Raw genomic sequence first — 144179 nt, forward strand, 5'->3', positions numbered from 1 at the left:
TTGTGTCATATCAAGGGTACATATAATCACCATGATATACTACAATGTATACTGGCTGAATTCAGGGAGCATTCCTCAGGCTTATCCACTGTGAAATTACTCTTTCCCTTTTTCCACACTGTTCTCATTAAAAGGATTGGGGTCATAGCAATCTGCCCTCAGAAAAGTGTTTTTAGTTGGATCAGGATGTTTCAAAATGAGGGAGAAAGAAGCCCCTACCATGAACATTGTGAGGTCTGTGCCCAGCAAACTTTCTTATTGCTGAGGAGAGAGCCTGTTCATGGGAAGGGAACCTAGCCCCAGATTTTTATTATAATAACTTGACAGTCTACTTTATAGGTCACGATTGTTTTAATTGTGTCAACATGAGTGTGTCTCCAAGAGTTTGGTGGTTCTTGAATACTGTAAGAATTTAGTTTTCAGAGTTGAATTTCTGAGGATAGCACTGTGGAATTACAGATATCCTCATGAGGGGTGGATGTTCTTGGGATGAATTTTCAGCACCACTAGAACAAGTCTGTGAAAATATGGCAATAGAGGAGCTCACCTTCATTTTTCTCACAGAACACAGCACCCAGAGTCCTTGGGGGCCAAATGTCTGTCAGAAGGAAAGTGCTAGGTGAGGTCATCTAAGGTCCCAGGGGCTGCAGCAGATGGTGACCTGGATAGAAAGAAGACCGTGGCAGTTCTGAGAGACACAGGTGTGCTTAGTAAATACTTGCTTACTGGAAACTTGTCACAGGTGCCATGGGATGCTTAGCTGAAAGCTGCCTATCTTGTTCAAGAGCACATGTGACCCCCAGGGTCCTCACGGGAGGGCTGGGATCAGGGTGAGTCAATAGGGCACCCACTCTCAGCTGCTGATTCATCATTGGCACCAGACTGAGAGTGGGATCTCCTTGCCGCCTCTGTTCACAGTAACTGCATTCTGTATCACAAGGGAAGGGCAAGAGCAAATGTTGCCTGGTTATATCACAAGTACCAATGCCCTGCTGAACTGCTGTGGGAGCCCAGTGGCAAGAGGACCTAATTTCACCTGGGGCAGGATGGGGAGACTCCCAGGACACCATCCAAGCTGCATCTGGAATGATTAGGAGACATTTGACAGTAAGTGGGAGGAAAGGGTCTTACTCCATGGAATGGGCAGGTATGCAGGCAGAAAGCTGATAGAGTTCTTACTTAGGCCCGTAAAGGATGAGGTTTGACCCCTGAAATGGGGAGGTTTTTCCCAGTCATCTGCATCTGCTGGGACTCTCCTTCCCTCTGTGGGTTTCAAAATCCTGTGGGCATGTTCTCAGGGGCTCTGAGTAGGGATCTGAGGAGCCCACCTCTTCCCTGTGGGGTAGATTAATGTGGTCTGAATGCCTGTTGTGGGAAGATGATTGTGCTGGGTATCATGGTCTGTCCTCTCCTCCTGAACAGAAGAGAGATGCCGGCAACCAGTCCAGCCAAGAATCACTAGGGAATCTTAGAGGTAAAGGAAGCCCAGCAGAAAGAAGCTGAATGTTGTGGCTGGGGTGAGAGTCATGGACAAACAGGTTGGATGGCAGCCCTCCCAGGAGCTGGGTGCAAGCACAGGGCGAGAGCAACCTCTCCACCGGGTGGATGGGCAGGGGCTTCTTCAGGTTTAAAAGGTAATGTACTTGGTGTAACTGATAGAAAGGATGTTGAGACTGTCTCTCTGTATCTCACTGTTCACTGAACCCAGGGTAGGCAAGGCACGAGCGGAGAAGCTGGAAGAAAGCTCAAAGAGTCATAGGAACTGTAGACACATTTATTCTATCCTGACTGGCATAGCAGCCATAGCAGCAGACACGCTATAGTCTTTCCTCTCGTGGTTGACCCAGTGGACATAGCATAAGCTTACAGGACAGAAGTGGCCTGTGGCCAAGCGGTACATCGTGGTGTGCATGCACAGTGCTATAAGTGATCTCAACTGTTACATACATGTATTTACAAAATGTGGGGCAAGAGGCTGTGTGGCAAGGGAGCCCGGTCACTGCCATCTTGGCTAGTTTGCTCTTTCCCTACAGAGATGAAAAGACTTTGTGAAATCTGGACCATGAGGCACCCTAGGAAGACAGCGTTCACTGCCCAGGGAAGTAGGGCAGGATCCACTAGCCTGCAGGTCACAGACAATGAGGGCCAGACCTGGGAGACCGCCCAACTGCGGTTTCTCAGACCGGCCTTTGCAGGTTTGGGTTGGGCTGTTTGTGACACACTGGGTGCAAGCGGAGGTAACAGTGATTGGGCAAGGGCTGCCTTGATCCCAGAGGCTGCTGAGATGCAGCCATACATCTTAGTTTTCCTGTCCAGAATGATGCAAGGAAGATGAGGGTCTGCCCTGGACCAGGCTAGGTCTCCCTCCCCCATCATGTGACTTCTCAAGGGCTGAAACCATCTTGTGTATGAGATTCATTGCACTGAGAGGGACTTGGGTCTCTAAAGGCCAGTGGACTGAAAGTGCAGCGACCTGGTCGCAGGCCATGCTGTACTACGTGTTGACTTTCCAAGCTTGGGTTTATTCACTAAATTCGTTGGATCCTGTTTCCACATGTGTCAAACAGGAGGATAATTGAAATGATATCTGTCTTTCATAAATCTATAAATTTGAAAAGTGTAATAAGACCTAGACAAGTCGGGGGTGTTGATAAAGATTTAGCTTTCTAGCTACATAGGATAGCTGGCTGACATGTTGAACTGACCTTAGATATCTGGATTTTGAAAAAGTCCCTGGTGTTCTGCCAGCATGGAATGTTGGAATATTTGTTGTCTGACTCTTTCCTAGTGACCCTGGCCTGTAGCTGCATTGCTGTTTCTCTAGGCTCCTCCTCCCTCCCCACCCCTGGAGCAGACCCACACAGCCTTCACAGTACTTCCAAGAGTAGAGAAAAAATATGAGGCTTGCTCTCCTCATCACCCCGAAAGTGACCAGAGGGCGAGTTGCCTGGATTTTGACTCCTTACAGAGGTTTCTGACCAAAGGATTCATTCCTCCCTAACTAGATGGGGTTGGAGGGAATAAAGCAGTATTGGATATTTTCTTGTCTGAGATGCAGCAGAGAAGTTTCTGGAAGCACAGAGTGGACTCAGGTAACTTGCTTGAAGCCTCATAGTGGAATGGGACAGTGGCTGATATGTTGGGAAATTTTTTTCCAGAGTTTATCCAGGCTGATGTGACCACAGGGTTGGGGTATCTGCAATAGAGTGGAGTTGTTTATACATGTACTCTGCAATTGTTTGCTGAGTAGGTGCTGGTGAAATTAATAGGAAACCTCTGAGTGGTTCAGTACAGGCTGGTGGGCTATCCATTTAGAACATGTTCAGTTCAGTTCAGTTCAGTCCCTCAGTCGTGTCTGACTCTTTGCGATCCCAGGAATTAAAACGTTAGCCCCGCCCTCCGGGTGGGGAAAAGGAGTGCCCTTTGAGTGACACTCCCTCCTCTCTTTCTGCTCCTCCTAGATGCTTCCTCTCCAGCCTCACAGGCTGGCAGGCAGCCTGTGATGGGGCCCTGCTCAGAAGACCCCCACCTCTGCGGGGCCTCCAGGCTCCTGGGATTCACCAGTCTCCTCCTCAGTGAGTGATCCGGGCTCCTGGGAGGGATGGCCTCTGGAGCAGGCAGGGAGGGTGCCCTTTCCATGTCCTATGTCCTTGATGAACAAAAAGACAAAACAGCTCTGCAGTTATTTAGCAAATGCAGAGCCTTTGGTTTAGAGACCTGGGGTGAAAAGAACAAAATGATCTTCTTGTGGTCAGTCTGAGACACCTGGGCTCAGGCAGCCTTGACTACATTAAGGAAAACATTTCTAGGAAGGTAAGTCTGTCTCTGCAGCGGAAATGTGAAGCTGGGTGAGCCGGGAGCTGTGCAAAGAGGGGGAGAGACTAAGAAGCTGGCTCCTTGACTTGGACGGGCTGGGGAACAACTCAGAGGGGATGTGACAGTCTGTGCAGCTGTCCTGTGGAGAAGTTTGACTAGAACCCTGTGTCTGAGATGGAGGAAGCAATTGTAGTCTTGATTTCTTGGGCAAGATGCAAAATGTTAAATACAATGAAATTAAATTCTGCTTTTGTAAAAAGAACAGCAGCCTCTCAAATTTAAGGGTTTCTGTATACCACCTGTTGTAAGAATATGGCGAAACTAAGAACAGAAGTGTAGACTGGTAATGTGGGCTCTTAAGTGGGTGAACTAGAGGAGGAAAGAAGGGAAAGAGACATAGAAAACTATGCAGAGTTAAGTGAAAAGTGAGCTAAAGACTGGAAAAAACCCAAATTATGTACGTGACTTCCTGGAGACTATCTGATTATGTATGAGAAAATTAAAAACTAGTGAGTAAACACTAATGCCCATGGAGTTATGAATTCTGGAGAAAGTTAGAATGCTTTCATTGTTTAAGCTTTTATTTTTAATTAAAGTTTAAAAATTTTAACTATTTTTTCAGTATTCCAGCCACTAAATGAACTTTCAAGAACTATGTGAAATTTAACGAATTATAGACTGTTTATAAACAGATGTCTTGAATTAAGAATGAGCTTTATAAAACCTTACCTCTTTTTCAGTAATGTAACTCTATAAGGTAACAGTAAAATATAGAGCTTCTCTCCTCTTCAATTTTATGTAACTTGAAAATAAGTTATGTTATTTACAGTTTTCTCCATAGGCTCTGGGGTTGGAAGATTACATAAAAGAAAAAGAGGGAAAATGGACAAAACTGTAAATTGATTTGCAACTATTAAATTTTATATTATTTAAATAAACTCTATCTTGTTTGTAACCACACTGTCCCTGGCTTTATTTTCTTCTTCAGGATTAGATCTTTTGCAGATCACATCTCTCACTCCCTTCCTTCTCTTTCCAAGTCTTCTTCTACCTTCCTCATACTCAGCTCACTATGCCCCCTGGGTGCGTTCTCCCTGCCTCTCAGGGCTGAGCTTCTTCACTCTCTGGTTCCTGTTTTTCCAGTAAGTATGGAGTCTGGACAGGCTGCTGGTTAGCGCTCAGCTGGCCAGAAGTCCCTGCCCTGCTAAACCCCTCTAAGTGCTTACTTCCCCTTTCTCAAGAGAGGAATGTTGGAGGATGAGCCCCCAGGAGCTGCTCAGATCCTGGTGATGAGACAGCAATGCTGGGAGGGGAGCCCCTGGGGAGGTCAGGGACAGGGTGGGGAGCTGGTGGGAGCTCCTGCAGGGGAGAAGCCCTGGGCTGGGAGTGGGGAGCCCTGGTGCCAGGTATGGTTCTGCCCTGTGTGACCCAGGACAGGTTCACCTCCTGGGGAACCTCCTCCTCTGTGACAGGGGGAGCCTGGATAGATGCCTCCTAAGGCCTGACCTGGAGAAGATGACTGAGTAAATGAATACAAAGAAATATCTGAAATCCTTAGTCATATGAACATTGGCATGAGTTATTCTCTGCTTCCAGTGAGAGCCAGGAATGAGAAAAAGTATAGCCGGAGGGAGACAGGTCTGAAATGGTGAGAACTGATTGAATTGGAAAGAGGATTGGGACTGTGGAAGGCTGACAAGAAACAGAGGGAGCCTCTGGCCAACATCTAGAGTGGAACTGGGACCAGTAGGTGCATCCTGTCCTGCTGGAAGAAGCAGATTGATCGTCTTTTCAGGATAAGGGACTTTCCCTCATCCTGTTCTGTCCTACTTCATCCCCAGAAAGGGTAGAGGGTATCGAGCCCTGAGGGCACATGGGCTCAGGAGGTGGTGGCCCTGCAGCAAATGTACCCACTGGTCACAGCTCTCCAGGAAAGTGTCTGAGGAAGGCCCACTGTGGCCTGGCAGGGACTGACTGGGAAGTGTTGTCTTGGTGGCAGGGACGGTAAAGCTCATTAAATGATCACTTGTTCTCCCCCTCATATTCTAGTCCTTGACAATTAGCCAGGGCCTTGTCACGAGTGCTGGTTGAAAAACGTGAGCAGAGAGCACACTACTTGTGGACAGTTGAGTGAAGCCCCTGTGTGATTCTCCTCTCTCCCCTCCTGCTGTGGGGCTGGAGCCTATGAGGATGCTGTGAGTTCCATGGATACAGCTACAAGGAGTGGCATTTCCTCCATGTATGACAGGGCCCCTCCCTCACTCTCTCAGGGGACCTGTGGTGGGGACTATGGACTCCCTTTATTTTAACACCCTGAGGTATTGTAACTATTTGTTACACAGCACAGCCTATAGTTTCCTGACTACCGCACTGCCTAGAAAGAGCAGGAAGGGTAGCAGCCTTCATATTTGTGTTGGGTATCTATTGCTATGTAATGAATCACCACAAAATGTAGTACCTTAAACACCGCTGGGTATAATCTCAGTCTCACAGTTTCTATGGGTCAGGGCTAGGTCCTCTGACTCAAGGTCTCCCAGACTGAAGTTAGCGTCTTAGCTGGGGCTGGGGCTGCATCAGGCCATGGTCCACTGGGCAAGCTATGATTCCAAGATCTCTCGAGAGATTGCTTCTGGGAGGCAGTTCCTGTGGCTGTCGGGCTGAGGGTCCCTGTTCCTCTCTAGATGTTGGCCAGAGGCTCCCTCAGTGTCTTGTCATGTGGGCCCCTCCTTAGGCAGCTGACAACATGGCAGCTGGATTCCTCAGAGTGAGCAAGAGAGAGAGTGTGAAAGAGAGGATGTGTGTGTAAGCAAGAGGGAAGTCACAGTCTTGTATAACCTAGTATCACTGAGTGACATCCATCAAGTCTGCTCTAGTCTATTCCTTGGAAGCCAGTCACTAGATGTAGCCCATTCACCAGAGGAGGGCGTTACAAAAGGATGTGAACACAAGGAGACAACAGTTAAGAAGCTAATCCTACAGTTATGCATTTGGTATTGACAGAAAGTCTGCTAGGTGCTTTTGATACATGAAAGTGAAAGTGAAAGTCACTCAGTTGTGGCTGATTCTTTGTGACCCCATGGGCTATACTGTCTATGGAATTCTCCAGACCAGAATACTGAAATAGGGAGCTTTTCCCTTCCCAAGGATCTTCCCAACCCAGGGATCAAACCCAGGTCTCCTGCATTGCAAGCAAATTCTTTACCAACTGAGCTATCAGGGAAGCCCCATGATCCCATTCAATTTATGAGGTAGGTGGCGAAACTCCAGATTAGAAAATTTAAGTTACCTCCTCAAGGTAACAATTCCCTAGAACCAAGATTTAATTCTAAAATTGCTTAAATTCACTTTACTAGGCTGCCTCCTAAGAATCAATAGAGTATATTGAATGAATTTCATTTAAAATATAGGTTATGTGTTTTCTCCTTTATTGTTACTGAAAAAAAATTATGGTTCCTGTGTCCTACCTCTGCCCTAGGTGTCTGCTGCACTGGGGTCAAGAGTTCTGTAGCACCTGATCCTGGAGTTCAGGATTCTGGAGTCCATATTCCCCTGCAGGGGATCCGAGGAGGTTCTGTGCTGTTTCACGTGCCCAAGAAGCAAGAAGCTGAACCAGAGGAGGTCTCGTGGGGCTTTGGCCCTGAGTCAAACTACAGAGTCTTCATGCGAGTCCACCGTGGGAAAGACACCCCAACCTGGGTCAGCCTCCAGGACAAGTACCAGCAGAGGGTCCATGTGCCCAATGTGACGTCCCTGAGGATTGAGAACCTGATCCCAGAGGACAGTGGGCAGTATCGGGCTCGAGCCAGCTTCATCGGAGGAATAGAATTTACCCAGGTTTTCCGCCTCACTGTCTATGGTAAGCGACACCTCCTCACCATGGCTTCCCTCCTTCTTTTGAGCTAGGAGTGTCAGGTAGGCCCCAGTTTTCAAGATCCCTTCCAGACACCAGCGTTCAGACTATTTTCTCCCTGAATTAGGGTAAGTGGATTTACTGCAAATGGTGAGAGGAGTTGAAATTCACTCCAGGGATAAAACCACTTTAGAATTTTGAGACAGGAGAATGCAAATTTGGGGAAATGATTTTGCCATAGCAATTGTTGTTCTTTATATGTCTAGGTTTATTTAATGTGTGTGTTGCTTATCTGTTGCTGCTATAATGCTGCTTTAATTTGGAGGCTGACCACAGCACAGTTTTTTTATCTTAGTAGGCTCTAGATCAGACGTCAGACATAGGTCTCACTGAGACAAAGTTGAGTTGTTGGCAGGACTGTGTTCCTCCATAGAGGTCCCAGAAGGAAACTTATTTACTTGTATTTCACACTTCTAGTGGTTGCTTATGTCACTTGGCTATGAACACCTTCCTCTACCTTCAAAGCTGGCAACAGTGGGACCAATTCTTCTCACATTCAAACCCCTCTGACCCCCTTCCTCTTCTTTCTTCCATTTCTAAGGACCCTTGTGACTGCATTGGTCCCAACTAGGTAATCAGAGCAATCTCTTTATTTTGAAGCCAGCTGACTAGCGCCTTAATTCTTTTACCTTAATTCCACCTTGGCCTGTAACCTATCATAGTCATAGGTTCTGAGGATTGGACATGGAAGTATTTGGGGCCCATTATTCACATACCAGCAGAGACATTACTTTGCCAAAAAAGGTCCATCTAGTCAAGGCTATGGTTTTTCCAGTGGTCATGTATGGATGTGAGAGTTGGACTGTGAAGAAAGCCGAGCACTGAAAAATTGATGCTTTTGAACTGTAGTGTTGGGGAAGACTCCTGAGAGTCCCTTGGACTGCAAGGAGATCCAACCAGTCCATTCTAAAGGAGATCAGCCCTGGGTGTTCCTTGGAAGGAATGATGCTAGAGCTGAAACTCCAGTACTTTGGCCACCTCATGTGAAGAGTTGACTCATTTAAAAGACTCTGCTGCTGGGAGGGATTGGGGTAGGAGGAGAAGGGGACAACAGAGGGTGAGATGGCTGGATGGTATCACCGACTCAATGGACATGAGTTTGAGTGAACTCTGGGAGTTGGTGATGGACAGGGAGGCCTGGCGTGCTGCGATTCATGGGGTCGCAAAGAGTTGGACGTGACTGAGCGGCTGAACTGAATTGATTCACCTACCATAATCCAGAAATTCATGTGTAGTCAGTGCCTCTTCCCCTTTAATTCAGTGCCAGTCCAAGGCCAGCCTCACTCACAAAGACCCCAGCAATCCAACTCTAGAAGCCTGGGGTAGATGTAGGAGAATGGTTACACAGTAGCACTTCCAGAGAGCCTCACTTAGCCAACATTTTCTTTCTCGAAAGTCCCTGCCTACATAGGAAAATATCCGCTGTGAGAGTGACCGTTGCTGCTTTAGGTTTCCATGTGACACTTATCAATGTCACACTTATCTGTGCGTCACTTCTCAAGTTCAGCGGCATGTTATAACCAGACTTAGACTTATCATTCCTAGTTGCTGCTGCTAAGTCGCTTCAGTCATGTCCAACTCTGTGTTACCCCAGAGATGGCAGCCCATCAGGCTCCCCCGTCCCTGGGATTCCCCTAGTTGCTATTATTGACTTAAAAAAATGCACAACATTTGATTTATGAATTAAGTTTTTATTTGGAGCAAAACGAGGATGGCAGCCTAGGAGACAGCACCCCAGATAGCTCTGAGAAACTGCTCCAGTGAGAGGGAAATGGCAGTGTATATGTGACTTTGGTGAAGGAGGAATATGAGCAATATGAACATTTTTTTCCAGAAGTTTTCTACTAGTCTCCAGAAGCTTTTTCTAGTCACCAGGAATAGTCATCACCAGGAAGGATTTTAGTACTTTTCTAGATATGATGAGATACCAGAATTTGGCTCATAAAATAGGCTCCTGAAAATATCGAGCTATCTGAAGACCTGTCTTGCCAGTCGCCACTCTCCTGCACCAGCACAGAGTGCCTCATCTCTTCTCTCCACCTTGAACTCTTTCAGGGGGGTATGAAGGCCAAGCAGCTACAGCAGCACATGATTTGACCCTTGTAGAGGGAGACAGCAAGTGCCAATTTGTAGCTGAAACTGCCACTGCATCTCCTGCTGTGGAGACAGCCACTGCGTGTCTCCACTATTGGGAGCACAGAACCTTTCTCTGGGGTCCCAACTCTGACCAGGCGTCTTCTTCTCTACAGGCTATAAAATCCCAGGCATTATCTGAGCAGAAGAAGACGCCAAGTTCCTGATCTGTGATTAGCTCTTCTGTCTGAGACTTCTTCCACGTCTAGAAGGAGCCCCATTTTCTTAGAAATAATTGGTCTTGGGAAGGTGGGATCAGGATTTATTTTCTTGTTGGAGATATTTAACGCTTCCTCAACATGCATACAATCTAGTGAAATCACATATGGCTTAATTCAGTGGCTCCCCTCTTTATTGTCATTTGCTATGTATTAAGTACTGGGCAAATTCTGTTTATCTATATAATGCATTCACTGTCATTAAAGGGAGAATGCCAGGGTTTCAGTGAGGTAATGGATGAGAATGTACAGACTGGAATGTTCTCCAATCATGTGAACTCTATTCCTTGGGATTTGTCTCTTCTCTCCAAGATCCTGCACCCCTTCCTCATATCCTTGTCAAGTCAGCATCCTTCACAGCAGGCTGGTGCAATGCCACTCTGAAGTGCACAGCCCCAGGGGATACAGAGGACCTGAAGGTGACCTGGGAGATCAAGGGCCTTCCCAAGGAGCTGGAGCAGAGAGTGACATCAAAACTACCCTCCAACTCCTGGAACCTGACTCTGAACCTGCCCCTGAGCCAGCCCAATGGCAGCTTGACCTGTGTGGTCAGCAACCAGGTGGGCCAGAAAACTGCCACCTTAGACCTTGGAGAAGTCTGTGTCTCTGGTGAGTGCACCTGCCAGAGGGGAGGGGCACTCTGAGAACTAGGGGCTCTGGGCTTTTCTCCCCACCATGTTATTAGCACCACCTTCCTACCAGGTCACCCCTTTCAGGAGCCTGGGAGGTATACTCAGCTCATGTCTGCATTGACTGTCTCTGAAGTCCATGTCTGCCTCTCCACCCCTTTTTCTCCCCAAGAAAAAAAGGAATTTGTTTTTGATGCAAATCAAGTTGGTTCACCTCCAGATGAGCAACTCTCAGTCCCAGCTGGCCCTGGAGACAGAGCAGGTGTGGTGTTGGGGAGGCCAAGAGAGTTGGGGCTGCAGCAGCAAAAGCAATCCCTAGAGATGTATTTCCCTGAAGGCTCACCCCTCCCCTGACCCATACTCCCTGCTGCCTGTACATGCCTGCCTGTTGCCCGCTGGGGAGCTTCTTCCCTCCAAAATGCTGCAGGGCAGTGTCAGATCTAGTCCAGGGCAATAGTTTTCCAGCACTTCTCCTACCTCATCCATTATCCATAGTGTGTCATCCACTGTAGTCTTTTGAAAAGCAATCGGATTTTGTGATTGGTCTGTATCATCTGTAGGAGTCTGACCCAGGGACTCCCTTCAGGATTCAGGGCTGCAAATCTCCTCTGCCCATGTTCCTTACCTCACACACTTCACACTGAATTGTTTGCTTGGCTTCCCTGAATGTGTCCTGAAGTTGCAAGCTTCTGAGCCTCTGGAAATGCTGTATCCTCTACCATCAAACCTCCCAAATCAAGAGTTCCTTGCTTATTGCTATTGAAGGGTTTCCCTCAGGTCACGGGCAGATAACCAATGTCCTGCACTTGGTTATAGTTCTGTTATGAATCAAATTTGAACAAAAGATGCCTCAATCTCATGTTGCAGAGGCACTGCAGCTGCTGTAACCGTCCTGCCTCAGGCATCATCTGCTTTGAGGCGCAGTCCATGGCCACCCCACGCTGAGTAGCAATGCTATTGATGGGTTTGTCTTCTCCATAGCCTGGAACAACTTGAGGGCAAAGGACATGTCTTGTTCTCCTTTGAATTCTTATACCAAACAAAGCTTCTGACACTAATCACACTCAGTATTTCACAGAGTGAATAAATGACCTGGTATCCTGTGTGCAGTCTAGCCCCTCTAACCCATCCCCCATGAGCTGCTGGTGGGAGCCGACATGTCAGCATCACTTAAAATCTCATGATACCTTTCCCTTGGTCCCATTCTGGAATCTCAGATAAAGTTCAACACTCAGCATGACCCACAAGACCCTCTGGAAAGAGACTCTCTTCTCTCTGATCATCCTCACCCTGCTTGTCCCTGCCCTGTCCCTCTCCTGCCTGCTGATGAGGAATGATTGCAACCCTCAGGACTACAGATTTGACATAGCTGTGTCTCCTCCTTTCTGGAAAGCTGTGCCCAGCCTGAATCTCGGGTAAACTCCTACTCCTCCCTCAGAGGTGAAGTTTATGCATCACCTCCTCTGGGAGGCCCTCCATGAAGACCAGTGTACAAGTTGTTAACTTATACTGCACTGCTGTCTCTCTAGCTGGAAGACTTTGACATTTTCTCCACCTCCCCCCGGGTGACCTGTATTGTTTATCTCAGTGTCTCTGGCATCAAGCAGAAGCTCAGGACCATGAGTGAATGATATTGCCTTGCCCCTTCCTCTTTAGCTTCAGACCTCTCCACTTGCTCATCTGTATCTTTCCTCGGCAAGGGATGTCTCAAGACCTTTTTGCCTTAACTTTCTTTATTCTTTCTGTGTGAGGAAAACAGGTTCACCTGGAAACAACAGTGCTAAGACCCTGCCAGGCATCATAGGGGCTGTTGTGGTTATGCTGTTGATCATCGTAACTGGACTGTTCCTTTGGAAGACCTATGCAAAGAAGAGGAAGATGAAGACTGAAAGAGGCAGGTTGCATTTCTGCTTCTTGCCCCAGGTCCCACCCCTCCCCACTGAACCCTTGGTTGCCTTCCTCCTGCATTTTGCTGCTCAAGGAATATCAGTGCAGAAGGGGAAGGTGGGTGGGGGCTTGGCCTTGGGTTCATTGCCATGGGGGAAGGTATATGCTTTCAAGGCCGAGGTTCAAGCTCCACTCTGTGTATGACGCAGGTGTAGAATTTCAGGACGATCAGAGGGACAATGATGGTGGCGTCCAGTATGCGGAGCTGAACCAGCAGGGGTCTGGAGAGGTCACAAACAAGGTGAGAATGGGAGCTGAGCCCAGTCTGGGATCTCATGGGTCTATCTCCTGGGTCTGTCAACCCAGTCATCTGCTGTTCCTGGCCCAGCTGTCTCTTTGACTCTCTCCAGGTTGTCAGTGGTATTTACTAAGAAAATTTAAAACTTGGGGTCAGTGTAGTGCTGGTCACTTTGGGGGAATTCACGTGCATTTCTTGTCAGCAGCACTGCTTCCTTCTGGGTCACTCTAGGGCCTCTCTCAGCTTTTTTTAGAAACTCTCTGACTTCAATTCCTAGGGTGCTGGTAAACAACATTTGGAAGAAAAGGAGCCTGGTACTCTCTACAGTGAGGTCTACAAGCCAGAAAGGGGGGCCATGAAGATAATTTAATCAGAGAAAGCAGAAGAATCAAAACTACCAGGATACCTCCTCCACTCGGAGCTTGATTCCTGCAGATACCTGCATCTCCCAGCTCTGCTCCAGGTTCAGCTGCCCCGTGACCCTCCAGCCCTCAAGTCCCTGTGTTCATGTGGCCTTCTCACAACCTGTGTCGACTTCCCCAGCTGTCTTCCCACTCAAGATCCTCACCCTGTGGGACGAGAGCTCTTTTTCCATCATTGACCCAGCATCAGCCCCTCTTCTCCTGAAACTTCCCAAAGAGGACCTTCCTGCACATGATAACCCCCACAGCCTCTGCTGTGTGACTGGTGTATCTTTCTGAGCACTCAAGCCCAGGCATGGAGACAGTGTAAAGGTGTTGACCAGACTACAGAGGACAAGGTTAGGCTTTGGTGCTGGGTGCTGAGTTGGGCGTCTGTGGAGACAGCATGGGTAGTGGGAGCTTCTAAAGGACTGGCCTGAGGTTTCCTTTGCCCCATATGTAAGGCAAAAGTTGTATGTCGGGCAGTGTGTTTGTGTGTGTATGTCTATTTGTCGGTATGTGTGCTGGGGGGGCTAGCCAGTGCACATTATACAGTGGTCCAGCCCTTGTTCCTGATCACTAGTACTAACTAACCTCAGCTTCAGCTCGTGGACCTCAAATTCACCTCCTGTGGAGTGGGTAGGGGAATTTGTACTGTTTCTGGCCCTTCAAAACCTTCTGTGTCTCAGAAGGACCAGGTTGGGATTTGTATTCATAGACAAGCAGCTTCAGGGCATTCCTGCCTGGTGTGGGGGGGTCATTAGAATGGAAGTGGAATGTGCTACCTGCCTCCCCCCGACACACACACTGTAATGAAGCTGCTGTGAGAAGTGAAGCTTGTGGGAAGGTGTGAACCAGTCCTCTCCTGCCTCTTCTACTGACCCTCATTCCCCACAACCTGCTGGCCTCACATGCTAGTCAGCCTCCTGTTTGCTCACTCACATACTTCTGCCTGAAATGATGGCTCCCTCCCTGCCCCTTACTCCTGTCCCTGCCTGTTGGAATCCTAGCATTCCACCCAATCCTAGACCCCCTTCCAGGTCACATGGTGTACGTGTACCCAAAGATTTGGAAATGGTCTCTCCCACATCTAACATTTTCGAACACAATTGACTTAACCAATTTGGCTGCCATAGTTTGACTTGGGTTGGTCATCAGTCTTCCCTGCCTGCTTCACCTGGAGCTCCCTCAGGAGGGTGTCATGGCTTTAGGAGGCCAGTGCCAAAGAGACAACACCTCTCTTTATGAATTGTCTGAGCTATTCTTCCTCTCAACTCCCACAGGAACTCAGCAGATTGATCTCAGAGCACAGCATCTACCAAAGGTGTTTCTGGTAGTAAGTCCACAAGGAAGCAAAGATGGACGTGATGAACCCCAACAATCCTGCCTAATCAGGATTGCTTGAGGACTTGATGTCACCCACACTGTACTGTGGGGGATCTTCTCCTCTTCCTCGGGGTCTTCCTCTCCTCAAAGCCTCTGTCTCCTGCCTTCAGTTCCAGCTCTTGAGTTGGAGATGGACTCACTCTGGTACTATGATCTGTGTCCTTTTGTCTGCTGGCCTGCATTCTTGAATCTCTTGGTTTCCCACCCAGCTCAGCAATCTTAGCTTCTTCATTTCTGACCTCAGAAAGAAAAGTTCTGAACTGAAATCTTGAGCAATAAGAAGCAATGCTAGGATTCTGCTGGATAAGGGAGAAGCAGAGTTTCCTTAATAAGGCCATTTCTAGCCTGTTTATTGTCAGGCTGAACAGAAGGCTAAAGGGAAGAAGATGACTTCTCTCACTGGAATCCTAGGTGACCAGTCATGGCTGGTATCAGTGCCATCAGTCCAGAAGCATTGACCGCCTCCCACCCACCTTGATTCCCAAAGCATAAGACAAAAAAGAAAAAAGAAGGGAACTCAACATTCCAAGCCTATATTGAACCAGCTTTTGTCCCATGAATTTTATAAATATTATTTCTTCTTATAAGAACTCTTTTTTTTTTAAATTAATTTACTTTTCTGGAGGCTAATTACTTTATAATATTGTATTGGTTTTGCCATACATTGACATGACTCTTTTAGAGTAGGTATTACTATTCCTGGACTTCCCTGGTGGCTCAGATGGTAAAGTGTCTGCCTACAATGCAGGAGATTGGGTTCAATCCCTGGGTCAGGAAGATACCCTGGAGAAGGAAATGGCAACCCACTTCAGTATTCTTGCCTGGAAAATCCCATGGATGGAGGAGCCTGGTAGGCTACAGTCCATGGGGTTGCAATTACTTTTCCTATTTTGTAGGACAAGGAACTAACATCCCAAAATAGTTGGTGGCAGAGCAAATTGTTAAATTCAAGGCTAGGTAACTCCAGCATTTATATCTTTTCCTTTGCCACGTGGTCAGTGAAGTTCTTGGAATCCTGGAGTATTCAGAAAAGAGTATTTTCCATTTGTTCCTCTTCCAAGGTTCCTGGTTCTGACTCAAGTGCCTCAACTTGAATGAGTTCATCCTGATGATGAATGGAGCAGTTGGTAGGTGAAAGGGGAATTGTTCCTTAAGAGGACAATGGAGTGGGAGATGTGGGTGGGAGACATGCAATGACAGGTCCTGTGCTCTGGTTCAGAGGAGACATTTAGAGCAGAGTTCTTCTTGGGTCTTATGGGAATTCCTTCCTCTTATACAAGGTGTGTTGTGGATTTCAGCATCTCTGTTCTCAAGTCAGCTTCCCTTTCATTATTATTCATAATTTCATTTCAGAACTATGTGATGCTGAAATCCCCAATGTACAAATAAAAAATTAAAACCCAGAGATATTAAGTATTCTACAGAAGTTCTCACGAGTGTAAGCTACATAGGCATGATCACAGGGGATAATAATCTCACTCATTTTGATTCCTTTCTCTGTCATTCTGGACACCCAATCAGTTACCAACTTCCACTATGCTATCCTTCATAAATCTTCCTGTACTCCATTCTCCTCCACTTCTTTCCTTCCCATCTTCCACCACCATTTTTGCAGTTCCACCAGTAGTGTGTGGGAATTTCTCTGCATTACCACCAACTCTTGTTATTTTTAGGTTGTATCCATCCCAGTCGTGATGAAGTGGTATCTCATTGTGGTTCTGAATTGCATTTCTCAAATGATTTATGCTGAACATGTTTTCATGAGCATATTGACTTTACTTGAAGAAATTTCTTTCTCTCTTGAATTCTTTCTTGTTATGCAATGTCCCTGCATCTCCACTGAGTCTGCTTTTTTTCCAGTCACCAGGGAATTCCACATTGCTAAATTTAGTGGTCAATTCTCAATCCTCAATTCCCATAAGTTCTCAGCCACAGTGGATATATATTTCCTGGAAATATTGTTTTCATTTTGCTATTTTCTACCTACTGGGTGGTTGCTCTGTAGTTTTCTTTATCAGTATCTTTCCAACCTCTAAACTTTGGAATAACCAAGGTTCATACTCAGACCACCTCACTTCATTGTCTACACTCATTCCTGTTTGATGCTCTGGCCATGCAGTAATCTTGTGACTATATGACCTTATCTGGTAAAAAGGACCTAGAGATGTGATCTGTCCCCTGAACTCCACAGTGTGAATATCCAACTGTTTACTTGACATTTCCGCTTGCATGTATAACAGGCATCTCCATCTTGACATGTTTAAACTCAGATTCCCCAAACATGCTTCCTATACAGTTTCTTATCCCTCCAAATGTCACCTCAGTCCTTCCCTTTGTTCTGGCCATAAAACTTGGGTGTCATCTTTAACTTCCTTTTTTCTTCATTTTCATTTCTTTTTCACTCTCTATTAAAAAAATACTGATAGCTCAACATTCTAGATATACTTGAATACTTATTTTTTTATATCTATATGAAAAAATATGTTTATAACAAAATGCCTCTTATCACCTCCCTGGTCCAATGTCATCATTATTTCTCACTTGGATTATTACAGTGGCCTCAGAGTCTCCCACTTTTATCCTTAATTCTTTAATGTCTATTTTCATAATATCACCCAGATGAATCTTTTTAAAACCTAAGTTGCATCACACTCCTTGTTGCTCAAAACTACCCCATTACATTACTTGTTAGCTCAAACCTTCCACTTTATCTGGAAGATTCTGTATCAGCTGGCCTCCTCTCCCACACACCCCTCCTGCCTTAATCCACTATAGGACACTGAGCTTCCTGCCGGTCCTTCAATACTCCGTGCATGCTCCTTCCTCGCTAGAATTCTTTCCTTCTAGGTATCCGTGTCTCATTCCCTGACCTCCTCAAGTCTTTTTATAGATGCCAACTTCTCAGTAAGACCTACACTGACCTCCCTATATAAAAGTGCCGACTCTTTCTGGTGGCCTCCTCCCTGCTCCCTGTGCTATTTTTCTCCATAGCTAGTGTGACAGGGTACAGTTAGTTATTCTGGGCTGTAGACAGTACGTATTGAGGTCTCAAAATATAAACTGCCATCCTGTAATGAAAATACCATTATTATTCCCAGGAAATGGCTACACTGGTAAATCAATGAATTTACTCAAGTCACATAACTAATAGATGGCAGAGCTGGCATTGGAATCTTGGAGTTGGATTCTGAAGCTCTTGACCCCTACATACTGGTGAAATAAATTATATTTTCTCTATATGATGGAATACTATTTGTATACTAAAAAGAGTTAATTATATCCTTATATATTTGAATGGAAAGTTTCCCATGAAATATTAAATTAGTTATGGAATGTGCATAGTATTAGCCTATATTATAAATATATATAAATATGTTTATGTGGGCACGAAGTATTCCAACAGTAAGTATGTCAAGAATTTAACAGTAGCTAACTTCTGTGGTCTGTCTCCTTTTCTGTATCATTAGTTCCTTTACAACACTAACTAAAAAAGTTATCTATTAAAATTTTTGAACACTGGAGTGACATGATAAGAAACGCTTCAGATAGATAAAGCCGCATATATGCCAACAAGAACTTTATCATCTAAACAAGCTAACGAACTTGTGCTTATTTCCACTTTCTATTTTATTGTTTTATGGTTTCAGGATCTTTATTGAAATAACAGTCTATATAGTTCAGGCAAAGCAAAAATTTTGGTTTGATTTTTTTATCCAAATGGACACTCCCCATGTATTGCTCACAACCCAGGATGTTCATTAAATCAACTAGAGAACTTTTATGAACAGATGCTTGGACTGTATCCTGAAACTGGGCACCACTTATATTTTATTTTTAACTTTTTTCGCCCATCCTGAACCCCCCTCCCATCTCCCTCCCCGCCTCCCTCCTACCTCCCTCCCCATCCCATCCCTCTGGGTCATCCCAGTGCACTTATGTTTTGAAATACTCATTAGATGTTTGCTCAGGCTTGAGAACTGAAACCTTGGGCCTACACGAAGTCTTCATGGAATTCAAATGGGAATGTACATGGCAAAGAAAGTCTATGAATGTATTTTCCAAGTTGTTTCTCAATGTGTCTTTTGTTTCTAATAGATTGAGCTAAGGAATGAATGAATGACAAAACCCTACAGTTTGTCGTTACAGTTGACTCTTGAGCAAAATAGGGGGCTCCCACTCCCTGAACAGTCAAAAATTCACCATATAACTTTATAGTCACCCCTCTGTATTCACAGTTCCACATCCACTGGTTCAAGCAACCACAGATCATGTGTACTGTTATACACACTTACTGAAGAAAATCACCGCGTACCTATGGACCTAGCAGTTCAAACCCATATGACTCAAAGATTAACTGTACTTCAACATGTTCACCAAGTTTCAGAGTCTGATATGTAGATCCTGAGCCAAACCAGAACCTCCATTTCACCCTTTTGCCTTGTGGGAGCAAAATCTTGATAATAGATGTGAAATGACCCTGGTTAAACAAAACAAGAATGTTTATTTATTAATTTACAGTGGGAAGTATACTTGCTAACTCAGATGGATATTCCTGTTAGCCTGACCAAGTCATCCTCTTCCCAAAGATAGGCTACACTGGAAGCTGAGGTACCACTGGACTACTTGGGGACCACTGAGTTGGGGCAGGTGAGCAGATGCTGCTGGTGTGGATTCCAAAGGCCTTCTCATGTGAGCTCTTCATCTTCATGGTAGGACTTAAGCGCCCAGGGCATGGAGTTCTCCTGCCAGCCCGATGGAGCATTTTGTTCGCCTCTGTCATTCATCTCTCTTCATGCCCCATTTCTTATTAACCGTCGTTCTGATTGACATCCTTTTGGTTATGGGCATATGCGAGAATAAGACTTTCCTTGATACCTGTCCCATGATCCAGATAGATAGTGTTTAATTTAGTCTCTAGAAGTAAAAATTAATCCCTCTAAAATAGCCATCCTATTTCTCTCATTTCCAAATTGTAGTTAAGGATGCGGAGGGTGAAGATACTCCCTCAATACACCATTTGTCACTAGCTGAGCCACCAAATTGCTTTTGCTTTTCACCCAGAAAGACAAGCTACAAACTGGTTTGTGGGATCCTGTGACTCTCAGGGCTGAAAGTGTCACCTAATTTATCACTTACCCTTTCAGCAAGATCTCACATTTAAAACAGCAAAGCAACAATAATAACTAGAGAAACTCTTAAGAGAATGTAGTTCTTAATTAATGTCTATTTAATTTTAAATTTTCATTAAATGGATAATTTCTAGAAAAATATGAATTGATAAAATTAATCTACATGTGGGCACACTCACTTTGCTTGGCATGCTTTTGATCCCAAACAGAGCTCCCCAAGGTCTATGGTGGCAGTTTTCTGGTCCACATGGTCATTGACCACACAGGTGAGACTGGAGTTGGGCTGGCTCAGGGGCAGACTCAGAGCTTGGTCCCAGGGTTCTTCTGCTCCAGCTCCCTGGGGGGCCCTTGATTATCCAAGTCATCTTCAGGTCGTTTGTGACCCTGTGGTCCAGGGTGACCATTGCACCAGCCTGGTGTGATGGATTGTTACTCAGCCAGGATCTGGGAAAGGGGCAAGAGGGAACAAAAGCTTATTATTGTATTTGGAGGGACTGTTACTCACCCAATATCATGCCGTTCTGAGCCGTCAACTGGGAAGACAGGGCATTTCACAGCTAAAGAAACTGAGGCTTAGAGACGTGAAATAGTTTTCAAAATTATATAACGTGAAAGCAGTACCGAATCTCAGTTTAGAGAAGTGCAGACAGCCAGTCTGTCAGCTCTTTTTCATCTGTGGTACCCCTCAACTGTCACCACACACAGCTGAAATCACATCTGTTTGCCCTACACTTGCATTTTCAGAAACTTCTTGGGACTTCCCTGGTGGTCTAGTTGCTTAGACTCCACACTCCCAATGCAATGGGTCCAGGTTTGACCCTGCTCAGGGAACTAGATCCCACATGCTGCAATAAAGAGTTTGCATGTGGCAACCAGGACCTGGCATAGCCAAATAAGTAAATATTAAAAAAAATAATAATAAAATAACATATGGGTAAATTTGTTGTTGTTCAGTCACCAAGTCATGTCTGACTCTTCGCGACCCCATGGACTGACTGCAGCATGCCAGGCCTCCCTGTCCCTCACCATCTCCTGGAGTTCACCCAAGTTCATGTTCATTGAATCAGTGATGCCATCCAACCAATGGGGAAAATACATTTGCATTAACAAATAAAAGAACCTCCACAATCTCTCTAGCACTTGGACAGTATAATGAAACTTCATAGGCATATACTTTTTTCATTTGTAGAATTTTTAAAGAAGGTTCTGAAAACCCATTTGAGATTCTTAACCCTCTCTCACCCAAACTGAAGACATAAGGTTAGGATTTGGAGATAAAGGGGAAGAGAATGGCTTTGGAGAGAGCTGTGCTGCATAAGTCCCCTTTTAATCTGAGGGTTACCTGCCTCTCACCTCAACATGGTGACACAATGCTTCAGTGAGACCATTCTAAGAGCTGGATGTGTGTTCCCTGCAGCTTGGGGATGCACTGGACAGGTGTCTGATTTACACCTGAGAAAATGAAGGGATGAGATGCTGTAGAAACAGCCTGCAGTATTCAGGTGTTGGCTTCTAATTGGAAAGAAACTGCAAATGCATTGATGAGCTAAATGAACATGCTTTTAATCGACTAGAAGTACGGTCTTAAAAGAACTTTGACAAGAAGGTCATCTAGAGAAGCAATAGGTTCCTGACAAAGAGAGCCTATGGAAACAGACCAGCCAACACAAAAACCAAACAGAATGATATAGGTGGCTGTCCTGAGAGTGTCATCTATGACAGGGTAGCTGAGATCCCCAGCATGGGAGAGGAGAGGCATCCAAGGGACTTATGAAAATGCCCTGTGAGAGGAGCAACCAGAAGCCTAAATGCTGTCACACCCAGAGAACCCAAGAGCTTGATCGCCACCACAGGAAGAGTCAACCACCATCCTCCTCACTGTTCCTCATTGCTTCCCTGTGCCTGTGGGGTCAGGGAGAGAACTCAGTTATTTGGCTGTTCTCTCTGATCCTTGTGGGTCTTTGCCAGGGAACTTTGCCCTGGTCTGGCTCTCACTCTACTTCTGCTGCATCTTCTGTGGATGCGGCTATTCCTGCTCGTCTGGGGCAAGTGTGGGTAACACTGGTGATGACCTTGGTCCCTGCCACAGTCTCCTCTGGAGTGAGGTCCCTGTATGCTGACCTTTCTTATTCTGAACTCAGGCACTCTCTGGCCTATGGCCCCTCTCAGCACCTCATCTCCCTTATAGGAACCCTTGAGAACATCCGAACCTCCCCAACATGAAACGCAAGCTAAAGGGACCTTGTAGTGCTTCTAGAGAAGCCCTTTATTGTCCAAATACATGTGGCTCAATTTACTAAACATGACTCCCTAGGAGAAGGAACTATCCTACCAGAGACGTGGGACCCATGCTGCTTCTGATTTGCATTCCTGCTCATCTTATCTGGAATTCCTATCACCTGGCTTGCTTCTCACCCCTGCCACAGAGACCTTTTCTGTTGAGCCCCTAGGGAATGACATACCACATTCCTTTTAATTTTTAATTACAGTCTCATTCTTAAGGCATTTTAAATGCTTACTTACTTTCAGGTATATATATAAAACCATTCTGATGTCTTACCTGGCATCTTTTAAGTTTGTGACTTGCCAAATGAACTCTTTCTTAGTCTACTGTCTGATTTTGGAGCGCACGTCTCTTTTGTTCTATCAATAAAATATGGCTCTTGCCTATTTTGCAAGTCAAAGGATGAACACAGATTTGCATCCTCAGTGCGGTTCTGGCCTCTGCCTGAAGCAATGACTCTCAGTCCTATGTTGGAGGGTGTGGAGAACAATGATTAAACTTTTGAATTTTCCAGAGAATAAGATACATTAACTCAGGAGCTTCTCCTTAAACTCTAACCACACAGCCAAACTTGATTGAAAAGTGAAAATAGCTCAGTTGTGTCCAACACTTTGCGACCCCATGGACTATATAGGCCATGAATTCTCTAGGCCAGAATACTGGAGTGGATAGCCTTTCCCTTCTCCAGGGGATCTTCCCAACCCAGGGGTTGAACCCAGGTCTCCCACATTGCAAATGGATTCTTTACCAGCTGAACCACAGGGGAAGCCCCAGACCTGATTAAATGTAATTAAAATGTTTAAATTATGCTACTTAAATTCAGAAACAAGAGGGAATTCAGTACTGAAGAGCTGAGTGGAATTTGAAATTCTTGTGTCCCAAGCGGTTATCAGAACCAGAAATACACCTTAGAGGCCAAAGTTATATGTCTATAAGTGGGGATGAAATATTAGTGTGGCCTTGAACTTGTAGGGCTGCTGTGAAAAGTTAGATGAGAGGTTTTGAGAATTAGTATAAGAGAGTGTCTGGCTTTTATTCTGGGAGACAAGTATGTGGGCTGAAACTTGCCCTGTTCCATGAGAGTAATGTGAGAATTTGGAATCCAGGCCTGCATTGTGCATGGGGGTAGATGTGAATTCTTACAACCAGAGATAAGAAACTACCTTAAAAATAGGCAAAACTTACAAGACTCAAGCCGAGAAAAATACTAGACTGATTTATGGGGAGACTTCCTCATCAGGATATATGTGTGGACTACCTGTTCAAAGAGATTAAGAAAGGAATCAAGCCTATAGTACAAAACAAACATTTTGAAGAATTAACAGACATAAAGGAGAGAGAGGAAGTGGAAATATTGTGCAAAAAAACAGATAAAAGACATTAGTAAAATTAATGTATTTAACAGATATTTAGAAAGTAAAATTGAGAAGACTCACTGATCAGTTGTCTACGGAGTTGAGGTAGAAAAAGATGTCATGGGTGATAGTAAAAATGCATCATTTGCTAGGGTAGGAGACACTCAAAGAACATCAAGCTTAGTTGTTCAGTTTTGAACTGATTGAGTGTGCGATGACTTTGAGACATGCGAAGGGAGCTGTCAGTACAGTTGGGCTTAAAAATTTAGATCTGAAAGGTCTCTAGACCTAAGGTTCACAAAACACTGGGGAACCATGCCCTAGAGAATCACATTCACACTGATGGGTAGAGATCTAATAAGGAGCTATGTCATTATAAAACTAAAATACCTGAAACTTTTATGTAGGAAAAAATATACAAAGAAGTTCAGAAGAGGGAGAGGTCACTTCTGGCTGGTGCAATCAGCAAAGACTTCATGAGAGAGGGCTCTTGGGGCCTGCTTCTTCAGGTTGAAACCTTTTACTCCCTTCAGGTCCTCTTGATATGACCTGAAGGGGTCACACTCAAGACCTACATCACTGGGGTCAGCGTAGCACCCTTTTCTACCTGGACTATCCACGTCAGCCTCATCCCAAATTTAAGGCTCTTCCTTAATGTCTGTTCTTGTCCACATCCCACATCTTCCTGCTGCTTGTCTAGCCCAGGAGGCAATTTTATCTGTGCTTTCATCATACTCCCCACAGAGCATGCCCTAAGTATGAGGTGAACAGCCTGACATAGGTCCTTGAGGGGCAGACTGAGAAGAGACGGATGAGATTTGGCGCATGGGAAGGGCCCTTCCAAGCTAGTCGTGACACGACTGGACCAAGTGGTCTCAGGACGCAGTGCTCACATATCAGTAAAGGAGGGGACAGAAGTCCACACCAACCCTCTCAGAGCTTCAGCTCCCTCTACTATGTATCCACAGGATTCTGAGTATATTAGAATCTCTAATGTCTTGAGGAAAAGAAATCCAAGTCAGCCTGTCCCAGTTCCATGTGTTGACATTCCAGGTGAGGCATTCTGTCTGCTGAGGAGCTCCTTCCAGTGTGCAGAGGAAGGTACAAGTTCTCTTGCAGCCATGAATGACTCTGAGTCATGAGAAGTGGCTGCCCTTCTCAAGGCACTTGTGTGCCCTCCTACTCATACAAATCGGACCAGGGCCCTCCAAGTGAAAGCTCTTCCTGCCCCCACTGCTCCCCTGCCCTTGGCCCAACATGGCAGATGTGGGAAAGCAGCAGGCTTGAAGCAGAGGAGGTTCTGGCTGTGGTAGGCAGTGTCACAGCAACCCCAGTCAGTGATCACAGAGTCACCTGGGTTAGAAGTCTAGGTCTCACTGTTGAGGACAGAAGTAGGAAGGTGAAGTGGCAAAGATGATCTGAAGGTGCTCGTGATTTTCTCACAGTCTGTGGGGGAGGGGAGGATGGCAAGGTTGTCCCTAAACGCCAAGGATGAGGCATAGGGGTGGAAGCAGAGGCTCCTGGGCAGCTGCTCCAGAGCGCTTCACTATAATGGGGAGAAAAACCAATCCCTTGGACACACTCACTGGCAATTCCCTAAGAAGTCATTGCTATAGCCATTCCCAGATAGCTGAGAAACCACCATCCACACATGGCCACTTCCCAGGCTGTGGCACAGCCAGGAGGCTAAGCAGGCCCACTCGTGCGTCTGCCACCATAGACCCTGGTTTTGTCCCACCTCTCAGCAATTGACTTTTGCCTTTTTCCAAGCAGGGGAAAAGCACCTTTCTGATTAATCTAGGTCCTGAAGGACCCTGTTGACACTGCATTTACATGACTGAGGAAGAGTACATACATGACTTCTAGCTGGAAATTTTCTGTCAGAGCCCACATTGAGGAGCAGCCAGAGCCTTCCTTGAGTTAGGAAAGGACAGGGGGTTTTAAGCTTCCATGTGATAAAGAGTATGATTCCATTTTTGATGTTTGACTTCCCACTCCAGCTTTACTGAGGTATAAATGATATGAGAAACTATATGTAATCAATAAATACAAATAGGTGAGTTTGAACACATGTATACACTTTTGTTATCTTCACCACAGCCCAGGCAATAAACATTTTCATCACTTCCCCACGTTTTCTTGTGTCCTTTTAGGGTATGCATGTATGTATGTGTGTGCATAACAATGTTTAACATGAGATATTTAGCCTCTTAACAAAATTTACTTTATTGTTAATTATAGGCACTCCATTTTACAACAGGTCTCTAGAACATATTCATCTTGTGCAACTCTATGTGAAAGTAAAAGTGTTACTTGCTCAGTTGTGTCTGACTCTTTGCAGACTGTGGCCCACTAGGCTCCTTTGTCCATGGAATTCTTCAGGCAAGAATTTTAGAGTGGGTAGCCATTCACTTCTCCAGGGGATCTTCCCAACCCAGAGGCTGAACCTGAATCTCCTGCATTGCAAGTGGATTCTTTACTATCTGAAGCCACCAGGGAAGCCCAGAACATGCAGTATATGTCATTCTGTGCCTGGCTTATTTCATTGAGCATAATGCCTTACAGGTGCATCCATGTTATTCCAAGTAGTAGGATTTCATCCTTTTTCAAGGCTTAATAATACTCCAGCCTTAAAAATAAGTATTCACATTTCCTTTATTTATTTACCTATTGATGGATATTTGAGTTGTCTCCATGTTTTGGTTATTGTGAATAATGCTGCAACAATTATGGGAGTTCAGGTATCTCTTCGAGATCCTGATTCCAAAGCTTTTAGATATATTCCCAGAAGGGAGAATACTAACTCATTTGACACACTCATTCAGGACCTACAGATCTTCACAAAGAAGCTCACAAAGAGTTGGACCATTGCTCCACACACAGTGTAAGATCCTTCCATTTTGGTTAAGTTTCTCAAAATTATTTAGGAAGTCAAGGGTTGCTCCACTCCTGACACAATCAAGAAACAACAATTGACCCTTTCATTAAAAAAAGCTCGACAACTTAGGCATTTTTGGTTCTGAAAGCTATGTATGTGTTTAGAAATTTTACTGAAGCCCATTTCTGCTACAAAGCATCCCACTCTGTATGTGGCCCCTTACAAGAAACGGCTCTAGAGTCTGTCTAACTCACAATACAACAGGCACTCCTATTAGTGTCCCCAGACTCTCCTTCACTGTAGAGACTTTAGCAAACTTCCTGCAGGTCTCTAAGAGTTTCTGGAGCCCCATGGCCAAAAGTTGCCCATGAATTATTGATGTAAATTGTCTTCTGCTGACCTCATGCTATATGCCATTAGAGCAACATATGGTAATTGCTGCTTGCATCCCAAGCCTTCCTGGAAAAACAGACTCTCACAGGTTCCAGGCCTGTCCTTCACACCTAGCGGTTCATCATTCCTTATGTCATGCAAACACCGCCTGAATGATTGGCATGGCTGCTGAGGCCTCCTTTCTAAAATAAAAGCCTTTATAAGGCTTGGAGCACAGAATCTGGTCCAAACAATACTCCATTAAGCTATTACTATTATTATTACTTGACCAAGGCCATAGGCATAACCAGTATTCCCCAGCCAGTGCCCTTTTCTCCACCAAGCACCCCTAGCAGGGACTCCTCCCCAGAGACCATGGGACAACTTCAGATCCAGGGTTCAAATCCAGAGAGTCATGCATCTGTATATTCCGTTGCACAGGAGGAAGTTGTGGTCTCATCAGAACCTTTATGTTCAACACATTACTGACTTTACTAGGACATTCATCGCATCGTGTTGAGAGCAGCTGGATTCCTCAGTCACTGTCAGGTACCAAGTACCTGAGCACATCTGTGCACCTGGGAGGAGAGTGGCAGAGGGAAGACCGGAAGGACAGTCTATATATATTCTGTAGTTCTGTGTAGAAAAAAGTTGAATATTTAACATAACCTAAAATACAAATAGAAATATAAATCATATATATACATAGCTATCTGTCTCTTAATTGGCTCCCACGATTTCTCACTCTAATTTCCAGAGCTGTGAACATGATCGATTATACTTCTTGATTAGACTATGTAGTTTTAAGGAAGGAAGATAACTGGGAAGGCCTAATATATTCACATGGAGAAGGCAATGGCACCCCACTCCAGTACTCACTCTTGCCTGGAAAATCCCGTGGACGGAGAAGCCTGGTGCGATGAAGTCCATGGGGTCGCTAAAAGTTGGACATGACTGAGTGACTTCACTTTCACTTTTCACTTTCATGCATTGGAGAAGGAAATGGCAACCCACTCCAGTGTTCTTGCCTGGAGAATCCCAGGGATGGGGGAGCCTCATGGGCTGCCGTCTATGGGGTCGCACAGAGTCGGACATGACTGAAGCGACTTAGCAGCAGCAATATATTCACAAGAATTTCTCAAAAACAGTTTTCTCCAGATGGAAAAAGAGGAACAGAGCGATTAAAGCGTGAGAGGTTCTACACTGCTGTGATGGAGGGGGCCCTGGGGGAAGTACCTGAATGTGGCCTCCAGGAGTTGGAGGTCGTCTCCGGTTAACATGTAGCAAGACCTGTAGCCACAAGAAACTGAACTCTTCCAACAATAAGAATGAGCTTAGAGAAGGAACCCAAGCTCCAGATGAGAATGCTATCCGCTGAAACACCGATTTCAGCTTTGTGAGACCCAGATCGGAGAACTCACCCAAATGTGTCAAACTTCTCACCTACAGAACTGAGAGATATTGAATGGGTGCGACTTCAAGTCACAGAGTTTGTGGTATTCTATTATGAATCCACTACATGTTTAAGTAAGCAACATTTTTTATAAAAAACTATTTTCCAAAACAGAAATGTGGGTGCAATAGACATACTTTATGAGATAAATAAGTATTTCTCTAATTGTGTGGCAGCCTGATTGCAGATTCTTTTCTGAGGTGGAAGTTCATTTCTCCCTTAAATTTTAGATCTGAAGCGGGACAAGGACCCCATCATAGGTTTTGGGGGAGTTTTTTCAGAAAGGCTGAATAACAGAGTGGATTCAGAGCTTTGTTTACAGAGCAAAAACTATTCCCCACAGGCAGGAAAAAAAGGAACACTCCCTTCGTTTGCCAGCTTTCCAAGACTGATGCTAGAAAGTGAGTGAGTCTTTTAGAACGCAGGATGAGAATGAGAGTAACTGAGCTGAAGCTCAGTGGATTCAATAGTGAGGATTCCAGTGACTCATACTACCTCAGCTGCCCCCAGTGGCTCAGCTTCCCAGGCCCTGGCAGCTTACAAAGCCCTTGAGATGGTCAGGATCCATCTATATCCTGGCACCACTCTGTTGCCATGCAAGTCCCAGGAAACTGGAACCATAATCCTAACCCTGCAGGAGGCAAATGCAGCCCAGAAGCTGGGAGGCCCAGCAGGGACCCATGTCAGGCTACCCGCTCAGCTGCAGATGACAGAGAAGAACAACGCTATCCAGCCAAGCCTAGAGGTACGGAAACTGTGACTATATTTGCTTACCACTGGCTGAGAAATTAGTTCTCAGAAGATGACCCTGAGAGAAAACCAGGCTGATAGGCTAAAATGAAGCAAAAACTCCTTCCAAAGGAGGTTAGCTTCTAGTAACAGAGAATCCCTCTGCCGTCTTAAACATTCTGAGCTCTTTGCCCTTCTGTGTCACCATGTGCTATTTCCTTCCGAAGCACACATTCTTCAAACCAGTTCTCAATTGGCAAACTTGCAGTGACCTGCCAACTGCCTTCACCTTCTTTACCTCTGGGAACATCATGGAGCATTCAGGCCAGTGGAGGGTATTTCTAGGCTCACAACTGTGTTGTGGGTAAAACAACAGTATAGTGATTTTCTTTTTCTATTATGGTTGTTTGAGTTTCTCCCTGGAGTGTCAGCCCATTGAAGGCTGGGATTGAACTTGATCATCTCTGCACTCCCAATATCTTCTTTGCTGAATCAGAATAAGCACTGAAACCCCAGCAACACAGCAGGCAGTGAACAAATAATGCTAGACTATATGAACAAACAGCATCACTTTAGGACCTGCCTGGAATCGTGCTGGGCAGTCCCCACACGCATCATCCACCCACACTTTGCTGCTTTCCTGGGTCAATAGCTCTACCCCAGCAGCCTTGATCGTCAATGCCAACCTATGGTGAAGCACAGAATTTGTGCTTTTATAGCAAGATTGGGTTAGGGTTTCCTGGATATGGTGGTTGTCTTCGGTTCCTACCCTCTTTAGTGTGAGTCAAATTTCCTTTCTCATTTTCAATAAATGTCAACTGTCAGTTGCCCAGCTACAAAGCTCTGAATGGAAAGTGTCAACGCCCCACATCCCCAATGCAAATATTGGTATTTACCTTGTCCTGGGAACCAGTATTCAAAGCTTTATAACCTGTAGGTTTGATTTCACTCCCACACACACAAGAAAGTCAGGTCACTGCATATAAAACTGTATTACAGATGTGAAACATGAGTCCTAAAGGGGTTACATGACCCATAAAATGTCACGCAGCTAATCAACAGATAGAGATAGGGACTTATGAAATAAATTCAGGAATTACTCCCCAACTTCACAGTCCCTCTCCCATCCCACTGTGTGGCCTCTAGCAAGTCACCTACAGTCTAGCTTCTCCCCTCCCCCAAACTACTCTGAAGCATCCCAGACAAAAGACTATTCAGCATAGGCTTTATTTCCCCTCTACTCTGCATAGTAATGTGAAAATATCTTACAAATGCTATCTGTGCAGCCTGTGGTCAGAAGCTTCTTATTTTGGAGTCAAAATAGAAACAGTTCATCCTCTGGTCACCTGAATAATAATGCAGAGCTAGTCTCATCTGCCACTACACCCTCTTATGTCCTCTATTTCTTTCCTGAAAGGACTCCTTCTTTGATAACTGATTATGAAATTATTTCTGTGGAAGAGGGTGGAGAGACGAGTCTGGAGACAGCAAACAGTCATGTGGCTGGAGGCCAGTGACATTGGAAAGGGTCAGCCAAAACACACTCCAGGCTGATGAAATGCCAAGGACTTTTTAAGGGAGTCTAATCTTAATGTTCCATCCATCCTGTGTCAAGGCATAAACAAGCACACGCATACCAACCACAGAGCATTTTGGTCAGTTAATAGTTTATGCAATGGTCTTGTGCTGGCAATGTCTGTGAAATAAAAGGAAAGTGGGCTTTGATCTGCAGCAGCAGATCATGCATGTGTGTGGGGGATGGGGGGAGTGGGGCAGGTGCCATATGGGAGAGAAATACGGAGTCTAGTGAGATGAGGAATCCAGGAAGAACAAAAGATCTGAGATGCAAGCCTCACAGAAGTTGTAGGGCAGTCTCTGGACTGCTACAGGACTTTTCCTGTCTCCCCCACCCCCAACTCTGGCCACCACCAATCTTTTTTTCTGTTTCTATGAAGGTTTTTTTTTTTTTAAGGTTCCACATATGAGCAAAATCATACAGTGTTCGTCTTTCTTCATCTGACTTATTTCACTTAATACAAGCCCTCAACTTTCATCCATGTTGTTTCAAACGACAGGATTTCTTCCTTTTATATGGCTGCGTATATTTCATTGCAATGTAAATATACATCATATCTTCTTTATCCACTCATCTGTCAATAGACACAGGTTGTTTTCATGTCTTGGCTACTGTAAATCAGTTCAGTTCAGTTCAGTCGCTCAGTCGTGTCCGACTCTTTGTGACCCCATGAATCGCAGCACGCCAGGCCTCCCTGTCCATCACCAACTCCCAGAGTCCACCCAAACCCATGTCCATTGAGTCAGTGATGGCATCCAACCATCTTATCCTCTGTCGTCCCCTTCTCCTCCTGCCCTCAATCTGGGTGTGATACCCAGAAGTGCAATTGATGACTATATGGTAGTTTTCTTTTTAATATTTGGGGAAACATCTGTGCTCTTTTCCATTGTGACTGCACCAATTTACAATTTCATCAACAGTGTACAAATGTTCTCTTTCTCCACCTCCTCAGCAGCACTTTTTATCGCTTGTCTTTTTGGTAATAGTCATTTTAACAGATGTGAGGTTTTCTCACTCTGATTTTGATTTGAATTTCCCTGATCATTAGTAATTGAGCAACTTTTCACATATCAATAGTCATTTGAATATCTTCTTTGGAAAAATGTCTATTAAGTTCCTTTGTAATTTTTAAAAATGTATCATTTGTGTATTTTTTCTACTGGGTTGTATGAGTTCTTTGTTTGTATTTTAGATATTAACCCTTTATCTGATATATGATTTGCAAATATTTTTTCCCATTCCTTATGTTGCCTGTTCATGTTGTTGATCATTTATTTTGCTGTGCAGAAGGTTTTTAATGTCATAGTTAGTATATCTTATATTATAACATAAGAGATGGAAGAAAAAAGATATTTAAGATGTTATATATAACATAAATATATACACTGCACACACAAATGTCCTCATAACAAAATGAGAAAAAAAATGTGACAATTACAGTCCTTGCTTCTGATTTCTGTAACTCGAATATGGTAGCTGGTATTTATAGCTACATAACCCATTTTGTGTTTCCTTTGCTTTCAGCATGATAGTTTGGTGGTCTGTGGTTAAGCGTCAATCTTTACTAAGGCCCAGTAGTAGGCCAGATGCTGTTTCTTAGAGGGAAAATAGTTATCCACAACGACAGGGCTGTGCTTCCAAATCCTGAGGGCCTTCACTGCGATTCACTTATAGGGAGCTGCTAAGTCTCCAATCAGAACCCCTTTCAAGCACCCTTGGATCTGTTGGATCACATGACTTAAGCAAAAAAAAAGCTAGCTCAGCAGCCTGGACCTATCACACAGCCTTCTCTTGTTCTGGGCCCTACTCGAAACTCATAGCTTTTCAGGTCATCTGGTAATGGGCTGGAGTAGCACATACAAATGAGGAGCAAGTTATTTCCAAAATCCAAAGAGACTTCCAGGCATTGTGCCTAGGTTGTTTTTGGTTTTGTTTTGCTTGTAGGAGGGACCAGATGTATAGCAATGTATCCCCTACCTTAGAAAGGATATTTCAACATGCCCTGTACCATCAAACCCCTAGAGGTTTCACTAAAGTAGAAAGTCCCTGAGTTTTGGTTAAGTTTATTTCCCACCCTCTAATATATATATGTTTTAACCAATAAGTCTAGAGTAGTTGCAACTACTCACTCATTAGGTCCAATCAGCACAACATCATCAATGTAATGAACCAATATGATATACTGTGGAAAGAGGAAGTGACCAAGATCCCTGCAAGTTTTGTTGTATTGGAAAAGACCCTGATGCTGAGAAAGACTGAGGTAAGGAGAAGAAGGGGATAACAGAGGATGAGATGGTTGGATGGCATCATTGACTCAATGGGCATGAGCTTGAGCAAACTCTGGGAGCTAGTGATGGACCTAGAAGCATGGCGTGCTGCAGTCCATGGAGTCACAAAGCACTGGACATGACTTAATGACTGAACAGCAACAATAGAGGTGAGAGTTGATATAACCTTCAAATAGAACAATGAAAGTTTAATTATTGCTCTTGCCAGCAGAAAGAAAACTGCTTCCAGTGATTTTTTTGAACAGGGATGGAGAAACAAGGATTAGCCAGACCATTAGCTATATACCAGGTACCAGGGGATGAGTTAATCTGGTCAAGCAATGAAACCACATTTGGTACAGCAGCTGTAGTTCAAGTCACCACCTCAGTCCTCTGTAAGCAAGCCTAACTCTTAGAATTCACTGTCATTCTCCAAGACTCATCTGTCTTCTGCACAGCTAAAATAGGCAAGTTGGTTGGGAATGGGAATCAGTACCCCTGCATCTTTTAATTTCTTGGTACTAATCTGTGAGGTTCCTCTGCAAACACAGAATTACCCATGGTTTACTTTTCTTAGGTAGAGTTGGTTCTAGTGGCTTTCACTTTACCTTTCATACCAGAATAGCTCTCACTTCACAAGTCAGGGAACCAGTGTGAGGATTCTGCCAGTTGCTGAGTATGTCTATTCCAAACATACATGCCAATTATAAGTTTGTATATTTCATTAATGACTTAAAGAAATATGTATATGTCTTTATAGTAAATATATATATATATATATATATATATATATATATATATATATATTTACTTAAGGAATTTGCTCATGTGAGTGTGGAAGTTTGGTACTTCCAAAAGCTCATGGGGTAGGCCAGAAGGCTGAAGCCTCAGAAAAGATTTTCAGCTTAAGTCCAAAAGCAGTCTGCTGGAAGAATTTCTTTGTGCTCAGAGGAGATCAGCCCTTGTTGTATTAAGGCTTTCAACTGATTAGAAGATGCCCACCCACAGTAAAGGGAAGCCCATGAAGGGTAATAAGCTTTACTCAAACTTCATATATTTAAATGTTAATCTCATCCTAAAAACACCTTCATGAAGATATCAGGAATAATTTTTGACCAAATGAGTGGGTGCCATGACCCAGTCAATTTGACATATAAAAAATGGCAACCCACTCTAATAGTCTTGCCTGGGAAATCTCATGGACAGAGGAGGCTGGTGGGCTACAGTCCATGAGGTCACAAGGAGTCGGACATGACTGAGCACGCATATACATATGAGTATGGAAGTAGAAGATGTGAGCAATACTCTCTCTCTCTCTCTTTTTTTTTTTTTCTATTCAGTTTGGCAAAATTTTATTACCTATGATCGATAGATACATTCCTCTCTCCATATTTAAAAAGAATTTCAAAGTAACAAAATAATTTTATATACTATACAACTCAGAGCAGTTGTATACAGGGGACCGATTCATTGCTCACAGGGTGGGCAGAACCCTCTGCCTCCAAACATTTTTTGAGCTAGTTTTACTTTCAGCTCTTGAGTCTTGGTCCCAGGTCTGAAATCACAGTTTAGGTGCTAGAATTACTCAGCCACAGGGATTGAGCTTCTAGTTCAGAGGTGAGGAGAGGGCTTCTTAGAAGTGACCAATGAAGCCTCTGCAGCAGGAACAGAAGGGCAGAGAGTACTGGGGCAGAACCAGAGGGGCCTGGCTTGTGGGGGGAGGGTGAGGAGCCCTCTCACTGTTTCCCCGTGTCCACCTGTGTGTCTCCACTCTGTAGAACAGGGGCTGCATTAGAGCAGCAGCAGCCAGTAGACCTGATGTAAAAATGTTCTCATAGCTTCTCGTAGAATTTAAAGACAGGGCTCAGTAGAACCCTTGATTGGACCCATGAGATCCCAGGATGCCAGGAACTACGAGCCCTTGATTATTGAGGTGGCCCAGCCAATGGTGCTGGAAGGCATGCTCAGGTTGTTTAACAAGGACAGTCCTCTACTAGAGTTGGCAGACCTGTACAATCACACTGGCCTTGGGCATAATGATTCCATAGTCCTCAGGCAGGAATCCCATGTCCCAAATCCAGTGTTCCAGAGACACAAAGCGGACACCCTTCTTGAGGTTGCAGAACAGGTGGTCGGTCTTAAAAGGGATACTGGTTGTACCTTGATGGATTGGCCTAGGAGAGAAATGATGTAGCTTGGCCTGCTTGGCATCTAGAAGTTGGATAATTAGCTCATACAGACAGACCGAGGCTTCTTGGTCTGCCCACCAGGCAGAGACACAAATCTCAATCTTTCCACTATCCAGGAGTTCCGGCCACAGACCTTCCTCCTCCAGGTCCAACACTTGCTTTTTGTAACACCACCTGTAGAAAGGCTGGAAAGAGTCCCAGGGAACTAGCCTGCGGCCGTCCTTCCAGCTTTCTTCCTTTCTCCAGCTTCTACAGTTGACTGTCCTCCAAGGCAGGAAGGCATCTATGCCATGGGGGTTCAGGTAGAGATTGCGTCCTAAGGGTCTACGCTCGCAGAAGTGGCCTAGGAGGCAGGGCCTGGGGTCGTCGTCGTCGTCTCGGGGGAGGCAGGATCGGAAGATGGGCCACAGCTTAGCGTGGCTGTAGGGTAAGATGCTCAGCCATACGGCCAGGGTGTCCACCAGGTAGCGCCAGTACCGGCACACATGGCGGCATTGCCCGAGCAGCACGCTTGTGGGAAGGTAGCTCAGCACTTCCAGGAGCATCTCGATGGGCAGTTGGCTTAAGCCGGGCGCCTCCTCGGATTCGGGGTTGGAAGCGGGAACACAGGCGGGCAGGCCCTGGGAGGCTGAGGCCCCCGTGGTCTCCTCGCCAGGCCCTGCGGCTGCGGCTGCCTTCATCTCAGCCAGTGCTCCTCACCAGTGGGCCTTCACCTTGCTTCAGCAATACTCTCTAAAAAACTCACCCTAACAGAAACACTTAGAAGACTTCATCCAGCAACGATAGAATATATTTGTTCTCAGGTGTGCATGAACCATTCTTCAGAACCTTATATTAGGCCACAGAATAAAGCTCAGTAAATTTAAGTAGAATCAAATCATATAAAGTATTTTCTCTGACCACCCTTGAATGAGCTAGAACTCAGTAACAGAAGGAAGACTAGAAACATCACCAATACATGGAATTTAAATGAAACTCAATAGAATAACCTGTGGATCAAAGGCAAACACACAAGGGAAATTTAAAAAAAAAAGAAAGAAAGAAACAGTGGGAGGCTTTCAGTCTAAGATGGCAGTGTAGGAAGACCCTGCAGTCACCTCCTCTCATACAGATACTGAATCTACACATCTGTATAGAGTGATTCCTCCTAAAGAAGAACTAAAGGCTGATTAAACAGCTTCTGTACAACAAATGATACAGTGACCACCTAGATGTTGGTAGGAAGAATGAAGATGTGATATGATGAGGAAACCCATTTCTGATGTGGAAAAATGCAATAAGAAGTAATATCACTGAGGGGCCCATGCACAGATTAGCCCACCCTGGGGGGCACAGTAATAAAACAGTGGTTTAAAAAATCACCTGGGCTATACATAAAGCAAATCCATTTACTAACTGTTGAACATCTGCCAAATGGGTGGGGCACAGCTGGAATTTTCTCCAGGGTTGGAGGCATGAGATAGTACTTATTTTTGTTCTCCTTCCCTTTGATAGCATGGGTGGCAATATGTCCAAACACTCTAAACTGGCCTGCCAAGGTCACCGCAGCACATCCCAGGCACTTGACCCCAATCAACTACAGCTTCCCTTAAGTTGGCCCAGCACCATACACCTTGGTTTTCCCAACCTGTGCCGGCCCCAGCATCAGCCATCTTTCCAAGGTGGCCCCAATGCGGTGTGCCCCAGGACCACCCTTCCCCTCAGGCTTGCACTTACTCCAGCTCTGGCAGTGCTAGTGGTAAGAACTCAGCTGCCAATGCAGGTGACATAAGAGATGCAGGTTCGAACCCTGGGTCAGGAAGATCCCCTGGAAAAGGGAACGGCAACCCACTCCAGTATTCTTGCCTGGAGAACCCTATGGACAGAGGGGCTTGGTGGGCTACAGTCCATTGGGTCGCAAAGAGTTGGACATGAATGAGGCAACTCAGCATGCATGCATGTAGCAGCTCCACTGGAATGGCCCCAGCTCAGTGCATGCTGGAAACCTTGGCCTGTACTGACTCCTGTTACAGCCCTCCTTCTCTGGTATACTCTGGGACCCCACCCCCAATCCATGTCTGCTTTAACTCCAGCCATTCTGGAGAGCAATACTGGCATAGCACACTACAGGAACCACCTACCCTGTGCTCCCTCCAGCCCTGGCCATCCTGCAAAGACAGCCCCAGTATGGTGCAACCCAGGATATTCCACGCTGGCATCTACTTCAGCTCCAGACAACCTGCCAAAGCCTCTTAGCACAGTCTACAAATGGGACATACCTCCAAGACCAGGAGAGGTAGTGGTTTGGCCTAATTCATAGACATAAACACAGAAAGTCAAACTAAATGAAGAGACAGAGATACATGTTTCAAATAAAAGAACAAGATAAAATTCCAGCAATAAAAAATCTAATAAAATGGAGATAAGTGATTTACCTGATGAAGACTTCAAAATAATGGTCATAAGGAGACTAACTGAACTTGGTAGAAGAATGTAGGAACACAGTAAGAATTTCACAAAGATTTAGGAAAAGTAAGAAAGAACCAGTCAGAGCTAAAGAATGCAACAACTGAAATTAAAAATACACTAGAGGGAATCAATTGTAGATTAAATGATACAGATATGGATGAGTGATCTGGAAAATAATCAAGCAGCAAAAACAAAAAAAAAATTTTTTAATGAATTTTTTAGTTTGGCATCTGGGAAAATATCAAGTGTACCCACATTTGTATTACAGGGTTTCAGAAGGAGAAAAGAGACAGAGAAAAGGGTAAACAAAAATATTTAAAGAAATAATGACTAAAAACTTCCCTAACCTGGGGAAGGAGACACATCCAGGTCTAGGAATGACAGAGAGTTTCAAACAAGATGAACTGAAAGAGGTTCATAACAAGACATGATCCTAATTAAAATGACAAATGTGAAAGATAAAGAGAGAATTTTAAAGGCTTCAAGAGAAAAATGACTAGTCACATACAAGAGGACCCCCACAAGACTATCAGATGATTTTCAGCAAAAATTCGGTAGGCCAGAGGGGAGTGGAATGATGTATTTAAAGTGCTGAATTAAAAAAAAAAAAAAAAGATGGCTTACAACCAGAATACTTTACTTGACAAGGTTATCAACCAGGATTGAAGGAGAGGGCTTCCCTGGTGACTCAGTGGCAAAGAATCCACCTGCCAATGCAAGAGACATGGGTTCGATCCATGGACTGGGGAGTTTCCACATACTACAGAACAACAAAGCCCATGTACCGCAACTACTGAGCCCACTTTCTAGAGCCTGCAAGCCACAGCTACTGAGTCCACATGCTGTGACTACTGAAGCCCACACACCTAGAGCCTGTGCTCCACAACAAGAGATGCCACCACAATGAGAAGCCTGCACACTGCAACAAAGAGTGGCCCCCACTCACCACACCTAGACAAAGCCTGTGCACTGCAATGAAGACCCAGAACAGCCAAACAATAAATAAATAAATAAAAATTATTTTAAAGAGAATTGAAGGAGAGATAAAGAGTTTCTTGGATAAGCAAAACTAAACAAGCTTGACTCAATAAATCGGCTTTAAAGAAATTCTAAAGGGTCTTCTCTAAGCAGGAAAGAAAAGGCCATAACTAGAAATGAGAAAGAAGACTCTCACCAATAAACGCAAATATGTAGCAAAGGCAATGGATCAGCCACTTGAAAGCTAGTATGAAAGTTAAAAGACAAAAGTAGTAAAATCAACTGTAACTTCAATAAATATTTAATAAATATACTCAAAATTAAAAGATGTAAAGTATGCCATCAAAGACATTAAATTTGGAGGAAGAGAAGAAAAAATGTAGTACTTTTAGAGTACATCTGAACTTGAAGTGACTGTCAGCTTAAACAATTATGTACATTATTGTAACAACAAACAATGTGTACTGTAGATATATTTTAAAAAAAAAGATGAATCCAAACATAACACACACACACACAAATCATCAAACTAGAAGGGAAAAGCCAAGAGAAGAAGAAAGGAACACAGAAAACCAAATAAACAACCAGAAGACAACAAAATGGCAATAATTACATATTTATCAATAATCATTTTGAATGTGAATAGACAAAATGTACCAATCAAAAGACATAGAGTGGTTGAAAGCAGTTTTTTAAAAGGATTCATCTATATGCTGCCTACAAGAGACAAATGAAAAGAAAGTTGGGTTAGCAATACTTGTATCAGACAAAATAGACTGTTTAGAAAAGATCATAATAAAAGACAAAGGAGAACATTCCTCTGAGATTAGAAGCAAGACAAGGATACTCAATCTAGTCACTTTTATTCAACATAGTATTTGGAGTACTAGCCACAGCCATTGGATAAAGAAATTAAAAAATCGAAACTGGAAGGAAATAAAATGTCATTACTTGCAGATGACATGATACTATAGATAGGAAACCTTAAAGACTCCACCAAAAAATGTTAGAACTAATAAATCAGTTCAGTAAAGTTCCAGGATAAAAAATTTATATACAAGACATCTATTGCATTTCTACACACTGCTAACAAACTATCAGAGAGAAAATAGAAAGCAATTTTATTTTTAAATGCATCTAAAAAATACCTGAGAATAAATTTAACCAAGGGAGGAAAAGAACTATCCACTGAAAACTATAGGACACTGATGAAATAAATTGATGATGAACAAATAAGTGGAAAGAAAATTTTGTTTTCATGGATTCGAAGAAACAATATTATTAAAATGTCCATACTACTCAAAACAATCTATAGATTTGTTGCAATCTCAACTGAAATTCCAATGGTAATTTTCAAAGAAATAATCTAAAATTTGCATGGAATCACAAAAGAAAAAATATGCAAAGCAGTTTTGAGAAAGAAGAACAAAGCTGGAAACACCATACTCCCTGATTTCAAACTACACTAAAATGCTAAAATAATGAAATCACTATGGTACTGGCAGAAAAACAGACATATAGATCAAAAGAACAGAAAAGAGAGCCCAGAAATAAACTCATAGCCATAAGATCAATTAGTCTACAACATAAGAGGCAAGAAAATGCAATGGGGAAAGACAGTGTCTTCAATAAACGATTCTGAAAATAACTTGACAGCTGCATGCAAAAGAATGAAACTACACCATTTCCTTTTACTATATACAAAAATAAACTCTCTATGGACTAATCTAAGACCTGAAACCATAAAATTCCTAGAAGAAAACATAGGTAGTATGCTCTTTATCATCATTCTTAGCAATATTTTTTTGTATCTGTCTCCTCAGGTGATGGTAACACTAACAACAAAAACAAATGGCATCATTAATATGTTAAACTAAACAGCTTCTGCAAAGTGAAGGAAACTGTCAACAAAATGAAAAGGCAACCTCCTGAATGAGAAAAGATACTTGCAAATGATACATTTGATAAGAGATTAATATCCAAAATTTAGAAAAGAACTCATTTAAGTCAATATCAAAAGAAAAACTTAAGCAATGCAATTTAAAAAGGGCAGGACTTGAAATTTTTCTGAAGAAGACACATAGATGGCCAATAGACACATGACAAATGTTCAGATCACTACTCTTTGTTGTCATTTGGTTGCTAAGTCATGTCAGACTCTTTGAGACCCCGTGGACTACAGCTCTCAAGGCTCCTCTGTCCATGGGATTCTCCAGGCAAGAATACTGAAGTGGGTTGCCATTTGCTTCTCCAGGGGATCTTTCTGACCCAGGGATGGAACCTTTGTCTCCTACATTGGCAGGCATTGGCAGGCAGATTCTTCACCACTGAGCAAGTGGGGAAGTTCCCATTAATCATTAGGGAAGTCCAAATCAAAACCAAAATGAGATATTGCCTCACACCTGTCAGAAAGACAATTATCAGAAGACAAGAAATAGCAAGTGTTGCCAAGTATGAGGGAAAAGGGAACACTTTGGCACTGTGGGTGGAAATGTAAATTGGCACAGCCACTATGCAGAACAGAATGGGATGTCATCAAAAACCTAGTAGTAGAACTACCATAGCATCCAGCAATTCCATTTCTCTGCATTTATAAGAAGAATATGAAAACATTAATTTGAAAAGATACATGCACTATTTTGCAGCATTATTTACAATAGCCAAGATAACAGAGCAACCTAAATGTCCACTGATAGATAAATGGATAAAGAAAATGTAGCTTATGCATGTAATGGAATATTACTTGGCACAGAAAAATAAATAAAGTCTTGACATTTGCAATGAGATGAACGGGCCTAGAAGATATTATTTTAAGCTAAATAAATCAAACAAATAAAGACAAATACGTCCTGATTTCCCTTATATGTAGCATCTAAAAAGCAAAACAAATGAAAAAACCTAACTAAACAGATACAGACTCATTGATACAGAGAACAAACTGGTGGTTGCCAGAGGCAGGACTGGTGAGGCAATGAATGAAATAGGCAAAGGGAATTAAAAGATACAGAGTACTAGTTATAAATAATTAAGTTATAGGGATGTAGTTATACACCACAGGGAAAATAGTGAATAATTATGGTGACAGAAAATAGTGAACATTGTATGGTGACAGACGATAACTAGAGTTACTGCGGTGATCAAATATATAAAGTTTACTATAATGTAATATATTAAATCACTATGCTGTACACCTGCAAGAAATATGATACTGTAAGTCAACTATACTTAAAAAGAGAAAAGAAAACACTCTGAGATGTAGGAAAATGGAAGAAAAACTGCCAAAACATGGGATGCAGCGAGGCAGCAGCCAGAGGGTAATTTATGACAGTAAATGCATATATTTAAAAAGAAGAAAGATCTCAGGTTTACACCTTAAAGATGTAAATGAAGGGACTTTCTTGGTTGTTCAGTGGTTGAGAACCCATCTGCCAATGCAGGGGATACGGGTTTGATCCCTGGCACCTGAGCCCATGAGCTGCAATCACTGAGCCGATGTGCAACAAATAGGGAAGCCTGTATTCCCTAAAGCCTGTGCTCCACAATGGGAGAAGTCACTGTAAGGAGAAGCCTGCGTGCTGCAACTAGAGAGTAGCCCCCATCCACCATGGCTAGAGAAAGCCCAAGAACAGCAACAGAGAGCACATGTGCTGCATCAAAAACCCAGCACAGACAAATACAAATAATAAAAAAACTAAAAAGAGGTGTAACAAAACCCAAAATTAACAGATAGAAGGAAACAATACAGATTAGAGCTGAGATAAATGAAATATTCAATCGATAACAGAAAAACAGTGAAAAGGATCAACATAACCAGAATTGATTTAAACAAACAAACGAAAAAAAAACTCAACAAAATTGGCAAACCATTAGTGAGACTGACAAAGGAAAATTAAATAGAAGACAAAAATCGCTAATCATAGAAATGAAACTAAACGTTCAAACACCAGCAAGCTATATAATGTAGATGAAATGGACAAATTTTTAGAAATACAAATGAGCAAAACTGACTCAAGAAGAAATATAAAATCACAACAAAACTATAGCAAATAAAAGGATTGAGGGAGTAGCCAAAAGAACATTCCAACAAAGAGAAGTCCAGGACTAGGTCATTACACTGATGATTTTTACTCAAACAGTTAAAGAAGAATTAGCACCAATTCTTCTAAAATTAGAATTAAAAGCAGATAAGAGAATACTTCCTAACTTGTTCTATGAGCATAATATTACACTGATACCAGAAGCAGATAAGGAAACCACAAGAAAATTATAGACCCATATATCTTATGAATGCAGACACAAAAATGATCAGCAAAATATCAGCAAACTGAACCTAATAACATATTAGGGGAGAGGCACTAAATCCCAGAACATGACAACTCTGAGGGGTCTTAGAGGGGACATTCCCAGGCCCCCCTGTCACAGAGCAGGAGACTCCCCAGGGGGTGAACCTGTCCTGGGTCACACAGGGCAGAGCCATACCTGGCACCGGAGCTCCCCGCTCCCAGCCCAGGGCTTCTCCCCTGCAGGAGCTCCCACCAGCTCCCCACCCTGCCCCTGACCTCCCCAGGGGCTCCCCTCCCAGCACCGCTGTCTCATCACCAGGATCTGAGCAGCTCCCAGAGGCTCATCCTCCAACTTGCCTCTCCTGGGAAAAGGGAAGAAAAGAACTTAGAGGGTTTTAGCAGAACAGGGGCTTCTGGCCAGCTGAGGGTTAAACAACAGTCCAGCCAGACCCCCCACTTGCTGAAAAGGAGGGAATCAGGGAGAGAGGAGCCTCAGTCCTCAGGCTTCAGGGAGACCCATCCAGGTGCTGACAGTGAGCACCAGCTGCGGTAGAGTTTAAAGAAGACTTAGAGAAGGAAGGAAGGCAAAGCACTCAGATCTACAAAGATGCTAATCTTTAAAGAGGAAAAAAAAAAAAGGTACTAGAGGAAGCTGTGGTAGTAAACAAAGTTGAGTTTAACATGTATTTAAATAATATAAAACTAGAAACATTCATACATGTTAACACAAAATTTTATTGACTGTTCTTACCCTAATGCCACATTGTGCAACCCACAGGAACCGCTGAACTCATGCATCAAATCCAGCCTCCATTTCTTTGTGTGTAGAGCCCATAATGGCAAATGGCTTTCTTACCTCCCTCCTTGCCAACAGACACAGAGACAGTCCAGATTCTAGTGACTTCTTTGCTAATGCAACAAAATAGCTTCAACTACCTGGTAAATGGTACCCTCATTGCAGCCTTGTCACCCCCATAAGGTGGTGACAAGTTTCGCTTTTTCTGTTCATCCCAGAGCTCTAAACAAAATACACATTCAGAAATTACAAGACAGTGCTTTTCTCCTTTTGTACACCAAAGACATCAGAATCCAAGGAGCCCTCCTAGAAGTCAGCCACTCCCTCCCTGGCTCTACACAATTCCCTCCCTTCCCAGGAGCCCAGGCCACTTACTGAGGAGGAGACTGTTATATCCCAGGGTCCAGGAGGCCCAGTAGAGGTGGGGGTCCTCTGAGCAGGGGCTAACTGCAGGCTGCCTGCCACCCGTACTGCTGCTGCTGCTGCTGCTGCTAAGTCGCTTCAGTCGTGTCCGACTCTGTGCGACCCCACAGACAGCAGCCCACCAGGCTCCCCCGTCCCTGGGATTCTCCAGGCAAGAACACTGGAGTGGGTTGCCATTTCCTTCTCCAATGCATATCTAACTCGTAGCGATCCTATGGACTGCAGCCTACCAGGCTCCTCTGTACATGGGATTTTCCAGGCAAGAGTACTGGAGTGGGGTGCCATTGCCTTCTCTGGCCACCTGTGCAGCTACCGAGAAATCATCAAAACAGACAGAGGCAATAAAAAAGTAAAAGCTCGAGCTCTAGGGACCTTTTCCATGATTCTTCCAGGGTAGAGCTAGCAAACCAGTTCTTATTTGACCTCTGGCCAACAAGTTTATTCCGAGGAGACAGCCTCACCACTGAAGAGAAAAGCTTTTCATCTCGTCTCCAATACCTACAGTGTGAACTCAGTAAATAATTATAGAACAAATGTGGAAATAACCATGGTCTATGATTTGCATGATATTATGTTAGATAGGCCTCATCCCCTGCAGTTATGACTGCCTTGGTGTTTCCACACATCCCACCCTCATATTCCCCTACTTACTATGCTTAGCTGTTTCCTTGGGTTAACAGCTCTGCCTCAGGCAGACCTGACCACCAGTGTCAACCTGTTTTCAGGCACCGAAGTCAGGCTTTACAGAAAGGCTGAATTAGGCTTGGGTTCTCTCCCAGCTGCAGTCAATGAGCCAGTTTCCTTTCTGACCTTTCATAAACTTCAACTTGTTGATTGCCTACATAAGACAGAATGAGCAAAGCAATTTCTTATTTAAAGTGTGAACTCTCCACATCCCCAGTGCAAATATTGGCATTTAACTTTTGCTGGGAATCAGTATTATGACCCTATAGCCTCCAGATTTGGCAATATTTACTAATATTATGTGGCTTTAGGTGCATCATTTCAATTAATCCACAATACATTGAATTGAACCCTTAAAATAACTGTATTATCTAAGAATTACACATAGCTTATTAATAAGCATCCTGGGTGTCCAGAGGATTAAATAACTTGTCCACATTACTTGTGCATGCGCTAAGTCACTTCAGTCATGTCCAACTCTTTGCAACCCCATGGACTGTAGCCCGCCAGGCTCCTCTATCCATGGGATTCTCCAGGCAAGAGTACTGGAGGGGTTGCCATGTCCTTCTCCAGGGGGATCTTCCCGACCCAGGGATTGAACTTGCATATCTTTTGTCTCCTGCATTGGCAGGAGGGTTCTTTACCACTAGTGCTACCTGGGAAGCCCTGGGAAGGTGTTCACAAGCTGTCAGCACCAGCTTAAACATGGACATATCCAGGAGGGGAAGGAGAGTGTTGATTCTGAGAAACTCAAGTCAGGACTGTGAGAAGCCTGAGGAGAAAGAGGATGGCTGTTTTCTGATGTGGGGAGGATACTGCAACCCCGAAGGATAAGGGATATATAAGGGGAAGACTTGGAGTACATGCTCTGAGCTACTGTCTTTTTCATGACCACTATGCCCAAGACAACCATACTGGCCTAGGTTATAGGGAGGAACAAGCAGCTCTAGGAGCAGGCTCACAGGAGGCTGATCTCTGAATATCTGTTTCTCTTTCCCTCATCCTCTAGACCTATTTACTGTTAAAAAATATTTTAACCTAGTCTAGGTTTGATACAGGATACAGGATGCTTGGGGCTGGTGCACTGGGGTGACCCAGAGAGATGATATAGGGAGGGTGGTGGGAGGGGGGTTCAGGGTTGGGAACTCATGTGCACCTGTGGTGGATTCATGTCAATGTATGGCAAAACCAACACAGTATTGTAAAGCAAAAAAAAAAAAAATTTAAATTAAAAAAATTTTTAATTAAAAAGAATAAAATTTCATAAAATAATAACAGGATAATGGGTGATTTCAATGGATCATTAAAGGGGGAATATATAAACACTGAACAACTTTAGCTTTAAGAAGACAAAAGAATATAATAAAAAATAAAAGCTCAGACATCAAAAAAAAAAGAATATAATTCAACATGCATGTTAAAGTGTAAAATATAGAAAATGGTGGGGTAAAAGCCTTCAAAAGTCTCTTTTCCATAAAAGCACTGAGAAAACCTGTAATTTTTATTTGTTGGTATTTATTTTTTTTTTTAGTATGTAAGGTAAGGAACCTCTGGGGTTACAATCAGGTAAGAAAAAAACAAAAGCATCTCATGAAAGAGATATAATTATAGCTGATACAAAAATAAGAAGTGTAGTCTCTTACAGCCAAATTATTGTATTAAAAATACAAATTGCAGTTCTAGGGGGTGGAGATAGGGAAGACATTTAATACCTTCCTTTCAGTTTACCATGAGGATGCATTTTGAAAAGACAAAAGTGATTTATGAATCTATGGAAATATCACTAGGGAAGAAAAACTTGCAATAAATTTTGTAAGTTTAATTGGAAAAGCCTAACTTGGAAAAAAATCTTGGTTTCAACTAAGGAAAACCTGTTAACATTAGAGTACTTTTTCAGAACTCTGAAAATTAGCCAATGGCTTGCAGCAACCCAAGGGGAATATATTCAAGAAAAACAGCGTAGTCTCAGTAAGAACAGAAAGCTTTGCGGGTTTTAACTTGCCTCAGTCCCACCCTTTACTCTGTACTGCTGTAGCTTTGAAAAATAACAGCCTGAATTCACGGTGAAACTAGCAGTCTAGCAGCCACTTGAAAGAGCAGAACAGGGCTGGAGCTCTCTTTAAAGGTTCTTGTGCAAAGAACTGTCATTATTGGGCTCTTTGGTGGCTCCCTGGAGGACCCCATTTCCAACAGTGTCCGTATTTCACCTAATTCAGTGCTCTCCTTTTACTTGGAGGTCGGTATCTCTTGAAAGTCATACCAAGCAGGGCCCCATGCAGCTTCTGGGCACAGAGCCCTTTTGCGTCTCCTTGTCTTTGATTACAAGAAACGGCCTTCAATCAGCTTCCGTGACCTTCTCTGAGATTTCAGCAGTTGTTAATTAGGGAAAGAAAAGGATGTGAGACCAGGAGGAAACAAAACAGTAAGAGAAACAATAGTGTAGCCTTGGGACAAGGTCCTAGTTCCCCATCTACAGATACACACACAAATATTGTTTGATATTTTACAAATTTATTTTTAATTGGGGGATAGTTGCTTTACATTGTTGTATTGGTTTTTGCCATACAAGAGTGTGAATCAGTCATAAGTACACATGTCCCCTCCCTCCTGAACCTGTCTACCACTTCCACCCCATCCCACTCCTCTCGGTTGCCACAGAGCACCCAATTGAGCTCCCTGTGTTATACAGCTAATTCCCACTATCTATTTTACATAATATTTTTTAGCTGTTTTGCAGATACTGAAACCCCCTCCGGATGGGAGAATTTAATGCTTAATGACATTATGCTGCCCACAAGCACGAAGACCCCAGTTGGAACCTGAAGGTTGTTAATGGAGACCCCTACTTACCTCACCACCAATTCATCTGAAGAGAGTCCAAGAGCTGATCACATACTCTTTGCACCATTACTATAAAACTTCTCACTGTCCTCTCCAAGTTGGGACACATAGTTTTTAGAGGCAGGAGTATGCTATATACCCCTTTTCCTGGCAAAGAAATGAAGCTATCCTCTTCCATTAAAAGAAGGCCCTTGCATGTATAGGCCTAAGCTCTTGTTTCTTCCTGATGTTGAGAATCTGCACAAACACGCTTTCTTGGTTGACATGCTGTGTGTATTGTTACACATTGATGCTGGAAACAGTAATGCTATCTTGACTCCATGGTGAGATGCTACATTTTTCTGAACTTTGCCCTCTGTTCTGGACTTTGCCCTCTGTTTTTTTCCTTAATTTTAACCTGTATTTTTCCTTGTAATAAACTGTAATCTTGGGGCTTCCTTGGTGGCTCAGATGGTAAAGAATCTGCCTGCAACACAGGAGACCTGGGTTTGATCCCTGGGTTGAGAAGATCCCCTGGAGAAGGGAATGGCTACTCACTCCAGTATTCTTGCCTGGAAAATTCCATGGACAGAGGAGGCTGGTGTGCTATAATCTATGGGGTTGCAAAGAGCCAGACACAACTGAGCAACTAACCCAACACTTGAATATAATAGACTTCAGTGAGTCTGTGAGTCCTCAGTCCTGCTGATGAAAAAAATCAGTCTAAGAAAGAAATAGAATTTTTTTTTATTTCATAGAAGTATAGTTGATTCACAATGTTATGCCAATTTCTGCTGTATAGAAATGTATACATTCTTTTTCATATTCTTTCCCATTATGGTTTATCACAGGATATTGAATATAGTTCCCTGTGTAGAAAATTTTATTCAAGCCAAATTGAGTTATAACCTGGGAACAGCTTCTCATAAGGCTCCAAGAACTGTACTGCCCATTAGACATCAAAACACAGTTACATGGGCTTCTGAGACAGAGGGCTGTGCATTAAATTATATCAATTTATATCATTGCATATATCAATCTGCAAAATCCAGATCTTTAAGTACAAAGTGATGGGTCATTGTGACCATTTATAAGATCAAGAAGCAATGTTTCTTTTAAGGAGTTTTTTTGTTGGCACTAAGAGAATGTTGTTCTTTAAGATTGAAAAGGTATTTCTGCTCAAGGGAAGGTTTGGCCAACGCACAATGTAGATACACAATGCACAGAAGAGGAGAGAAGTCCAAAGGGTATAGAACATTTTTTATGTTTACATTTTTTCTCTTGCCATAAAATATGAAATTTTCACAGTCCTTGTAACAAAGGAGATCTGTGACCACCACAACTAAAAATAAAAATGTTTTTTAGAAAGGGAAAAAATAAGTTCATGAGTCGTTCTAACAAAGCTATTAAAACTTGAGGGTGGCTGGACTTGCAGTTAGTGTCGTGTGAGTGTTCTTATGTGGACAGTGCCTCCTAACTTAACAATGAGCCTGGCTTTCACAGTTCGTGCCAGAAGAGGGACTCCATGCAACAGTCTTTGCTCACTGAAACATTTGGTTTGAGAAAACTAAGAATGAGAAGCCAAGGATGAGAAATCTTTGATTCCTATATGTCCTCAATGTCACCAGTAGTATGGAATTACAGCTGTGCTGCAATCCAGTTATTAGAGGTTGAAGTTGTCAATTAAATTTAGAAATGATGGATCCAACTCCTGAAGAGCTGGTTTATTGAATGCATGAGAGAATCCAATTGTTATCTGTAACAGCTAAAATAAAAATTATAGAGAATGCTAGGGTGTATCCTGGTGCTGGGCCAACGTTGAATTCCAAACACTTCAAGCCACAACTGCTAGCCTCAGGATTGCGATCCAAAAGAGAAATTATGCTGAAACAACAGATAATGAACAGAATTAGAGTAATTTACAAGAGAATGAGAAAGTGAATGAGAAGAGTCAAGGGAACATCCTAGGAGGGTAGAAATCTTTAAATGGTTTTTAAGAAGTGAGATGAATAAAGCAGATTTTAATAGTGTAAAAAATGTCAATGTAGCTCTCTTGGAAGTTAGATGGACCAATGGGAACCCCTGCTGGTCCCACAACAGTTAGGACCTCCAAAAATCTGCTTTATTTGCTCTAGTTTGGAGAAATTTAAAAATCTAGAAAGCAAAGCTGAGAATGAGAAATTTGACCTCAAAGCACCTGGGGCAATGATTCCACTGTCTATTCAAGAGAAGAATTGACCAAAGGAGACCCATGGGCATATGCATATGTGCTGGTAACATGGCCAGGGAGTAGAGAAATGCTATTTCTGAAACTCTTAGCTGTCGTTCCAAGACCGATTCACAAAATCCTAATAGGGGCTACAGTTCAATTGGGGGATATAGTAATGTAACAGGTGATGAGACTATGGTGACAGTTTGGATGAAAATTAGAGCGTTTGAATAAATACAATGAAAAAATGTTTTGACTCCTTTGCTTGGGTATATCATGGGGATGAGTATCATGTCTGAGTTGGAAATGATTCCCCTATGAATACTGTAAAATAGAAGAGATATGTACATATACTGTTCAGTCAAAATTGAGAGAACATGCTAAGTGAGAAACAATAAGATTGCCTGGGTCCACAAATCATTCATTTGTAATGTCATAGACTATCTGGTGGGCTAAAAGAGATTAGTATTTTAATACTCAATTGGTATCTAGCTGGTGACACCTTAAAAAATGTACAAAGTGAAAGTTGTGAGTTAGGTTTTATCTGGGGCCAAATGAGGACTATAGCCAGGGAGATAGTATCTCACATAGGTCTGAGAAACTCCTCCAAAGATGGGGGTAGGGGAACGGGTGGGGAAGGGAGAAATCAGTATGTATGTGATTTTGGTGAAGGGAGAGTACATGCAATCAAGCATATATTTTTTGTAAAAGATTTCTGCTATCATTAGGAGCAATCATCACCATGAAGGAATTTAGTGCTTTACTAGATATGAGGAAATCCAAGAATTAGGCTCATAAAATCAGCTCCTAAAAATATCTAACTATCTGAAGATTTGTTCTGCCAGTTTTTCCCAGAGCACAGAGTCCCTCATTTCTACTCTCCACTCTGAAATACCTTCAATAGATGTTGAAAGTCATCAGCTACAGCAGCACGATTTAATTCTCGTAGAGGTAGATGGCAAATGCCAATTTGTAGCTGACACTGTAGTGATAACTCAGACAGATTTTCTGTACAGTAGCCCTATGTTGAGGAAAGACTAGGGGCTTAAGGAAATAGTCAGTGAATAATACATAGAAGTGACTGCTGGCTGGTAGGATTTTGGACCAGAAATTTGAGAGGCAACTATTTGGGAGACAACAAGCTTGCTATTGGATGCTAATTAAAATTGCTCTTATCACTAAAAATTGTAAAATTATACTGAAATACTCAAAATGTCTTGAGCAATATCAGAGAAATATTCTAACAGAGAGGACAATGCCAAGAAGAGTTCCAAAATAAAATGGAAATGATTTATAGATGAATATGCTACTAGGGGAGAGAATGGAGAATTCATAAGTAGGTGTAGTCTTTCCCTCACGGCCTAACTTTGGAAACACCTGGGAATTGCTAAATCTTATGGCCACTTGGGCCACTTGACAAGTGGCTTATGAACAACTATTGACCAACAAAAATCTGCTTGCTTTGTGAATGGCAATTCCATGATGAATAGCTGACATCTTGCTTGGAAAGACAACAGCTTGATTGAAGGAAATAAAAATAAAATGGTTCAAGTTTGACTTTTTATTGATTCAAGGGAAGTGGCTAGTAGTCTAGCCATTTAATCAAGTAGAAGTATAATGGAAAACTGTTCTAATATGATATCTGAATGGAATGTGGCCCCACAGAAATGACTATGGGAATACAAGGAACGAATTTTGATGCACATCCAAAGAACCCCTTTCCAGTAAGGGTGACTGAAACTGACATGTATATATCTTGGTTCACTCACTTGAGGTAGCCACCCGAGTCCATGGAATTAGTGAATATGGGGGGATTGAAGCAATGCAGAAATGACCTGAAACTAGGCATATTCTCTCATACCCTCTGAGGTACAAAATGCCAACAAGAACTTTTCCATCTACAAACAACAAAGATATTCCTCAGGGAGCAGGCTCTTATTTTTCAGTTTATACCTACCACTATATAAAGGTATGCTGTAACACTGGTATATTAGTCTGCTAAGGCTACCATAACAAGATACCACAGAATGTCATTTAAACAATAGGAATTTTGTCACAGTATTGGAAGCTGAAAGTCCAAGATCAAAGTTTTGGCAGGTTTGGCTTTTCCTGAGACCTCTATTCTTAGTTTTCAGAAGGTCACCTTCTTTCTGTGTCTTCACATGGTCTTTCTCCTGCACATGCATACATCATTAGTATCCCTGACTTTTCTTATAAGGATGCCAATCATATTGGATTAGGACCCCACATTTATGACCTCATTTAACCTTAAATTACCTCTTTAAAGGCTGTGTCTCCAAATATAATCACACTGGGGTGACTTCAACATGAATTTTGGGAAGACATAGTTCAGTCCATAACAACTGGCATTGTAAGATTATAATATTGATATTGATGGTGAAATATATTGACAATTTGAGTTAAAGCTTTCTCAAGATAATTCAGATGGAAAGTCATGAGGAAGAATTGTATTTATCTAACTATTAGCTAATTTCCATGCTAAAACTTTCTGTACAAATTTATCATAGGACACAGATAGTGGTAGATCAAGGGGGAAATGAGTAAATAAATTGGAATAAAAATATGTTCTCACCTACTTGGCAATCCTAGATTGATCCAACTCACCTACACCTTTGTACCACATTCAAGTTGCCTGGAAGAATCATCAACCTTCCTTGACAAAGTCATTATGAATTAACACTATCGACTGAAGCGACTTAGCAGCAGCAGCAGCAGCAGCTTCAACCAATCTTTAACAACACTCAGCAATCAGCTATGTGCTTAGTAGATATTTAAAGATAATATGAATTAGTAGCAGCTAACATTTATTGAGTGCTTGCCATGTGCCATGTATTGTCCTAATTAGTCTACATGCTTTAAATTCACTGAACCCCCAAAAACACATTGTGAGATAGCTATCATTATCCTCATTTCACAGATTAGTAAAAGGAGACATAGAAAGACTAAATCATATGATCAAGTCCACACACCTGGAAAGTATCAGAACCAAGATTCAAATCCAGGTAATTGAGTTCCATAGCCCATCTTTTTTTTTTTTATCATACTACTAAATTTTTTTCATATCCTTCCAATCCTCCATTCTACCTTGCCACTCTTGGGTAATGAAAGAGCCTCCTATTTATCAGGAAACATAAATAGAAGTCATAACGTGATGCCTTGGACTTCTGAGTTTGTCCAGTGGTTAAGAATCCACCTATCAATGCAGGGGACATGGGTTCAACCCCTGGTCAGGGAAGATCCCATATGCCTTGGGGTAACTAATCCCATGTGCCACAACTACTGAGCCCACACTCTAAAGCCCATGAGCTGCAACTACTAAAGCCCATGTGCCCTAGAGCCCATGCTCTGCAATAAGAGACACTACCACAATGAGAAGCCCCCTTACAGCAACCAGAGAGTAGCCCCTGCTCACCACAACTAGAGAAAGCTCATTTGGAGCAACAAAGACCGTGCAGACAAAAATGAACAAATGCATTTTTAAAAAGTGATGCCTTCTGCAACCATGTGTTTAAAACAACAAAGGATGCAACTTTGTTTTGTTGGCTTAGAATGTGAAAGAGATATGCTTGATCTCCCTGGTGAGTGATAGAAGGACCAGATGAGATGCTACTTCTCAAAACTTCAACTCAGAAGTTTCGGTTACCACGTTTTATACTTTTGTAAATAACTTTCCTACCAATTTTAAACACAATAAAATACTTTCTTTAGGAAAAAGAAAAGGTGATGCCTTCAAATTCCTATCACTTAAATTTTAACTGACCCACATTTATTTACACCTGTTCCAGCTTTCTCTTCTGCCCTGACAAATGACACTGAGCTCCTAGAACCTAAAGTTGATACTTTTACCCGTGCTTGTAGCCCCTCCTTCTTGCCCCTTATCAGGGACTTTACTGTCTAATGTGCTTCCTCTTTCTATGGCATGCTTCACTGATGCCTCTAACTCCTTTCCAGTAGTCCCTAAACATTCTCTGCTACTGCTGCTAAGTCGCTTCAGTTGTGTCCAACTTTGTGCGACCCCAGAGACGGCAGCCCACCAGGCTCCCCCGTCCCTGGGATTCTTCAGGCAAGAACACTGGAGTGGGTTGCCACCTCCTTCTCCAATGCATGAAAGTGAAAAGTGAAAGTGAAGTTGCTCAGTCATGTCTGACTCTTCATGACGCCATTGACTGCAGGCTACCAGGCTCCTCTGTCCATGGGATTTTCCAGGCAAGAGTACTGGAGTGGGTGCCATTGCCTTCTCCGTACTCAGTGCACCTCTAAACACTCCCTTAAATTTGCACCTCCAGCTGTTGTCCTGTTTCTCCCTCTCCCACATCACAGCCACTTCTACAGTTGCTCCAAGGGACTCACTCCTCAGCATCCCTTCACCCTGACTCCTTTGAGCATCACGAGGTAACCAGCAGCTGCTCCAACATTTGACACTGTTGACTCTTCTTTCCCAATAGAAGTCAGAAAGTCTTTCCTAAAGTCTCTTTTCCTTTGGTTTCCTTAATATTATACACCCGAGGCCTCCTCATACCCCTCTGCCATCCCCCTTAGGCTCCTTTGTTGGCTGCTTTTCCTCTATCTCAATGCTTTCTACAATATCGGGGCTCCCAGTGTTTTTGTCACAGATTCCCTTTAATGCATTTTCATTATCTCTCTAGGATAGCTACTGTGTGGGCTCCAAATATCATTCACATGCTGCTACTCTCCAAGTCTATATCTCCACCCCACACCCTCTGCTAAGCATCAGACCCTGCATCCAACTCTCTACTAGGCATCTCCACTAGGGGGTCATGTACAACATGGCCAATGCCCCGTTCATTGTCTTCAATCTCCAAACTATTGTTAGGTTCCTACTCTCAGTCAATGACCTATTCCAGAAACCTGGGCCTTTGCCTTGAATTTTTCCTCTCCTACTCCCTAGGGTAGTTGACCAAGTGCTTATAAGATGCCAATTCCTATGCTAAGCACCTCACATGCAGTAATTTCATTTTATTGTCATAATCTTCAGAGGTAAGAAAACAATAATTAAATATTCACTGTCTCTAATCCTTATTGCTAAGGAAACTGAAGAAGAGTTTTCTAAGCCATCATACTTTTTCTCAGCTTCTTACGCCACCCCCCTTATTTTGAATGTCTGGAACAGTGTCCCCATCCTCATGCCCCTCTCTGGCTTCAGACCAGAGGACATGCTCGTTGTATGTCCTCTAGAGCTCTCTTGCCATTCTATTAATATATTGCAAGATATCAACTTCCTTTTTTACAACATAGAGCTTGATGGGAAAGGGATGAATCATTTTTTCCCATAGGAAGTGAAAGCAGAAGCTATTATTACCTCTGTAATCTGGCAATAAATGTGTTTTGTTTCATGGGAAAGGCTGGAGTAATTTTGTCTAGTTTACCTGGGCCCATGGATAACATTGCAAGTTTATTTATTGTACGATATTTTCTCTCTCCTTTTTTCTGTTACCATCATTATCCCTACATAAACAAAGCAACCTCCTATTTGCCTAAATTACTAATTCAAACAGAACAAAAGCAGATCTCAGATTTCACTCACTTTAAATTTCCCCAGCTTGGCCAGAAAGCTCAACCTGTAGCAGGTAGACTTCCAGAGATTAGAGGAAACTAACTTTACTAAAACCCTAGCCTCTGAAAAGAAACATACACACACACACACGCATGCACATACACACCCCCACAATACACACAAATGTGTACACCCATGCCGTTGTGTGAATTATAACTAACTCCAAAAACATGCAGATTGTAGTTTAAAGGATCTCTTTTCTCTCTAAGGATCTGAGAACATTTTCTTCCAGATGAGTAGGAGAGCAGTGTTGTCCCTCCGAACTGTGCAGTTACTGATCTGAGCTAAGCTCCTTTCCCTACAGCGTAATGTAACATTGGCTGTGTCTTCCCTGCTAATAGCCTTTGAATTTGAACCACAGCAGCAGATCTTCTCTGGTTCTCCAGCCTGGATCATTTACCCTGAAGTTTAGACTTGCCAGCCTTTATAATAAGGTATTGACTATGCCAAAGCCTTTGACTGTGTGGATCACAATAAACTGTGGAAAATTCTGAGAGAGATGGGAATACCAGACCACCTGACCTGCCTCTTGAGAAATCTGTATGCAGGTCAGGAAGCAACAGTTAGAACTGGACATGGAACAACAGACTTGTTCCAAATAGGAAAAAGAGTCTGTCAAGGCTGTATATTGGCACCCTGCTTATTTAACTTATATGCAGAGTACATCATGAGAAACGCTGGACTGGAAGAAACACAAGCTGGAATCAAGATTGCCGGGAGAAATATCAATAACCTCAGATATGCAGATGACACCACCCTTATGGCAGAAAGTGAAGAGGAACTAAAAAGCCTCTTGATGAATGTGAAAGAGGAGAGTGAAAAAGTTGGCTTAAAGCTCAACATTCAGAAAATGAAGATCATGGCATCTGGTCCCATCACTTCATGGGAAATAGATGAGGAAACAGTGGAAACAGTGTCAGACTTTATTTTGAGGGGCTCCAAAATCACTGCAGATGGCGATTGCATCCATGAAATTAAAAGACGCTTACTCCTTGGAAGGAAAGTTATGACCAACCTAGATAGCATATTCAAAAGCAGAGACATTACTTTGCCGTCTAACATCCATCTAGTCAAGGCTATGGTTTTTCCAGTAGTCATGTATGGATGTGAGAGTTGGACTGTGAAGAAGGCTGAGCGCTGAAGAATTGATGCTTTTGAACTGTGGTGTTGGAGAAGACTCTTGAGAGTCCCTTGGACTGCAAGGAGATCCAATCAGTCCATTCTGAAGATCAGCCCTGGGATTTCTTTGGAAGGAATGATGCTAAAGCTGAAACTCCAGTACTTTGGCCACCTCATGCAAAGAGCTGACTTATTGGAAAAGACTCTGATGCTGGGAGGGATTGGGGGCAGGAGGAGAAGGGGACGACAAGGGATGAGATGGCTGGATGGCATTACCGACTCGATGTCCATGAATTTGAGTGAACTCCGGGAGTTGGTGATGGACAGGGAGGCCTGGTGTGCTGCCATTCATGGGGTTGCAAAGAGTCAGACACAACTGAGTGACTGAACTGAACTGAACTGAGCCAATTCCTAAAATCTCTGTATATACAGTCTTTTGATTCTATTTCTCTGGAGAATCCTGACTAATATACATGACATCTTTTTCTGTCTTTCTACTTTTCCCTTATCTATATCAAGCCAGGCAGAGACCTGTGATTACAGAGTGACCAGAGCACTTCAGTCCTGTGTCCAGTTGCCTGTTCCTTTAGCTGAGATGTCCTTTGACCATGCTCTGCCCTCTTTCTGTTCCTCCTCTACCCGGTGTCTATGTTGAAAAGCTTCATGCAATGTTTAATCACCCTATTATCCATACAAGGACTTTGGTTTTCCTGACTGACAATTTTCCTGAGATCCTCTCTTACAACTATCTTTTCTTTCTAGCTTTTCTCTCATTCTCACTCTCTCAGTGAATATTATGTTTTTCTTGTTGTCACAGGGATCCACTTACTTCAGTCATTCTTCTCCAGTGGAACTCTGGCCAGTGTATGAAAATAAAAGTTCCAGAACTGGACCCAACAGGGTGGAGAGATGTGGGGAAGGAACCATGGAGTGATGATTGGACAGAATGCCTTATCCCTCCAGCCCCTACTGAGGTTCTTGGGACAACAATAATGGTGACAAAAATATTAATGCTGCTCATCAGAGCTGATTTTCCTTTTATAATGTTTTTTAAATGCTATTTAAAAAAGTAAAATGAGTAGCGGTAGTGGAGAAAGCAGAAAAAGATCAACAAATATGGACAAGTATCTACCCAAAAGTCGTGGTCCATAAATAGAAAGACTATTCATTTGCCACACAGCCAAAAGCAGACTATGAGGGTGTAGAGGTCAAATATTACTGAAGACCAAGGAGGGCTTTTGACCATTCTAGGATATAAAAGTGAATTTCAGAGCATGTCTAATAAGTTGGCAAATGAGTTATGCAAGCGTGAATTCCAAGAGGCGCCTGAACAGACAAACTTTGTATCTTTGAGTTATTCAGTGACAAGTGACAGGGTGTCATTAATTGGTAGTACATGTGGGGTTTTTAGGGAGAAGGCAATGGCAACAGACTCCAGTACTCTGGCCTGAAAAATCCCATGAACGGAGGAGCCTGGTAGGCTACAGTCCATGGGGTCGGGAAGAGTTGGACACGACTGAGTGACTTCACTTTCACTTTTCACTTTTATGCATTGGAGAAGGAAATGGCAATCTGCTCCAGTGTTCTTGCCTGGAGAATCCGAGGGTTGGGGGAGCCTGGTGGGCTGCTGTCTATGGGGTTGCACAGAGTCGGACACGACTGACGCAACTTAGCTGCCGCTGCTGCCATGGGGTTTTTATGATGGGTAGAAAAAAAAAAAAAAAAAAACAACGTATCTCCCTATTCTGGCTGGATGAGTCCGTAACACCATAAGTCAACCAAGCCTTTGGCAGGAACTGAGCTGATTTCTTCGTCTTCTCAGACATTTCTACTGCTATCAGGAGTAACCCCAGATAGAGACCCTCATTGTGAGCCAAGTATGGGAACTGAATCAACAACTTCCCAGAACATCCTAAACAATCACTTTTCTGTCTCTCTCTTCACCCAGATCTTATGACTCTGATTAACAAGCATCTCCCTTGGCCTTTTCTTCCTCATTAGAATTTCACTCTGTCCAGAACAAAACTCAATTTCCCTTTCAGATGCTATGTCATAGAACTTATCTTTATTGGCTCAATCAACTTTCTACACATCTCTAGCTCTGAATACTCTTTACAAACCTAGTCTTGATTTGGGTAGTTTGGATGAGGGGGTGAAGGGTGACTTAGTTGGAAGAGTATTTTTCCTAGACAAACCCCAATTTGTAAAAGTCAATAAGTTAACTTGTAAAAAGATGCTCAAATTCACCAGTTATCAGGGAAATAAAAAGTGAAAAAGATACCAATATTCATATATCAAATTGACAATCAAGCTAATAATGACCAATATTGGCAAGGCTATGGAAAAATAGGAACTCTCATACACTGTTTGTGGGAATTTCAACATGCACAGCATTTTGGGGAAGCAATTTGACTCAGTGTTGTAAATGCACATTGTATTTTGATTTTGAAATTCTACTTCTAGGGAACTATCTTAACAGGAGCAAAGCCATATAAATGCTCAAAGAATCATGTTTTAGGGTGTTATGGATGAAACTGCTAGTTGCCTACCTACTCTCTATCCTTTCTAACTATATATTTGATGGTAGTGATGTGCTTAACTAAAAATTGACATTTCTCAGACCCTCTTAATAATACAGGGCAAGGCAATGAGATACAAGCAGAAGTCACTGGGTGGGACTTGAGAAAAAGCCTCTTACCCTTCCCTGCTTCTCTTTTTTGCAATGTCCAGAACTTGTACATGATGGTTAGGGCTCCAGCAGCCATCCTGTGACCTCAAGAATGAAAACCACACATCAGTGAACAGAAAAATATAAGGACTCTGGGAACTTGGTGCTTCATAGGATTACCATGGCTTGCTCTGCATTGATTCTTACAGAGTTTATCTGAAAACAAGAGAAAAACAAGATTGCAATTTATTTAGGTCATCATGATTATGTCTCTCTCACTAGCAGCCGAATGTATTTCTGACAGACCAAAGTTTGCTGTAACACTGCTTTAAAATAGAGGGAATAATGTAAGCAGTAGAAATGCCTCTGGCTCCCACTCTCCTGAGATTTTCTAGATTAAATTCCAGTCTTAGTACATGAAATCCTGACATTGAACCCCCTTTTTTTCTTAAAACAACTTGATCTTGGCCCCACTTCAGCACATTACTCTCAAACTGCTAGAGAAGCAAACTTGTAAATATTTTTAAATTTTTGGAAAAAAGAAGACATAACATAAACAAGATTCAATAACCATATAAACTGTATGTGTGCTGTACTTACTAAGTCATTTTAGTCGTGTCTGACTCTTTGAAACCCAGTGGACTGTAGCCTGCCAGCCTCCTCTGTCCATGGGATTCTCCAGGCAAGAATACCGGAGTGGGTTGCCATGCCCTCCTCCAAGGGATCTTCCCAACCCAGGGATCAAACCCACGTCTGTTATGTCTCCTGCATTGGCAGGCGGGTTCTTTACTACTAGTGCCATGTGGGAAACCCATATAAACTGTATATAAAACCTCAAATTATATCAACCAAAACTGAGAATTGGGAGAAAGAGAGGAAACATACTCAGTTCTCATTGAACATGGAAAAGGAAATAGCATTCTATGCATAGCATTGATGATAAGAGGAAAAACATGTTCAAATGCATTTTTATTTATTTATAAAAAACTACTAACAGAATTGAAAATAGGATGGTTATCATCAAAACCATTAAAAGGTAGAGAAGGTAAAGAAATAGAGTCTATATGAGTATTCTACAAACTTTTTATGGCAGGGTTGTGAAAGACAAAAGATTTTAAGCAGGCAATCCCACTATGTATACTTATTAAATATGAATTGCATTTTTAAAGTCATAATATGAGATATCCATATCCATGAAATAAACAGTATTTCAATTGTTGCAGTTCATGATGGTTCATACAACCTTAGCTCATACTTCAAGACTCAATATACATTTATAGTAAGGTTATTATTAACAGTAGTGGAGACGAATCCATATTTCATAGGGTATTCTTGAATTTTTTTGTGAGTTTGAATTTTTTACTTCAAAAAAAGCAAGGACATTTAGACTACTTACATTATTCTTCTATTTTAAAGCAACATTACAACAAACACCTGTGTCTGTTAGAAATATACTTGGCAACTAGTAAGAGAGATCTCATCACGACCTAAACAACTTTGAGTTTTTTCCCCAATATTTTCCCTCCATCTCCAAATGTCAAATTTTACCAATATATACACTATTTCTAATTTGATGCTAAGATGTAAATTTCCTCCTCCAAGATTCCTTCCTAGATTTATACTTAGAAATTTCCAAGCATGTTATTTGTATTTAAGTTTTTGGTGAGTTTCTTGTCCAGTTTAATTCTGTCATCAGTTTTGCCTCATAATGTGCTGACAACTTAATCACGTGTAGGAGAGGGTCAGCTGTCTTCTTCTTGTTCTTTCCCTTACATGTGTTTTCTCTAGTTCACACATGTCAGGAGAGCTTCTTACCTTAACCACTCCATTCTTGTTAATTCAGTGATGTTCATGCTTCCTCAGGTACGATCGTCTGAAACTGACCCAGCAAATGAGAGTGCCACTCTCAGCCTTGGCATTTCTCTTGAGTCATTCACCTGTGACTGACAAACAGACCAAGTTGGAGTGTCAAGGAAATTCTATTACGTGCTATGAGTGGGTTCTTCTTTCTTATTGTAAATAAAAATATAGATAGAAAACTCTTCTGTTTTATTCTTCTATTTCCGCGGATCATCTCAGGTAACACGCTTTGAAGACTGCTACTTTATCTAAAAAGTTAATCTTTTTTTCTCATTATATTTCAAAATTCACAGACAAACATATCCAGGGGGAACTATAGAAGAGTGCCTATGATCAATTAAAAAAATGGACAGAGGAACTGAATAGACATTTTATAAAGAAGACATACAAATGACCAACAGGTCCATGAAAGAAATTCAACATCCCTAATCATCAGGGTAATGCAATCAAAATTACAATAAGAAAGCATTTCGCATCTGTTAGAATGGCTATTGTCAAAAAGACAAGAGACAATAAGTATTGGTGAGGCTCTGGAGAAAAGGAAATCCTTGTCCACTGTTGTTGCTGTTTAGTTGCTAAGTTGTGTCTGACCTTTTGCAACCCCGTACATAGACTGCCAGGCTCCTCTGTCTATGGGATTCCTCAGGCAAGAATCTGGAGTGGGTTGCCGTTTCCTTCTCTAGAGGGTCTTTCTGACCCAAGGATCAAATCTGAGTCTTCCGCATTGCAGGTGGATTTTTTTTTTACCACTGAGCTACCAGGGAAATTCTAGTCACTGTTAGTGGGGATGTAAATTTGTACAACCTTTATGTAAAACAGTATAGAACTTCCTCAAAAAATTTAAAATAGAACTGCTATGTTATCCAGCAATTCCTCTTCGGGGTATATATCTGAAGGAAAAGAAATCAGGATCTCAAAGACATATTTGCCCCATTCCCCAACTCCACGTTCATTTCAGTCAAGACACTGGAACACCTAAATGCCCAGTGGTGGATTAATAGATAACGAAAATATTTTGCCATAAAAAGCAGGAAGTTTTGCCTTTTGTGAGAACTTGGTGGACCTTGAGGGCCGCATGATAGGGGAAATAAATCAGACAGAGAAAGGCAAGTACTGTATGATCTCACTTATATGTAGGATCTAAAAAAGCTGAACTCATAGAAATAGAGAGTAGAATGGTCATTGTCTGGGCTGGCAGATGGGGAGATGTTGGTCAAAAAGTACAAACTTTAGATAATTAAAAGAGCCAGATATGACTTTGCCTATGTGTACTGAACTGTAACTTCCTCCAGTTTTAAAGGAAAACTGGAGAAGGAAATGGCAACCCACTCCAGTGTTCTTGCCTGGAGAATCCCAGGGACGGGGGAGCCTGGTGGGCTGCCGTCTATGGGGTCGCAGAGTCGGACACGACTGAAGTGACTTAGTAGTAGTAGTAGTAGATAATTAAGATGAATAAACTCTGGGGATCTACTGCATGGCAAGGTGACTGTAATTAACAATACTGTGTTATATACTTGAAACTTGTCAAAAGAATAAATCAATCCTAAATGTTATCATCACACACACATAGTCATTATGTGAGGGGGGAGAGATATTAACGATACTCATTGTGGTAATTATTTTGCAATCATACATGTATCTCATGATCATGTTGTGTACTTTTAAACTTACATGTACTGCATGTCAATAATATCATGATAACCTGGAAAAATAGAATGTTTATGATGGTTAGATTTATGAGGTGTGATAACAAGTGATTCTTTATTCTTCTGTACAATTTCCTATATTTTCCAAATTTTAAACAATCAGCATGGATAATTTTTATCAGGAAAAAAAAACCTCTAATTTTTTTACTTTCTGCTTTGACTGATCAGGCAAGGAAGGACTTTACTGCCGAAAGGATCACAGAGGAGAGGGGCGGGGAGCAAGCAGAGGAGGAGCCAGAGGTCTAACACAGTCAGCAGGCAGTCAGTCATGGACTCCTTATGCAGCAGCTGGCTCCCCACCCAGACACTGATTCTCCAAATCAGTCTCATTTTTGGTGAGTAACAGGACAGATGGGGCTGCTCCTGGGACAGGGTGGTGAGAGGCTGAGTCAGGTGTGAGGAAGATTGGTGGGCAGCTGGAGCTTGCCTGGTACCAACTTCCTGTTTCGCAAGCTTCTTTGAGGGTTGAAGGGGAGGAAAGAGGGATCAGGGCCTTTCTGGAATGTCTGCAAGTTCCTCAGGATGGGAAAATCACCATCAAACCCTTACTTCAAAAGGCAATTATTAGCCCTGCTTTGTGGGGCTGCTGCTGCTGAAATGATTAGAGCAGTGTCTCATTTTTCAGATTCTGGTTTGGCAGAACTGTCTCCACAATATCAGGCCCTTCTCTCCATCCCCTACCCCCACCCCCACCCCCACCTCCCAGACTTCCTTCTCCTTACAGCCTGAGGGGGACATGTGGGATGAGTGAGGGACCGGGACAAGCTCCCATTGCCCCATATTCAGGGACATCTGAGCTGTGGGGACATCTGCAGAGGTGGAGGGTAGAGGGATTGGGGGAAGGTTGGGGAAGTGGGATTCTGACCTCTCATATGATGACCTTTATGTGAGGTTACAGTTGATGACCTTTATGTGTGGTTACAGTTGTTTTCAACTCTGCGGAGGCTGGGATAAGGCTGCAGATGCTGTCTTGTGTGTGGATTGTGAGTTGGCCCCCTGACTTTGTACCCCAACCGTTTTATGGTGCAAAGTAAAGCTGAACTCTGTAGTCAGACACATCGGGTCACAAATTCTTGTCCTGCCCCATATTCGCTGTAAAATCTTCAGCCAACGTATATACCCTGGGACAAGTGGGCTTTACCTGTCTGAGCTTCAACTTCCTTACTTGTAAAATGGATAGAATAACACCTAACTTCGTGTGTCATTTGGGAAATCAAATGAAATAGAGCACATTCTGACCAGTGTCTGACGTAGGGACACAGAATACTCATGTACATCGTGTTATATTTTTCTATCTTGATGAAAGATTTGCAAAGAGACCCTTAAAAGAAAAAAGTATTGTTTCACTGTTTCATAATTGATGATTTTATCATAATCCAGCAGGTTAAAAACTGAAAAGATTTTCCTTTTGGAATCAAAGGGATTGTGGTGACACAGAGATTGCACACTTTCCTAAACTCCTCACCCACCTCCGCCTCCAGGACCATGTTTTGTCTCAGACTGAAGAGAGGCTGATGAGGGCTGCAGGGCCCTCACTGTCCTAACCCTCCCCACCCCCCACTCCCCACAGAGAACTCTAACCTTTTAATTCAGGGATAGGGGAACCTCTGCTTTTTATAAGAAACTACTCTCCTCTCCCTATTTCTGACCCTTTCTTCCCTCCCCAACCTCTAGGAAAATGATCTTATTTACATTTTTCAGCAAGGAAACAGCTGCTCCACTAGTGCCCTCCACAATCTGAATTCTTTTTCCTTTTTTTAGTCAGCAAATGCTAAAATTACCTCATTAAGGTCATGGAGTTTGTGCGATCAGTGAGCAGTTTAGGTTGTTCTGATTTTTTTTTTTTTTTGAGATGTAGTTACATCTAGGCTGGCCCCTCTGTGCTTCCAGAGCTCTTCCCCTGTTCTGCCATTACAGCACCTCTCAATGTTCTCAGAGAGGTGTGTAGGTGGGAGGGCAAGGGCAACACAGGAAGCCATCTGCCCATCTGCTCTCTGTCTGTGCATTTTAGTTGCCAAACAACCACTGAGGGGTGGAAGTCCCCCCGAAGAAAGTGCAGCTGTTCCTGCCTTGCCCAAACAGGCATCAGCCGAATTATAAGCAGACTGAGAGCAACAATAACAAGGCTATGTGTATGTAGGTCCCACTTGAGAGGGGAGGGCAGGTAGCTGGGTGGGTCCCAGTGGCTCTAGCCACAGTGTCCTTTACATTACTTAAACAGTGATAAAACAAGAACTCTTTCCTGTAAATGCATCCTGGATTAAAGCTGATTCAGGCAGTACTGGTTTCATACTTTTAAGAATTGATGTTGATTGAACTAGTGAGTGCTTGTCCTTCATTTAAAATTATAATTTTAAGACATTTAAAGGATATGGTGTCATATCCTTTCAAGGAATTTTCAGTTCCTTGAAAATTTGCAAAAGAAAGTTTTATGGGTGTATTTTTTCATGTACCCTTAAGGCAGGGCACACAGGATGTTTTGGTATACAGAAGAGATGGAAATGACCTTATTTACATTTTCTTATCAGCTTTTCAGTTATTGTTAGATTTGGTCCTTTTCTGTATGTTTTAATAGATTCCAGAAGCTGCATTAGAAAAAGAATTGGAAATCAGGAACTGGGATCTAGGGATAGTGGCACCAATTGTCCTCTAGTTATTTTTCTCAGTTTTCTTGTAAATTGTAACTTTATCTCCCTGATCATGTCAATAATATTTTCTGTAGCCTGAGAGAAATAACTTAATAAATTTATTTAAATATGAGAGAGAGAACAAAAAAAGAGCCAAAAACAAAAACAAAAAAGACTCAAGAGTCAGGCAGCTTGCAACCACACAAATAAACAGATCTAAGATTGCTGGGAGAAATATCAATAACCTCAGATATGCAGATGACACCACTCTTATGGCAGAAGGCGAAGGAGAACTCAAAAGCCTCTTGATGAAAGTGAAAGAGGAGAGTGAAAAAGTTGGCTTAAAGCTCAACATTCAGAAAATGAAGATCATGGCATCTGGTCCCATCACTTCATAGCAAATAGATGGGGAAACAGTGGAAACAGTGTCAGACTTTATTTTTTGGGGCTCCAAAATCACTGCAGATGGTGACTGCAGCCATGAAATTAAAAGATGCTTACTCCTTGGAAGGAAAGTTATGACCAACCTAGATAGCATATTCAGAAGCAGAGATATTACTTTGCCAACAAAGGTCCATCTAGTCAAGACTATGGTTTTTCCAGTGGTCATGTATGGATGTGAGAGTTGGACTGTGAAGAAAGCTGAGCACTGAAGAATTGATGCTCTTGAACTGTGGTGTTAGAGAAGACTCTTGAGAGTCCCTTGGACTGCAAGGAGATCCAACCAGTCCATTCTGAAGGAGATCAGCCCTGGGTGTTCATTGGAAGGACTGATGCTAAAGCTGAAACTCCAGTACTCTGGACACCTCATGTGAAGAGCTGACTCATTGGAAAAGACTCTGATGCTGGGAGGGATTGGGGGCAGGAGGAGAAGGGGACGACAGAGGATGAGATGGCTAGACGGCATCACCGACTCGATGGACGTGAGTTTGAGTGAACTCTGGGAGTTGGTGATGGACAAGGAGGCCTGGCATGCTGCGATTCATGGGGTCACAAAGAGTCAGACACAACTGAGTGACTGAATTGACTGACTGAAGCTTTACAGCTGTATGGAGCTCTTGCAAAGTCTCTTCATTAAATTGATGCTGCTGCTGCTGTTGCTGCTGTCAAGTTGCCTCAGTCGTGTCTGACTCTGTGTGACCAAATAGGTGGCAGCCCACCAGGCTCCCCCGTCCCTGGGATTCTCCAGGCAAGAACGCTGGAGTGGGTTGCCATTTCCTTCTCCAATGCATAAAAGTGAAAGTGAAAGTGAAGTCACTCAGTCGTGTCTGACTCTTTGTGACCCCATGGACTGTAGCCTACCAGGCTCCTTGGTCCATGGGATTTTCCAGGCAAGAGTACTGGAGTGGGGTGCCATTGCCTTTTCCACATTAAATTGCTAGTCTGGAAATTCCCTCATTCCTATCTTTTCCTGAACTCTGACTATTTGCTTTTTCTTTAGTGATTTAGTTCCCTCTTCAAAAACACCAAACATTGCCTTGCAGTGTTTTGTCTGAAAGAAAATAAACCGATGAATCACCACCAGCTAGATCTTGTGTCTCCAGTCTTCCAAAATGCTTCCTTGAAAACCTAAATACCCAAAAGAAATTAAAAGCAGGAAACAACCATGTATAAAAATAAAGTTAAAATTCTATTCTGCTTAACTTTAAGCAAATATATTGAAAATTGAGATGCAGTGGCTCTAGAAAAATATAATTTACCAATACTGAGTCCAGAAGAGAACAAAAATCTAAGCAGGCTATGGAAACACACTCCTGTGTTTCTTCTCTATTCTCTGATGCTAGCAAACTACTTCTGATGCTAGATGTAAGAGTTCTTTTCCCCACACCAAGCAATTTTGTCATTTACCGGTTACCACATGGGCTTCCTACAATTTGACTCAGTTATAACACTATCTTCCTGTCAGATCAGCTTGTCAGATCTCACAGATTAAAGGTTCAATCCCTTATTCTCTCCCAACTTCAGACACTTGTAACAAGTCCAGGTTAGCTGTGCTTTTGACAGACTGGCTATAAATTAGAGGTTCCCATGATCTTCTTGTCAGGTTTAATTAATTTGCTAGAGCAGTTTACAGAACAACAGGAGATCAGTTTACTTACTAGATCACTGGTTTATTATTTAAAAACATAACTTCTAAATAGCCAGATGAGCAAGATGGATCAGGCCAAGCATGTGGGAAAATGTGCTGAGCTTGCATGCCCTCTCCTGGAGTGCCACCCTGTAAGCACCTACTTGGGTCCACCAATCCAGAAGCTCTCCTAGGCCCATCCTTTTGGGTTTTTATGAGGACTTCATTACACAGGCAGAATTGATTGAATCACTGATCACTGATGATTAAACTCAGTTGCTAGGCCTTCTCCCCTGTCAGCATAACAGAGCGTGGGAATGAAAGTTTCAACTTGCTATCAGGCTTGGTTCCCTCCCATCCCAAGGAGCTTCCCAAAGTCACCTACCGAACATAAATTTCAGTTGTGGTATGAAAGGGGTTTGTTAGGAATAACAAAAGATAACCATTTCACCTTGTTGCTCTGGATCTAATTAAGTAACTGGGAACAATATTCAGTTCAGTCATGTCTAGCTGTTTGCGACACCATAGACTATAGCATGTCAGGCCTCCCTGTCCATCACCAACTCCTGGAGCTTACTCAAACTCATGTCCATTGAACCAGTGATGTCATCCAACCATCTCATCCTCTGTCATCCCCTTCTCCTCCTGCCTTTAATCGTTCCCAGTATCAGGGTCTTTTCAAATGAATCAGTTCTTCACATCAGGGGGCCAAAGTATTGGAGTTTCAGCTTCAGCATCAGTCCTTCCAGTGAATATTCAGGACTGATTTCCTTTAGGATGAACTGGTTGGATCTCCTTGCAGTCCAAGGGACTCTCAAGAGTCTTCTCCAACACCACAGTTCAAAAGGATCAATTCTTCAGCGCTCAGCTTTCTTTACAGTCCAACTCTCACATCCATACGTGACCACTGGAAAAACCGTAGCTTTGACTAGATGGATCTTTGTTGGCAAAGTAATGCCTCTGCTTTTTAATGTGCTGTCTAGATTGGTCATAACTTACCCCTGGAATGCTTATGTAGGAAGCTGCAAAGATTTTAGGAGCTATGTCCCAGGAGTAATAGACAAAGAGCCAAATACATATGGTTTTCAAATAAATCATAAAAACACATTACCTTATTTTAAAAAATAGGTTAAATTGTCTAATACCTACTCTTTAAAAGGTAACAGGCACAGTAGTTTCATAGGTTAATTATAATCAAAGTTTACAGAACAGATGATTCTACCTTCACCACTATAATTTAATAGTATTATAACATATTAGTTAATACAGTTCAACTCAGTTCAGTTCAGTCACTCAGTCATGTCCGACTCTTTGTGACCCCATGAACTGCAGCACGCCAAGCCTCCCTGTCCATCACCAACTCCCGGAGTTCACTCAGACTTACGTCCATCGAGTGAGTGATGCCATCCAGCCATCTCATCCTCTGTCATCCCCTTCTCCTCCTGCCCCCAATCCCTCCCAGCATCAGAGTCTTTTCCAATGAGTCAACTCTTCTCATGAGGTAGCCAAAGTACTGGAGTTTCAGCTTTAGCATCATTCCTTCCAAAGCAATCCCAGGGCTGATCTTTAGAATGGACTGGTTGGATCTCCTTGCAGTCCAAGGGACTCTCAGGAGTCTTCTCCAACACCACAGTTCAAAAGCATCAATTCTTTGGCGCTCTGCCTTCTTCACAGTCCAACTCTCACATCCATACATGGCCACAGGAAAAACCATAGCCTTGACTAGACGGACCTTAGTCGGCAAAGTAATGTCTCTGCTCTTGAATATGCTATCTAGGTTGGTCATAACTTTTCTTCCAAGGAGTAAGCTTCTTTTAATTTCATGGCTGCAATACAGTTAGATCCGTGTTAAATATGATTGACAAAGGCAACTTAGGTGATCAATTTTATTTAATACTTCATGAAGTGGTCATTCTCCATTTCCAAGGGTCCAAAAAACTGCAAAATAGGATGAGTGGCAGAAAGCTTTTATAGGATAAGGAATAATGAATAAGGAAGAGAAAAATAGAAAATAAATAAGGAACAAGAAAATAAGTGCAGAGCCCACAGTTGGTCTGGTGTTTAGGGATTGGCTGACCGGATATTTCATTTTCTTGTCAAGCAGAACATTTATAACAATATGAAAGTTACTTAAGTTTGGGTTTGCTGACATGGCACCTGAGACAGGAGAGGCTCAATCATGGGCCTAGAAATTTATTTCAACAGACCAGAGAAAGAAATGAGATATAAAATTTCAAAGAAGAGCATTCTATTATCATAATATATAGATGATTTAATTTTTACTTGAAAAATCCAAAAAGAATCCATAGAAAAATTCTTACAAATAATAGAATTCAGGAAAAATGTTGTATACAAAATTAAATAAAGAAATAAATGAACATATTACACAATACTAATGCTGGGAGGGTTTGGGGGCAGGAGGAGAAGGGGACGACAGAGGATGAGGTGGCTGGATGGCATCACTGACTCGATGGACCTGAGTCTGAGTGAACTCCGGGAGTTGGTGATGGACAGGGAGGCCTGGCGTGCTGCGATTCATGGGGTCGCAAAGAGTCAGACACGACTGAGCGACTGAACTTAACTGAATAACCGGAAAGACATGACATCAGGAAAACAAAATGCCTAATATGTAAACATAACAAGAAATGTGTCGAAGATACATGACAAAAATATAAAATACTATAGAAACACACTGAATAATTATTGAACAAATAAGAAAAGGTGAAAGTCAAAGTGTTAGTCACTCAGCCATGTCCCACTTGTCTGTGACCCTGTGGACTGTAGCCCACCAGGCTTCTGTCCATGGAATTCTCCAGGCAAGAATACTGGAGCAGGTAGCCATTCCCTTTTCCAGGGGATCTTCCCGGTCCAGGAATCAAACCCAGGCAGGCAGATTCTTTACCCTCTGAGCCACCAGGGAAGCCTGAACAAATAGAAAAACATATCATATTACATTTAATAGGAAGATTAAATTGTAAATAAATTGGTTATCCTGAAATTAATTTATAGATTAAATGTGATCCTAGTGAAAAATTACCAACAAAGTTTTTGTTTTTAAATCCAGATAGTTTATATGGGAGATTATGAGGCAAGAACACTCAGAAACATTCTGAAATATAAGCATAATTGAGAGAATAGGTTTACCAGATGTTATAACATATCATAAAACTACAGATGTTAAAGCACCAGAATATCAGCACACGAACAGACATGGTAAGTTCAGAAAAGACACAATAAATTACTTTGAGACAATTGGCTAGTCATAAGGGAAAAAAGCATTATATTCATACCACATATCTTGTATCAAAATAAATTCTACAAGGACCAAAGATTTAAATATATCTGGAAATTTCCTCTGGAAATGGATAATAGTGATAGTTACACAATATTGTAAATATACTTAAGACACTGATGTGTACACTTCAAATGTTTAAAATGGTAAATTCTATGTTATGTATATTTTCAAAATTTTTAAATTGAAGAATAATTGCTTTATAGAATTTTGTTTTCTGTCAAATTTCAACATGAATCAGCCATAGGTATCCATATATCCCTTTCCTTTTGAACCTTCCTCCCATCTCCCTCCCCATCCCACTTCTCTAGGTTGATGTAGAGCCCCTCTTTGAGTTTCCAGACCCATACACCAAATTCCCCTTGGCTATCTACTTTACATATGGTGATGTAAGTTTTCATGCTACTCTTTCCATACATCTCACCCTCTCCTCCCCTCTCCCCATGTCCATAAGTCTATTCTCTATGTCTGTTTCTCTCTCCATTGAAGCCCTGTAAGGAAATTCTTCAGTGCCATTTTTCTAAATTCCATATATATGCATTCAGTTCAGTTCAGTTCAGTCGCTCAGTCGTGTCCGACTCTTTGTGACCCCATGAACTGCAGCACGTCAGGTCTCCCTGTCCATCACCAACTCCCGGAGTTCACCCAAACTCATATCCATCAAGTCAGTGATGCCATCCAGCCATCTCATTTAAAATATATTTATCTTTTTCTTTCTGACTTACTTCATTCCATGTAATAGGTTCTAGGTTCATCCACCTCGTTAGAACTGACTTAAGGGTGTTCCTTTTTATGGCTGAGTAATACAGTGATTGCAGCCATGAAATTAAAAGACATTTACTCTTTGGAAGGAAAGTTATGACCAACCTAGATAGCATATTCAAAAGCAGAGACATTACTTTGCTAACAAAGGTCCATTTAGTCAAGCTATGGTTTTTCCAGTGGTCATGTATGAATATGAGAGTTGGACTGTGAAGAAAGCTGAGCACCAAAGAATGGATGCTTTTGAATTGCGGTGTTGGAGAAGACTCTTGAGAGTCCCTTGGACTGCAAGGAGATCCAACCAGTCCATCCTAAAGGAGATCAGTCCCGGGTGTTCATTGGAAGGACTGATGCTGAAGCTGAAACTCCAATACTTTGGCCACCTCATGTGAAGAGTTGACTCCTTGGAAAAGACTCTGATGCTGGGAGGGATTGGGGGCAGGAGGAGAAGGGGACGACAGAGGATGAGATGGCTGGATGGAATCACCAACTCGATGGACATGAGTTTGAGTGACCACTGGGAGTTGGTGATGGACAGGGAGGCCTGGCATGCTGAGATTCCTGGGATTGCAAAGAGTCGGACAAGACTGAGCAACTGAACTTAATATTTTTTGTGTATATGCACCACAACTTCTTTATACGTTCATCTGTCAGTGGACACCTAGGTTACTTCCATGTTCAAGCTATTAATAGTGCTGCAATGAACAATGGGATACATGTGTCTTTTTCAATTTTGGTTTCCTCAGGGTATATGCCTAGGAGTGGGATTACTAGGTCATATGGTGGTTTTATTCCTAATTTTTTAAGAAATCTCCATAACATCTTCCATAGTGGCTGTATCAATTTACATTCCCACCAATAGTGCAAGAGCATTCCCTTTTCTCCACACCCTCTCCAGCATTTATTGTTTGTAGACTTTTGGATGATGGTCATTCTGACCTGTGTGAGGTGATGTCTCATTGTAGTTTTGATTTACATTTCTCTAATAATGAGTGATGTTGAACGTCTTTTCATGTGTTTGTTAGCCATTTGTATGTCTTCTTTGGAGAAATGTCTGTTTAGGTCTTTTCCCCACTTTTTGATTGGGTTGGTTGCTTTTCTGGCATTGAGTTGTAGGAGCTGCTTATGTATTTTGGAAATTAATCTTTTGTCAGCTGTTTCATTTGCTATTATTTTCTCCCATTCTGAAGGCTATCTTTTCACCTTGCTTGTAGTTTCCTTTGCTGTGCAAAAGTTTTAAGTTTAATCAGGTCCCACTTGTTTACTTTTGCTTTTATTTCCATTACTCTAGGAGATGGGTCATAGAGGATCTTGCTTTGATTTATGTCAAGGGTTCTGCCTATGTTTTCCTCTAAGAGTTTTATAGTTTCTGGACTTACATTTAGGTCTTTAATCCATTTTGAGTTTATCTTTGTGTATGGTGTTAGAAAGTGTTCTAATTTCATTCATTTACATGTAGCTGTCCAGTTTTCCCAGCTCCATTTATTGAAGAGGCTATCTTTGCCCCATTGTATATTCTTGCCTCCTTTGTTAAAAATAAGGTACCCATAAGATGCATGGGTTTATTTCTGGGCTTTTTATCTTGTTCCATTGGTCTATATTTCTGTTTTTGTGCCAGTACCATACTGTTTTGAACTATAGCTTTGTAGTATAATCTGAAGTCAGGAAGGTTGATTCCTCCAGCTGCATTCTTCTTTCTCAAGACTGCTTTGGCTATTTGTGGTATTTGTGTTTCTAAATTAATTTTGAAATTTTTGGTTCTAGTTCTAGTTCTGTGAAAAATGCCTTTGGTAATTTGACAGAGATCACATTGAATATGTAGACTGCATTTGATAGTATAGTCATTTTCACAATATTGATTCTTCCTACCCAGGAACATGGAATATCTCTCCATATGTTTATGTCATCTTTGATTTCTTTGGTTAGTTTCTTATAATTTTCTGTGTACAGTTCTTTTGTCTCCTTGGGTTGGTTTATTCCTAGATATTTAATTCTTCTTTTTTTTTTCTTTTTACTTTATTTTACTTTACAATATTGTATTGGTTTTTCCATACATTAACATGAATCTGCCACGGGTGTACACTCGTGGTGGATATTTAATTCTTTTTGTTGCAATGGTGAATGGGATTGATTCCTTACTTTCTGTTTCTGATTTTTCATTGTTAGTATATAGAAATGCAAGTGATTTCTATGTATTGATTTTTGTATCCTGCAACTTGGCTAAGTTCACTGATTAGCTCTAGTAATTTTCTGATACTATCTTTAGGGTTTTTCTATATGCAATATCATGTCATCTGCAAACAGTGACAGCTTTACTTTTTCTTTTCTGATCTGGATGTCTTTTATTTCTTTTTCTTCTCTGATTGCTCTAGCTAGGACTTCCAGATATTATTATTGATTATAAATTAATATAATTAAGTGGAATAATTAAATTATATAATTAAGTGGAATAACATTATTCCACTATTGAATAATAGTGGTGAAAGTGAACACCCTTGTCTTATTCCTGATCCCAGGGGAAATACTTTCAGTTTTTCACCACTGACAATAATGTTTGCTGTAGGATTATCATATATGGTCTTTATTGGGGTAGGTTTCTTCTACGCCCATTTTTTGAAGAGTTTTAATCATAAATGGATGCTAACTTTGGCAAAGGCTTTTTCTGCATCTATTGAGATTTTCATTTTAATCTTTCAATTTGTTAATATGATGTATCACATTGATTGATTTCTGTATTTTGAAGAATTCTTGCACCCCTATGCTGGGAAAACTGGTCAACCACTTGTAAAAGAATGAAACTAGAACACTTTCTAACACCACACACAAAAATAAACTCAAAATGGATTAAAGATCTAAACGTAAGACCAGAAACTATAAAACTCCTAGAGGAGAACATAGGCAAAATACTCTCCGACATAAATCACAGCAGGATCCTCTATGATCCACCTCCCAGAATACTGGAAATAAAAGCAAAAATAAACAAATGGGATCTAATTAAAATTAAAAGCTTCTGCACAACAAAGGAAAATATAAGCAAGGTGAAAAGACAGCCTTCTGAATGGGAGAAAATAATAGCAAATGAAGCAACTGACAAACAACTAATCTCAAAAATATACAAGCAACTTATGCAGCTCAATTTCAGAAAAATAAACGACCCAATCAAAAAATGGGCCAAAGAACTAAATAGACATTTCTCCAAAGAAGACATACAGATGGCTAACAAACACATGAAAAGATGCTCAACATCACTCATTATCAGAGAAATGCAAATCAAAACCACAATGAGGTACCATTTCACCCCAGTCAGAATGACAGCGATCCAAAAGTCTACAAGCAGTAAATGCTGGAGAGGGTGTGGAGAAAAGGGAACCGTCTAACACTGTTGGTGGGAATGCAAACTAGTACAGCCACTATGGAGAACAGGGTGGAGATTCCTTGAAAAATTGGAAATAGAACTGCCTTATGACCCAGCAATCCCCCTGCTGGGCATACACACCAAGGAAACCAGAATTGAAAGAGACACATGTACCCCAATGTTCATCGCAGCACTGTTTATAATAGCCAGGACATGGAAACAACCTAGATGTCCATCAGCAGATGAATGGATAAGAAAGCTGTGGTACATATACACAATGGAGTATTACTCAGCCATTAAAAAGAATACATTTGAATCAGTTCTAATGAGATGGATGAAACTGGAGCCGATTATACAGAGTGAAGTAAGCCAGAAAGAAAAACACCAATACAGTATAATGACACATATATATGGAATTTAGAAAGATGGTAATGATGAACCTCTATGCGACACAGCAAAAGAGACACAGATGTATAGAACGGACTTTTAGACTCTGTGGGAGAGGGAGAGCATGGGATGATTTGGGAGAATGGCATTGAAACATGTACACTATCATGTAAGAAACGAATTGCCAGTCTATGTTCGATACAGGATACAGGATGCTTGGGGCTGGTGCGCGGGGATGTTCCAGAGAGATGATACGGGGTGGGAGGTGGGAGTGGGGGTTCAGGATTGGGAACTCATGTACACTCGTGGCTGATTCATGTCAATGTATGGCGAAACCAATACAGTATTGTAAAGCAAAATAAAGTAAAAAAAAAAAAAAAAAAAAGAATCCTTGCACCCTTGGAATAACCCAACTTGATCATAGTGTATGAGCTTTTTGATGTGTCGCAGCATTTTGTTTGCTAAAATTCTGTTGAGGATTTTTCCATCTATATTCATCAGTGATATTGGCCTGTAGTTTTCTTTTTTTGTGTGTTGTTTTTGTCTGGTTTTGGTATCAGGGTGATGGTGGCCTTGTAGAATAAGCTTGGAAGTGTTCTTACCTCCACAATTTTTTGAAAGAGTTTTAGAAGGATTGGCATTAGCTATTCTCTAAATGTTTGATACAATTCTCCTGTGAAGCCATCTGGTCCTGGGCTTTTGCTTGGGAAATTTTTGATCACAGCTTCAATTTTAGTGCTTGTAATTGAGTTTTTCATAATTTCTATTTTTTCCTTCTTCAGTCTTGGCAGGTAGAACTTTTCTAAGGATCTGTCCATTTCTTCCAGGTTATCCATTTTAATGCCATATGCTGCTAAGTTGCTTCAGTCGTGTCCAACTCTATGCGACCCCATAGACGGCAGCCCACCAGGCTCCCCCGTCCCTGGGATTCTCCAGGCAAGAACAATGGAGTGGGTTGCCATTGTCTTCTCCAATGCATGAAAGTGAAAAGTGAAAGTGAAGTCACTCAGTCGTGTCTGACTCTTAGAGACCCCATGGACTGCAGCCTACCAGGCTCCTCCGTCCATGGGATTTTCCAGGCAAGAGTACTGGAGTGGGGTGCCATTGCCTTCTCCTTAATGCCATGTAGTTGTTCATAATAGTCTTTTATAATCCTTTGCATTTCTGCATTGTCTGTTGTAACCTCTCCTTTTTCATTTCTAATTTTGTTGATTTGATCCTGCTCTCTTTTTCCTTGATGAGTCTGGCTAAAGATTTGTCAATTTTGTTTATCTTCTCAAAGAACCAGCTTTTAGTTTTATTAATCTTTACTACTGTTTCTTTCATTTATTTTTCATTTATTTCTGCTCTGGTCTTCATGATTTCTTTACTTCTACAAATTATGGGGTCTTTTTTTTTTTTTCTAGTTAGGTGTAAAGTTAGGTTGTTTGTTCGATGTTTTTTTTCTCGTTTCTTGAGGTAGGATTGTATTGCTACAAACTTCCATCTTAGAACGACTTTTCCTGCATCACATAGGTTTTGAGTTGCTGTGTTTTCACTGTCATTTTTTTTCTAGAAAGTTTTTGATTTCCCTTTTGTTTTCTTCAGTAACCTCTTGGTTATTTTTAAAATGCACTGTTTAATCTCCATATGTTTATGTTTCTTACAGTTTTTTTCTTCTAATTGATATCTAGTCTCATGGCATTGTGAGAAGATGCTTGACATGGTTTTAATTTTCTTAAATTTACTAAGGTTTGATTTATGTGGTCTATCCTGGAGAATGTTTCATGTGCCCTTGAGAAGAATGTATATTCTTCTGCATTTGGATGGAATTTCCTGAAGATGTCAATGAGAACCATCTTATCTAATGTATCATTTAAGACTTGTGTTTCCTTATTAATTTTCTGTTTTGATGATCTGTTCATTGGTGTGAGTGGTGTGTTAAAGTCTCCTACTATTATTGTGTTACTGTCAGATTCTCCTTTTCTGTCTGTTGGTGTTTGTCTTATGTATTGAGGTTCTCCTATGTTGGGTACATAGATATGTATAATTGTTATGTCTTCCTCTTGGATTGATTCCTTGATCATTATGTAGTGTCCTTCCTTGTCTCTCGTAGTATTCTTTATCTTAAGGTCTCTTTTGTCCGATATGAGGAATGCTACTCCAGCTTTCTCCTCTAACTTTCAGTCTATATGTGTCTTGAAGTCTGAAGTGGGTTTCTTGTAGACAGAATATATATGAGTCTTGTTTTTGTATCCATTCAGCCAGTCTGTGTCTTTTAGTTTGAACATTTAATCCATTTACATTGAAAGTAATTATTAATATATTTATGTTCCTATTGTCATTTTCTTAATTGTTTGGGGTTGATTTTGTAGATCTTTTTTCTTCTGTTGTATTTCTTGACTGTATAAATCCCTTTAACATTTGTTGTAAAGTTGGTTTGGTGGTACTGAATTCTCTTAACTTTTGCTTGTCTGAAAAGCTTTTTATTTCTCCATCAATTTTGAGTGAGATCCTTTCTGGGTACAGTAATCTTAGTTGTAGATTTTTCCCTTTCAGTACTTTAAATATATCCTGCCATTCCCTTTTGGCCTGCAGAGTTTCTGCTGAAAGGTCAGCTATTAAGCATATAGAGTTTTCCTTGTATATTACTTGTTGCTTCTCCCTTGCTGCTTTTAGTAGTCTTTCTTTGTGTTTAGTCTTTGTTAGTTTGATTAGTATATGTCAAGAGGAGAGTGAAAAAGTTGGCTTAAAGCTCAACATTCAGAAAACGAAGATCATAGCATCTGGTCCCATCACTTCATGGCAAATAGATGGGGAAACAGTGGAAACAGTGTCAGACTTTATTTTGGGGGCCTCCAAAATCACTGCAGATGGTGATTGCAGCCATGAGATTAAAAGATGCTTACTCCTTGGAAGGAAAGTTATGACCAACCTAGATAGCATGTTCAAAAGCAGAGACATTACTTTGCCAACAAAGGTCCATTTAGTCAAGGCTATGCATTTTCCTGTGGTCATGTATGGATGTGAGAGTTGGACTGTGAAGAAGGCTGAGCACCAAAGAATTGATGCTTTTGAACTGTGGTGTTGGAGAAGACTCTTGAGAGCCCCTTGGACTGCAAGGAGATCCAACCAGTCCATTCTAAAGGAGATCAGCCCTGGAAGGAATGATGCTAAAGCTGAAACTCCAGTACTTTGGCTACCTCATGTGAAGAGTTGACTCATTGGAAAAGACTCTGATGCTGGGAGGGATTGGGGGCAGGAGGAGAAGGGGACGACAGAGGATGATATGGCTGGATGACATCACTGACTCAACAGACATGAGTTTGAGTGAACTCCGGGAGATGGTGATGGACAGGGATGCCTGGCGTGCTGCAATTCATGGGGTCGCTCAGGGTCGGACACGACTGAGCAACTTCACTTTCACTTTTCACTTTCATGCATTGGAGAAGGAAAGGCAACCCACTCCAGTGTTCTTGCCTGGAGAATCCCAGGGACGGGGGAGCCTCATGGGCTGCCGTCTATGTGGTCGCACAGAGTCGGACACGACTGAAGCGGCTTAGCAGCAGCAGTAGCATTTTTTCTAGGTATTTACGAAATACTTTCTAATGACAGACAATTAACAGAATTCATAATAACCCATTAAAATCAGTTGCTATTATTAGTGGTAATTGGCTGGAAATAGAAAAAGTTTCTTGTGTAAGACTGTTTATTAAAAACACACACACTCTCTCTCTCTAAAGCTAAAATCTCTATTTATGAGACAAGGAAGAAATATGTTTAGTTGTCCCATTACTACCTCAGTCATGTTAATAGAGAGTACTTTAAGAATATTTTTGCTCAAAACTAAATTTTTACCATTTCAAGAAAAATGAAACAATCATGAGATGATTTATTTAATGGCCAAGAGTAAGAAAGGCTTGAGTATGACAAAGACAAGGGCACAGTCAAAAACTCCTGAAAAACAGAAGAGGTTGATAGATTTGACCCCATGCTCAGTTGCTTCAGTCGTGTCTACCTTTTTGTGACCCTATGGACTGTAGCTTTCCAGGCTTCTCTGCCCATGGGATTCTCCAGGCAAGAATAATGAAGTGGGTTGTCATGCCCTCCTCCAGGGAATCTTCCCAACCCAGGGATCGAATCTATGTCTCTTGCTTCTCCTAAATTGCAGGCAGATTCTTTATCCACTGAGCCACCTGGGAAGCCCACATGGTTAGAAAAAATATCACAAATTAGAGAAAATAGTATAACTCATATATTAAAAGTCAAAAAGGGGGGAAATATTTAAATGTTCTCCCTTTGGGAAAAAAAGAGGATCAATAATAATTCAGGAGAATTCTATGTGACTATGTAAAAGATTAACTCAGTTATTTATATGCTGATATAAAATAATTACTAACCTACATCATCAAGGGGGGGGGGGAGCACTGTTCAGAGCAGATTACATAACTTGTTATTCATGTAAAAAATAAGGGGAATTATGTATATGTTTTCTATACATAGAGATAGAATATCTTTGAAAAGTTATAGGGAAAAGGAAAAAGGCATGAGGGTCTTTTCATAGTTTATCATTCTATACCTTTAAAATTTTTAGCTATGTGACTTTATTGGCTATTCAAAAGCGTAATAAAGTTGAAAAAATTAAACTCCCCTGACTCGCTATAGACATAAAGACATAAATAGGACGAAAGGGAAAGAATGGGGGAAAAAATCTATATAAGTCATAGTGAAAAGAGAGCTAGAGTAACTATTCCGATATCAGAAAAATAGATTTTAAGTAAAAAATAAAGTTATGAGACAAAAATGGGACATTTTATACCTATAAAGGGTCAATTCATCAAGAAAATATAACAAGTATGCAATATGCATGCCAAATAACAGTCTGCAAATTATGAACCAAATATTGACAGAACTAAAAAGAAAAATAATTTTACAAAAAAATTGGAAACTTCAATGCCTTATTTACAGATAAAACATCTAGGAAAAGATCAGTAAATCATGGAGAACTTGGGCAATTTTATAAACCAACAAAGTTTATAAAATACATGTATAGAACACTCTACCCAACAACAGAATGCACATTTTTCTAATTGCACATGGACATTCTCTAAGGTAAATCATATTAGGCCATGAAATAAAAATTCATACATTTTAAAAGTTTAAAATTATAGAAACTATCTTCTCAGACCATACTGTGTCCAAGGTAGATATCAATAACCAAAGGTAGAAATTGATAATCAAAAGAAAGCTGGAAAATATGTAATTACATGAAAATTTAACAATATACTCTTATTCAACCAATAGGCCAAAGAAGAAATCAGAAGAGAAATGAAAAAATACTTTGTGATGAATGAAAATGAAGCAAAACATTAAAAATTTTATAAATATATTAAAAGTACTGCTCATTATATTACATTATGGTTGTAAATACCTACATTAAAAAATTTAAAAAGATCTCAAATCAACAACATAAATATATATCTTATGGAACTATCAAAAGAACAAACTAAACCCAAAGCCAGCAGAATAAAAGGAAATAATAAAGATTAGTGCAAAAATAAATGAAATAGAATGTAGAAAAGTAATTGAATCAGTGAAATCAATGAAACCACAAGTTAGTTTTTTGAAAAGATCAACAAAATTGAGAGAGGTAATAGTTGCACAACATTGGGAATACACAAACTGCCACTGAATCATACTCTTCATAGTGTTAATTGTATGAGAATTTCACCTCAAAAAAAGACAAGTACCTAAGAGTGAGTGCATGTGTACTAAGCTGCTTCAGTCATGTCTGACTCTTTGTCACCCTATGGACCGTAGCACACCAGGCATACTGGAGTGGTTGCCATGCTCTCCTCCAGGGGATCTTCCAGACCCAGGGATCGAACCCAGGTCTCCTGCATTTCTTGCATTGGCAGGCAGTTTCTTTACCACCAGCACCACCTGGGAAACCTGTACCTAACAGTATGCTGGTACAATTCTTGAAATATAACAAAAAGAGCAAGAAGTTTCCAAAGGGAAAATATTTTAAAGAACAAAAAATTCAGACTTTTCATCTGCAAACTGGAAGCTTGATGACAGTGAAAAGGCATCTGTGTGCTACTCAGAGGATAGGAGAGCAATCTTTGCCATTCAACCTCATTGCCATCCTGGCTGGCTCAGCAGTAAAGAATCCACCTGCAATGCAGGAGACTCGGGTTCAATCCCTGGGTTGAGACGATTCCCTTGGAGAAGGAAATGGCAACCCACTCCAGTATTCTTGCTTGAGAAATCCCATGGAGAGAGGAGCCTGTTGGGCTACAGTCCATAGTGTCACAAAAGAGTTTTATATGACTTAGTGACTAAACAAAGAAGACATTAGCACTTAAGTAAGGATTCAGAGAGTATATCACTCACAGAGCCTATTTGAGAGAAAGCCTCAAAAAAGTTGTCCATCAAATAAGAAGCTAATCTTAACAGTAGGTGGGCTTCTCAGGTGGTGCTTGCAGTAAAGAACCCACCTGCCAATGCAGGAGACATAAGAGATACGAGTCTAATCCCTGCGTTGGGAAGATTCCTTGGAGGCGGAAGAATAATGGCAACCCACTCCAATATTCTTGTCTGGAGAATCCCATGGACAGAGGAGTCCGGCGGGCTACAGTCCATAGGGTCACAAAGAGTTGGACACAACTGAAGCCACTTAGAACCCACATGGAACAATAGGGAAAGATGAAGAATAAACAGTGGTAAGCAAAAAACCACACAACAATTGTAATTAAACTGCATAGATGATGATATTGTAAGATCAAGAAGACATAGAAAGAATACACAGAAAAAAATGTACAAAAAAGATCTTAATAACCCAAATAACCATAATTGTGTGGTTATGTACCCAGAGCCAGACATTCTGGGGTGTGAAGTCAAGTGGGTCTTGTGAAGCACTGCTGTCAATAAAGCTAGTAGAGGTGATGGAATTCCAGCAGAGCTATTTAAAATCCTAGAAGTTGATCTATCAAAGTACTTCACTCAATATGTCAGCAAATTTGGAAAACTCAGAAGTGGCCACAGGACTGGAAAATGTCAACCCTCATCCCAATTCCCAAGAAGGGCAATACTAAAGAATGTTCAAAGCACTGGACAATTGTACTCATCTTCCACACTAGTAAGGTTATGCTCAAAATCCTCCAAGCTAGGCTTCAGCATTATGCCAACCAAGAAATTTCAGATGTTCAGGTTGGGTTTAGAAAAGGCAGAGGAACCAGAGATCAAATTGCAAACATTCACTTTCTTGCTTTCATAAAGAAAGCAAGAGAATTTCAGAAAAACATCTATCTCTGTTTCACTGAATATGCTAAAGCCTTCAACTGTGTGTATCATAACAAATTGTGGAAACCTCTTAAAGAGATAAGAATACCAGACCATCTTACCTGTCTCCTGTGAAACCTGTATGCATTTCAAGAAGCAACAGTTAGAACCTTGTATGGAACAACTGACTGGTTCAGGATTGAGAAAGGACTATGACAAGGCTGTTTATTGTCACCCTGTTTATTTAACGAATACACATAGCATGCTAAATGCCAGGCTGGATGAGTTAGAAGCTGGAATCAATATTGCTGGGAAAAATATCAACAATCTCAGATATGCAGATGATATCACTCTAATGGCATAAAGTGAAGAGGAACTAAAGAGCCTCTTTATGAGGGTGAAGGAGGAGAGTGAAAAAGCCAACTTAAAATTCGGTTTTAAAAAAACTAAGATCATGGCATCTGGTCCCATCACTTCATGGCAAATCAAAGGGGAAAAGGCAGAAGCAGTGACAGATTTCCTGTTCTTGGGCTCTAAAATCACTGCGGATGGTGACTGCAGCCATAAAATTAGAAGACAATTGCTTCTTGGCAGAAAAGCTATGAAAACCCTAGGCAGTGTGCTAAAAAGTAAAGACATCACTTTGCCGGCAAATGTCCGTATAGTCAAGGCTATGGTCTTTCCAGTAGTCATGTACAGATGAGTGAGTTGGACCATAGGCAGAGCACCAAAGAATTGATGCTTTCCAACTGTGGTGCTGGAGAAGACTTTTGAGAGTCCCTTGGACAGCAAGGAGATCAAACCAGTCAATCTTAAAGGAAATCAACACTGAATACTCATTGGAAGGACTGATGCTGAAGCTCGAATGCTTTGGCCATCCGATGTGAAGAGGCGATTCATTGGAAAAGACCCTGATTTGGGGAAAGACTGAAGGCAGGAGGTGAAAGCGACAGCAGAGGATGAGATCATTGAGTGGCATCACTGATTAAATAGACATGAACTTGGGAAAACTCTGGGAGATGGTGAGGGACAGTGAAGCCTGGTACGCTGCAGTCCATGGGGTCTCAAAAAGTCAGAAACGACTTGACTACTGAACAGCAACAACAAAGATTCTTGAAATAAAGATGTCTTATTTTCAGAGAAAATCTAATAAATGTCTAGAAACAGAACACTTGACTAAGTCAGTGAAACCTTCAAATTGGAAGAATGTTGCAGGGGGAGGTGTAAGAATAGTACAAGGCTGAGCAGGGAATGTGGGCTAGTGAGTGTTCTACATTTTCATTCTAGTGATGGTGGTGAGCAATGGGAAATAGAGCAGGATGGGTATTATTTGACTATTTTAATATAATAGAGAAGAAGTATATGTATTAAGGAGATGAGTACTAATGGAATGAGAAGTATAAAGGCATTTTGGAAGTACTAAGGAACAGACTAAGAAAAGAATGAAAGGAAATCCGACCTCAGCTGCCCTAGTTGTCCACCCCTCCTTCTTGAAACAGTTTCCTTCTTTGGCTTTTCTAACCCTGCACTTACCTGGTCCTCCCCACTGGCTGTTCCTTCTCCACCTCTCCCAATGGACCTGAATCCTCTGGTGGTCAGTGCTATGCCCTCTTTCCTTCCCTAGCTATAGTCGCCTAATCCCTAGGTGATTTTAGCTAATCCCATGGCTGTAAGTAGCATGACTGAACTGAGGGCCACATTTCCAGCCTGGACATCTCCCCCCAGGCTTAACCCATCTATGTGGCCCATTTAACATCTGTTCTTGGAAGGCAAAGTTAACAGTCTAAAGCTGAATTCTTGTGTTATGCCTACCTTCACCCCAAACCTGCTCCTCCCCAGACTTTAATGATATTTACAGCTCAATAAATGTCACTCCATCTACCCAGTTGTTTAAGCCGAAAACCTAGAAATCATCTTTGATTCTTCTTTTCCTTCTCTCTGACATCCAGTCCATCAGCACTCTCTATAACTCTACCTCCAAAATTTCCTGAATCTCCCCATTTCTCCTGATCCCCTACCACCATCCTTCTCTCACTTAACCTATGGAGAAAGCCTCAGAACGGGAATCCCTTTTCCTCTTCTTGCCTTGCTATAAACCATTATGCACAAAGTATGTATTCTAAGGTGATCAATAAAAATGTAAACCACATATTACCCTGCTGAAAACCATTTGGCAGCTTCCTGTGGCTATCAGAATCCACCCAAACCACCTACAAACCCTACAAAGCCTTTCCTGCCTCAGTCTGTCTTCAGATCTCTCCTTCACTCAGTCTGCTCCAGGCACAGTCCTCCATTCATCCCACATGGAGACCATGATATTTTGTACACTGGAAACTTTGTATGCCTGGAAGAATTCATTCTGTCCTCTAATCATTCAGAACTCACTTTAGCTGTCACATCTTTTTAAGGTACTTTCTTAATAAGCCATCCATGCCTCACACATTCATTAAACCACCAGTATCTTATCACATTATCTCTACTTGTCAATCAGCATTCTTGGTTACAAGTAACAGATATCAACTGACTGTGGATGAACATAGAGCCTGTCAAACAGTGAAATAAACCAGAAAGAGAAAAGTAAATGTTGATATATGGAAATATATATGCATATAAATGGCATCTAAGAAAATTGATACTGATGAACTTATTTGCAGGGTAGGTAGAGATACAAACATAGAGAACAGACTTATGGACACAGTGGGGGAAGGAGAGAGTGGGACAAATTGAGAGAGTAGCATTGACATATATTCACTACCCTGTGTAAAATAGCAAGTGGGAAGCAGCTGTATAGCACAGGAAACTCAGCTCAGTGCTTTGTGATGGCCTAAAGGGCTGGGGTGGGGGGTGGGGTGGGAGGAGGCTCCAGAGGAAGGGAATATGTGTATACCTATGGCTGATTCATGTTGTTGTATGGCAGGAACCAACACAATATTGTAAAGCATTATCCTCCAATTAAAAATAAATGTAAAAAGCATTTAATCCAGTTACATTTAAAGTAATTATTGATATATATATTCCTATTGCCATTTTCTTAATTGTTTGGGATTGATTTCGTAGGTCTTTTTCTTCTCTTGTACTTCTTGACTGTATAAGTCTAAGAAGTTAACTGATAGCTAAATATTCATATTAAAGGAGAGCAAGTGGTCTACAGACCTTTGAGGGATCCAGGTGACCAGGCCCTGAGATGACTCATCCAGGAGCCACAACAGAACTGGTCCAGTAGAAACTAGTCTGTTACTTCTGACACAGACACCACAGCTTACATCCCACTGACTGGATACTTGACTTGCCTCAGAACCGCTGTCACCCTTGCCTCAGGCAATCAGGTGGCTGCTTCCATGACTGTCATTGTCAATAGCACATATACTGTGGTCCTCCTCTCACCATGCAGTAGTTTCTGTTTGGAAGTCTGATAAGGTGCATCTGACTGGAGGAGCCCAGGTCATGTGCTGTCTCTGCTATAAAGGTGGCTGGGAAAGTATCAGGCATTTTCACATTGGGCTGTGTTTCATAAGACAGAAAATTCCATAAATATGAGAAGGGAGTTCAGATTTTCAACCTAACGGAGATGGCTTTCTTGAGCATCAGGAATCTCACCATGGAAATGAAATGAGTGGACTATATACAGCAAAAATCAAATTCCACTCAAGAAAATTGAATGAGGAAGAATTTAGACTCTGTTTATATGGTAAGGTGTGGGACCATGCCCCATGAAATCTGTGCTACATACTTTTTTAACAGCACTTACAAGTACCTGAAATCTTGTGCTTTCTCCTGCTTTTTTTCAGCAGTCTCCTTGGCTACAATGGTAGTTCCATGAAAGCAGGGATCGGGTCCACTTGTTCACAACTGTATCTCTGGCAATCTTAGTTATGCCTAGCTCATTAAACATTTATTGAAAGAAAGTGGACTGAGGGCCCAGTGAGTAAAAATTTGTATCAAATAAGTAGAGTTTCAAGAAAGAGTAGTCATATGTCAAATGCCACAAGATGGTCCCATAAGGCTAAGACTGACAGATTGACTAAATGACATGTGGATTTGTTAATTTTAAGTAGTTATCAGTATCTCAATCAAGAGCAATTTCAGAGGAGTGGTGGCCAGAAACCAAAAGGCAATGGGTTGAGGAGGAAAAAAAGACATCATAGGAGAAAGCTGAAATGATTTTCTCCTAGTGTATAGAAACAATGGGGAAATTGTGTTATTACTTATGAACTTCAACATTTTCAGTTTCTATTTCCTAGAATTAAACCAAAGGCCATATTGGGTGCAAGCCGCAAGAAAAGGAAAGAGCATGAGTCTGGAAGGGTGACAGACATGTGCTTGAATCAAAGCTATCAACTTCTAGGCAAGACTCACGCCTAAGCAAGTTTACCTCTGCAGTTTTGTTTCCTTGTCTGTAAAAATGGAGATAATCTTCTTATAAGTGTAAAATTACTGTGATGTAAAGACAGCAGATATAGCATAACTTTTGCTCTGCTTCTTTCTTCCTCCAGGCTTAGCTAGTCCGTCACCAGATTCTCAAGCTGTCAAATACCCCAGCTCTTCCTGCACATTGAAAAGGACTGTGGGGACATCTGTCCAGCTGACACTGACCTCCCCTTTGGATCCTAACATCCGAGAGATTGAGTGGAATTGGCAACCTGAGGGTGATGAGAAAACACAGCTTCTAGTGTCCTGGAAGCCTCAGATCCCTAATCCTGACTGGTATGATCTTGAAGAAATATACAAGCACAGACTCAACCTAACAGAGATGGCTTTCTTGAGCATCAGGAACCTCACCATGGAAATGAGTGGACTATATACAGCAAAAATCAAATTCAACTCAGGAAAATCAAATGAGGAAGCATTTAGACTCTGTTTATATGGTAAGGTGTGGGACTATGCCCCAAGCATGCATTCCAACAACCACTTTATTTAAAGAAAGTTAGCCTAAACTCGGTATTTTTTTTAAAGTCTTTTTTTTTTTTTTTAGAAATTTTTACATCTCTTCTGATGCCCTAAATGTAAAACTAAATTTTAAATATTACATCTTAGGAAAAACTATCTATAATTTCTTTTTGTTTCTTTAAAAGTATCCATTTAGAATAAGAACAAAAAATGGCTTAAGATTTGTCACCTTCTGGTTAATCCACCTCTAGCAGAACCAAGGTAAGGCCTGACCACCAAGGTAAGGCCTGACCACCTGACCTCCCCTCCCCGGCTTGACCCTCATCCGAACTCCACCGCCCACTCTAGGGACTCACACACAGCTGGTGGAGGGAAGGTACAGGATACAGGATGGGGTCTAATGCTACATATCTCATGAGAAACAACCAATGAAAGTTTTAATAGAGTGATCACTTGAAAGGCTCCCCAGGAGTGTGAGAGTGTGAAAGTAAAAATGTTAATCACTCAGTTGTGACTCTTTGTGACCCCATGGCCTCTAGCCCATCAGGCCCCTCTCTCCATGGAGTTCTCCAGGCAAGAATGCTACAGTGGGTTGCCATAGAGGCCCACTCAAGAGTATACCAAAAAAAAAAAAAAAGCATTCAATTGTAAAATACTGCAAAAATTGATTATGAGAAATATACGGTTGTATCAGAAATGCCCTTATTGGTTGCTTCAAAAACTGATTTTAAAAGTTTTTTTGTTTTAATTGGAGACTAATTACTTTACAATATTGTAGTGGCTTGCCATACATTGACACGAATCTGCCATTCTGAACCCCCCTCCCACCTCCCTCCCCATCCCATCCCTCTGGGTCATCCCAGTGCACCAGCCCTGAGCACCCTGTATCATGCATCGAACCTGGACTGGTAATTCATTTCACATATGATAATACACATGTTTCAATGCCATTCTCCCAAATCATCCCACCCCCTCCCTCTCCCACAGAGTCCAAAAGACTGTTCTATACATCTATGTCTCTTTTGCTGTCTCGCACACAGGGTTATCATCACCATCTTTCTAAATTCCATATTTATGCATTAGTATAATGTATTGGTGTTTTTCTTTCTGGCCTACTTCACTCTGTATAATAGGCTCCAGTTTCATCCACCTCATTAGAACTGATTCAAATGTACTCTGTTTAATTGCTGAGTAATATTCCATTGTGTATATGTACCACAGCTTTCTTTTTTTTTTAATTTTTTTTTAATTTTTTTTTATTTTTTAAATTTTAAAATCTTTAATTCTTACATGCATTCTCAAACATGAACCCCCCTCCCACCTCCCTCCCCATAACATCTTTCTGGGTCATCCCCATGCACCAGCCCCAAGCATGCTGCATCCTGCGTCAGACATAGACTGGCGATTCAATTCACATGATAGTATACATGTTAGAATGTCATTCTCCCAAATCATCCCACCCTCTCCCTCTCCCTCTGAGTCCAAAAGTCCGTTATACACATCTGTGTCTCTTTCCCTGTCTTGCATACAGGGTCATCATTGCCATCTTCCTAAATTCCATATATACGTGTTAGTATACTGTATTGGTGTTTTTCTTTCTGGCTTACTTCACTCTGTATAATCGGCTCCAGTTTCATCCATCTCAACAGAACTGATTCAAATGAATTCTTTTTAATGGCTGAGTAATACTCCATTGTGTATATGTACCACAGCTTTCTTATCCATTCATCTGCTGATGGACATCTAGGTTGTTTCCATGTCTTGGCTATTATAAACAGTGCTGCGATGAACATTGGGGTACATGTGTCTCTTTCAATTCTAGTTTCCTCGGTGTGTATGCCCAGCAGTGGGATTGCTGGGTCATATGGTAGTTCTATTTCAGTTTTTTAAGGAATCTCCACACTGTTCTCCATAGTGGCTGTACTAGTTTGCATTCCCACCAAAAGTGTAAGAGGGTTTCCTTTTCTCCACGTCCTCTCCAGCATTTATTCTTTTAGACTTTTGGATAGTAGCCATTCTGACTGGCGTGAAATGGTACCTCATTGTGGATTTGATTTGCATTTCTCTGATAATGAGTGATGTTGAGCATCTTTTCATGTGTTTGTTAGCCATCTGTATGTCTTCTTTGGAGAAATGTCTGTTTAGTTCTTTGGCCCATTTTTTGATTGGGTCATTTATTTTTCTGGAATTGAGCTGCAGGTGTTGCTTGTATATTTTTGAGATCAATTCTTTGTCAGGTGCTTCGTTTGCTATCATTGTCTCCGATTCTGAAGGCTGTCTTTTCACCTTACTTATAGTTACCTTTTTGTGCAAAAGGTTTTAAACTTAATTAGGTCCCAATTGTTTATTTTTGTGTTTATTTCCAATATTCTGGGAGGTGGGTCGTAGAGGATCCTGCTGTGATTTATGTCCGAGAGTGTTTTGTCTATGTTTTCCTCTAGGAGTTTTATAGTTTCTGGTCTTATGTTTAGATCTTTAATCCATTTTGAGTTTATTTTTGTGTATGGTGTTAGAAAATGTTCTAGTTTCATTCTTTTACAAGTGGTTGATCAGTTTTCCCAGCACCACTTGTCAAAGAGATTGTCTTTTCTCCACTGGATATTCTAACCTCCTTTGTCAAAGATAAGGTGTCCATAGGTGCATGAATTTATCTCTGGGCTTTCTATTTTGTTCCAGTGATCTATATTTCTGTCTTTGTACCAGTACCATACTGTCTTGATGACTGTGGCTTTGTAGTAGAGCCTGAAGTCAGGCAGGTTGATTCCTCCAGTTCCATTCTTCTTTCTCAAGATTGCTTTGGCTATTTGAGGTTTTTTTTTTTTTTTTTTTGTATTTCCATACAAATTGTGAAATTATTTGTTCTGCTGCTGCTGCTAAGTCACTTCAGTCGTATCCGACTCTGTGTGACCCCATACACGGCAGCCCACCAGGCTCCCCAGTCCCTGGGATGCTCCAGGCAAGAACACTGGAGTGGGTTGCCATTTCCTTCTCAAGTGAATGAAAGTGAAAAGTGAAAATGAAGTCGCTCAGTCGTGTCCGACCCTCAGCGACCCCATAGGATTGCGTTGAATCTCTAGATTGTTTTGGGTAGTATACTCATTTTCACTATATTGATTCTTCCTATCCATGAACATGGTATATTTCTCCATCTATTTGTGTCCTCTTTGATTTCTTTCATCAGTGTTTTATACTTTTCTATATATACATATTTTGTTTCTTTAGGTAGATATATTCCTAAGTATGTTATTCTTTTCGTTGCCATGGTGAATGGAATTGTTTCCTGAATTTCTCTTTCTGTTTCCTCATTATTAGTGTATAGGAATGCCAAGAGACTTCTGTGTATTAATTTTATATCCTGCAACTTTACTATAGTCATTGATTAGCTCTAGTAATTTTCTGGTGGAGTCTTTAGGATTTTCTATGTAGAGGGTCATGTCATCTGCAAACAGTGAGAGTTTTACTTCTTCTTTTCCAATCTGGATTCCTTTTATTTCTTTTTCTGCTCTGATTGCTGTGGCCAAAACTTCCAAAACTATGTTGAATAGTAGTGGTGAGAGTGGGCACCCTTGTCTTCTTCCTGACTTTAGGGGAAATGCTCTCAAATTTTCACCATTGAGGATAATGTTTGCTGAGGGTTTGGCATATATAGCTTTTATTGTGTTGAGGTATGTTCCTTCTATTCCTGCTTTCTGGAGGGTTTTCATCATAAATGGATGTTGAATTTTGTCAAAGGCTTTCTCTGCATCTATTGAGATAATCATATAGTTTTAATCTTTCAATTTATTAATGTGGTGTATTACGTTGATTGCTTTGTGAATATTGAAGAATGCTTGCATCCCTGGGATAAAGCCAATTTGGTCACTATGTATGATCTTTTTAATATGTTGTTGGATTCTGTTTGCTAGAATTTTGTTAAGGATTTTTGCATCTATGTTCATCAGTGATATTGGCCTGTAGTTTTCTTTTTTGTGTGGCATCTTGTCTGGTTTTGGTATTAGGGTGATGGTGGCCTCATAGAATGAGTTTGGAAATTTACTTTCTCTGCAATTTTCTGGAAGAGTTTGAGTAGGATAGGTGTTAGCTCTTCTATAAATTTTTGGCAGAATTCAACTGTGAAGCCGTCTGGTCCTGGGCTTTTGTTTGCTGGAAGATTTCTGATTACAGTTTCAATTTCTGTGCTTGTGATGGGTCTGTTAAGATTTTCTATTTCTTCCTGGTTCAGTTTTGGAAAGTTGTACTTTTCTAAGAATTTGTCCATTTCTTCCATGTTGTCCATTTTATTGGCATATAATTGCCTGATAGTAGTCTCTTATGATCCTTTGTATTTCTGTGCTGTCTTTTGTGATCTCTCCATTTTCATTTCTAATTTTGTTGATTTGATTTTTCTCCCTTTGTTTCTTGATGAGTCTGGCTAAAGGTTTGTCAATTTTATTTATCTTCTCAAAGAACAAGCTTTTAGCTTTGTTGATTTTTGCTATGGTCTCTTTTGTTTCTTCTGCATTTATCTCTGCCCTAATTTTTAAGATTTCTTTCTTTTTACTAACCCTGGGGTTCTTCATTTCTTCCTTTTCTAGTTACTTCAGGTGTAAAGTTAGGTTATTTATTTGACCTTTTTCTCGTTTCTTGAAGTAAGCCGGTATTGCTATGAACCTTCCCCTTAGCACTGCTTTTACAGTGCCCCATAGGTTTTGGGTTGTTGTGTTTTCATTTTCATTCATTTCTATTCATATTTTGATTTCTTTTTTGATTTCTTCTGTGATTTGTTGGTTATTCAGCAGCATGTTGTTCAGCCTCCATACGCTGGAATTTTTAATAGGTTTTCTCCTGTAATTGACATCTAACCTTACTGCATTGTGGTCAGAAAAGATGCTTTGAATGATTTCAATTTTTTTAGATTTACCAAGGCTAGATTTATGGCCCAAGATGTGATCTATCCTGGAGAAGGTTCCATGTGCGCTTGAGAAAAAGGTGAAATTCATTGTTTTGGGGTGAAATGTCCTATAGATATCAGTTAGGTCTAACTGGTCTATTGTATCATTTAAAGTTTGTGTTTCCTTGTTAATTTTCTGTTTAGTTGATCTATCTATAGGTGTGAGTGGGGTATTAAAGTCTCCCACTATTATTGTGTTATTAATTTCCCCTTTTATACTTGTTAGCATTTGTCTTACATATTGTGGTGCTCCTATGTTGGGTGCATATATATTTATAATTGTTATATCTTCTTCTTGAATTGACCCTTTGATCATTATGTACTGTCCTTCTTTGTCTCTTTTCACAGCCTTTGTTTTAAAGTCTATTTTATCTGATATGAGTATTGCTACTCCTGCTTTCTTTTGGTCTCCATTTGTGTGGAATGCCTTTCTCCAGCCCTTCACTTTCAGTCTGTATGTGTCCCTTGTTTTGAGATGAGTCTCTTGTAGACAACGTATATAGGGGTCTTGTTTTTTATCCATTCAGCCAGTCTTTGTCTTTTGGTTGGAGCATTCAACCCATTTACATTTAAGGTAATTATTGATAAGTGTGATTCCATTGCCATTTACTTTGTTGTTTTGGGTTCGAGTTTTACACCATTTCTGTGTTTCCTGTATAGTGAAGATCCTTTAGCATTTGTTGGAGAGCTGGTTTGGTGGTGCTGAATTCTTTCAGCTTTTGTTTGTCTGTAAATCTTTTGATATCTCCTTCATATTTGAATGAGATCCTTGCTGGGTACAGTAATCTGGGCTGTAGGTTTTTCTCTTTCATCACTTTAAGTATGTCCTGTCATTCCCTTAGGGCCTGAAGAGTTTCTATTGAAAGATCAGCTGTTATCCTTATGGGAATCCCCTTGTGTGTTATTTGTTGTTTTTCCCTTGATGCTTTTAATATTTGCTCCTTGTATTTGATCTTTGTTAATTTGATTGATATGTGTCTTGAGGTGTTTTGCCTTGGGTTTATCCTGTTTGGGACTCTCTGGGTTTCTTGGACTTGGGTGACTATTTTCTTCCCCATTTTAGGGAAGTTTTCAACAATTACCTCCTCAAGTATTTTCTCATGGTCTTTCTTTTTGTCTTCTTCTCCTGGGACTTCTATGATTTGAATGTTGGGGTGTTTAACATTGTCCCAGAGGTCTCTGGGAGAAGGCAATGGCACCCCACTCCAGTACTCTCACCTGGAAAATCCCATGGACGGAGGAGCCTGGTAGGCTGCAGTCCATGGGGTCGCTAAGAGTCGGACACGACTGAGCTACTTCACTTTCACTTTTCACTTTCATTCATTGGAGAAGGAAATGGCAACCCAGTCCATTGTTCTTGCCCGGAGAATCCCAGGGACGGAGCAGCCTGGTGGGCTGCCGTCTCTGGGGTTGCACAGAGTTGGACAGAACTGAAGCAACTTAGCAGCAGCAGCAGCAGAAGTCTCTGAAGTTGTCCTCGTTCCTTTTAATTCTTTTTTCCTCTCTGCTTCATTTATTTCTACCATTCTATCTTCTACCTCATTTATCCTATCCTCTGCCTCCATTATTCTACTGTTGGTTCCCTCCAGACTGTGTTTGATCTCATTTATTGCCTTATATATTAGTCAATATATAATAATGTGTTATTATATATTGACTATTTTTTATTTCTTCTAGGTCCTTGTTAAACATTTCTTGCATCTTCTCAATCCTTTTCTCCAGGCTATTTTTCTGTAACTCCATTTTGTTTTCAAGATTTTGGATCATTTTCACTATCATTATTCAGAATTCTTTATCAGGTAGATTCCCTATCTCTTCCTCTTTTGTTTGGTTTGGTGGGCATTTATCCTGTTCCTTTACCTGCTGGGTATTTCTCTGCCTTTTCATCTTGTTTATATTGCTGTGTTGGGGTGGCCTTTCTGTGTTCTGGCAGTTTGTGGTTCCTCTTTATTGTGAAGGTTCCTCTTTGTGGGTAGGGTTGAATGTTTCCTGGTTAGGGAAGCTTGTGTGGGTGTTGTTGTAGGTGGAGCTGGATTTCTTCTCTCTGTTCCTGGGAATTCCCAGTGGTTGGGACTCTGTGCTTTGTCAAAGGTGCTAAGAGCACAGGGTCAATCCCTGGTTGGGGAAAAAGGTACTGCAAGCTGGCAAAAAGAAACAAGAAAAAAACCTGTTCATGAAAACAAAATATTACTCCATGCTTTGGGGAAAGTTGATTTAAAAGTTCTTAAGTGACAAAAAGATGTTGGCAAAACTGAAAGAACAAAACTTGGTTTGAAAAACACCAAATAGGAGTTTTGATCACGTAAAATGCTTTTAAACTAGTTGATCTGAAGTCCAGTTAGAGAAATTTCAGGACAAAGTTTTGTCCTAGACACAAGTCAGAGATACCGGGGAAGACCCAATGCCTGCTCCCTGGAGCTCCCAGGCTAGTAAGGAGCCCAACACCTGACCTCCTAGGCAGACAGTATAATGGAGAAATACAGGAAAGAGTGAGAAGACAGTCCAGAGAATTAGTATCTAACCTGCCAGAGCTCTCTCCCACTGGTCGTCTTTGGCTCCATCCTCCACCACCTCTGCTTGTGTTATCACATCAGCCTCCTGACTGGCTTCTCTTCTGCCTTCCAAATCCCCCTCCATGCAGCTGATGTTTTGATCTTCTTTAAAATGTAGTGCTCTTCCTGTTGTTTACCTGTTTAACACCAAACAGTCCCCATTCCCATTCTGCACGGAATAAATGGCACTCAGAAAAAGAAGTGCAACTCTGTACAGGATCTGGTCCCTGGCTGCCTCTTCAGCCTTGCTTCCCAACACTTTCCTCCATGTGCCATGCTCCGAATTTTCTACCCCTCTCCTTGCCACCTGGTCCTTTCCTTCTTGACATACACTGGTGGCTGTCCCAGAGATATCCATCTCAAAGACATTCCCATCTCAAAGACATTCCCTGCACACCCCACCTAGTGGGAGCCGGAGAGGAGTGGGGGGGTGAAGGGTGGGGAGGGGGGTTGGAAATCTTATGAGAAGAGGCTAGGTTGACTGGGTTGACTATCCAAGCTGGGTTTTTCTGTTGATAAGAGACGGAGAGCATATTAGCTGCTTCCTGGCCTCCAGCTTCTGATTCCTGAACTTGTCTTTCTCTCCTCCTTGGCTGATAAATTCCTGGCGTAGCTTTCTCAGTGACATCATACCAATAGAGTTTCATCCTATCTCTTTTAGCATCAAGAAATGGAAGCCTACTTAAATTAGTCAATAAGAGTGTTTTGTGATTAAAAAAAAAAAATGCTTAGATCTCTAGGAGCAAGATCAGTAAAGGAGTTCCTCTGGCCCTCATGCTCATGGGAACTGAAAAACTGACAGGGGCTCACTTCTGTATTCAGGAACCACATACTCTCTCATCTTCTTTTTCAGTGTCTTTCTCTCTCTCCCCTCCTTTCCTGTTAGCTTTCTTCTCCTGGGCCTCTCCAAGTGGTTGGGAGTGTGGCTTTGTGCAGCTATGCACCCCACTCAACCAGAGAGCAAAGGGAGTTTCCTGGCTCACTTCACATGGGAAATTTTAGGAAAAGGCTCTTACTAGTTGGGCTAGGTTCTCAAGATCACCCCTAGATGGGTCACTGACCAGGGAAATAACATATTCTGATTGTCAAGGCCTGGGGCTTGTGCTGTTGTATTGCATGTAACCAGTCAAACCAGAGTGCTTTGACTAACAAGTCATGAAAACCACAATGGTGGAGCAAAAGAAGAGTTGCTTGAAAAAGTAGAAGTGCTACTAGCTGGTTTCCTTGTGTCTTACTTCCAACTTATCTGATAATTCACCCACTCCCTTATTGAATTTTACAATAATACTTGCTTACTTACCATTGCTGTGGAACTAAGTACTCCTCACAGCATGAGAGATCTGCCATCAGCTAATGCCAGTGTTCTAGCTTTGTTTCTAGCCAAACACATTGTTCCTCAAGTACAGCCTTTCTCTCTCACTCTCTCTTACCTCATGGGCTTTCAGAATTGTCATATCCTATAAAGGCGTTTCTCATTCCTGTTAAATGAGTATGTCCATTTTGAAGTCTGCAAGTGCTTTTTCCTAATTCTTTAATGGGTCATATTTCTCTCTGCCTTGCACTACAGTTATTTGTGTGTGGTGTGCTGTCCACTTGGGAGCACGGGCCATGCCCTACTCTTCTTGCATCTGTCTGATGTTTTATACAGGTCCCAGGAGGCATTCAAAAAGTATTCCTTTAAACAAATAGATTTAAGCAATTTTTAAAGAAAATGATAGAAATGCACCTAATTTTTCTAGGATTTTTATGTTATTCAATCTTGATTAACATTCTTTTACCTATTAAAAAGAGCTTAACAAAAGTTCATAAAAACCACATGCCAAGTGAACACTTTAAATGCCTAAGAGCATTCTCTGCCTTAACACCTATCTATGCTTCATGACACTTTGTAATAGACATTCCATTTGATTTTACATTTAAATTGTTGTCTGTTCATTAAACCAGATCTTTTAAAGTGATGTGAAAATATAATTTCCCCAGATGCATGTTCAGTAAGTCTTGGGAAGAGCCCATAAATTTGTATTTTTAGCAATTATCCCAGATCAAGGGTTGGCAAACTATAGCCATTGGTAAATCTAGCCCAATGCCTGACTTTATAAATAAAGTTTTATTGGAATACAGCCACACACCCATTTGTTTAGATGTTTTATTTGGTTACTTTCTCCCCATAATGGCAAAGTTAAGTAGTTGTTTCAAGAGACCATACAGCCTATGAAACCTAAAATATTTACTGTCCAGCCTTTTACCCTTTGCTTACCCCTGCCCTAGACGACTCTACTGACACAGCTAATCCATGAAACTTTATAGGGTTATTATGAGGATTAGATGAGCTCATGTGAAGCCTTTGGAGCTAAGTCTGGAAATACATACTTGCTCAGTAAATGTTAGGTGTTGTGTTTTCTTTTCATCTGCTAATAGCATAAACTGCATTAGTAAAATTCCTAATTATACTGTCTTTGCATTCCTATAATAAATCCAACTCGATCATAGTGTATTGTGTGATTATATTTGCTAATATTTAATTTAGGAATTTTAAATTCTGTGTTTGAAACTGACATTAACCCGTGGATTTGTGTATTTTATCTTGTTTTGGTTTTGATATTCTTGTCTGATGTGTGTATTAAAGTTAAACTGTGCTTTCAGAATGACCCGGAGGTATTTTGCCATTTCAAGCTCTGAGGCAAAGTATATAACACAAGAGTTTTCTTTCTTCGGTCATTTGGTCACACTCACCCCTGAGACCAAATATTCTTCATGACCTTTATAAGGACAGAGCTTTGGCCATGTTTCTAAGACAATGAGTGTATTCAGGTTTGCTGCTACTTCTTGATAAGATTTTGATCATTAACACTTTCTTAGAAAAGAATTATTTCACTTATATTTTCAAATCTATTGATACTCAGTTGTACACAGTGTTTCCTTATAGCTTTTCATCTTCTCTTTTCTCTAGTGGTAGTAGTGTTAGTCTGTCAGTTGTGTCCAACTCTTTGTGACTCCATGGACTATCGCCCACCAGTCTCCTCTGTCGATGGAGTTCTCCAGGCAAGAATACTGCAGTGGGTAGCCATTCCCATCTCCACGGGATCTTCCTGATCCAGGGATCAAACCTGCATTTCCTGCATTGCAGGAAGATTCTTTACCATTTGAGCCACCAGGGAAGCCCTTCACTTTTCTGTAGTTATGTCCAATTCTCATTCTAAGTGACATTTACTTATAACTTTAAGAGTTTAGTTAGCAATATTTTTTCTTTTGATTTATCTCTTTTTTTAATTGGCTTTGATTTTGCTGATCAAATCTTTTTATTGTTATCGATGCTCGTAAGTTTGGAATATATTTGACTTCAATTAGCGTTAAGCTTGATTTTTAAAGGCTTAAGAAAATGGGGGTTTACTTTTCTCATATAACCAGAAGTCAAGAGGTAACTTTCTCTGGCATCCATGCGTCTGTTCAGCATTGACCCCTGAGGTGGACGCTCACTCTATCTTTCTGCTCTGCCATCATTGGCACATGGGTTTTGCTCTTGTGCTTGTTGCTTTGAAACAGGATAGCTGTTTCTCTAGGTGTCATTCTAGAAAAAAAAATAGCAAAAAAAGAAAGACATGGGGAATAATCTTTCTTGTGTTGAAGCTTTCTCTTTTCAGGAGTGAAGACTCTTCCTCTCACGCAGCAAATTTCCCTTACTTCACTGCTCAGAACAAGTGCAAGTGTAAGAAAGACTGAAATGGAGAATTTTGCTTTCTAGATTCTTCAATAGACAAAGTCAAGGACAGTGAGGAAAGAGGGACTGAGCATAGAGTGAGTTACCTAACAGATTGGCCACCTGGCCATTAACATCTGTGTTTACCTATGTTACATCCTGTCCTCTAATCCATTTATATCTGCCGTAGTAAAACCATCTATTGTAGTATTAGTGGATTTGATTTATGCATTTCCAAATCATGTTGCTAGGTACATAGTAATCTAAAATATCTCTGGCCTGCTAATGTTTTTCATGTCAGATGAAAGCAGTCTATAGTGACTGTTGCCACACTTGCAATCATTTGGTTGACATTTTTCTCATTTATTATTTTCCATCTCTCTTTTTGATCTTTCTGTATCATTAATATCAATAACACATAGCTGGTTTTACCTAATTTTGATCTTGTTTTTTTAATAGGGGGCTATAATGAATTCAGATGTATTTTAATTTTTTACATGTATGGACCTACTCCAGACATCTTATTTAATGTTTCTTATCAGTTTTTTCTTGCCTTTTGTTTTATTAATACAGTTTTCTTTTATCCAAACTTCTAGCAGTTTGGAAATTATACAACATTCATTTTTATTTCACTGGTTACTAAACTTACATTTTTACTTTAACATTTGAAGATAATCAATGGTTTTTAATTCTCTAAACAAAACAAGACTGTAAACATGTCTTTACAGTGTATTCTCAGTGTTTCCCATGTTTCATTTATTGTATAGACAATAATATATATGGTTACCATATATTGATATATCATGTATTTACTTATAATTATATAATTATCAGATTGTTGTTGTGGTTCAGTCACTAAGTCATATCCAACTCTTTGTGACTCCATGTATTGCAGCACTTCAGGCTTCCATGATAATTTAGCTGTCTCGACATAACTGAGCATGGAAAGTTAAGCTATCAGTGGGCTGGGAATCAGAACCTCTTAGGCCAGGCAGAGTAGGTTCTTTCCTCAGGCCTACAGTTAGAAATCTCATGCAGACATATCACGTGCTGAGAAAAGTGATACATTCAGATTGGCCTCCAATCTTGAAGCTCAGCTTCTCTCTTGTCCCCTCTCACCCCAGATCCCATCCCCCACCCCCAGATCCAGATTCGTTCATCATCTAACACATCAGTCTGGTGCAACATCAGTCTAGAATGTGAGATCCCAGGAAACACAGGGAACCTGACAGTGACCTGGCTAAGCCAGGGCCTCTCCAGGCACCTGGAGCAGAGAGGGATACCCCCCAACTCCAGGAACCTAAGCCTGAGCCTGCCTATAAGCCATGTCAACAGTCAGCTCACCTGTGTGGTTAACAACCCTGCAGAAGAGAAGAATGCAACCTTGCACCTGGAGGACATCTGTCCCTGGAGGGGTGAGTGTGATCAGTTAGGAAGGTGATGACAATGAGCCAGCAGAGACTAGGGGAGGGCAAGGCTGGTAAGTCTCAAAGAAAATGGGGGGTACTGAGGAACATTTTAAGGCAGTTTATGTGATGCAACCAAAACATCCCCACCTCAGTGAATGGCCACAGCCTCACTGCAGTCTTGAAACCTACAATCCAGAAACTGGACCAATTAGGAGACTAATGCTTCACCCAGAACAGAAATGTGAGACTGGCATGTGTACACCCCCTTTGCCAACATCAATGAGCCTGGGAGGCTGAATTAGACATCAGATCCGAGAAGAGGAGGAGAAAGATCTGAGGAGTAAAGACTAAGAAACTTAGGGACACCTGCCCCCAACCGTGGAATACTGTCACCCAGACTCTGGCCCTTACCCTGGGTGGGCAGGACTCGCATAGCACATTCAGGCTGATAGATGCCCAATTTTTACTGCATTCCAGACTTGTCCTTTCAAAGGATGGTTACCACATCTGAGTACATAAACCACAGTTCAACCCTTCTCTGAGCAGTGTGAGAACCTGCGGTCACTACAACCCGTTACTATACTTTCTCCATCAGCCTAGAGCAACACCTTGGTTACATAAAGGGACTAAGTGGGGTGGGTTATAGGGTGTGAACCCTTACAAAAGAGCCTCAGACTGTGGTATTGTAAAATGCCTAGGGAAAGAAGTCCCCTACCTTCCCTAGGAATATGAAGCAGGAACAACTGATGTTAAAAAGGAGGTGTAATTACTAGTTCAGTTGTCCTATCCCACCAATGCCCTCCTGACCCCTACTTGCTCATGTGGGGCTCTTGTCTGAATGGTCTCTTTCATCTCATCTCTTCACTCACTCAGATTTCAACCCTCACAACTGAGTGCCTACTGGGTGCTGATGATGGGGGAAAGGCTCAGTGAAAAATAAGATAAATCCCTGTCCTCAAGGAACTTACAGTGCTGTGGGGGCTTCACCACACACTGGCTGTGAGACTTGAACAGGTTACTTAATTTGTATAGCTTTTCCATAATATGGATAATAATTGTATCTACTTCACGAGGCTCTTGTGAGAATGAAAAGAAGTACTCTGCAAAGAGATACAGCACAGTATCAGATATCAGTAATATCAAATATCAGATATCAGTTATGTGTGTGACACAGATCATGTCAGTAATTATCAGAAGATAGTTCAAAGAAGGGGAAGAGTAAATTTCTAAACATAAAAACAAAAAACAGCAAAATTCTGTAAAGCAAGCATCCTTCAATTAAAAAATAAATTAATTTTAAAAAACCAGATGTTAAACAATAAAGTTGGAGAAAATACAAAGTATATGGTTTTGGTATGAAAGAAAGGAAGGAAAAGAGGAAGGGAGGGAAGGAGGGAGGAAAGAAAGAAGGAAGGAAAAGAAAGAGGGAGGGAGAAATGGAAAGAGGGAGGAAGGAAGGAAGAAAAAGTTGAGCAACTGCTGCCTGAGTTGGGAAAGGCCTCACAGATATGGGAACACTTGAGATGGGCCTTGAAGGATGAATAGGAGTTTTATTGCGGGGTTATAGAAAAGACATCCCAAACAGAGAAAAGAACAAGCCTAAGGTCTATCCCCGTGTCCTTTATCCCTTCCTCCTCTTAGAATGTATTTTTCTTCTGAGAGTCTGAGAAAAGAGGCAGGTGAACAGGATGAACAGTGTCACACACAACTAATGGAAGCCTCTGAGGGTCCTGTTCAGAGACTGGACAGAAAGTCTGGTGATGAAACATTATAGTAATAGTGGTTAGTGTGTAGAGAGACTAGAAAGGAAGAAACTTGTCAGAGCTTCATCAGGGACGTACACTCAGGACACAGGCTCTGAGCCAGGGGGGCCCCACCTGCTCCCCATTGCCTGCCCAACAGGCTTGACTGAAGCAGATCTGACACCAGCCTTTGACTCCAGGTTCTCTTCAGAGCAAATGGCATTGGCTTGGCATCCTTCTCATGGCTCTGATGGCGAGCCTAGGGGCCGGAGTGTGGATCTGGATGAGAAAGAAGATGCAGACCAGGAGAGGCAGGTGCTGGGTAGACCCTGACGGGAGGGCTGGGATGAGGGGGATCTGGGGGAAGGGAGTGGATCAAGACCCCAGGGAGGAGGGCAGGGCACTGGGCAGGTAGAGGCTCATTGACTTCTTCTGTGAATCATTCCTGATAGAAGCCTGGGGTAGAGCAATGCTGGGGGCAGGAGCTACGTGCATGTCCAGAAAGGAAGAGAAGAGGAAGGCAGGGACAGGACAGGAGTCTGGGACCTGATCCATGATCCAGAGGGCAATGACTGATCTCACTCAAGGGCTTACAAGGGGCCACCTCCAATTCCATTCATTCTCATTGAGCATCTGCTGTATACAGGTGAGTCCACTCTCCTGCCAGAGGCTCCAGGCGTGAAAGCTACTCCCCAGGCCCTTCCCACAGAGGAATCTGCTAACCTTCAGACTGGTGTGACCAACAGCCTAGACTCTGCCTATGAAGAGATCAGCTTCCTGAGACACCTTAAGGTGGGTCCAAGGGAATCAAATCATACCAGTTCTGCTATGTGCTCAGAGGCAGTAAATCTGGGGAAATCCAGAGTATTCTATTCCCTATCACATTCTGGGTCCAATCCTTGCTTTGGACAATATGGTTGCTGTGCTTGGCTACCCACAGCATGCTGGGAGCTGAGGTGCCAAGTTAGGAAACCACTGATGGGGAGCATACTCCACTCATATGCCCACAGCCTCATCACATCCTCACCAATATCCGAGGAGGGTTGGCAGAGCAGAACAGTGTAAATGACCAGGTGTCTGGTAGACCCCATCACCTATATAAGGCACAAGGAAGTAAAAGGAGGACACAGTAGCAGATCCAGGATTGAGAGCAGACCTAAGAAGCTGAGGAGCACCAGGAAAAGCTCATTTCCTCTTCTTCCTCAAGTCTTTCTCTGTCTTACCTACCTGAGATCCTACCACTAATACCACATCTTTAGGTAAATGTTTTGATGCCCTCCCATTGATGAGGTGTTCCTGGGAGGGCATCTCATGTTGGCTACTGACCCTTGGTTGGAAATTGGTGCTATAGTCACAGATAGAATGATTTCACCAGTGGGGAAGAACTGAAGACAGCAATTACAGGAGGGAAAAAAGGACATCTAAGGGACTTCCCAGAGCAATGATTCTCAAATAGAGCTTGCATCAGGAACACCTGAAGGGCTTGGTAAAAATGAAGTTTTCTGGGCCCACTCCAGGAGTTTTTGATTCAGTAGGTCTTGGCTTCCCTGGTGGCTCAGAGGTTGAAGCACCTGCCTCCAATGTGCTTTGATCCCTGGGTCAGGAAGATCCCCTGGAGAAGGAAATGGTAACCCACTCCAGTACTCTTGCCTGGAGAATCCCATGGACAGAGGAGCCTGGCAGGCTACAGTCCACGGGGTCACAAAGAGTAAGACATGACTGAACGACTTCACTTCAAGGCAGTCCCGAGAACTTATATTTCTAACAAATTCCCAAGTGATACTGATCCCTAGTGATCCTGGTCCCACATTGAGAACCACTGGACTAAAAGCGTGAGCAGAAGAGAAGCAGGGATGCCCAGGAGTAGCCAATGGCCAGGTCCTCTCCTCTCTCATCCTTTGACTTCCCCAAAGAGGGGACAATGCTAGATGACTGAGTCACAAATCATCAGGATCTGGTCCAGTCCCAGCAGGTTATAGTAGGGGAAAGTGAGACATAGAGGGAATACTTGGACTTATCAGAGAACCATGCAAACGAAGCAGAATAGGGGTGTCTTCGTTCCCAGCCTCGTCTTCCATGCACTGTCCCCAACTGCCCCAGTGCCCTCCACGTTGTGACTTCCCATGGCAGTCCCTCTGGGTAACATCCTTACCTAGCCTGGGCCTCGGGAAACTTAGGAAATTGTTCATTGTGACCCAAACCTTAATACCCCTGCCGAGAAGCACAGGAGGGGAACAATAAGTGACTTTGGGATAGAGAAACAGATGAGGCAACATCTGACCCAGACATGCAGCCCCATGCTGAAGCCTCTGACACCTCAGTTTCTGCCCTTGGGGAGCTCCCAGTCTGGTGGAGAAAATAAACTCCCTTCAAGGAGACAGGAAAGTGAAGTGAAGTCGCTCAGTCATGTCCGACTTTTTGCGACCCTGTGGACTGTAGCCCTCCAGGCTCCTCTGTCCATGGGATTCTCCAGGCAAGAATACTGGAGTGGGTTGCCATGACCTTCTCCAGGGGATCTTCCCGACCCAGGGATCGAACCCAGGTCTCCCGCATTGTGGGCAGACGCTTTAACCTCTGAGCCACCAGGGAAGCCCTAAGGAGACAGGAAGCTAAGTGCAAAAAGGATGAGGGTGGCATAAAGAAAGAGTCTGGAGAAATGGATATGAGGCTCTGACACAGGTTTCTTTCTTTCTTTCTTTTTTTTTTTTTTTTAAAATGAAGTATGGTTGACTTACAATGTTGGGTTAGTTTCTTGTGTATAGCAAAGTGATTCAGTTTTAGACAGATAGACATATACTTTTCCATATTCTTTTCCATTATGGTTTGTTACAGGGTATTGAATATAGTTCCCTATACTGTATAGTAGAACCTTGTTGTTTATCCCATTCTATATATAGTATTTTGTGTCTACTAATCCCAAACTCCTAATTTATCCCTCCTCACCCCGCTTCCTCCTTAGTAACCATACGTTCATTTTTCTCTGTCTGTGAGTCTGTTTTTGTTTCATAAAATGAGTTTGTGACACAGACTTCTTGATCAACGCTAGAAAATCACTTCCCTCCCTCTACCTCAGTTTATTCTTTTATAAACTGAGGATTACAGTAATAATCGCTTACATTTATCTGACACTTTTAAGCCTTCCACAGTAACTTTTGCAATGAGAGCAAAGTGATTTACAAATTAAAGTCCGTCAAATATCTGTTGAGCACCTACTGTGTTCCCTGAATTGTTTTTATCTGAGCTACGAAAGTCTACAAAGCAAGAAAAGTCCTTGGTCTCATAGAATATTCTAGGTTGAGGGGATAGAGAGTGACAAACCAATAAGCAAACCATCAAGTTCTAGGTGATGGTATGTGTTAGGAGAAAATAAAGCAGAAAAGAGAGGTGGGGTTGGTGGTGTGCGATTTTAACTAAGGCTGTCAGGGAAAAACTCACCAAGAAAAGAGACCCTGAAAGAAACGAGGGGGTGAGCAAAATGGAGGTCTTGGAGTGGGGAGAGAGGCAGTATCTTGGATAGAAGACAGAGCAAGTGCAAAGATCCTACAATGTTCAAGAGAGAGTCTGTGCTGAAGCTGTATTTAGGGGAGTTATCAGGCTTGAGAGTCAGAACTACCTGGTTGAAGACAAGAAGTTCGTAAAGAGATGTAGCTTGACTGACCCTTCTATTTGATGCTTAGAAATTGATCAAGACAACTCCTAAACTCTGCTTGAATTGTAGAAAGACTCGGAGAAGGGCAACTGCCACTCACATAACCCTGAGTGTACTTCAGCCGTCCAAACTATCTACGAGAAGATCCGGAGAAGTCCAAAACCCCAGGGTGATGCTTAGCCCATGATAAAACCAGAGCATGAGGGGGACCTTGGCAAGGTCTGTCCCATCCATTTACCCCTTTACCCTTGGGCCTCCAAAGATCCCTCCTTAAGGTGGAGCTGGGACTAGAGCCTAGATCTTCCTGAACAATCTCACTGAGCTGCTCTCCCAAGTTCCTACCAAAATTTTCTCGCATCACAGATGGTAGGTGGTGGCTCTTCCAGTTAAATAACCAAATATGAGAAGCAAAGCCTTCAGCCTTCAGCCTTCAGCCTTCAGCCACACTTTGGACCTGTGAACCTCTTAACCCTGTTAGGGTATACTCATGGTCAGGTAGGGCCTGCACAGGGATAGTGGGGGGAAAGAGATGATTTCTCTGAACAGGGAGGAACCTGGGGCCTCTGAGAAGGATGAGCCTTGTGGGGAGGACCTTCAGGGTTTCACAGTCAGCTCACCACTATGAATAGTGAAAAGAATGGCCCTTGACTATTATAAAAAAGAGGCCTGTAGGTACAAGATTCAAGGTCAGCTGTATTGTAGAGGGGAGTGGTGGAAAGAAAAGTAAACTGGTTTTTTTTTGTTTTTTTTTTAGCTCTGTCATATACTAGAGTTAATTATAGACACAGGAAATGTACTATCTAGGTTCTCAAAGTTCAGTTCACTCACTCTTATATTTTCAATAAATTATACATGCTTGCACAAAAGTCAAAAGGCATATCTTATTGAAATAATAATTCTTCATCATTTTATTGTTATTAAAAATGGGGTCTTGTTCCCCTTGTGTATTCTAATTTTATTAAGATAATACATATGAATCATATATTAAGCCATGTTATTCAATGTCTCTACTGTTTGTAACAGTTTTTCATTTGATCCCTTTGAATTTAGGGATAAATAAAAATGTTAACAAATGATTATAACTTATGCTTCCTTCTTTCCAATGTTTGTGCTTCATTCTCTTTTCTTATCTAATTGAATTGGCTAATACTTCCAAAGCCATGTTAAATTATCATGAAGATTATCCTTACATTGTTCCTAACTCTAATATAAATGCTTCTAGTGTTTCTCCATTGAGCATGATTTTGTGTTTTGGGTAAGGCATATCTGCGGTATCATGTTAAGGAAGTATATATTTAGTCTTATTTTATCTCATATTTTATCAAGAATTTTACCAAGAATAACTTATTAAATTGTATTGTTTCCCACTTATCACCTGTGAAGATAGCATATGGTTTTCTTTTTTAATCCATTAATAATAAATTAATAGATGTCTTAGGATTGAACTATTTCAATATTAGAATAAATCTCAGTTAATGTGTATTATTTTTTTAATGTGATAGTGTTTGACAATATCTTTATTTGGGATTTTTGCATCCTTATTTATAAATGAACTTCTCTTGCACTTTCTTTAGTGGTTTTTTGGTCAGTTTGGTATTTGTGTCATGCTTATTAAAGATCCCTTTATCCTCATTTTGTGTAATAATTTAAAATTTGCTTTATAGTTAAAAAAAGATTTTTTTTAAGAAAATGGTTCTCGTTATTCAGTACTAATTTAATTTTTATCATGTTATATGAAGATGTATAAATATGAAACTCTATATTAGTGTCTTATGCTTATATTTTTTAAAACAATGTATATAAAATAAATTAGGACCAAGCAGCAAAACAGTGGGGCAATGATTATTCAAACATATTCAGACTGAAACATGCAACTCTAATGTAACATGATGGGTGTTTTGGTTTTGCCAAATTGAACCATTGGTGTTGGCATTAAGGGGAAAAAAACTGCAGGCTCACATCAGGTCCTATATTTAATACTTTTTAAACTTTAATACAAAAAATGCTAGTTCACATACATTTACTATACCAACATTTGATTAAAGTCTTTGTTTACCAGAACCTCATCTTAACCAAAACTCTGCCTGGTAACAAAAGATAGATCTCCAAAATTGCTTTATTCACCTGAAAAAAAAAATTATTAGCATGACATTATTGAAGTCTTCATTCAATAGATATCTATTTATTTGCCACTGGAATCACAGGATAAGAATGTTCTTTATTGGGTATTTGCACCCATAATGGGTATTTACAACATTACTGCCAATGAACTTTTATGAATTTGCACCACAAAGATGAACCCCATAACTCTTCTCACAAGTCAGACATGTCCCTGACAGCTACCTAGCAGGAACTTTTGAATGTGATGTGCCTGTTGGAGAGGTGCTGAGGGGAAGAAGGGAGCCAATTTGTCAAATGCCAATTTAGTGCATGATCAAGTCATCAACACGTCATCAAAGTGATCAAATCTATCCATTTACCAGAAACTAATTTTTTTAGCTGTGTGTAAAACTTAAAGCAATTCATATTGGATAAAAAATGGTTTAACAGCTTTTGAAGACTTCTGTTATTTTAGCTGGCAGGTTTTCATTATTTCTTCCTAAGAGCACAATGTTCCATGTCTCTCTACCTAGCTCCCTGCTGGAGACACAGAGAGAAGTCAGTTGATAAGACAGCCTGAGATGAGAAACTGGGGGTGCAGAGAGATGAGATGGACAGGCAGAGGGACTGGCAGACTGAGGCCAGGGAGGCAACTCTGAGGCCAGATCCCTGGGGTCTTTTCTCCCCAAAGTTCTCACAGGCTTTGGTAATCCATCTGATTCAAATAATAAATTTTTATTAACAGTTAATAGAAACAAATATTTTATAAATGTATCAAATTCATCAACTTGTTCATCCTGTGATTTGCCCACTTAGAAAATGGATTTTTCTATCAACTATCTTTCAGCAAACCGGTTTTAGCTGAATTAACCGTTGGGCAAATGTACGTGAGCCTTACAGCTTAATGGATAAGAAATTAGGCTTTGGGGCCCAGGTGCCTGCATCACATCCTCACACCACTTACCAGCTGAATACATATACTTGAGCAAGGCTTCAACCTTCCAGTGCCTCCATCTCCTCAGCTGTGAGACGGTGTTGTCAGGCCTTCCCTCATAGAGCTGTCGGCAGTCACTGAGTTACCAGACTCACAGCACTCGGAGTGGTGCCAGCATCAATAGTACAGGATATTATTGTCACTCTGCCCCACCTCAGGACCAGTCCTCCCACCTGTCTCCTCCATGTGAACCACCCACCAAGTGGTCTGTGCCATTATCTGGTGCCCCCAAGAAGATTCTTTAACACAAAAGCAAATGCAGCCCTGAAAACGCCTTTGTTATAAGGTAGGAACCTGCAAGATCCAAATATATACATACATACATTATGAGATTATTAAACTCTCAGATTATTATTGAAATGAAAGCAAGAAATATAAGCATTCTAACAGGGCACTTGCAGCAGCCCGAGACTATAAAACACACCAGTTTGAGAAATACCATTCCAGGAGCAATAGACCCAGATGGTAAAGGCAGCAGACACAGGGCAGAGGGGTGAGGAGACAGAAAGCCCGTGACCCACAGGGAGGCCACATCACAGCCGGCCCAGGCTGACGGGGAGGAGGAGAGAGGAAGCAGAACCACACGGGCAGGGCACTGCTCGGGAAACAGGAAGACCCCACCCAGAGGAGACTGTTTCTCAGTAGTTTTCATAGAACGAGAGCAAGTGGAGCAGGCAGGGTTCTCCAACTCCCATTGCCCAGAGCCCATGCTCTCCTCCCACTCTCACCAGGCAGCTGTGAGACCAAACAAAGAATACAAGCCATTACATATAGGTCTCTAACTCATGTGCTCAGACTTCAGGGTCCTGACAGAAGGCAGGGTCAGAGGAACGCAAATGCACAGGTTTGCCGAGGCAAACAGAGAACAAACAGAAAGACTCCAATCAAAGATGGAAAAGCAGAAAACAAAAACAAAAAAAAACCTAACAAGAGACCTACACAAATACTTGGTCCTCCAAAAAAAGGAAAGAAACAACAGTTTGCAAAAAAGATCGATGAAAGCACAGGTAAAAGATGAACTAATAGAATATGAAGGGAGTTGGGGTGAGACAGCGAAGAAAATAATTGAGAAAATTCTTTTGAAGAACTTAAAAATGCAAAGAATAGCATCAACATGACAGGAAATCCCATCAGTGATGTGAAAGACAGAATGAGAAAATAATATAGAAAACAAGAGGGGAGCAATTAGAGCAAAATGGACTGACCATGGGAATCAAACACATAGATAACTAGTTCCCCAAGGAAGACACAGAAGGAGTGGAGAAATAAAATACTTCCACTTCCTCCCAGAGCCTCCCCTTTTCTTACTAACAGAGCCCTGACTGATCCTACTGCAAGATGAGACATCTGGTGTATGCGGTGTAGGTGGAGAAATTCCCGTGGTCTCATGGCAGGTGAAAGTGAAAGTCACTCAGTCAGGTCTGACTGTTTGCAACCCCATGGACTATACAGCCAAAGGCCACTGGAGTGGGTTGCCTTTCCCTTCTCCAGGGGATTTTTCCGATCCAGAGATCAAACCCAGGTCTCCTACACTGCAGGCGAATTCTTTACCACCTGAGCTACCAGGGAAGCCTCATGGTGGGTAGGTGACCCTACTCTGGCCAATAATAGGTAAGGAAAGTTTTCTGGGAGCTTCTGAAAATGACTTCCATCCTGACTAGAGGAAGGAGGGAGAGGAGAAACTCCTACCCCAAGCTGCCCACTGGTATTTGCCTCTGACTGTGGCTGTGTGACAGTGAGGATCTTGAAACTGTTGGAGCCATTTCAGAGCAAAAGGAAGGTCAGGAGGTGCAGAGGCTGAGTCATAGCTCTTCTCTGGGCTTAGGAGTTACCAAGGGAGCGGCAAGAGTGATGCCACAGATGTGGGGAAACGGCTGTGTGAAGATGGGTAAAAGGAAACAGTTTTGGAGTTTGTATTTGCCAAATTACAGAGTGTAAAGTTGTGGTCGAAGATGGGCATTGGACATGTAGATTGAAATTAGGTTTTGGACTTCTTATTTAAGATGTTCGTGAACCAGGTAAATGCATGTGTGTTCTCTTCTTCCCTGGAACTATAAAACTAGGTAAAAGTATTTTGCTTAAGTGTATCAGTCACATCAAAGAGAAACAGAGAGGCAACCATTCAGCAGACCAGAGATGCCTGGAATCTCAGCGATAAGGAGAACAGTTGCCTAGTAAGGCAGAGTCAGACCTGGGGCCAATTATATCAGAATCTCTGGGGTTGTGCCCAGGGGGTGGGATTTTGTTAATGACTCAGATAAGCCCAGTGTGCAGCCAAATTTGAGAACCACTGACCTGGAACACGCATGCAGGGACATAGCAGAGGATGGAGTCGTCTTCCCAGAGAAACCACAAGGACTTAAGCTCAGAGGGCCAGGTAGGAAGGAGAGTAGGGTGAGAATGGGGCTGAAACAGGGAACCAACCTACTAGGAGGTCTGGGTATGAAACAGTCAACACTTGAACCCTCCCCCAGCCCAGGCGTGACCTTCCAATGACCGTGACGCCAGGAATTTCTTTCTCAGACATTAACAAAGGAAAGCTCTTCTAAAACAAAAACAAAACTTCAAAGTCCTGAATACGCAGCTTGTGTGGGTACTGGGCCTCAGGAAATCCTTCTCATTCTGACATTTAGAGTTTTTCCACCATAAACACCAGTCCCCTGCCCCCCAGCCTGACTGCCCACAGAGCTGCCTGGCTGTGTTTTAAACATAAGAGGAAAATCTCTCTGGTGGGTGAGGGGCCCCCAAAGGTGGGCGATGGGAGGTCCTCTGCTTAAGTAATTGAGACAGGCCCCTGTGCCTGTGACCATGAGGTGGGAGCCCAACCCTGGGCTGAATTCTAAAGGATTAAGAATGGGGGAAGTCTGACTCCTGGATACACAGGGCACCACTTCACCTCTTCCTGCTGAACTACACGACAGACATTTCCCCCAGTGTCCAGCCCATCAGGGGCACCCAGGAGCTAAACCACCATCAATGCCTCCCAGCTATCTAGTTACTTTCCAGTGCAAAAGCACTTTCACCTGTGAGAGGCAGATAAGTACTGTTGTGATTACCTTCCCATTTTTCAGATGAGGAAACTGAGGCTCCAGAGAGGTTAAGTGGTGAACCCCAAGGTGTGGAAAGTCAGTCCATGGCAGAGTCTGGCCGACCAGGTCCCTGCTCTTTCAGACCACTGGTCTTTCCATAAGTTCCTCATGGTGCAGTGAATCTCCCACTCGAGATGGTTTCAAACCTTGAGAAGCCACATGAGAGGGAGGGAGGCCAGGACTGTCCCAGGGCAGCCTCTCACTGTCCTCACACACCGCAGATAGAGTAACTAAGGCCCATGGCTGCATCTCAACCATCTCTGAGATCAAGATGATCTCAACCACAACCACTTCCCCCAGCATTTAGTGAGTCACAAATAGGCCTTAATCTCCCACCACAACCCAGACCTGCAGAGCCTGCTGGCCTGCGAAGCCTCAGCTGGTTGGTCTCCAAGCAGGGCCCAGGGACCCTCACTGCCTGTGAGCTGCAGGCTGGTGGACCTGCCCTACTCCCTGGGGCAGTGAATTGTCCTCTTAGAGAGTCTTGTGGTCCAGTTTTACAGGGTCTTTCCTGCTTAGTCTGAACATCCATCCCATCAGACATACAACTACATTGCCTTTTAAACCTGGAGAATTCCCCTGGTAGAGGGATTGCTCCCACCCCAATCTTGTGCCCAGCTCCTGGGAGCGGGGGGGGGGTTGGGGGGGCGGAGGTGGCTCCAGCCCAATCTCACTTAGTAGGTGACTCTCACTTGAACCACATCAGTTGGGCCTCTTTCTTCTGGGCTTTGTATATCATAAGGTTTCCCTTCTTGTTCCTGGCTGGACAAGTTCTCAGCATCTGTCTTCCACCCAGAAAGATTTGGACCGAGCACAAGGTTCTACCCACACCAAGGGCTCAGGACAACTGCCCCACAGGGAAGAGGCAGATCCCTACTCACTACCCTGAAGATGTGCTCACACAGAGGGGAGAGACAGCCCCAGCAGGAGCAGGTAACTGGGAAAAACCTCCCTATTTTAGGGGGTCAATCCACATGGCCCCCCTTACGCGGCCCCCTGAGACCCTGCCCTGTCCTACCCCAGTGGGTGTTCTGTTGACTCACCCTGGTCCCATCCCTCCTGGGAGAATGCTGGAATATCACACATGTTCTTAAACAAGACAGACAGCTTTCAGCTAAGCTGCACCCATGACCAATTTCAAATCAGCAAATATTTACTGAGCACACTTGTAAGGAGCACGTCGCCAGGGCCCTCCTTTCCTGTCCAGTCACCATCTGCTGCAGTTGCTGAGTCCCAAGGAGAGTGTTACATGTGCTCCATCCCCCCACAGTTCACCCTATAGACACCGTGTCCCCTATGGGTGCCCCACCTCTTTAGGACCCGGGCACTGTCCATCACAGGTTGGGCCCAAAGACACAGTCCGCGTCCACCATCTTGCTTCCAGTGGAGACACAGCTTATGCATGTTTCATACTCAGTTATTTGCTCTCAGCAACAATAAGAAAGAGAGAAGAAAAGAGAAATTTCAATTGTGCAGCAAGTCCACTCTAGGAAAATCTACTCTCTGCTCAAACTGAAGGTCTGGAGTGAGCCTGAGATGGAAGCTGTAAATCCACGGGTTCCCTCAGGCCCCTTGGTCCATCTCTCTGCTCCCACCCACTTTCCCTGGGGGGATAGTGCTGCTGGGAACTGTTTAACAGCTGCCTCTTCAGGAGGAGAAGGCTCTGGTCTCTAGCATTTGTCAGTCTCTGTGGTGTGGATATCCCCTCCATGGCTCATTTCAAACCACAAGCATGCTGATACAGAGCACAGACTTGGGAAGAGACGCATAAAGCCAGCTTTCACAAGCAAGCTTCTGGTGTTTCTAGCACATCACTGTCTGGGGGGAATCTAACATTTCAATCTGCAGACACATGTTCATGTAGCGTTGCCCAGAAACACAGACAACTGTTATCAGGAGGAAAAGGCAGCCTCCCCCAAGGCAGGAGGACGACTTCCCCAGGGTGGTCCATGGGTCTGCACTGCAGCAGCATCCGAGGGGTCCACAGGAGTGGTCTTCACTGTACTTTCCGTTCAGTTTAGTTCAGTTCAGTCACTCAGTCATGTAGGACTCTTTGCAACCCCATGAATCGCAGCACTCCAGGCCTCCTTGTCCATCACCAACTCCTGGAGTTCACCCAAACTCATGTCCATCGAGTCAGTGATGCCATCCAGCCATCTCATCCTCTGTCATCCCCTTCTCCTCCTGCCCCCAATCCCTCCCAGCATCAGAGTCTTTTCCAGTGAGTCAACTCTTTACATGAGGTGGCCAAAGTATTGGAGTTTCAGCTTTAGCATCATTCCTTCCAAAGAACACACAAGACTGATCTCCTTCAGAACGGACTGGTTGGATTTCCTTGCAGTCCAAGGGACTCTCAAGAGTCTGCTCCAACACCACAGTTCAAAAGCATCAATTCTTCGGTGCTCAGCTTTCTTCACAGTCCAACTCTCACATCCGTACATGACCACTGGAAAAACCATAGCCTTGACTAGACGGACCTTTGTTGGCAAAGTAATGTCTCTGCTTTTCAATATGCTATCTAGGTTGGTCATAACTTTTCATCCAAGGAGTAAGCGTCTTTTAATTTCATGGCTGCTGTACTCTCAGTTCAGTTCAGTCGCTCAGTCGTGTCCGACTCTTTGAGACCCCATGAATCGCAGCACGCCAGGCCTCCCTGTCCATCACCAACTCCCAGAGTTCACTCAGACTCATGTCCATCGAGTCAGTGATGCCATCCAGCCATCTCATCCTCTGCCATCCCCTTCTCCTCCTGCTCCCAATCCCTCCCAGCATCAGAGTCTTTTCCAATGAGTCAGCTCTTCGCATGAGGTGGCCAAAGTACTGGAGTTTCAGCTTTAGCATCGTTCCTTCCAAAGAAATCCCAGGGCTGATCTCCTTCAGAATGGACTGATTGGATCTCCTTGCAGTCCAAGGGACTCTCAAGTCTTCTCAAACACCACAGTTCAAAAGCATCAATTCTTTGGCACTCAGCCTTCTTCACAGTCTAACTCTCACATCCATACATGACCACAGGAAAAACCATAGCCTTGAGTAGACGGATCTTAGTCGGCAAAGTAATGTCTCTGCTTTTGAATATGCTATCTAGGTTGGTCACAACTTTTCTTCCAAGGAGTAAGCGTCTTTTAATTTCATGGCTGCAGTCACCATCTGCAGTGATTTTGGAGCCCCCCAAAATAAAGTCTGACACTGTTTCCACCGTTTCCCCATCTATTTCCCACGCTGTACTTCATTCCACCCTAAAACCTAACTCTCCCCTGCAATAACCAAATCGAAGGCCTAAACAATCCTCACCCAGGCTTCTTCTTCACTAGACACCCCACCCCAGGCTCGTTACCCTGCCCACCGGGCCGTATATCCTGAGAGCACAGAACGACCTTGTCTTTGGGAGCCCAGCCTGCTGGGAGGCAAGACTTTACAGACAGATACACACTGATGCCATTTCTGCTAATACCACAGGCTGGATAATCATGGGCAGATCCTCAAAGTCCTCCTCTATAAAATGAGATAATACCTGTTTCCCAGAGTTGTTGGGAGAACTAAGTTAATACGGTGAAACTAACCAGCACCGGGCAACCTCCACAGATATCCCTCCGCCTATCCCCCCACGTGAGGCAGCCTGAACCATAGCCAGGGAATGTCGCCACCTGGTGGCTGGTCCAGAATTGCCCAAAAGGTCCACAGCTGTTCTATATTTGAGGGCAAGTTTAGAGAAGGGACCTTCCCCTGGTGGCTCAGATGGTAAAGCATTTGCCTACAATGAGGGAGACCTGGGTTCGATCCCTGGGTCGGGAAGATCTCCTGGAGAAGGAAATAGTAATCCACTCCAGTACTCTGGCCTGGAGAATCCCATGGAAAGAGGAGCCTGGTGGGCTACAGTCCATGGGGTCACAAAGAGTTGGACACGACTGAGCGACTTCACTTGCTTTCTTTCTTAGAGAAGGGAAGGGCTGGTAAGGGTCTGGGGAGGATCAAGACCACGGTTTCTGAGAGGGTACTTGGTATCATGAAAGGATGTGGGGCACTAGCATCAGGTTCAGGTAACAGTTCGGCCAGATATTAGCTGTTTACCTTCAGTGGGAGTTGGACACGACTGAGCAACTGAACTGAACTGAACTGAAGCTATTTAAATTCTGAAGCCTCAGTTTCCTCGTCTGAAAATGGACATGATTTCTTTATCATTAGATAAACACTCAATAAGTGTCTGTTGCTCTCCTCCTTGCTCTTGACCCCTCTTCCTGCTCTCCTTTCTCAGATCCTAATACATATCATCTCACTTCCTCTTACAACTCCTCAGTGATTCCACCAAGTACATTTTATCAGCTCTGTTTTCAGGGGTGTTGGCTAATTTCTCTAAAGACACTCACTCCTCAATAAGAAAATCTCAGGCTCGGCAAGAATATACAATGAAGTAAAGACAATCTCTTTAACAAGTGGTGCTGGGAAAACTGGTCAACCACTTGTAAAAGAATGAAACTAGAACACTTTCTAACACCATACACAAAAATAAACTCAAAATGGATTAAAGATCTAAACGTAAGACCAGAAACTATAAAACTCCTAGAGGAGAACATAGGCAAAACACTCTCCGACATAAATCACAGCAGGATCCTCTATGATCCACCTCCCAGAATACTGGAAATAAAAGCAAAAATAAACAAATGGGATCTAATTAAAATTAAAAGCTTTTGCACAACAAAAGAAACTATAAGTAAGGTGAAAAGACAGCCTTCTGAATGGGAGAAAACAATAGCAAATGAAGCAACTGACAAACAACTGATCTCAAAAATATACAAGCAACTTATGCAGCTCAACTCCAGAAAAATAAATGACCCAATCAAAAAATGGGCCAAAGAACTAGATAGACATTTCTCCAAAGAAGACATACGGATGGCTAACAAACACATGAAAAGATGCTCAACATCACTCATTATCAGAGAAATGTAAATCAAGACCACAGCGAGGTACCATTTCACACCAGTCAGAATGGCTGCGATCCAAAAGTCTACAAGCAATAAATGCTGGAGAGGATGTGGGGAAAAGGGAACCCTCTTACACTGTTGGTGGGAATGAAAACTAGTACAGCCACTATGGAGAACAGTGTGGAGATTCCTTAAAAAATTGCAAACAGACTGCCTTATGACCCAGCAATCCCACTGCTGGGCATCCACACAGAGGAAACCAGAATTGAAAGAGACACATGTACCCCAATGTTCATCGCAGCACTGTTTATAATAGCCAGGACATGGAAACAACCTAGATGTCCATCAGCAGATGAATGGATAAGAAAGCTGTGGTACATATACACAATGGAGTATTACTCAACCATTAAAAAGAATACATTTGAATCAGTTCTAATGAGGTGGATGAAACTGGAGCCAATTATACAGAGTGAAGTAAGCCAGAAAGAAAAACACCAATACAGTATACTGACACATATATATGGAATTTAGAAAGATGGTAATGATGACCCTGTATGCAAGACAGCAAAAGAGACACAGATGTACAGAATGGGATTTTGGACTCAGAGGGAGAGGTAGAGGGTGGGATGATTTGGGAGAATGGCATTGAAACATGTATACTATCGTGTAAGAAATGAAGTGCCAGTCTATGTTCGATACAGGATACAGGATGCTTGGGGCTGGTGCACGGGGATGATCCAGAGAGATGATAAAGGGTGGGAGGTGGGAGGGGGATTCAGGATTGGGAGCTCGTATACACCCGTGGTGGATTCATGTCAATGTATGGCAAAACCAATACAGTATTGTAAAGTAAAATAAAGTAGAAATAAAATTAAAAAAAAAAAAGAAAATCTCAACATCCACAGACTTATCTTCAGCACTTTATGCCCCTAAACTCTAAATTTTCAGAACATTTCATTTGTATTTGTAAATGTATATATATATATATATATATATATATATATATATATATATATAATTTTCACTGAAGTAGAAGAGGAACTAAAGAGCCTCCTTGGAAGAAAAGATATGATCAAACTAGAAAGCATATTAAAAAGCAGAGATATTACTTTGCCCGCAAAGGTCCATCTTGTTAAAGCTATGGTTTTTTCAGTAATTATGTATGGATGTGCAAGTCGGACCATAAAGAAAGCTGAGTGCTGAAGAATTGATGCTTTTGAACTGTGGTGTTTGAGAAGACTCTTGAGAGTCTCTTGGACTGCAAGGAGGTCAAACCAGTCAATCCTAAAGGAAATCAGTCCTGAATATTCATTGGAAGGACTGATGCTGAAACTCCAATACTTTGGCCACCTGATGTGAAGAGCCGACTCATTAGAAAAGACCCTGATTCTGGGAAAGATAGAAGGCAAGAGGAGAAAGGGATGACAGAGAACAAGATGGCTGGATGGTATCACCAACTCAATGGACCTGAGTTTGAGCAAACTCCTGGAGATGGTGAAGGACAAGGAAGCCTGGCGTGCTGCAGTCCATGGTGCTGCAAAGAGTCAGACATGACTGAGCGACCTTACAACAACAATAGCTGATTTATAATTTTGTGTTAGTTTCAAGTGTACAGCAAAATGAATCAGTGTATATATATATATATATATATATATATATATATATATATATATATATATATATATATATATATATGGGCTTCCTGGGTGGCTCAGCTGGTAAAGAATCTGCTTGCAATGCAGGAGACCCCTGTCTGATCCCTGGGTTGGGAAGATCCCCTGGAGAAGGGATAGGCTACACACTCCAGTATTCTTGGGCTTACCTGGTGACTCAGATTAAAGAATCCACCTACAATGTGGGAGACCTGGGTTTGATCCCTGGGTTGGAAAGATCCCCTGGAGGAGGGCAACCCACTTCAGTATTCTTGCCTGGAGAATCCCCATGGACTGAGGAGCCTGCAGGGCTATTGTTCATGGGGTTGCAAAGAGTTGGACATGAATGAGTGACTAAGCACAGAGCGCGTGCGCGCACGCACACACACACACACACACACACACACACAATGTATATACACATATAGTGTAGCTCCCTGTGCTATATAATAGGTTCTTATTGTTGCTGAGACTTGGCCTCTGTTCATTGGTGCCAAATAGAAACATAGAGACAGAGTTTTGGGTGAAGTGGAAAAGAATAGCTTTAATTACTTTTGCAGGCAAAAGGGGCCACAGGAGCTAATACCTGGAAGACCATGTGACCCACCTTGGAAAGGGTAGTGAGGAGTTTTATAGTGTTCAAGGAGCAGGGCATGATCAGCTCCCAGACAGTTCTTGGATTGACTGGCATTAGACAATATTTCAAGCATCATTAACCTTCTGGTTCTTGGGGTCAGCAGTTTTCATCTGAAGGGAGTCTGCTCCCTATGAAAAACAACTTAGAAATACATGTCAGGCCTTTATCTATATCTTTCAGGGAACTGGGAGTTTGGTGATTATGTTATTTAGAAGTTCAGTTCAGTCGCTCAGTCATGTCCAACTCTTTGCGACGCCATACACTGCAGCATGCCAGGCCTCCTTGTCCATCACCAACTCCCAGAGCTTACTCAAACTCACGTCCATTGAGTCAGTGATGCCATCCAGCCATTTCATCCTCTGTCATCCCCTTATCCTCATGCCTTCAATCTTTCCCAGCATCAGGGTCTTTTCAAATGAGTCACTTCTCTGCATCAGGTAGTCAAAGTATTCAGTTCAGCTGAAGTTTCAGCTTCAGCATCAATCCTTCCAGTGAATATTCAGGACTGTACTGGTTAGGACTGTACATTAGGATGTACTGGTCGGATCGCCTTGCAGTCCAAGGGACTCTCAAGAGTCTCCTCCAACACCACGGTTCAAAAGCATCAATTCTTCAGTGCTCAACTTTCTTTATAGTCCAACTCTCACATCTGTACATGACCACTGGAAAAACCATAGCCTTGACTAGATAGACCTTTGTTGGCAAAGTAATCTCTGCTTTTTAATATGCTTTCTAAGTTGGTCATAACTTTTCTTCCAAGGAGTAAGCATCTTTTAATTTCGTGGCTGCAGTCATCATCTTCAGTGATTTTGGAGCGCCCCCCCCCCAAAATAAAGTCTGTCACTGTTTACACTGTTTCCCCATCTATTTGCCATGAAGTGATGGGACCAAATGCCATGATCTTGGTTTTTTGAATGTTGAGTTTTAAGCCAACTTGTTCACTCTCCTCTTTCACTTTCATCAAGAGGCTTTTTAGTTCTCCTTCACTTTCTGCCGTAAGGGTGGTGTCATCTGCATATCTGAGGTTATTGATATTTCTCCCGGCAATCTTGATTCCAGCTTGTGCTTCATCCAGCCCAGTGTTTCTCATGATGTACTCTGCATATAAGTTAAATAATAAGAAGAGTTTTAATCTAAATTCTCACCAGTTCCTTTTTGTGACTAGATGCCACATCTTCACATTTCCCAATCATTAACTCTCGAGTCAGCATTTTACTTTACAAGACAGGAACACAATGGCCTGTACACAGTTTCATTATTAGTTATCTATTTCATATATCGTAATGTGTATATATTAATCCCAACCTCCTAATTTATCCCCTCTGTTTCCCCTTTGGTAATCATAGTTTGTTTTTTATATTTCTGTTTTATAAATAGTTCATTTGTATTTTATTTTTTAGATTCCACTTGCAAACAATATCATATCATATTTGTCTTTGGCTTCCTTCACTCCGTATGATCATCTCTAAGTCCACTCATGTTGCTGCAAGTGGCGTTATTTCATACTTTTTTATGAGTGAGTAGTATTCCGTTGTATACACTCACACCACACTTCTTTACCCATTCCTTTGTTGATTGACATTTAGGTTGCTTTCTTCTCTTGACTAATGCTGCAGTGAAGATTGGAATGCATGTATCTTTTCAGATTATAGTTTTCTCCAGATATATACCCAGAAGTGGGATTGTGTATGATAGCTCTATTTTCAGTTTTTTTAAGGACCCTCCTTACTGTTCTCTATAGTGGCAGCAACAATTCACAATTCCCATCAACAAAGTAGGAGGATTCCCTCTTCTCCACACCCTCTCCAGCATTTATTGTTTGTAGACTCTCAAATGATGGTCATTCTGACTGACGTGAGGTGATACCTCATTGTAGTTTTGATTTGCATTTCTCTAATAATTAGCAATGTTGAGCATCTTTTCATGTGTATCTTGGCCATCCGTATGTCTTCTTTGGAGAAATATCTGTTTAGATCTTCTGACCCTTTTTTGTGGTTGTTGGATTGTTTGTGTTTTTTTTATTAGGCTGTATAAGCTATTTGTATGTTTTGGAGATTAGTCCCTTGTCAGTTGTGTCATTTGCAGCAGTATTTCAATAATACATGGAAGTTTTGGTGATACACTCATGCTGACAAAATTATGCCAAAGATGATATAAAATGACAGAATAAAATGACAAGCTTTTTGTTTGTTATAAAAGACTCTTCAGTCTGGGGACCTTAGACATCCCTGTCTCATTAACAAGGTCTTTCCCCAACAACAAGGAGGCTTGCTGGGCACTGACCCTGTGATGGTCAGTCTGGGGACTCTTTCTCCCACATTCAGAATCTTCCTGAAACTTCCTGACCCAACTAGAAGCATGTTGCTGTGGGAGGATTGTTGTGACCCTGATTCCAAGGACACACAGTGACCAGCTTTTTTAAAGTGCTGACCAGTGTCTTTGAGGTTATAAATCCTCCCTGAGTGCCTCATCTCAGTGCCACATCTTATTTACTTATTATGTCTGAAAATCATCTCATTTACTTATTACCTGAGTGCTCTGGACAAATATCTGAACTTATCTGAGCCTGTGAGCTGTCACAGAACTGGAGATGTGTTCCTGCTTCAGGAGTCTCTGGGTTTAGTAAGTGAAGCCCTTTGGATGTGCCCAGCGAGGCCACAAATGCTCCACAAACATATCTGTTCTCCAGAACCCATTCTCCAGGAGGTGCTTCTCTTATGAATACTTGGCTCTACCGCTGGACCAGGCTTCCAGGAGTGCCCCTTAATGGCACCACATTTTCCTAATTTTCTTTTTTAAAAGTAAGACTGTTCTTGGGGATAGAAAATAACTGAGCATAGATACTAAGTTTTCCACAAGCTCATTTCTACATTTTAAATTTGAGCCACAGAAATTTGTTTACAATGAAATAAAAAATGCATCGGTAGATACGCATCAGTAACTCACTTACTCTCACAAAAACACTGGATTTTTCATTCACCAGAAAGAAAAGCCATTAAATCAAAGCAAATGGAAAAGGAAAATAAATTATACAGACATACCTCGGAGATATTGTGGTCTGGGTTCCAGACCACTGCAACAAAGCAAACATCACTATAAAGCAAGTCACATGGTATTTTTTTGTTTCCCAGTGCATATAAAAGTTATACTTACACTATACTATAGCTATTAAAGGTTCAATAGCATTATATCTTTAAAAACGATGTACATACATTAATTTACAAATAATGCTATTGGGAAAACAACTCTGATAGATTTTCTTAACGCAGGATTGCTGCAAATCTTCAATTTGCAAAAAAAAAATAAAAAAAACACACAGTATTTGTAAAATGCAATGAAGTGAAATGCAATAAATAAGATGAGATGCATCTATATATTTGTGGTCATAAGACTGGAACAAGCAGGTAACAAAACAAGAAATGCAATTATTTCACACATGCATTAGAAAAAATGAGATAGCTGAATAAATAGTCACCTCTAGTGTTGCAATCTCTGGTATGGAGTTTTAAATACACGCATACTTCCCACTGGCCTCATCATCTGAAAGAAGAATTGGAGAAAAAACAGACTAATAATGAGACAGAGGCCCCTGCATCCCACTCGGGAATTTGTTTAGAGAGAAAAGTCTTGTTCTTACCGCCACCGCTGTATGAGATGCCAACTCCATTAAAAAGTGAATGCTTTCTTCCCCACTGGCCTTCAGAGTCCATTCAATTCAGTTCAGTTCAGTCACTCAGTTGTGTCCGACTCTTTGCGACCCCATGAATCGCAGCACGCCAGGCCTCCCTGTCCATCACCAACTCCCGGTGTTCACTCAGACTCACGTCCATCGAGTCAGTGATCGATTTTTGTACTTCAGACTGATACTAGTTTCAATCTGTTGTATTCATGTATTATTATGATATTATGATTTACAATAAGAAGTATATATTTAATCTTCATCACCATTCCAGGCACAGAGCTCCTAAAACCCTTGGAATTTCCAAAGTTTGGAGAGCTTAGAAGGTGCCTTATGTTAATAAGGTGAGTTTCAGAAAGCACCTAAGCCTGGGGCTGGTTTCCAGGGAAACAGACCACGTGATTGGAGCACTGAGACTTTGAGTCCCATCTCCCAACACTGGGGGAGGGGAGAGGGGCTGGAGGTTGAATCAGTTGCCCACTACCAATTATTATGACTATGTGATGAAGTTTCAGGTAAAAACAAAATGAAATAAAACTTGTTCAGAGAGTTTCTGGGTTGATGAACACAGAAATCAGGGTAAGTGGCATGCCCAGCAAGATCATGGAAACTCCATGCATCTTTCCCACATACTTTGTCCTATGCATCTCTTCCATCTGGCTTAGCTTGAGTTACCGCTTTTTGTAGTGAACTGGTAACCTACTAAGTAAAATGTTTCTCTGCATTTTGTGAGATACTCTAGCAAATTAATTGAACCTAAAGAGTAGATCATGGGATCTTTTGATTTAAGCCAGTTGGTCAGAAGCAGAGTGACAACCTGGACTTGCATTTGGAGAGTCTGCACCCACAGTCCGGAGAAGGTGATGGCACCCCACTCCAGTCCTCTTGCCTGGAAAATCCCATGGTGGGCTGCAGTCCATGGGGTCGCCAAGAGTTGGACACGACTGAGCGACTTCACTTTCACTCTTCACTTTCATGCATTGGAGAAGGAAATGGCAACCCACTCCAGTGTTCTTGCCTGGAGAATCCTAGGGATGGTGGAGCCTGGTGGGCTGCTGTCTATGTGGTTGCACAGAATCGGACATGACTGAAGCGACTTAGCAGCAGCAGCAGCACCCACAGTCAATGTCCCATGAGGTCCTGAGCTCTATCCGTTAGAGAGGGGCTTACAAATGTCCTACATTCCCCAAGACACTGGTGCTAGGCTGTTTGCAACCCCAGAAAACTCTTATAAATTTCTGGCACTTAATGCAGGCTCTTACTTCCTATCCCCTTACTGTCAAGGACGCTTTCACCGCTTGCCTTGTAAGAAGGGGGAATTACCTGAGATCTGAGTCCTTCCTCTGGAACACAGCTCCTATTTGTGTGTCGAGCAAATTGTTGATGTCTGGCCACTCCTTTCCAAGTGACGATGAGAGAGCCAGGGTCACTTCCTCTTTTCTTCTTGGCCAACATTTCTAAGTTTCCACGATAAAGCCTGCTCCCTATCCTATAGGAATTTTCAAGGACTTTCCCCCTGAAACCTGATATACAACAGTGGCAATCACAAAAGACCCACTTTGCAAAAGGGCACAAGACCCTGGAAACTGAGCAGGTGGTTCACAACAGTGATTTTCTTAAAGGATAGAAAACCAAAGGCACCAGGGCTATTTCTTCAGGTTCCACTCTGCCCACCACTGCCCCTCTCCAGCAGGCAGCTTCCCTGCTTCCTCACCATCCCTGTGCTTCAACCCTGAACATTCATCTGTTTCCATTTTCCAGATTTTTTTCTCTTGCCTCCACGTCTTTGAAAAAGATGTCCCAAAAGTCCAAGTATTTTCTTCCTTTTTCCTCTGCAATACAGATTAAACCGTTACTACTTAATGATTTAATTAAATCATATAAATTTAATTACTACATTAAATCACTACAACTATTGCTGAAATGAAGTTTATAGTGAAGAATGAGGAGTGGGAGACAGAGGGGTGGGTTCTGCCTGGGTTGGCTTTATCCTGTCCTAGAGCATCCTAAGGAATTCTCGGAGGGTGGCAGCTGTGTGAAGAGCAGAAGATAAAATGCTGAGACTGCTCTGTTGCTGGTGGCCAGAGCGACAGAACTCACTTTCAGGATGCTGGTAAGAATTAGTGGTAGCAGGAGAGGAAGCAGATCAGTACTGAGGGCGGGAGCAGACAGAATCCTGTTTCGATATGCAGTTAGACCCAAGTCATAGCCGGAAGGTAAGAATGAAACTGTATTAAGTCCACACCACATACAGGGCATTGTGCTAGGAGCTTATATACATTCTTCCACGTACTCCTATAAACTGGAAGAACGTTATAGTTTGGTAATGTAACGTTTGGTTCTGTTCATAACTACCTGGTCTGCACAGATGCATGCACCTGGCTTCAAGGGACATGAGGAAAAGGCTCTTTTAATGTTGGGTGAAGCCAGAGAGGAGAGAACACAAACTCTGTGCATTCACTTTTGTGAACCCTGCAAACAGGGGAAGTAATTCACCATGTTCATGGATGCCTGACTCTGGAGTAAAGCAGAGAAGTGCTTATCTCTAGGGATGGGAACCTTGTGATTTGTAGAGGACACAGGGATTCCTGGGGTACAGGGGTGTTCTCTCTAGTGACCTGTGGTGCTTATGTGGATGTTTCTTTATAATTCATTAAGCTATACATTAATTGTTATGTTCTTCCAGTATTGTTTTTCACAACTAAAAAGGTCTTTAACAAAGAATACTGTGAACAGCTTTGGAGCATACAATGTTTCCAATGTTTGGGTTTTTCCCTTAGGATTTATTCCCAGATATGGGCAATAAAGCAGATGGCATGATCATTTTATAGTTCCTGATGCATATTACATTTGCATTTCTACCACTACAAGGAAGTTTCAACATGTGCCCAAATGGCCATTAAGTGCTTATATTTTTCCTTTTTGAACTATTTATGCATATCTTTGAAAATTATTCACTAGAGAAATCCAGTCATGTTTAGGACGCTGACTATTAGCAGTTTGAAGGCAGAGAGGTGTCCATGGAGATGAAGCTACTAAAGATACCAAGTGGCGAGGGTGTAACTGGCAGGAGCAGCTGGTGTCCTTTCCCCAGGCTGCAGATGCAGAGCTGTCAGAATCCTTTCTGTTTGGCTCCACCCATGGGAGAAATCTTGTTCACGCTTCAGAAACAGGAGACCAGGCCTCTAACTTGTTTGGACCTGCCTGGACACTGCCTGGATTCTGTGCCTGCCTGCAAGCACAGCAAGCCAGGTGGCACTTTAGATAAGGAAAGGAGTGGTCTTGGAATTCGTTAGCCCCTGGAGGTCTGAACAACCATGCGGAGTCTAACAAAATCCTGTGGATCGCAATGTGAAACAAACAGCATTGTAAAAAGATTAAGGTAAAACCAGAGCTACATTTTTGCTCGCAAACTGATTTTTGCTGGCAAACTGATAAGCTGAGCCCCTGAAACTGCAATTTGTAGTCTTGCCCATTGGATGGATGCATCACCTGGGACCTTTTCCCAATTGGGACTCCAGATTGTTGTTAATGAGGGACTTCCCAGAGCTAAGTCTGCACGTTGGTTGCCCCAATTTTGTGATGTATGTGCTGTTACTTTTCTCTATCGTTTCTTGTTATCTTCTTTCATTGACTGCATATTGAAATTAACTCCATTAATTCTCTATTATACATTGAAATTGTTTATGGTGTGTGACAAGCAGTTTGTTTTGTTAATGGATCCTTCAAACCTAAAACAAAAGGAAAACTTTTGGTAAAGCACCAGTGTTCACTGAAGCAGCTCATGGGACAAGACTTGGGATGCAGAGTGAGCATACTTCGTACCTGCCTGAGAGGAGCAGGTCCGGGGAGGCTCAGACAATACAAAACAAGGCAACTGAGACACAGGGCTGGATGGAACACACTCAGTGGCAGAGGGTGGACAACACACACAGGCAGAAGGTGGAAAGGAGCACCTGAGCTGGGCCAAATTATTATTATTGGCAAATTCAGACCTAAATTGAAGAAAGTAGAGAAAACCACTAGACCAATACAGGTATGACCTAAATTGAATCCCTAATGATTATACAATAAACTCTGGAAAATTCTGAGAGAGATGGGAATACCAGAACACCTGACTTGCCTCTTGAGAAATCTGTATCCAGGTCAGGAAGCAACAGTTAGAACTGGACATGGAACAACAGACTGGTTCCAAATAGGAAAAGGAGTACGTCAAGGCTGTATATTGTCACCCTGCTTATTTAACTTATATGCAGAGTACATCATGAGAAACGCTGGACTGGAAGAAACATAAGCTGGAATCAAGATTGCTAGGAGAAATATCAATAACCTCAGATATGCAGATGACACCACCCTTATGGCAGAAAGTGAAGAGGAACTAAAAAGCCTCTTGATGAAAGTGAAAGAGGAGAGTGAAAAAGTTGGCTTAAAGTTCAGCATTCAGAAAATGAAGATCATGGCATCTGGTCCCATCACTTCATGGGAAATAGATGGAGAAACAGTGGAAATAGTGGCAGACTTTATTTTTGCAGGCTCCAAAATCACTGCAGATGGTGACTGCAGCCATGAAATTAAAGGACACTTACTCCTTGGAAGAAAAGTTATGACCAACCTAGACAGCATATTAAAAAGCAGAGACATTACTTTGACAACAAAGGTCCATCTAGTCAAGGCCATGGTTTTTCCAGTAGTCATGTATTGATGTGAGAGTTGGACTATAAAGAAAACTGTGCACTGAAAAATTGAAGCTTTTGAACTGTGGTGTCGGAGAATGCCGGGGCCAGCGTGAGGAACTCCGCCCATGGCAAAGGTCATGAGGAAGGAGGCTTGGCATACGCAAAGGCATGATCAAGCCTCAGGAAACCCCATGTTTCCAAGCATCTACCCCAAAACCACAGTCTGTTTTATGCTCTCACCTACACCTCTGACTTTACGGGGGGCTCTCCCCCATAACCATTTCTCTCGGAGAAGGAGTTAACTTGCGGCTCCAAGTCAATAAAAATTCCTGGGCATGACGAAAGTGTTTCAGCTTACAGACTCCTCTGAAGGTTATCTAGCCCAACTGTATAGGTTCGTCCAGCCACATGTGATTGTTTACAGCCTCCCAACCTGAGAGGCACGAGATGTTTTAGACTTACTAAAGGCAAATTCTTTTGGGGAGTTAGAAATTATTAGTATAGTGGCTTGGTTAGGAATTATATTGGTGAAGAGTTTTTCATTTGTTGTGTCAATAATTGCTGCTAATTCCCTGCTCTGGGTGGGACAAGGGTGTCTCAGGTCAAACCTCTCTGCTGACAGACTAGCTTGTGTGACAGGATTATCCATACTGCTGCCACTAGGCACATGATTGTTTACTACCTCTCAACCATAAACAGCACAGAGAGTTTTGGAGTATTTTGAGAGTCTTAATTAGCATAGGGCTTTTTCTTCTTGTTGAGTCAATGATTGCCGCCAGGCCTCCATATCCTTAGGCACCTGGGAATATATTAATCAATGTATTTGGAATATAGAAAAGGAAATATAGTAGTTTTTGATGTTAGCAATACTAGACTTTTTGAGTTAATGAATTTTCTCTTTTGTAATAGATCACTGTACTTTGTTATAAATCACGTGTCCTTTCTACATAAAAATGTAACTTTATCACTATCTTAAGACTAAATAGATCTTAAGGGGAGCATTGGTGAAAGGATTTTCATTTGTTGGGCTGATGTTTGCTGCGAAATCTCCATATTCCCTGCCCTTATAATGAATATAACTAGCATATAGGAGAAATAAGCATTAACTTTTAAGCATATAGGAGAAATAAGTATTAACCTTTAAGATTAATCTTGTTAACCTTGGGTTAAATAAATTCCTTTCTTGATTGTAACTCACTACACCCTCACCCTATAGGAATGTAACTTTATTTGGAGGGTGGTGCCTGGTTTAAGAAAAAACACCCTTGGAAGAAATAAGTTTTTTGGTTATCAGAAAGAAAGGATCATAAAATGTCAGCAGGTCTCACTCATGGCCAGAAGATGATGTAATATTCCTAAGACCTTTTTTATACATTTATGTGAAGCACCTGATTTTGTTAAAGGTCAGAACTGCTGACCCCCACGTGACTCTGTATTCATCCCTATGTGTAACAAAAGGTATATAAGCAAACCCCAAAATAAAGAAATCGGATCAGTTTCCGGAAAGACTGATTCCCCCATATCGCTTCTTTCTTGCTTCCGTTTTTCTAGCTGAATTCCCATCTGGAGCATGGATGCTATTCCACGTAATCCAAGTTATTCAGCCTCTTTTTCTCCACTAATCTTTCTACTACACTATCCGTTTCTAATCTCTCTATATATCTGTAATTAAATATGTATTTTTCCAAAGACGCTGACACCATCCCCACCTTCAAATTCCCTGGATCCACTGGGGCTGGACCCCGGCAGGAGAAGACTCTTGAGTGTCCCTAGGATAGCAAGGAGATCAAACCAGTCCATCCTAAAGGAAATCAGTCCTGAGTGTTCATTGGAAGGACTGATGTTGAAGCTGAAACTCCAATACTTTGGCCACCTGATGTGAAGAGTTGATTCATTTTAAAAGGCCCTGATGCTGGAGAAGATTGAAGGCAGAAGGAGAAGGGGATCAGAGAGGATGAGATGGTTGGATGTCATCACCGACATAATAGACATGAGTTTGATGTACAGGGATGCCTGGCGTGCCAATCCATGTCATAAAAAGCTGGACACGACTGAGAGACTGAACTGAATTGAACTGAAAGATACTGGCTCCTTGGAAGAAAATGTATGACATACCTAGACTGTGTATTAAAAAGCAGAGACATCACTTTGCAAACACAGGTCTGTATAGATGAAGCTATGGTTTTTCCAGTAGTCATGTATAGATATGAGAGTTGGATCAGAAAGGAGGTTGAGTGCTGAAGAACTATGGTGTTGAAGAAGATTCTTGAGAGCTCCTTGGATAGCAAGGAGATCAAACCAGTCAATCCTAAGGAAATCAACTCTGAATATTGGTTGGAAGGATTGATGCTGAAGCTGAAGCTCCAATACTTTGGCCACCTGATGAAAAGAGCCAACTCACTGGAAAAGACCTTCATGCTGGGAAAGATGGAGAGCAGGGGGAGAAGGGTGCGACAGAGGATGAGATGGTTTGATGGCATCCCTGATTCAGCAGACATGAGTTTGAGCAAACTCCGGAAGATAGGAAAGGACAGGTAAGCCTGGCGTGCTGCAGTCCGTGGGGTCACAAAGAGTCAGCCACAACTGAGTGACTGAACCACAACAACAACAAGAAGTTTAGCCATGGGGAGTGGGGTGGGAGGAGAAGCTAAAAGACCTGTGAGCAAATAGGGAACTTCATGGAATGGGTGAAATGTTGGGCATGTTTGAGATTAGACTTGGATGTTATGCTCAGAGTTAAACTTTACCTTGCAAGTTGGCATTTTCCAAAGTATGTTATAACTTGACTCAGACACTAATTTAGTAAAGCTCAGGTAGGCTTTTGCTTGAAAAATTAAGAAGGAACGTGGAATCCCAAGGTTATGTATGTTGTAACATACCAGATTAAAGAATTTAAACTGATGTTCCCACAGGAGTAGGGATCGTGACTTTCTCAGAAGGGACCAGTCTGTACATTTCCCAAAGTTTTCTGAATTTGCGCCCCATCTCCCTCCTTGGGAAGTATTTCTCAGAACTGCTGGTCTGGAGCACACTGGGAATTGCTGATGTAGGTGAGCCAGATGCCAGCTTGTGGTACAATGTGTGCAGGAGATAAGCTATGTTCTGTTCTTCCCATGAGCCCTCACCTTCGTCTCCACTTCCCCGCTTCGGTAGCCCATCAGAAATGTGATCCTTTCAACGAGACCCAATTATATTGTCAGTAGCACAACCACATCTCTGCATGAAACATAAGCTGTTTGAGGTAGACCTGTCTGCCCCCACCACAGACCCCCTTCCATGGTACACTGGTTCCTTCTACATATATTAATGAGCCCCTGTGTGCTGTGCTGTACTCAGTTGCTCAGTGACGTCGGACTCTGTGACCCCATGGACTGTAGCCCACCAGGCTCCTCTGTCCATGGGATTTTCTAGGCAAGAATACAGAGGGGGTTGCCATTTCCTCCTCCAGGGGATCTTCCTGACTCAGGGGTCAAAACTCGCATCTCCTGCACCTTCTGCATTACAGGCAGATTATTTACAACTGAGCCACAGAGGGGAGTCCTAATGAGCCCCTATGGTAAACCAGTGCTCCAAGTGCTTAGGATACGTCCACGGATGAATCCAACAAACCTTCTATTTACATCATTCCAGTAGAAGGAGAAGGACACTACACAACAGTCATGATAAATAAGGACATGGTGTAGTGTGTTAGGGGATAAGGCTCAGGAGCGTGGTTTCAGTTTTACATCAGGAGGTCGGAACAGGCTCCGTCAAAGAGAAGACCTCTGAGGAGAGAGTGGGAGGAGGTGATGGAGTGGGCATCTTAAGGAATAGTTTTCATGGCAGAGATGACAGCTCTTGGGGGGACTGTGCCTGGTGTGTTCCAGGAACAGAAGGCCAGTGTGGCTGAGGCAAGAGCGGTAAGAGAGTCTGAGATCAGCGCAGAAACAGGGAGCCAGGTCAGGTCCATGTAGACCTGGACCCTCACAACGCCCCTGCCAGAAGGGGCCTCGAAGATCTGGGTGATGGTCCACCACTTGCTGGTCAGATGAGAAAACGAGGTGGACAGGGTTGACGGGCACTGGAATAGACCCTGGTTCCTGCGCAGCTTCTCAAACCCAGCTCCTGCTAGTGAGGACCCTGCCTGGGTCCTGTGCAGGGCTGTGCCCTCCACTCTGTCCAGACGTCCAGGAAAGACCAGCCAGGTGGCCACAACAGCGGGTCAGAGACGGGGTGGCTGCCGCTGCAGCACTGCCCACCAGGGGGCGCCGGCCCAGCGCGCAGCGTCTCCCTTCATCCCTGGAAACTCCCCGCGCGGCTCCTCAGGATTGCCCGCACCTGACTCGGACCCCAGCTCCGGCCCCCGCGGTGGTTCCTTCCCACCCAGGCTTGCCCGCTTTGTCTCAACTAACCTCTGGGTCACTCCTTCTCTCTCTCCGCCTTCCCCCACCCCTCTTACCTCTGCCCGAGCTGTGGGGAGAGACAGCCCGGCCTGAAGAAGAGCTCTGAAAAGGGACGCCCCCGGGTTTTGCCGGAGGAGTGGGAGAGCGGAGGGGCGCTGCGCGCGCGGGTGGGGCGGTGTGGAGTGTGCGCACTCACCCGTGTTGTCTACCCTGCTCCCCCGGGGCTGGCTCCTGCTCTTCCCCTGTTGTGTTTGCTGCTGAGGGGTCCCCGGGGGCTCATTTGGAGCCAGGGAACAAGGCAACCTGGGATTAAGGGCTGAAGAGAGATTCAGAGAGGAGGGGGACCTCTGCCCGCCAGAGCCCCTGGGAAAGGAGGCTGCCTCTCCCCCTACCCTGACTCGCAGAGTTTATCCCCTTTCATCAGCCACAGCCCCGGGAGGGGAGACTGAGGCACCAGAGAAAGGCTTCCAGGCACCTCCTTTCCTGCCTCTGGTTCCTGGAAGTGTCAGGACCAGGACAAGCAGGGTGTGGACTCTGCGCACACACCGCTCTGCTCCGGGCCACCCAGGAGCCCACAGGGCTGGGGCGGCGCTGCTGCAGCCCCTTATCAAGGCTGTGCCCAGGCCACCCCCGCCTGGCACACACAACCAGCAGGGAGAGGAGAGACGTCCAGAGAGCCCCCCTCCTCACTGCCCCACAGCCTGGAGGGCCGAATCCAGCTTGGGGTAATGCAAGTCTCCCTCACCGCCCTCCAGTGCCTCCGACCAGTCCCCACCCTGACCTGGGGGTGCTCTGCAGGCCTCTGAGGCCTGAACCTCGAACCTGAAGAGTAGAGATCAGCAGGAGTCCCCAGGCTCCTCCCCTGAACTTTGGTCTGGCTGAATAGCTGGCCTGAGGCCAGGAGCAAGGTTCCCCTCTCCAAGGGCAGACTTCCTGCTGGCCAAAGGCCGGGGAAATCCCAGAAGCCGAGCTTCCCCTGCCCACAGGGGCTCCCAGGGGCCAGGCCAGGGCAGGGAGCTGCTGGGCCCTCCCACAGCAGAGGGAGTGCCAGGCAGGGGGAGAGCTGAGAGCACTGGCGGGGCAGGGCTGGGGCTCGGGCCTGCCAAGGACGGAGCTGGGGAGACCGAGGAGCAGGGCCAGAAGCCCAGGAGGGAGGGAGAGGGGACCCCCTTGTAAGGCCGGACCCTGAGGGCCATGATGGGCAGCCTCTCTCCCGACAGCAGGAAAGTCCCTAAGGGAAGGATCCTTCCAGATCCTGACCAATGACAGCACACTTCTCCAGCTAAAACAATCCCCATCCCAGCCACGTAAAGGACCTATCAGCCTGCAACACCTCGACCTAACAACCTATCCGAACCCCCATCTACTAACCATACCTTTTTTGGTGATCTTGCCAGAGCATCCATCACAATGAACGTATATCAGTTCAGCTCAGTTCAGTCGCTCAGTCGTGTCCGACTCTTTGCGACCCCATGAACCACAGCATGCCAGGTCTCCCTGTCCATCACCATCTCCCGGAGTTCATCGAGTCCATGATGCCATCCAGCCATGTCGTCCCCTTCTCCTCCTGCCCACAATCCCTCCCAGCATCAGAGTCTTTTCCAATGAGTCAACTCTTCGCATGAGGCGGCCAAAGTACTGGAGCTTCAGCTTTAGCATCATTCCTTCCAAAGAAATCTCAGGATTGATCTCATTCAGAGTGGACTGGTTGGATGTCCTTGCAGTCCAGGGGACTCTCAAGAGTCTTCTGCAACACCACAGTTCAAAAGCATCAATTCTTCGGTGCTCAGCCTTCTTCACAGTCCAACTCTCACATCCATACATGACCACAGGAACGTATATAACCACCCCTAAAACAGTCTCGCCGTGGACTTCCTCAGCCTGCCTTGTTCAGGTCTGGGTACCCCGCCAGGTAGCACTTCTCCATTAAAGCCTGTTAGACACTCTTTTTGGTGTCCTGGTCATCTTTTACTTAACATTTGGCATCCAGCATGGGGCTCAAGGCGAGTGCCCATCCCGCGACAAATGGGATTTGCGGTCCCCTCGGGTCTCGCCTGCACCTGAACAGGTCATCCCGCCACCCCGTCAGGACCATCCAAACGTCTGTCAGGATACAGGGTAAGTTCCACCAGTCGGGTTTTGGGGGAGTGTTGCTCCCATTGCGATTATTCCTAGGGTGTCTTGGTCTTTTTAAATTGCGGCCGCACCTGGACCCCTACCTCCGCAGGCCAGGCCTGCTATTCCTCAGTGCCAGTCAACTTGGAGGCATCTGTCTTGGCTGAGTGTCCCTCTCCTCACCTTGCTGGGTTGACGGCCCATGAGAGGACGCCTGACCGGACCGCTCCCAGCCCCACTACCAATTGGTCCAGGACCTTTGTTTCATATTTGCCATGGGGGCGGCTGCCTCCAAGGCCGACCAACCCTGGTCTACACCACTGGAATGTTTACTCGTCAACCTCAGAACTCTACATATCTCTGGGAAATTTACTCCAAACGCTTAACCTTCCTCTGTTCTGAGGCATGGCCCCAATATTCTCTAGATAACAGCTCACAGTGGCCGCCAACCGGAACTTTAGATTTTAACATCCTTCATGAATTAGATAATTACTGCTGGAGGACGGGAAAATGGTCTGAGGTACCCTCTGTACAGGCTTTCTGGCTGTTGTGCCCCCGTCCCACCCTATATACCCACTGTTCCCCTTCTGAAATTCTTCTAACCATGGCCCTTCCTAGCCCTAATGCTAATGCTAATGCTAAGTCGCTTCAGTCGTGTCTGACTCTGTGTGACCCCAAAGACGGCAGCCCACCAGGCTCCCCCGTCCCTGGGATTCTCCAGGCAAGGATACTGATACTGGAGTGGGTTGCCATTTCCTTCTCCAATGCATGAAAGTGAAAAGTGAAACTGAAGTTGCTCAATTGTGTCCAACTCCTAGCGACCCCATGGACTGCAGCCCACCAGGCTCCTCCGTCATGGGATTTTACAGGCAAGAGTACTGGAGTGGGGTGCCACTGCCTTCTCCCTACACCACCAAAAAGGCCATCATCATCACAGCCCAGCCCCCCTGTGACTACGCCTCCCGCCGCTCCCTCGACTCCACCTCTATATCTACCCCCTTCCTTCGTGCCCTGCCTCACCAACCTCCGCTACACCAACTTCCCCTCTATCGCCCTCACCGGCTTCCTCCATATCCACCCCTCCCCCATCGCCCTCACAGCCCAGCTCCCCCAGGACTACACCTCCCGCCGCTCCCTTGGCTCTGCCTCGATATCCATCCCTTCCTCCGTGCCCACCCCTTTCTAACTCACCAGTCAGCTCACACACAAGGTCCCAGACCACTCCCAATCTACTGCCAGCTCTCCTGCTTCCTCTCTGCCAGGTGGCCGGCCCGAAGGGTCTCGCCCATGTCCACATGCCATTTTCACTCCAATATCTTGCCCATATTTAACAATGGCTAGGCTCCTGTTTGGCCAACCCCTCTAACTACATCAAAAACTTCACCCAGCTGCCTCAGTCTTACGCCCTCACCTGGCAGGACGTATTTGTCATTCTGGGGTCCACCACTACCCCAGAGGAGAGAAAGGCCATTTGGGCTAGTGGTGGCTGACCAAAAACATCTAGCTAACCCAGCAGACCTTGCCTGGCCACCTGGAGCAGCTGCTATTCTAGACATAGACCCAGACTGGGACTATCAGGAGGGACAGAGAGGAAGAGTCAACATTTGGTACATGGAAAAGTGCCTATTGGAGGGAATAAAAACTACCTCCCTCAAGGTGGTAAACCTACTTAAGCTAGATGAAGTAACCCAGGGCCCCGATGAAAACCCAGCAGCCTTTCTTAACAGGCTGACAGAGGCTCTCACCACCTATACCTGGATTGCCCCAGATTCTCCAGCGGGGGTCACCAACCTAGCCAACCGTTTTATATCCCAATCAGCTTCAGATATCAGGAAAAAAAAAAACAAAACAACTCTCCAAGGCTGAGGATGGGCCTCAGACCCTCCTCCGACACCTGGTAAAAATGGCCTTTAAGGTTTATAATGCCCAAGAGGAAGCCGCCGAAGCCAGCCACAAGGCAAGACTTAAACAAAAAGCCAAACTCCAGGCTAACCTCCTTGAGGGACACACCCAGACACTGGCAGCAGCCCTGCGGCCGGCCACGGGACAAAAGGTGGGTCCCCAGAAGCCACCACCAGGAGCCTGCTTCAAATGCAGTCATGAGGGCCACTGGGCCCGCCAATGCCCAAACCCTCAGCCCCCGACAAAGCCGTGCCCTCATTGCAAACAACCGGGACACTGGGCGAGTGATTGTCCCTGGGCAACTCAGGCCCCGGCCTTACCGGGCCGAGGTCTGGGCTCCCAAAAGGACACTTCCTCCCCACACCCTGCCTTGGAACTTCTCTCCTTTGATGAAGACTGATAGCGCCCAGGCTCAGGGACCCCCATAATCCAAGCCGAGCCCAGGGTAATGCTTCAAGTGGCGGGTAAGTCTATCAATTTCTTAATAGATACGAGGGCTACTTACTCGGTTCTTCCCTCCTTCGGGGCACTTTGCATCCTTCCCGGGTCTTGGTGGTGGGTATAGATGGCATGTCTTCACGACCCTTGCAGACTGGGCCACAGCCCTGTCAACTTGATCACTTCTTGTTCACACACTCTTTTATGATGATCCCTCATGCCCCACTCCCCTGCTGGGGCGGGACATTTTAGCTAAGCTTAAGGCCACCATTCACCTACCTCTCTCACTTTCCCAATCTCTCACCTTGCCCCTACTCCTCCTTTGCCCCCCTGAGGCTCCAATTGTCGAACCTAGCATCTGGGACACTGAAATCCCTCCGGTAGTAACCCATCACACCCCCGTCCTGATTAAACTACGTGATCCTTCCCGCTTCCCAAACCGCCCTCAGTTCCCTATCCCTCAGACTCACCTACACAGTCTTAAACCAATCATAGACCATCTCTTGGGCCAGGGCCTCCTAGTCCCCAAGACCTCACCCTGCAATACCCCCATTCTCCCAGTGCGGAAAACTTATGGCAGCTACCGATTGGTCCAGGACCTTTGACTGATAAACAAGGCCGTAATCCCTGCCCATCCGATTGTCCCCAATCCCTGTACCTTGCTTTCTGACATCCCTAGCAGTACAACTCACTTTACGGTCATAGACCTCAAAGATGCCTTTTTCACTATTCCCTTACACCAAGACTGCCAATTCCTCTTTGCTTTCACATGGACCGACCCAGAAACCCAACAGTCCTCCCAGCTAACCTGGACAGTCCTCCCCCAAGGGTTTAGAGACAGCCCCCATTTTTTTGGCCAGGCTCTGGCCCGGGATCTGGCTACGTGCCCTTTGGCCCCTAGTGTCCTCTTACAGTACGTGGATGACCTTCTGCTCTGCAGCCCCTCACAAGCTCTCTCTCAGACACGTACCACTATTCTTCTTAACTTCCTTAGCTCTAAAGGATACCGAGCATCTCAACAAAAGGCCCAACTCACCCAGACCTCTGTGACTTACCTAGGTTTAAAGATTACCCCGACAACCAAGGCTCTAACTACTGACAGGCTCAGCCTTCTCTGAGACCTCTGCCCCCCTTCCGCTGGAGAACAAATCTTGTCCTTTTTGGGGTTGACAAGATTCTTCCAGCACTGGGTCCCCAACTATGCTTTGCTGGCTAAACCCCCCTATGCAGCCACAAAAGACACCCCTACTAGACTGCTGTCTTCAGAAACAGAGGTCCAGAAGGCTTTCTACAACCTCTGTTCAGCTCTGCTGTCCTCTTCTCCACTCTTCCTGCCCAATCCCAACCTCCCCTATCACCTGTACACTGATGAAAAAGGGGGCATAGCCTTTGGAGCCCTCATACAGCCTGTGGGCCCTGAAATGCTGCCAGTGGCATTTATCTCCAAACAGTTAGACCCCACCACCCAGGGATGGTTCCCCTGCCTATGTGCCCTGGCAGCAGCAGCTTCTCTATATACAGATGCAAAAAAGCTAATTCTAGATCAACCCCTAAGTATATTCTCACCACACCGCTTGGCCAACCTCCTGGCTTTCAAATTCCTGTCAGACCTTAGTGACTCTCGGCTCCAACAATTCCGCCTGGTCTTTCTGGATAACCCCCAGGTTACTTTGGGCTGCAGCTCCCAGATAAACCCTCTATCTTCTCTCCCCTCACTTCCAACCTGTCCTTCAGGCAAAGACACAGGACCTCACTCATGCATAGAGGTCCTGGACACTCTTACCCAACTGCCCCCAAACCTTTTTCCTACTCCACTACAAAACCCAGACCTCATGCTCTTTGTAGATGGCAGTTCAAAACGAGACCCTAATGGTCATCGGGCTGCTGCGTATGCAGTTGTGACCATCAATGACATCCTCGAGGCTCGCCTGCTACTGGAGGGAACCACCTCCCAAAAGGCAGAACTTATAGCACTCACTAGAGCCTTACACCTGGCAATGAGAAAACGGGTTAACATCTATGCTGACTCCAAATATGCCTTTCTGATTGCACATTCACATTCAGCTATTTGGAGAGAGAGGGGATTCCTCACCACCAAGGGATCACCCATCTCTAATGCCCCACTAATCACCAAGCTCCTGGAGGCCATCTCTCAGCTCACCCAGGTAGCCATCCTACACTGCAAAGGACATCAGACGACTCAAGACATGGTTTCCCTGGGCAACAATAAGGCTGACCAGGTGGCCAGACAGATAGCTTTACAGCAGGGGCCTCTGCCCATACTATTTCTTAAGACCTCCCTTACGCCTAACTACTCAAAGGCCGAAATGGAGGCCCTCCTCTCACATGAGGGCGCTTCCAAACACCCCTCAGGATGGATCATGCTCCACGACAAATTAGTCCTACCCAAAAAACAGCAATGTCCATTATCACCCAGATCCATGACTCTTTACACATTGGGCCCCGCGCACTTTTGACCTTCCTTAGCCCTCTCTTTTCCTCGTTACATCTCCGACCTACTATTCAGGCAGTCCATCATCCCTGCCTAATCTGTGCCAAGACCTCTCCTCAAGGAGGACTCAGGCCGCCAAAAGAAACTCACCAGCTGAAGGGACATCTGCAGGGACAGGATTGGCAGATAGACTTTATTCACATGCCTAGACATTGGACCTTCTGGTATATGCTGGTCTGTGTTGACACTTTTTCTGGGTGGGTAGAAGCATTCCCCACTGCCCAGGAGACAGCCGATACCGTCGCCAACGCTCTCTCAACACACCTCATTCCACGGTTCAGGCTCCCCAACTCCATCCAGTCAGATAACGGGCCCGCCTTTGTTTTGCAAATCACTCAGCAAATAGGGGAGGCTTTAAACATTTCTTGGCACTTGCATGTCCCATACAGGCCTCAGTCATCAGGCAAGGTAGAACTGACTAACGACATCCTCAAGGCTCATCTGACCAGGTTAAGGGCAGAACTTCGTCTCTCCTGGGTCAATCTCCTGCCAGCAGCCCTGACCCGCATATGGACAATTCCTCATGCCAAGATAGGTTTGACACCTTTTGAACTGCTGTACGGTAGGCCATATCTGCTGACTAACCTTCCGGATCCCCCAACCCCCCTTCTGGGGACTTACTTGCTCTATTTCACTCTCCTGAGATCCATACTTAGAGAACACGCTGACCATGTCCTCCCTCAACCTGTCAGAGACCACGTCCAGGCGATCCCGTCCCCGGCTTTGCACCAGGAGATCAGGTTCTCCTAAAAATGCTGACGCCTCAAACCCTTCAGCCCCGGTGGACTGGGCCTTTCACAGTGGTCCTCACCACCCCTACAGCAGCCAAACTGTGGGGACACGAGCCGTGGTACGACATCACATGGCTCAAGCGGGCTCCACTACACGGCCTGCCTTCTCCCAAACCCCTAGAGACTTACACCTCTAAAATCTCGGGACCTACTAAGATCACCATTACTAAGACACCACTGCCTCCCGCCGGTGAGTGACACACCCCGTCCAATGCTTGTCTGGCCTCATCCACTGTGGCTGTTGCCAATTGCAACTCTGGCTATACTCTTCACCATTGGACTGGCTATCACGGCCCCCCAGGACTGGCCACTCACTTCAACTTTTACTGGCCCTTGCTTACCTTATTTTCTGCTCACTACTCCTGGGGTGTTATTCCTTTGGGGCGGCCTGACCTGGCCATATGTCTCTCATCCTAGCTTGCCTTGAAGACTTTATCTTGACCTTACTACAGGACCTTTGGCTGGCTACCCCGATTATTGACTGTGACTCTTTCTTTCAGGCAATTTCTGATCTGCACTTACAGGGGACCTTCCTCCTTCTTTTTACAGAATCTCAAATTGACTTCTCTTTTATCATTCTCCTCAAGGGGAACTCCCCAGGTCAGTAGGTGCCCAATATGCTACTGGAGATCAGTGGAGAAATACCTCCAGAAATAATGAAGGGATGAAGCCAAAGCAAAAACAATACCCAGCTGTGGATGTACCTAGTGATAGAAGCAAGGTCCGATGCTGTAAAGAGCAATATTGCATAGGAACCTGGAATGTCAGGTCCATGAATCAAGGCAAATTAGAAGTGGTCAAACAAGAGATGGCAAGAGTGAATGTTGACATTCTAGGAATCAGCTAACTAAAATGGACTGGAATGGGTGAATTTAACTCAGATGACCATTATATCTACTACTGTGGGCAGGAATCCCTCAGAAGAAATGGAGTAGCCATCATGGTCAACAAAAGAGTCCAAAATGCAGTACTTGGATGCAATCTCAAAAACGACAGAATGATCTCTGTTTGTCTCCAAGTCAAACCATTCAATATCACAGTTATCCAAGTTTATGCCCCAACCAGAAACACTGAGAAAGCTGAAGCTGAACGGTTTTATGAAGACCTACAAGACCTTTTAGAACTAACACCCAAAAAAGATGTCCTTTTCATTATAGGGGACTGGAATGCAAAACTAGGAAGTCAGGAAACACCTAGAGTAACATGCAAATTTGGCCTTGGAATATGGAATGAAGCAGGGCAAAGACTAATAGAGTTTTGCCAAGAAAATGCACTGATCATAGCAAACACCCTCTTCCAACAACGCAAGAGAAGACTCTACACATGGACATCACCAGATAGTCAACACCAAAATCAGATTGATTATATTCTATGCAGCCAAAGATGGAGAAACTCTATACAGTCAACAAAAACAAGACCAGGAGCTGACTGTGGCTCAGATCACAAACTCCTTATTACCAAATTCAGACTCAAATTGAAGAAAGTAGGGAAAACTGCTAGACCATTCAGGTATGACCCCAATCAAATCCCTTATAATTGATTATACAGTGGAAGTGAGAAATAGATTTAAGGGCCTAGATCTGATAGATAGAGTGCCTGATTAACTATGGAATGAGGTTCATGACATTGTACAGGAGACAGGGATCAAGACCATCCCCATGGAAAAGAAAAGCAAAAAAGCAAAATGGCTGTCTGGGGAGGGCTTACAAATAGCTGTGAAAAGAAGAGAGGTGAAAAGCAAAGGAGAAAAGGAAAGATATAAGCATCTGAATGCAGAGTTCCAGAGAATAGCAAGAAGAGATAAGAAAGCCTTTTTCAGGGATCAGTGCAAACAAATAGAGGAAAACAACAGAATGGGAAAGACTAGAGATCTCTTCAAGAAAATTAGAGATACCAAGGGAATATTTCATGCAGATGGGCTCGATAAAGGACAGAAATGGTCTGGACCTAACAGAAGCAGAAGATATTAAGAAGAGGTGGCAAGAATACACAGAAGAACTGTACAAAAAGGATCTTCAAGACCCAGATAATCATGATGGTGTGATCACTCATCTAGAGCCAGACATCCTGGAATGTGAAGTCAAGTGGGCCTTAGAAAGCATCACTACGAACAAAGCTAGTGGAAGTGATGGAATTCCAGTTGAGCTGTTTCAAATCCTGAAAGATGATGCTGTGAAAGTGCTACGCTCAATATGCCAGCAAATTTGGAAAACTGGAAAAGGTCAGTTTTCATTCCAATCCCTAAGAAAGGCAATGCCAAAGAATGCTCAAACTACTGCACAATTGCACTCATCTCACATGCTATTAAAGTAATGCTCAAAATTCTCCAAGCCAGGCTTCAGCAATACATGAACCGTGAACTTCCAGATGTTCAAGCTGGTTTTAGAAAAGGCAGAGGAACCAGAGATCAAATTGCCAACATCTGCTGGATCATGGAAAAAGCAAGAGGGTTCCAGAAAAACATCTATTTCTGCTTTATTGACTATGTCAAAGCCTTTGACTGTGTGGATCACAATAAACTGTGGAAGATTCTGAAAGAGATGGGAATACCAGACCACCTGATCTGCCTCTTGAGAAATCTGTATTCAGGTCAGGAAGCAACAGTTAGAACTGGACATGGAACAACAGACTGGTTCCAAAGAGGAAAAGGAGTACGTCAAGGCTGTATATTGTCACCCTGCTTATTTAACTTATATGCAGAGTACATCATGGGAAACGCTGGACTGGAAGAAACACACAAGCTGGAATCAAGATTGCTGGGAGAAATATCAATAACCTCAGATATGCAGATGATAACACCCTTATGGCAGAAAGTGAAGAGGAACTAAAAAGCCTCTTGATGAAAGTGAAAAAGGAGAGTGAAAAAGTTGACTTAAAGCTCAACATTCAGAAAACGAAGATCATGGCATCTGGTCCCATCACTTCATGGGAAATAGGTGGGGAAACAATGGAAACAGTATCAGACTTTATTTTTCTGGGCTCCAAAATCACTGCAGATGGTAACTGTAGCCATGAAATTAAAAGAGGGTTACTCCTTGGAAGAAAAGTTATGATCAACCTAGATAGCATATTCAAAAGCAGAGACATTACTTTGCTGACTAGGGTCCGTCTAGTCAAGGCTATGGTTTTTCCTGTGGTCATGTATGGATGTGAGAGTTAGACTGTGAAGAAAGCTGAGCACCGAAGAATTGATGCTTTTGAACTGTGGTGTTGCAGAAGACTCTTGAGAGGACTCAAGAGAGATCCAACCAGTCTGCAAGGAGATCCAACCAGTCCATTCTGAAGGAGATCAGCCCTGGGTGTTCTTTGGAAGGAATGATGCTAAAGCTGAAACTCCAGTACTTTGGCCACCTCATGCGAAGAGTTGACTCACTGGAAAAGACTCTGATGCTGGGAGGGATTGGGGGCAGGAGGAGAAGGGGACGACAGAGGATGAGGTCGCTGGATGGCATCACTGACTCAATGCACATGAGTCTGAGTGAACTCTGGGCGTTGGTGATGGACAGGGAGGCCTGGCGTGCTGCGATTCATGGGGTCGCAAAGAGTCACACACGACTGAGTGACTGAACTGAACTGATACTTGATTTACAACGTTGTATTACTTTCTGCTGTAGGGCCAAGTGATTCAGTTATACGTACATATTCTTTTTCATATTCTTTTTCACTATGGTTTATCACAGGATATTGAATATAGTTCCCTCTGCTATACAGTAGGACCTCTTGTTTATTCATCCTATACACAGGAGGTTCTTAAAGCTCTTTTTGAAAAGAGGAGCTGTGCTCCAAATTGTGAACAGACCAAGGGAAAAAATTATGCCTTTGTCACTGTGAAAGGGTCAAAGGTGGCCATGGTTTAATGTGTCCAATGGAGACCCAAGGGTCAGGGCAGTAGACTGACTGAATAAGCCCAGTATATGGAATTTAGAAAGATGGTAATGATAATCCTGTATGTGAGACTGCAAAAGAGACACAGATGTATAGAACAGTCTTTTGGACTCTGTGGGAGAGGGAGAGGGTGGGATGATTTGGGAGAATGGCATTGAAACATGTATAATATCATATATGAAACGAATCACCAGTCCAGGTTCGATGCATGATAGTGGATACTTGGGGCTGGTGCACTGAGACGACCCAGAGGGATGGTATGGGGAGGGAGGATGGAGGGGAGTTCAGGATGGGGAACACGTGTATATCTGTGGTGGATTCATGTTGATGTATGGCAAAACCAATATAATATTGTAAAGTAATTAGCCTCCAATTAAAATTAATAAATTAAACCCACTGGGAAGGTTAGGCTTTTTGAGCATTAGCTGCTTGAACTACTTGTCTGGCTCAATAAACTCTTTGTCAGCCTGCCATAAAGGCTGCACTTTCCTTCAGTACAACCCTGTGTCAGTAGATAGGCTTTACTGTGCCTGGGTGAGCAGACCCAAGTTGGGTTCCATAATACATTCGAATTCTTCAGGGAGTCTGACCTTTGGGCTCACTTGGGAGCCCCTGGCAGCTTGGCAGCACTGAGTGCAATCCTAGGGTTTCCGTGTGGGGGCAGGATGGTCCCTATGGAGACATGAGGGGGCGTGTCTGATGTCCCACAAGGATTGGAGGTGGTTGTTTAGCCTAGGGATGAAGCAGTTTTGCGGGTCCCATGTATTCTGGACCAACTGGTGACCATGCAGGCTCTGCAGAGGCCCAGGTAGGTCACATCCTAACTGGGTGAGCTCAGGCAGGGTACTGAACTTCACTGAGTCTCTGTTTCCCTTTTCTCTAAAATGAGAACATGAATATATTAGTTGCACTTATCCTGTAGTGCTGGGCTTCCTTGGTGGCTCAGTTGGTAAAGAACCTGCCTGCAATGCAGGAGACTGCTTCAGTCCCTGGGTCGAGAACATCTCCTGGAGAAGGGAATGGCAACCCACTCCAGTATTCTTGCCTGGAGAATCCCATGGACAAGTGAGCCTGGTGGGGTCGCAAAGAGTCGGACCCGACTGAAGTGACTTAGCACGCATTCACTGCTTCAAGGAAGCTCTAACCCTTTTGACCCTTTTCATCATCATGGCTGACAAAGCAAGTGAATGAATAAATTCACTCTTCTCACCTCTTGCCCCTGGCTGAGAGAAACACACAAGCATGCCTTCTCTAGAAGGTACTGGGCACTGGTACACTTTCTTTCATC

At 42.9% G+C, this 144179-nt stretch overlaps 2 protein-coding genes, 3 long non-coding RNA genes and 1 pseudogene across 10 annotated transcripts; 3 read left to right on the forward strand and 3 right to left on the reverse strand.

Annotated features, from left to right (window-relative positions):
• The first annotated feature begins 810 nt into the window (after window positions 1–810).
• LOC138416098 (CXADR-like membrane protein) lies at window positions 811–17915 on the forward strand. 6 transcript variants are annotated; one of them, XM_069544844.1, is made up of 8 exons: window positions 863–1107; window positions 1423–1634; window positions 3462–3575; window positions 7292–7672; window positions 10390–10686; window positions 12466–12600; window positions 12803–12894; window positions 13169–17915. In XM_069544844.1, the coding sequence occupies exons 2-8, from the start codon at window positions 1544–1546 to the stop codon at window positions 13259–13261; spliced, it is 1203 nt and encodes a 400-aa protein (XP_069400945.1). In that variant the 5' UTR covers window positions 863–1107; window positions 1423–1543; the 3' UTR covers window positions 13262–17915. The 6 variants fall into 6 exon arrangements, 4 of the variants coding, with proteins under 4 accessions (XP_069400963.1, XP_069400945.1, XP_069400953.1 ...); XR_011247542.1 differs by lacking the exons at window positions 863–1107; window positions 1423–1634 and adding an exon at window positions 2854–3092 and having other exon boundaries at window positions 13169–13651; window positions 14576–15262; XM_069544862.1 differs by lacking the exon at window positions 1423–1634 and having other exon boundaries at window positions 811–1107.
• A 1244-nt stretch (window positions 17916–19159) lies between these two features.
• On the reverse strand, window positions 19160–22556 carry LOC138416146 (uncharacterized). Its single transcript, XR_011247556.1, has 3 exons — window positions 22368–22556; window positions 19987–20251; window positions 19160–19553 (listed from the first exon to the last, which is right to left on the reverse strand). It is a non-coding gene; the product is annotated as an uncharacterized lncRNA (long non-coding RNA).
• Window positions 22557–34714: 12158 nt separating this feature from the next.
• Window positions 34715–35590, reverse strand: LOC138437027 (F-box only protein 27 pseudogene; annotated as a pseudogene).
• Window positions 35591–39944: 4354 nt separating this feature from the next.
• LOC138416151 (uncharacterized) lies at window positions 39945–42055 on the forward strand. Its single transcript, XR_011247557.1, has 2 exons — window positions 39945–40570; window positions 40908–42055. It is a non-coding gene; the product is annotated as an uncharacterized lncRNA (long non-coding RNA).
• A 6012-nt stretch (window positions 42056–48067) lies between these two features.
• Window positions 48068–61571, reverse strand: LOC138416143 (uncharacterized). Its single transcript, XR_011247555.1, has 4 exons — window positions 61386–61571; window positions 60750–60877; window positions 58965–59150; window positions 48068–49226 (listed from the first exon to the last, which is right to left on the reverse strand). It is a non-coding gene; the product is annotated as an uncharacterized lncRNA (long non-coding RNA).
• A 1132-nt stretch (window positions 61572–62703) lies between these two features.
• On the forward strand, window positions 62704–106202 carry LOC138416123 (CD48 antigen-like). Its single transcript, XM_069544882.1, has 7 exons — window positions 62704–62835; window positions 63425–63483; window positions 86748–87119; window positions 99445–99735; window positions 101672–101782; window positions 102118–102263; window positions 105190–106202. The coding sequence occupies exons 1-7, from the start codon at window positions 62780–62782 to the stop codon at window positions 105298–105300; spliced, it is 1146 nt and encodes a 381-aa protein (XP_069400983.1). The 5' UTR covers window positions 62704–62779; the 3' UTR covers window positions 105301–106202.
• The last annotated feature ends 37977 nt before the right edge of the window (window positions 106203–144179 follow it).

This window comes from Ovis canadensis, chromosome 1, assembly GCF_042477335.2.
Source record: "Ovis canadensis isolate MfBH-ARS-UI-01 breed Bighorn chromosome 1, ARS-UI_OviCan_v2, whole genome shotgun sequence".
Classification (NCBI taxonomy): Eukaryota; Metazoa; Chordata; class Mammalia; order Artiodactyla; family Bovidae; genus Ovis; species Ovis canadensis.

Excerpts from the sequence above, each read along its gene's own strand:
- LOC138416098 (XM_069544844.1), top strand. The coding sequence starts at position 1,544 with ATGGCAGCCCTCCCAGGAGCTGGGTGCAAGCACAGGGCGAGAGCAACC. Across the intron at positions 10,687-12,465 it reads TGGAGAAGTCTGTGTCTCTG|GTTCACCTGGAAACAACAGT; the intron begins GTGAGTGCACCT and ends TGAGGAAAACAG. Across the intron at positions 12,895-13,168 it reads CTGGAGAGGTCACAAACAAG|GGTGCTGGTAAACAACATTT; the intron begins GTGAGAATGGGA and ends TTCAATTCCTAG.
- LOC138416123 (XM_069544882.1), top strand. The coding sequence starts at position 62,780 with ATGCAGCAGCTGGCTCCCCACCCAGACACTGATTCTCCAAATCAGTCT. Across the intron at positions 63,484-86,747 it reads TGCTGTCTTGTGTGTGGATT|GCTTAGCTAGTCCGTCACCA; the intron begins GTGAGTTGGCCC and ends TTCTTCCTCCAG. Across the intron at positions 102,264-105,189 it reads GCTTCCTGAGACACCTTAAG|AAAGACTCGGAGAAGGGCAA; the intron begins GTGGGTCCAAGG and ends CTTGAATTGTAG.